Source organism: Fundulus heteroclitus, unplaced genomic scaffold (genome assembly GCF_011125445.2).
Source record: "Fundulus heteroclitus isolate FHET01 unplaced genomic scaffold, MU-UCD_Fhet_4.1 scaffold_62, whole genome shotgun sequence".
NCBI classification, from domain to species: domain Eukaryota; kingdom Metazoa; phylum Chordata; class Actinopteri; order Cyprinodontiformes; family Fundulidae; genus Fundulus; species Fundulus heteroclitus.
In genome coordinates, this window is record NW_023397055.1 from 1,741,864 (window position 1) to 1,883,473 (window position 141,610).

A 141,610-nucleotide genomic window follows, 5' to 3' on the forward strand; every position below is an offset into this window, starting at 1 on the left:
TTAACATAAGGAGTGAGGAAAGAAATTACATTTGTTTATTATATCACAAACTCATTGTAAACAACAATCATTTCATATATCACAAGCTAATTGTAGGAAATACTACTTTAATATATCACAAACTCATTGTAAAAAAACACTACTTTAATATATCACAAACTCATTGTAAACAACCCCATTTTCATATATCACAAGCTAATTGTAGAAAAGACTCATATAATATATATTAAAGAAAGATATGAGAAAACATTTATGCATTGGTTTCAAGACCCTCGCCAGTAATCAAAGGCGGCTAGAAGCTGATCTCTATATTCGGAGCTTTCTTCAACTGCGTGAGCAAATGCAACATTGAGGGGGTCATACACCTGCTTGACCAGCGTCAATTCATACAGATAGGCCTGTGCAACCGCGCTGACTGTGTCGTTGTCTTGATGGATGTTGCGAGCGGCTAGAAACTGTTGAACGGCATCGGTAAAACGCTCGTTACAAAGCACAGGCATTATACGATGGTAATTTCTTTCAAAGAACCCGTCCTCAAATTGCTCCCAACGTTCAGGGTCACTCAAACTAGGACGGCCCGTGCTACATCTGTTCCACTTATCATGCATGTACTTGTCGATGGCGGTGCTCAAAAGATGATACACCACAGTTTTCACATCTTTGATGAAGCCGAAGCGGATCCACCCGTCGTATTCATCCGCTCCGGTGACAGTCTCTGCTTGGCTGGATGGAATCTGCGAGTCCTCGGGCTGAGAAGCTTCCAGGGAGGCTGCATCTCCTTGGCCGGAGGGAAGTTGTGAATCTTCCTCCTGGGACTCTAACAGAGACGGCATGGCTGGAAGCCTGGCTGGAAGCGCAGAATTCTTATTCCTGAAAACAAAGTACTCGTGACGTACTTGCACACCTCCGCGGGCACTGGCCCAGTCCTCGATATGCTTCTGCAGCAATGTGAGGAGACTCACGCTGTCGCTGTCGCTTTGGGGATAAGATGATTCACGGGTTTGGCGAGGGTGGGTGGTACGGCCCCGGGACGAATTTGTCGCTGTCCGGGGATCCGTGCTGCGGTGATGCTGAAGCGGTTGAACCTGCTGAAGGAGACGGCGGTGGAGTAGGAGCACTGCTGTCCGTGTAGTTCTTCATGGTTTCAGATGTTAGAAGTCTGGTCAGTGAAGTTGCACGGAGTCCCGGAGGTTTCTTTATACTGAGAAGGGGTGTGGTTCACTGTGATAGGGGCGGTATCGGTTGTTATGAGAGGGCTGGTCTAAAAAGCCAGCGCTTTCTTAACCGCCAAAATGTCTCTCCAGTTGCGACATTCGTGAAACGGCGTTGAAATCCGATTTCCTATTGCAGCCATCTTGTCACGCCACGCATCAAAGGGAATGGTTAACAGAGTTCTGAACACGCCACAGTCTGAATTATAATAGTCAAGCACAAAAATAACCGTTTTATCTTGAGCCTGTCTCAGACTTGCGCGGAAAAACCATCGGCCGGTAACCCCCGTCTTTGATTGCCATGTTGCCGTCAAGATCTTATTTGTTGAATCTGTGTCAGTTTCATTCAGGAGGGTCTGCACCCGCTTGCAGCGCTTAGTGGCGGGTGAATCCATGATCCCGTCCTCAGTTTCTTGATTCACAGCGGTGTCTGCTGCGTTCGAATCTTGAGGGTTTAGTCTGCGGAGCATGACGAGTCTCAGAACAGCCCAATCGTTTGAGGTTAGCATGCACAAGGAGTGGATAGTCTGCAGCTTGTCGGCTCCTTCATCCAGCTGATACAGATACATATCGCCGGTTTCGTACTTGAAGACGTATCCCCATCTACCGCGAACTCCATAGGGTTCCAAAGACCATTCTTCTTGCAGAGGTAAGGCCGGAGGCATCTGAGTTCTGCATAGAGACAGCGTAGCCTTGCGAGGGGTCTGCTGAGCTTGGCCGACACCGCTCTCATAGTTGTAGATCGTGACGGGTGTGTCAGAAATAATAGATTGGAGCTTGGTTGTTTCGGACGCCATGTTGAAAAGGATTCAATCGCTATCGAGGCTTGAGAAAGGGCCTTATACAATGAGAGAAGCGGTCAGGGGCGGGGTGAGGGGGTGGGCGGGACTTCTGCTTTCTGGAAGTGGGGGAGGGGTGTGAATTTCGGAAGTGGGGGATGGGTCCGGAAATGGGTGGGGGATGGGTGTGAAATCCGGAAGTGGGGGATGGGGCCGGAAATGGGTGGGGGATGGGTGTGAAATCCGGAAGTGGGGGATGGGGCCATCAACTCGATCAATTTGTATAAATGAATTAAATAATTAAATAAAGTAAAATTAATGGTTTATATTAATAATGTCATATAGGCGGGACTTCCGGCAGGGGGACTGGAAATGGAGGCGGGACATCCGGCAAGTTGATGGATTATTTATCCGATTAATGGTAATGGAGGCGGGACATCCGGCAAGTTGATGGATTAATTAAATTTTGACATAAATTTGATATCAATTAATATAAATTTTATATCATTTAATATAAATTTGATATCATTTAATATAAATTTTATATCATTTAATATAAATTTTATATCGATTAATTATTGCTTAAGATAAGAATAAATCTTTATATCGATTAATATAAATTTTATATCGCTTAATATAAACTTTATATCGTTTAATATAAATTTGATATCGTTTAATATAAATTTTATATCGTTTAATTATTACGTCATCTAAAGGTCAATTAAAAAATAAGCCCCGCCCCTTTTTAATCGCCCCGCCCCTTTTTAATCCATCAAAATCGGATTAAAAAGTGACAGAAGGGTAATCCTATGTCTCTCTCTTCATCCATCCTGGAGGAGCAGAGAACAGCTGAATACGTTGACAACCTGAGGGAAGTCACCACAGAGCATCACTTCTGAGCTCCTGTTGGCTCAGACGTAAACATACTTTAAACATGTATAAATTGTATATAATCTGTCTTTTCTTCATGCATTATTTTTGTAAATATATATTATACAGGCTCAATGACTGTGTTAAAGACCGCAGAAATAATAAAAACTGTTCTTTAAATGTGGGGTGTGTGTTGCCTCTCTCCTCCCGTTAAGCAGCATATTTCAGATTCAGGATGTCTCCTTCTTGTTGCTCCTCAGCACCACAAGGATCTGAGGTCAACCTGAAAAGGTTTTGGTAACAAGCTTCTCCAAACTGCTTTTCTAACCCTAGAAGCATCCTATTAAGCACTGGAACTCACTAATCACCCACCTTGTTGGTGAATCGTAACTCTGCTGCCAAGTAGTGTTGAGTTTGATTGTTACAACAAAAGTACTGCAGTTTGGACAAAACAGTTCATTTTGATAGATATTTGTTGTGACCTTTTTGTTTTACTGCTTTTATTTAGGAGAATAATTGGTCTGCAATAATTCTTAGACAGATAGAAAACGGGTTTCCATGGGATTCTGTCCACAGTTTGGTGAAAACGATCCTGAAGCTGCTGAAAGAAAGCACATATACATGAATGCAGTTTATGACTGAATATATTGTTTGACTCTGATGATGTAAAACTACATGATCAAATCTGTAGATTTGGGGAAACCCAGTGATTTGACATATTCAGTACGTTCAACCGAAGAGATTTAAGTTTCATCAGAAAAAAGATGCAACATCTGATCAAACATTGTGGGAACCTGGAAGTGTCATTTTTTTTTTCTCCTCTTCCCTCCCTCCAGGTACAGGCTCCATAACCGCGGCTCGTTAACCGCGGCTGCTAGCTAAACACTGCAAAAAAGGGAACTAAAATTAAGTAAAATCTTGTTGAAATTAGCATATTTTCCTTTGATTTAAGCAGCTAAATAAGACTATTTGCCAATGGTATTAGTATTTTTAGCCCTAAAATAAGATATTTGGAAATCCTGCACTTGAAATAAGATGATGGTGATGAATTGTTCCTCTTTTAAGTGCAAAAAATCTTATTCCATTGGCAAATAGTCTTATTTGGCTACTTAAATCAAGGTAAAATATGCTAATTTCAACCAGATTTTTACTTACTATTAGTTCCCTTTTTGCAGTGAAGGATCTGCCTCCCATTCTACATTTAGAGACTCTAGGAACCACCAGTCCTCTGTGGCACTCACATGCCTGTCCACCCTCAGCTGCTCCTCCTTTCACCAGTTTGTTTCTGGAAGGGAAGAAGGACAGAGCCTCGCTGGATCATTGCTGCCATCTTGAAGAACTTATATGAACATTTGCTGTGGCGTTCATAATTGCTGCATGTCTCAAATCAAGACAGGAAGCTCACAAAGGAAACAGGATGTTCAGGTGTTGAGATGAATATGATCTAAGCTTAAACCTGCATTTAATCCAAAAAATTAGAGTAAAAACAGATAGCATCAAGTACAGAAGAGGCAAAGTGACCTCCTGGGTGAACCTTTGCTCCGCTCTGCTACTGGGCTACTCAATTAAGACCAAACGTGTTCTGGAGAGGTCGTCAAAACACAAAGATCCATTATTAAAGACCTGAAGGGAGAGCCTAATAAACATGAACCCTGTTTTTGTCTGTGTCCTATCAAATAACTGAAGGTGACCCTCTGGTTGGTAAAAGAACAGTTTGTTCTGGATGTTCAGCATGTAGATCTTCTGCACTTTGATCGAGTTTTGATGTTAAAAAAAAAGCCACACAGCAACACCTCCATCTCACTTCCTGTCAGCTGAAGGGCTAAAACTCTCAGGAAGAAGCAGCTTCTAATTGTAAAATAGTTAAGTTTTTCTTCCAACACCATAAAAGCTTCAAACCCAATTCCTGCAGCTTCACGTGAAAATTTCTCATTGTTTACTTTGCACCATGTAATTTCTATCTTCTAACAGTGGATCAGAAATAATAAATAATCATAGAAGTGTGTGAATGGAGAGACAACAGCCACCATGGCAGCAACCGAGGGAGGCGCACGGTCTCGCTACTTGTTGATGATTTAAGCTTCACGCCCACATTATCACCAGTAGCATGGAGGGAGCCTTTCTACTGAAGCTCTTCTGTGAGTAAACCTTCACTTCTTTCAGATTTCAATGGAGAACAGAATAATATCTGTGGTTCGGTCATCAGGAGATTGCAGTGTGTTTCAACCCAGATGTTTCTCTGCAGGGATCCTTCCTCTGCTCTGCTGCACGACCCACCAAGGTGAGAGAAGTTACATCAATGCTATGCAGGTCCTTCACGCATCTTTTAAGACTTTGTTATTTTTGGAAATTTAAAAATGTTTGTGAAAGTTTTTTTTCATGGGACAACATTAAGGAAATTACACTTTGACACTGGCAAGACACTTCACCTGCATTGCCTGCTGGTGGTGGTCTTTCCGGGCTCGGTGGCGCCAGTGCATGGCAGCTTCGCCTCTGTCAGTCTGCCCCAGGGCAGCTGCAACTACTAACATAGCTCGCCACCGTCAGGGTGTGAATGTGTGTGTGAATGGGTGAATGACTAAATTGTAGTGTGAAGCGCTTTGGAGGTCGTCAAGACTAGTTAAAGCGCTATACAAGTACAAGCCATTTACCATTCTTGTTTTCCTGCACAGCCTTAATGGCTCTATTTGTAAAAACTGCAAACACCGGGGACATGCTATATTACAGGGGCAGGACTGCCACGCTTGGATAATTTATAGAGTAAACACTGCAAGTGAGCAGAATTGGCATGTCCGACCCCTTAAACCACCAGAGTTGAACTGCACAACTGCAATTCCACAGATGTGGGAGACGTTTCCGTTTCTCCAACCTAAACACTTCATAATCCCATCTATAGTCCAATCAGAGGACAGAAATCGGACAGAGATTAAAGTTATGCGCAGACGTTGTTAAGAAACAACAGGGATGCCCTCAAAGGAAGAGGGAGAGAGACAAATAGTCTCTGTTGTCTTTTAGTATGTTGCAGCCTTAACACACACACCGTACACAATGCCTTCGCTGCACTTTTCCTTTACTCTGCTGCTTTCAATTTTACCTGTAGTGTCAGATAGTGTCCGATCAGAGACCTTAAGTTGTAGCTTTAAGGATTTACTTTGTTTTTATCACAGTGTATTTAACTGTAGCTCTTTGAAAAGTTTGACAGAACTACTTTAGATCAGGAACTCCCACATATTTGTTTAGTTTATTTCTTATTATGAACAGAAACAATTAGGGATGAAACTTGTTCCAGCGAAACTAAAGATTAGTCGGAGATTTACTTATTTTATTTGTTACTGTAATTTTTCTTTTCATATGTATTATTTACCTCTGTGATGTTTTTCTGTTCATGTAAAGCACTTTGAATTATCTCGTTACTAAAAAGTGTTTTGTAAATAAACTTGCCTTGCCTTTCCTGGGTCTGGAGGCATATTTGGCCTTGCCTACCCCTTTACCCTCTGCCAACATCTGAATGCCCTGCTCCTTGGCCTTTAATGAGGTCAATAGTAAGAACTCCATCATCGGGAGGAAAGGAGCTTCCGACTGCTGCGCTGATTTCATACAGCCTTTAACTCTGACATCCTTACATAAAGGAAACACACATGGATGATGTGAGTCAAATCCGGGCCCACAGCTTTCTAAAATTAAATTACAAAGTGAGCGCTCTCTACTCTCTGGACATTTACTTTGATTTCTGTGAGGTGGGCTGTTGTGTTATGCCATGTCAAGCAAAGGATTGTGGGATATCTGATAGCTCCTTAGCATCTGTAAGGGATGCTATCCTAAAGTAGCTGTGAGAGGAAGCAAACGCTCCTTTTTCTACATCCTTTCTTTCAGACTGTTGTTATCATGGTGACCATTACCGCACTTCCGCTTTGGCTAAAGACTCCTTACTAAATTAAAGTATTTAGATGGAGCCAGAGTCTCTTTATCATGGCAGTGGTGTGTTTGTGGTCATTATCGTGTTGGAATACTTCCCTACCACCCAGTTTCTGAATAGAGGGGATCATCCTCTGCTTCAGTATCTCAGCACATTTTGACATTCATGGTTCCCTCAATAAACTGAACCCCAACCCTCCCCTTACTTAGGGTAGCAATTTTTGGCCAACTTTGAAAAATCCTGGGGGCCAAAGCAAAGGTTAAAGGGTCACGGGGCATGGCTCAAAAAATAGCCCCATCCCTCGTTACCCATATGCCAGGGGAACTTGATTTTTAACACCCACCGTGAGCCCGTGAAATTCAACCAAAAAGGGCAAAGTTCACCCGCAAACTAATTTAATTGTTCCCGAATGACACAGGTTAGGGGTTGGGTGTTGTAGTTTCACTTATTGGCCACTAGATGTTACATTTGGGAGCAATCAACACTGTGACACCCGAGAGAATTTAACATGACATTTAGGAGCAATCAACATGGTGACACCCAGGGAGCTTTAACATGACATTTGGGAGCAATTAATATTGTGACACCCGGGAGGCTTTAACATGTGACATTTGGGAGCAATTAACACGGTGAAACACAGGAGAATGTAACATGGAAGTTTTGGGTGGACTTGTCATCTATCTTACTGGGGCATGAAAACCAGATCATTTTTCTAAGTCCCTAGCATGGTAGGGATACAGATTTAACAGAGGTAGCCCAGGAAGATGCAAGGGTCTGGAGGGATCCTAGGGCCTCACACTAAAAAAAGCCTTCCGCAGGTATATAGGAACAGACTCTTGGGAAGCCCACTATTGGAGATATGTCCGAGAGCAGGACTGGTAAGGAGCCTCTACCTGGGGGAGAGGGACCGGGCAGGGTCCTGGTGGTCTGGAGCTCCGGACTGGAGGTTTAGTAAGCTGCGTGTTGGTGGAGATTAGGTTAGGGATGGAGGCTCTTCCTAGGTGGGAGGGACCGGGAAAGCCTCTTGGTGCCCTGGGAGCAATTAACATTGTGACACACAGTAAGAATTAACATGTGACATTTGGGAGCAATTACCATTGTGACATTTGGGAGGCTTTACCATGTGACGTTTGGGAGCAATTAACATAGTGGCACATGGGCGGAATTAACATGTGACATTTGGGAGCAATTAACATGGTGACACACAGGAGGAATTAACAAGGGATATTTGGGAGCACTTAACATGGTGACACCTAGGAGTATTTTACATGGGACATTTGAGAGCAATCTTCCTGGGTGAGAGGGATCGGGAAGGGCCCTGGGAATCTGGAGCTCTGTGCTGGAGGGTTAGTAGGCTGCGTGTCGGTGGTGATTAGGCCGGGGATGGAGGCTCCTCCTGGGTGAGAAGGACCAGGAAGGGGCTACAGCAACAGCTGGTTCACCTGCCCTGCTGGAGCTAAGCCATACCAGGGGCACGGAGCTCTCTCTGCGTTGCCAGAGGCACGATGACTTTGCTGTTTTAAATTTTTTGTCTGTTTCTAACCTAGGGGATGCTTAAGAGTGGGTACCATGGTTCGGCTGGATGTGCAGGTTATGTAGGTGTTCCAACCAGGGTCAAGGAGGACCCATGGACTTAGACTAGACCCCCACACTGGACCTCTAGAGAACCAGGGGGCCACATGGAGCTTCTCTACTCAGGGATGGAGCACATTAGGCCCGCAGGAACTTCCATGGAGCAGTCCCTGGTTCTCCAGAACCACCAGGGTCCTGGACCAGACTCTGGTTCTGGAAAACCAGGGGGCAAATGGAGCTTCTGTACCCAGTAATAGAGAACCCTAGGCCCATGTGGAGGTGGCTGAGCTCCCCCTTGGACCTCCAGAGGACCAGGAGGGCCCGTGGACTTACACTGGAAGCCCATACTGGAACTCCAGAGAACCAGGAGGGCACATGGAGCTTCTCTACCCAGGAATGGTTAACCCTAGGCCCATGTGAAAGTGGGCTGAGCACGCCCTTGGACCTCCAGAGGACCAGGAGGGCCCATGGACTAAGATTGAAAGCCCATACTGGACCTCAAGAGAACCAGGAGGGCTCATGGAGCCTCTGTACCTTGGAAAAGAGCCCCCTAGGCCTGCAAGAACTTCCATGGAGCAGCCCCTGGTTCTCCAGAACCAGTCTGGTCCAGGACCTACTCTCAGTTTTTGGATCAGTTGTCAGACTTCTTATTTGATTTGGTGATAAACACTAAACCACCATAACAACAAGGTTATTATGGTGGGGGACTTCAACACTCAGGTTATCACATTCTGTGTCAACATTAGTGTAGCCTTTAAAATTATCCTAGATTCAATTGTTTTTTTCTCAAAATGTGCATAAACAGACGCACTCTTGGCTCCATACTTTGGACCTTGTGTTGACATATGGTGTTGCTTGTGAAGAATTAACAGTCACAACCCTGTCCTATCTGATCATTTTTTAATAACATTTCAGTTTAATCTAACTGAGCTCCACCCCCAAAAGAGGGTTTCACTATAGTAGATCTTTATCAGACAATGCTGCATCAAACTTTAAAGAGTCTGTCCCCCTTTTAATATCGTCAGTATTGCAGAAAAGCCCTGCAGATAGCAGGAATGTTGTTTCTTCCGATTCACAAATAGATGTCTTTGTTAACGGTGTGACTTCATCATTGTGTTCTGAATTAGACAATGTAGCTCCCTTGAAAAAGAAGGTGATTATTCACAGGAACCTGGCTCCCTGGTTTAAATCAGAGCTGCGTTCATTGAAGTACAATGTTAGGAAATTGGAAATAAAATGGCACTCTACATACCAAGATGAATCCTACCTAATCTGGAGGGACACTCTATTGTTGTATAACAAGACCCTTCGCAGAGTTAGAGCAGCATATCTTTGGTCATTAATTGAGAACAAAAATAATCCTAGATTTCTCTTCAGTACAGTTGCCAAATTTACATAGTCACAGCTCTGTTGATCCATCCATTCCCTTATCTCTTAGCAGTAATGATTTGATGGGTTTCTTTATAAATAAAGTTTATTCCATTAAAAATAAAATAACTGCCATCCTCCCAAACATGATTACCTCGTCCTCAGTAAGTGAGGCAGTGTTGGAGGAATCTTTAGAACCTGCGCAGTGTCTGTACTGTTTAGAACCAGTAGAGCGTTCTGAGCTATCTAAAATTCTAGATCTAAACCTTCTACCTGTATGTTAGACCCAATACCAACCAATTTGTTTAAAGAGATGTTCCCCCTAATCAGTGGCACTATTTTAGACATGATTAATCTATCCTTATTAAATGGATATGTACCACAGGCTTTTAAAGTAGCTGTTATCAAACCTTTACTTAAGAAACCATCTCTTGATCAAGATGAGTTAGTAAATTACAGACCTATATCTAATCTTCTTTTCTTATCTAAAATTATTGAGAAAGTAGTTGCTAATCAACTTTGTGAACATTTGCAAAGTAATGACCTACTTGAGGAGTTTCAGTCAGCACTGAAACAGCTCTGGTGAAGGTCACCAATGATATTATCATGGCCTCAGATAATGGACTTGTGTCTATACTTGTCCTGTTAGATCTCAGTGCTGCATTTGATACAGTTGATCACAATATTCTCCTACAAAGACTTGAGCACGGTGTAGGGATTAAGGGAAAAGCATTAGGCTGGTTTAAATCTTATCTGTCAGACAGATTCCAGTTTGTTCATGTTAATAATAAATCTTCAAACTCTAGGGTCACTTGTGGAGTACCACAGGGTTCAGTCATTAGACCAATTCTTTTTACTATATATATACTTCTGATTGGCAAAATTATCAGACAGCATGGGATTAATTTCCACTGTTATGCTGATGACACTCAGCTATATTTATCCATAAATCCTGATGAATCCAATCAATTACTTCGACTGCAGGCATGTCTTGATGACATCAAAAGCTGGATGACTTTAAATTTCCTGCACTTAAATTCGGACAAGACAGAAGTTGTAATCTTTGGACCTCAAAAAATAAACTTCTTAATCAATCACTTAATCTGGATGGCATTAACTTGGCCTCTGGTAATAAAGTAAAAAGTCTTGGTGTTATTTCCGATCAAGACATGTCATTTAAATCCCATATTAAACAAGTTTCCAGAGTTTATTTTTTTCAACTCCAGAATATCGCCAAAATTAGAAACATTCTATCCAGGGGTGATGCTGAAAAACTGGTCCATGCATTTGTTATGTCAAAGCTGGACTATTGTAATTCTTTACTATCAGTAAGTCCACAAAATGCAGTTCAAAGTCTTCAGCTGATCCAAAATGCTGCAGCAAGTGTTCTAATGAAAATCAACACGATGGATCATATTTCTCCAATTTTAGCTTCCCTTCATTGGCTTCCTGTTAAATCAAGAATAGAATTTAAAATTCTTCTTCTAACAAGAGCTCTGATTACCCCGTATGTTCCTAACAGAGCCCTTCACTCTAAGACTGCAGGTCTGCTGGTGGTTCCTAGGGTCTCTAAAAGTAGAATGGGAGGCAGATCCTTTAGCTATCAAGCTCCTCTCCTGTGGAACCAACTCCTATTTATGGTCTGTGAGGCAGACACCCTGTCTACTTTTAAGACAAATCTTAAAATTTTCCTCTTTGACAAAGCTTATAGTTAGTGTGGCTCATGTTACCCTGGGCTACCTCTAAAGTAGTGATGGGTCCGGCAACACAGATGCGTCGGCGCACGCATCGAGCTCGTAGAGCAAAACCTGTGTCGATGCGCGTATCGCTATGGGAAAGTCACGTAACCGATACAGGAACTGTTTTGAACTGACTGACTCGGCAAACTGTTTCTGTTTCCTCTAAGCTGCGTGCATGTGCATTCGTGCACAGCATCTGGATTCAACGCGCACAGCAAAGCTATGCTGAGCAGTAAATAAAATCCAAGCTGAACTGTAAACAAAATAATAATAATAAACCAAGTTTTTTTTAACAATTTTGCAACTCTGGTGAGATGGTGTACCACTGCCCGGCTCTGTGAGTGCCAGATGCTGATCGGAGCGCACCACTGATTGATGGGTTGGGCAGGTTGCGCTGTGCATCTTTGTTCTGAGCGTCGTTTCAGAAAAAACGACCGATCTACACTGAGTAGAAAGCTGCTACTCTGAGTAGTTCTTCCTCCCTTCGTCATACTCATCATGTCCGATTTCAGAACATATGATATCAGTCAGGTAACTAAAGCGCCCGATCAACCATTGAACGTGAGCATGGGCATGAAAAAAAGCCCGATCACTGGAACGCAAATAACGCGATTCACCATGGCAATGACAGGACATAACCTTGGACATGCGCATGTCCTGTGAGTGGAATTAGAAATCTTTAAAGAAGGCATATGGACAATATTAAACCATAAGAAACAATGCTGTTGCTGCTGAAAACCACAAGAGAGAATTGTTGAAAAAGTCTATGCATGCGCGATATGAAAGTTATGTGATGGAGAATTAAGGCTGTTTTCTCATGTTTCACTGTTCAACACAAAAGGGGGAGTGTGTGTGTGTGTGTGTGTGTGTGTGTGTGTGTGTGTGTGTGTGTGTGTGTGTGTGTGTGTGTGTGTGTGTGTGTGTGTGTGTGTGTGTGTGTGGTGGAGGCATTGAAAGGACATGGCAGCAAAAGATTTGTAAAAAATAAATAAATGAAAAAGCCAGCCCACAAGCATCCTCATTCACAACATGCTTACTTAGAGGTTTTTACGTTATGATACAAGTTCACATTATTTATTGACTGTATCTAAAAAAATCTAATATATTTTAAATTCAAATGAAAATATAAAATAATACAATGACTTAAATTGTATTATTGTGTATGCTTGGTCATCAAATCAGTGTCAGTTAACTACGTTGCCTGTAGGGGTTTTTAAGGTCCAGCAGGTGTCAGTATTCAGTGACACAGTATCGGCACAATATCAATACAGTTTGGCAACGTGTCAAAATGCTTCATGATGCCTCGTCGACCCATCACTACTCTATAGTTATGCTGCAATAGGCTTAGGCTACTGGAGGACATCAGGGCCTATTTTCTCACTCGTTATTTCTACTCTTCTCCAGTCTACTGTTCTCCTGTTTTGCATTGCATTACATTGAAATGACTGTTGTCATTTCAGCTTTTAACTTTTTGCTCTCTCTCTTTTTCTTCATAGTAAGTACACCTGGTCTGGTGTTCGGTGTTTAGCGGTGACATCATCACCTGCTATTACCATCTAATGTAGAACAGATTAGAAATTACTGCTTTTTGTCTGTCTTGTTGTGTCTCTGCTCTGTCTTCTGTAACTCCCAGTCGGTCGAGGCAGATGACCATTCATACTGAGCCCGGTTCTGCTGGAGGTTTTTCCTTCCCGCTAATGGATGGTTTTTCTTTCCACTGTCGCTTTATGCTTGCTCAGTATGCTGCAAAGCCATGGACAATGCAGACGACTCTCCCTGTAGCTCTACGCTTCTCCAGGAGTGAATGCTGCTTGTCAGGACTTTGAAGCAATCAACTGGTTCCCTTATATAGGAACATTTTTTACCAATCTGTAATATATGAATGATTTTGACTTTGTAAAGTGCCTCGAGATGACATATTTCATGAATTGGCACTATATAAATAAAATTGAATTGAATTGAATAGAGCACCCTAGGCTCGCCTGGATGTGGGCTGAGCACACCCTTTTACCTTTGACCTCCAGAGAAATACAGGGGACCATGGACTCATAATGGACTTCCAGAGGACCAGTAGGACCCATGGAATCAGATTAGAAGCCTACACTGGACCTCCAGGGAACCAGGGGCACCCATGGAGCTTCTGTACCCAGGAACGCAGCACCCTAGGCCAGCATCAACTTTCATGGAGCAGCCCCTGGTTCTCTAGAACCACAGGGGGCATGTACCAGGGCTGGAACCCCACACTGGACCTCCAGAGAACCAGGGATAGCCATGGACCTTCTCTACCCAGGAATGGAGCACCCTAGGCCCGCATCAATGTCCATGGAGGAGCCCCTGGTTCTCCAGAACCACAGGGGCCCATGGACCAGGACTGGAACCCAACACTGGACCTCCAGAACCAGGGGCACCCATGGAGCTTCTCTATCCAGGAATGGAGTACCCTAGGCCTGCATCAAATTCCCTGGAGCAGCCCTTGGTCCTACAGAACCAACATCCATACCACTGGGCCCTCTGACCCTCCCCCACATACTCACAATGGACCACCAGTACTTAAACACTTGGTAAACACCAATAATACACCCGTGTTACCCAAATGTCACACACATTGCTCCCTTATGGACGCTGCCCCTCCCCCACACACTCCCAATGGGCCTCCAGTACTCAAACACTTGGTAAACACCAATAATACAATCGTGATACCCAAATGTCACACACATTGCTCCATGCTGGACACCCACCAAACCCACAACACACACTCCCAACAGGCCTCCAGTACATTCAAACACTTGGTAAAACAACCATGATACCCAAATGTTATACACATTTCTCCCTCCTGGACACCCACCAATCCCATCAGACACACTAAAAGTGGGCCACCAGTACTTAAACACTTGGTAAACCCCCATAACACACGTGATACCCCAAATGTCACACACATTGCTCCCTCCTGGACCTTCCAAAACGTAAGGCAAGACTGCCATCCAGTAGATTTTCTGTAGATTGCAGGCACTCCCCAATGGAAAGTCCCTATCCCCAATGGCTTATTCATGCGAATACCCAAATGGAAAATCCTGCTCTCCCTGACATCAAGGTACATGGCTCGCCATGTCCTGGGATTATCTATGGGACATTTGGGTAACAGGGGTCAAATCCTCTAACCACAGCCAGCAGCCATAATGCATCCCCAAACCATGACACTTCCACCATAATGCTTGACTGTAGGCAACACACAGACTTGTCTTTGCTCTCCTCAGCTGGTTAACATTACATAAACCATACTTTAATGCTTATTTGTTGTCTTTTAATCTCCTTAAAATGTAAAATTAGTATTAATTTAAAATTGAAATGCTTAATACCATGTCTATCTTTGTTTAAAAAGTTTAAAAAATTATTTGGTATGAAAACAGATATTTGTTTACAAGGGGACATATATATATATATATATATATATATATATATATATATATATATATATATATATATATATATATATATATATATATTTACACTAATGCTTTAATGTGGCGTTGTATGGAATACATTTAAAAATTCCAGCAGAGGACAGGATTTGATCATGGATGGATCTCTACAAACACACACACATATATCCATCCATCCATCCATCCATTTTTTGACCCGCTTAATTCCTCATGGGGTTGCGGGGCTGCTGGTGCCTATCTCCAGCATATATATATATATATAGGATTACTCTTAACAGACTGTTCCTTCAGAGCCAAATCTGCGTGGAGGTCAACTAACTGCAAGCTAACTGACTCAGAAGTAAATCTATGGTTAAGTACTACAATACAAATATACAGTCAGTTTATCAACATCCCACTGTTAATTCTTCTAGTTCAAACATACTTCATGTAAATTAAAATTATGATATTATTCATTAATATCAAACTAAACAGTAGACATTTTAAACCTCGTTTACATCTTAGTTAAATAGCTTGAGGCTGTACATGTGTAAATTCCTACGTTGAGCGAGGTACTTGAACCCATCACACACGCAGTATTTGATCCAGTCCGACATTTCTCTGTGTTCAGCGCTGGGTTTCGTCCATACAATGGATGATGAAGGAGAGTATTGGATGTAGAAGGATTTCATGTTCTTTGGTAAGGTGATAACTGTATTTCATCTCATGATTTACAAAGACTTGGAAGAGGATTAAAAAAACCTATGCTGTAATTTGTTAAATTACAGGTCATAGTTTCATAATTAAAAAGGATTTTATATTTTTGTTTTACATGGGTTAAAGATGATTCCGGTGTTTTGAGTTGGGAAAAAAATTTAAAGTGCATGTAAAACATCGCAATGTCAATGTGAGGAATGAAGAAAAAAACAGTGCTGTAAAAATTGATAAAGTGAGTTTATTTAGCTGAATGCAATAATAATATTATCGTGTGCAGGCTAGGTTTTTTTGTTGTTGCTGATCAAAAAGCTGGATCAGACTACTGGATCAGATTCCATGGATTCTCTCTGAAAGGACATGGCGAGCCTGTGCCCCAAGCAGAACTGAACCTCTATTGACAAACTACATTCTTCTTACTGACGTGAACTTGCCAGTGGTAACAACACGAACCACTGAACAAAGAAAAGAAAAAAAACAACTGAACTCGCAACATAATTTGACTTGACTGACGACTGAAATATATTATATATAGTCACAGAGAGTGTTGGGGTAGCTGGGGCTGAGTTCTTCCTGAAGTCCACAACCATCTCCACTATTTTTACAGCGTTGAGCTCTGAGTTGTTCTCCCTGCACCAGGTCACCAGATGGTCACCCTCCCACCTGTAGGCAGACTCGTCACCATCAGAGATAAATCCCATGAGAGTGGTGTCGTGCACAAACTTCAGAAGCTTGACAACCGTTGTTTTCCACCAGTCGGAGGTGCTGCCGCCTCGACACCACACAGAGAGAAAGCTGGTCAGAATGCTCTCTATGGTACGCTGGTCAGAATGCTCTCTATGGTACTTCTGTAGAAGGTTGTGAGAATGTGCGGGGACAGGTGGGCTCTCCTCATCCTCTGCAGGAAGTACAAGCGCTTCTGCGCCCTCTTCACCAGTGACGTGGTGTTCACAGACCAGGTGAGGTTGACCGTGATGTGCACCCCCAGGAACGTGGTGCTGTTAACCACCTCCACAGCTGAGCTGTTGATGAGTTTGTGTCATCTGCGAACTTCATGATGTGATTGGGGGTGAACCTGGGGGTGCAGTCGTGTGTCATCTGAGTAAAAAGCAAGGGGCTCCGGATGCAGCCCTGAGGGGAGCCCGTGCTGAGGGTGATGACATCAGAGGTGGTCTGTCAGACCCGGACCGACAGTGGTCAGGAGGTGAGGAAGTGGTGAAGGGGTGTGCTGAAGCCCAGATGTTCCAGTTTTTCCACCAGATGCTGTGGGATGAGGGTGTTGAACGCTGAAGTCCAGGAACAGGGGGCGGTGCGTGGGCTTGGAACCCGTTAATAACTGCTTGCAGTTCTAGTTTAAATTGAAATGCGTAATACCATGTCTATCTTTGTTTAAAAGGTTTAAAAAATATTTTGGTATGAAAACAGATATTTGTTTACAAGGGGACAGATAGGGCCTTGGGATTTGCTCTACAGCCGATAACGCACAGTGACGTCACAAACTGGGAGGTGGCAGTGCTGTTCTTCATCATGATGGCTGCCCCCATAAAAGGACCTTCAAATGAAAATTACTCTTAATATAAAAAAGCTTATCCTTTATTGAACAGTATATAATTATTTTATATTTAAAGTACTTTCAGCAGTTTGAATTCTGATTTTGGCCGGCAGCTCCCAGCAACACTTTATCTGTCAGATTCAGGACCAGCTACTTCCAAACTGTGATTTGACTTCTGGTCACCTGTTAGTTTACTTGGACACATGGAACCTATTGATTATGATCTTATAAATAAGAAAATAAAAACCATGACATTATTACACTGACTGCTGCAGCAGATCAGACTCTTCGTCATGGTGTCTCTTCTGATTCATACTAATGTAGCTAAGTGGGTTTTACCCTGAATCCATCTGACCCATTTTCCTCCTAATTAAGTCCTCCCAGCTGGTCTGACTGTGAGTCCCAGCAGATCTCAGTTCTTGATAGGAGACTCTGTGACTCTGAGCTGTGAGGAGGACAACAGCTCTGCTGGATGGACTGTAAGGAGGAACACAACCAGAAGAACCAGAGCTCAGTGTGGAGATGGATGGGGAGAAGCTGCTGGTTCTACCTGTACCATAAGCTACTTGTTCACATTGGACAGTGGACAGTACTGGTGTGAGTGGAGAGAGGGAGCAGCCAGCAGCAGCATCCAGCTCACTGTCACTGGTAAGATCAGACTGTGGAGTTAGTGTTGATGAAGCTGTGTGGAAATGGATGAAATGCTGTAGTTTGTCTCTGTGTTGAGGTGGATCAGTGATCCTGCAGAGTCCTGTCCTCCCTGTGATGGAGGGAGATGACGTCACTCTGAGCTGTCACACAAAGACCGCTCCCTCCAACCTCCCAGCTGCTTTCTATAAAGATGGCTCCCTCATCAGGACTGAGCCTGCAGGTCACATGACCCTCCACCATGTGACCAGCTCTGATGAAGGCCTCTACAGGTGTAACATCAGCGGTCATGGAGAGTCTCCATCCAGCAGGATCTCTGTCTCAGGTCAGCAGCTTCTCTGTTTCCTTCAACGCTGGTTGAATGCTTCACCTGACCAGGTGGGATTCTATCTGCAGGTAAACTTAATGCTAAAGCCCCGCCCACCACTGGAGCTCCGCCCCCTGCCTTGAACCAGTCCTCCCTGAGGCTGGTCTGCCACATGGTGGTCTTCTGTCCGTACATCATCTCCACTCTCCTCCTGTTGTCCTTATATCAGGACAGAGCCAAAGGTGAGCGGCTTCATTATTTCATGGCTGAACGTAGTTCACTGATTTAACTGACTTGACTGATTTCTGCAGCAGCTCCACCTTCGCAGGACCAACAGAGACCAGCTGAAGATGAGAACGTCACTGAGCATCACTTCTGAGCTGCAGAGCTCCTGTAGCGTCACTAAGATGGTGGCTACCTTAGAAATGGATATGTAAATTCCAAATTTGCATTAAAATTTTTTTTAAATTTTAACTGTAAAATAAACAAAATGGTGCCTTTCAGTTTCAGTTTTTTTGACTGTGAGCGACAGTAAGCCAACCTACTGGTCCGAGACAATCGTAGACAAAGCATTAAACACAAATGGGAAAAAACTGTTGTTGTGGATTTGCAGCAGTAAGTTTAACTCTGTGGCGGCTTATTCTACATCCTGGGAGGGGACTAATCACCTCATTGTTTGACCTCAGTACCTCTAAGGTGGGTTGATTGGATGACCTCACTTCCCTAATAATAATAATAAATAAACTTTATTGATCTCACAATAGAGAAATTCACTTCTGCATCTTAACCCATCTCTTTGGGGAGCAGTGGGCTGCCACTGTGAGGCACCTAGGGAGCAATCTGGGGTTTGCTCAGGGACCAAGAGTGCTGGCTGTGGGGATCAAACCGGGTACTTGCATCCTTCTCAGAGTGCAAGCACACTGCTCTAACCACTAGGCCACCACTCCCACTCATGTTTAAGGTGGAGCAAGGCATTTCATGGTATTAAAAACAAAAATTAAAGACTTAAATTGACCTCTAGAATAAACTGAAAGCCACTGAAAGGTTGATGTGGGTCCACCTGGATGCATTCCGTGCAGGTTGTGTGGAGCACCAGTTCTCATGAAAACAGATGCACTGCACGTTTACTCCAACAGGAGGCACTATTGTTCATGTTTTCCGGGACTTTTGAGCTTCTCCAAGCTTCAAGCGTCAATGTCTTCTGGGAATCTGTTTAAACTTAGAGGCTCTTATATAAACAGGATCTTTAAGGCTCCCTCAGATGACATGCAGTGTTTTCTGATCTTCTCCAGGGAGCAGGAGGAACCTTGGTTGTGTTAATTATAAGGTTAACCAGAGAACCTCCTCCCTCAGCAGATTCTCCAGCACATGCAGCTCTGACTGTAAATCACAGGTTTCAGCCTCCACACTCTGAGCCGGGGCTCCATAAACTCAGGAATCTGTGGAGCTCCGTCCAGATGTTCTGGCTCCACAGCAGATGTTTGGCCATAAATCATCAGCGGCGACTCCTCCTGCCTCTGCAGGTGGAGGAGCACCTCCTCCTCCTTCATCACAGACCACCATCAGAAGTTATTAGTTTCATTTCAGAAACATTTCAATCAGATAATTACTAAAGCCCTGTTAATTTCATCATTTAAAAACCTGTCATGTCATGCAGTTTGTAACATTTATTAGTTGAAAGTTGAAATAAGCTTAAAATAAAACAATTAAGTTTATTACAAAAATGCCAAAGATAAGCTATAAACTCATGAGGACTGGAAATCTCAACAATCGAATAAATATTTATATCTAATCAAACTAATTAGATTAACAAAAAATATCCTTATTTATATGTTCAACATGAATCTATCTGGTAAAACTTGATTAAATGTAATCAAAATGTGACTTTATTACATCACCTTTATACTGCATTTATTTAACTCAAATTGTCTCTCTTACAGTCATTAAAATATTTGAACTATGATTATGACTAATTAGATAGAATGTAATAATAATATATTAATTTACTAATTTTGCAATAGAACAATCACCTTGTTTCTGGCGGCTTTGATACACAGCCAGATAATAAACAGTCACAATATTCTTTAACACATGGACTATAAAATAATTTTAAAAATGTAAACATTTTAAAATCTAATTAATAAAAATAAAATTTTATTATTTCCACATGGATTATTTTTTTAACAATGAAAATATTTAACTTTTAGGGAAAAGTGTAGTTCTTTAATACATTTATTTACATTTATATATTTAATTTTTATTAATTTATTGATTTGCTGAATTTTGGCATTCCATAAAAACAAAAAAATAAAATATGAATAAAATCGATTTGTTCATATTTACACAAATTTACTAATTTAAAGAAAATATCTGATTAGCAATTACAATCAAGAAAAACAGGTTTATTCATTAATAAAAATCAGGAAAAAAACAGCTTTTATTTACATAGAAATATTACAGTGAAATGTCATTTGTTAATCGTTTGTTGAATCGGTTCCACATGTTTAACAGTTTTACTGTATATTTATCTGACCTCCGGGTGAAGGTAATATGTTAATTAAACATTATTAATGTTGATTTCAATAATGTCTAATTAATTGAATTAATCTTCTGGGATCATTCGTGAACGCTGGACATTTTGCTCTTTTTTTAGTTTTGGTCGTTTTCTTGGGTAAAAACCTATAATTTACCCAATCTACTGTCAGGAAATTATTTGAATAAATAAAATGTATAAGTGGGAGCTCTAGCAGAGTCACTCTGATTTCTTTCATATTTCAGACGAGCCAACCGGTCCATCCGAACCAAAGCTGGCTGGGGTGTAAAATCAATACCATGGCATTAATTAGATTATAGACCAGAATTGCTTTTTATCATTTGCCATTTTGAAATATCAGGAGTAACAGGTGAATTAGTAACTACATGGGTCAGAACTGGTTTGCTTGGAGGTAGGTAAGAAATGCAGGCGGAGACAGAGAGGTGATCAAATGTGGTGCCAACAGGTGAAATGAGGCGGTTTACTCTGGGTTCAATGTCGGATAAGACAGTTGTCTCCCAGAACTTTAAGTGTTTCTGGAGTCCTCACCTCATCACATCTCTGATCCTCTGCATCCTCAGAGAAGCTGTGGCAGAAAGTTTTAGATCTCTTAAACCGATCTCAGTCTGGAAACTTCAGAGAAGATCTGAGCAGTCTATGAATCCAGTAAAGCTGGTTTAGGCTCTCAGGTTCCTGGTGGTTCCAGAGTTGGCAGATGATCCAGGAACATCAGCAAAGAAGCAGGACACTGGGACAAAGATGTGATTCTGACCTGAATCCTCATCCTAGATATTGCTTCAATCTAACGGGAATAATCCAACAAATCATTGTTGAGTCTACTCTGACCTTCTGTTGTGGGAGTTTTGGGTGGAATTCTAAGCAATAGTAACTGAGCTCCCATCTTTACTAATTAACGAGACGGTGGTATAACGTTCCAGCACTTTTATTGAGAAACAGAGCAGAGATTCACATAGTTGGAAAGTAATCGCACCCCACGGTTCCGCTGCAGTCTGCGTCTGCCCTGTCTCTGTCTGTGTCACTTTTCGGGCTTCCCCTAATACTGCACCGTGGCCTTCCCATGAGACAAAGCAAAGACAGTCTATCGTAAACAATCAGTATCCCTCAGCAGCTGCAGCATTTGGCCTTGCAATCAGAAAACAGTGGATCTTATACACAGACATCAGGTCTCCAGGCCTCCTCTGTCCGAGTGGTGTGAGGCCATAGTGACTTCAGAATAATAATTCTTATAACATTCCTCTCTTTTTTTTTTTTGATGATGGCGTCGTCAGCATCAAGACATAACAAGATGACCCACCACTTGAAAATGTGAACAAAACACAGAGGAACCATTTCTGTAAACTCGTAAAGTGGGACCCAAAGGGTTCCCGTGTTGGAACCGGGTAGTGCTGGAACTTTTAATACAGATCAACATGAATGCTTCATAGAGCTTTAACACACAAGATCAAAGGTTTAGCTTTCATCTACAATTTAGGATTCATCTAATTAAGTAAGGCCTGTTTTAGGTACCTATGCGCACATTATTTTAAAATTACATTAGACTATGGTAAGCTAAACCCTGTTCATTAACCAAGGTCGAATCCGTCTACTCTTCCCCACCCTGAATACCCTCCTACTCCTTTCTCCACTCACCCCTACGATGGACAATAATCCACCACTCCAAACTTACAACACCAGGAGCAAAGGCAGGAGAGGTTCAGTGCGGGCAGGGGAACCTCCAGAAAACGCTACCCCTAGGGGGCAGTAAAAACTGCAAGGCCCCCTCCCAGGGAGATCTGCTCTCGGCCAATCTGAGCCTGAAAACCCTGTATTGAATCTAAGTGTTATCATTACCAGCTAATATTAAAGGATCTTTAGAGCCAATCCGATCCTGGTTCTTCCTATATCAAATCAAAAGGTGCATAAACCATAGATCCTTGTGTGTCTGAAGCAAACAGTTTCCATTTTTTACCCCATAAAACCATATTGATCAACATGATGTAATATTAAAGTGTAGATCTCATAACACAAAAAAATCAAACATGTGAGTCAGTGGAACAGAGCAGTTAAACAAACAGCAACACAATATATGAGAAGAGTCCTAAACGTCAAGAACGCAAAGTTAAGAAAGCCTTCAGGCCATTCATGGCACAAGGCAGAAAATAATCTAATCGCGCTTAGGGTCTCTTCAGGCAACTCCTCCCGTTGAAGAATAAGGAATCAGAGTTCTCTGGCTTCTTCATCCCCAGTCCTCTTCTTGGTTCCCCCTCTCAGGCTGGATGATTGAGCAGGATGGTAATAAGCGTTCAGTTCTGGATGGGCACTGAGCATTTTATTTTGCATTTCTCTCTAATAAAACACTTTGTGAAGATGGTCTGCAGACACGAGTCCTTGTTCCCACTAGAGAACAGAAACAAGGTGTAATTAGTGTTCTTATCAAAACCCCTTTCATGTGTCATTTATTAAAACATCCTTCAAGCACTTTCACATTCAAGATATTTCTGTGCACAATTATTTAGCTCTCAGAATTCTGCAATTTAATTATTAATGAAAATAGTAATCTTTAAGTTCAAATGTATCTGCAGTAAATTCATAATAATTCTTAACAGAATGCTTTTAATGTGTGTCTTAACTGTTGTTGTCTGACAGTTGACGTTCTCTGCAACATAATTTCATCAACATATTCGTTTCATGACATTTCCCATTTATTTTAAAAAACCCAACTGAGAAAAATAAAGCCTTTCCATGTGAAAGCCTTTTCCCTCTCTCCCTCTTTTTTTTTTTTTTTTTTTTTAAAGAAAGCGAGGTGCTGTTCTGCACAGAAAAGACAAAATATTTATACCATGCTGTTACTGTTCAAGGATGCCAAGGTTCTACAACACAAAACAAAGCAGAGAGCAGGAGAGAACAGGAGTTTTTTGAAAACGCTCTAACATTGTAGAACAACTAAAGCTACTTAAGCAACTCCGAATTAGTTCCCAAATTAATCCTAAAATAAAGTAAACCTTACATTGTGTACATTGTGATTATTTATTTATTTATTTATCTTCTTAAACTGAGGATTAAGGACTTTTATTAAGAAGTTCTTGGGTGAACGCGTCTCTGCGTTCCTATTTGTCTAGGCCTCTGCAATCTGATCTATGATCTACGTATTCTGAGTGCCTGGTCAGGAAAGGTTAAGGTTCTCCGAAGCTTTCTGTTTTCAGCAACCCTGAAAACCCAGAACCCTTTACAGTCAGTGTCAGGTGTCAGGTGACCTGTGGGACCACCTCGTCGTCTCTCTGGTTCCACCAGCTGTGTCAAGTCCACAGCAGCTCATCCTGGGTGCCATGCCCCAGGGGTCTCCACACCCCCCTGTGTGGAACGTCTCTCATTGTAAGGATCTCACCTTATGTCCCGTTCAAAACAGGAGTTCCAATATGGGGTGTCTTTGCTGCTTTAATGTTCCTCAGAGAAAACCTTCATTCATTGATATCACCTTCAAGCTGTTACCCTTTTATCATCACAGCCCCCCAACCATCCTGACCAGATCCAAAATGTCCCCATAATTTAATCTAATTAAAATAATCTTACTTATTTTCTGTATGTAAGACGATAACCATTAAATTATCCTGATCTAAAAGCTGTCAGGTTAAAAGTTTGCTAAACTCAGTGTTGTGTTTTTTCCCTTAGGATGTTTAACTGGTTAATAAGACTATTGAGATATTTGTGTTCTAGTTGAAAGAAATTAAATCTCCATAAATATTGTAACCATTGTACCCTGGTGCTTTAATCCTAAATTTACCCATGTTAGTTAGTAGGATGTGTCATTATGCTAATTTTATTGCAACATTACCCATTTTAGCCAGTAAACCTTTTTTTTTCGTTTTATTGATGCCTGCCAGAGTAGCAGAAATCAGCTTACTCTTAAGATGTTTATTAAATGAAATGCTATTTAAAAGTTCAGATTACTCTACGTATATAGTGAAAACGAATTAATTAATTTATTTATTAAACTGTTGATATAATACCCACTTAATTAGGTTGCTCTATGATTCCATCAAGGTGCTTCATTAAAAATTTTCACCTTTACATAATCTTAATGTGTTTCATAATGTGTGTTTTGTTTTAATTGTGTACAACAAAATCTGAAGTGAAATGCATGAAGTCGTGTCTGCAGAACTCATCTGTGTTTGTTGTCGAAGGTTGTCCGATGCCTCAGTCATAGTCCTTCATTGTCCATTTTCAGTCCAATGTCTGAGATCAACAGCCAAACATTCTCCTTCCCTTCAACAGTCCATCCTCCAGTCCTCACGCCTGCAAACAGAATGAATTCTGCCAGCATTTTTTGCCAAAGAAAACGCTCCATAGGTTGAAAAGAAATTACAGCAAAACAGTCACAAACATTTTAACTACAGTGTTCCCTCTAACATGACAAACATAAAAGAAACAAAAGGATAAAAATAAATCAAACTTTGTCTCTGACAAAATAAAACTCAAAACTGGATCAAGCTGAAGTCAATGACATCACCTTTAGTCCTTGTCCCAAGGATCAGCCCCCATGGCACTGCGGCACTGTTTCTGCATTCTCTCGCATCTGAGAATGTCTAAAATGAGACTAAATCTCTATGTTAGCACAATCCTATCATATTGACCAGGTTTCTTTGCAAAGAAAAAGAAGCAGAAAGATAGAGCTGTTAATAGCAGAAAGCAACAAACATTTTTAAGACACCACCTTTCCTGCTGGAAGATCTGGCATAACTTGGTTAAAACTAAGTATAATTTAGTGTCCAAATCTGATTATAACTCCTTACCGCACTGCTATCACTATCTTTTCAGAGTCTTCTGTTGGCAGAAAAGGTGGCGTCTCCTTTAATCTGAAAGCAATAACTCAGAGAAAAACAAGAGTGTTAATAGCATGCAGTTAAAACCCTGGTCCCCTTAGTGTCCCTTTAACGTGATGTTTTCCCTTTTTTTCTCTGATCCTGGGAAGGTTTCTATTCTTCCCCTTTCCTTTGAAACTCTGTTCAAAACACCTCCAAAAGAAAGAAAACAAAAAAACGAAAGAAATGAACCAAAAAAACTTAAAACAAAATTGTTTTCCAAGGAGCACAATTATGTCTTTTCCAATATGACATAGGTTTTTGACTTATTACAAACCTTTTTGATATCCTTCTGGTCCTTTGACCATGTGTATTTGCTGTTAGTAATAATTTTATTCATATATACCTTTTCAATCTAAATTGGTCAAGGGTGAAACTTTAAAGCAATGATTGTTCCCTTTTAGTTTCTGAGCTTCTAGTGTTTCTCTATAAATGATAAGAGTTTCCCCCATAATTCAGCACATTGAGAAGGCTACCCAAAACAAACCATAGTTTAGAATTAGAATTTAACCCTTTAGAAGCTGGCTTTATTTTATTTTTCCCTCTGACATAGTTTTCGTGCCCCAGGCCAGAACACACAGACCCAGCCTCGCCATAAACATTCAGATGTTTAAATCATGGTCAGATTTGTTTATCATATCTATTGTCCTTCTCAGGTTATACTGTCCCTCTGAGGTTCGCCTCAGTTCAGCATAACTAATAACATCAGATGATTTCGTAACTGTTGACGCGTGTAACGTGGCCTTCTGATATTTTGACGCTTCTCAAAATTTCTCATTAGTTGCATTCAAATCCCAAGTAAAAAGAAATAAAATAAATGAATAGAAAACCCTTAGAAAAGCAATTCATATTTAGTTCCATACAGTTTGTTCAAAGCACAGTTTTCCCTCATCTATTTAAATCAAAAATCTTGTATATCTAAACTTCTTTCAACTGGACTGGTTTGTGATGAATCATTATTATAAGCAATGAGATCTCAGTAATTTTAAATTACTTTAGGGCTAAAAAACAAGTGATAGGATCTCAGCCTAAATTTGTAAAACAGTAAACTTAACAAGCTTATGTAACGCTTATTTCCAATTTCTAACAAAGCTGAAATATTTCCGTTCAAGCCATGTTAATCTCTCCGTGTATCAATTTAATTTGGTCCTGATATTTAATGTTAAAAAACAAACCTTGTTATTTAAATCTCTCTTTTACTGTACCTCTATTGTTAACATAGTCCATGCTTAAAATGTCATTTGAATTACGGAGCTGCAGTTCTCCCAAAACAAATGAACATTCTGAAACCATGAACATTACTTTTACCCCGAATTAATTCACACAGACGAACGTTTAGTTACATAGATACATACACACGTACAGTTACATACAAACGATGAAATTCAGACAGACAAACACGTGCAGGCCTGCTTTTTCACCATCTTAAATAGTTTTTCATAATTTTTAAACGCCAACGCCGAAAGATGTTTGTTGGAAAGTAATCGCACCCCACGGTTCCGCTGCAGTCTGCGTCTGCCCTGTCTCTGTCTGTGTCACTTTTCGGGCTTCCCCTAATACTGCACCGTGGCCTTCCCATGAGACAAAGCAAAGACAGTCTATCGTAAACAATCAGTATCCCTCAGCAGCTGCAGCATTTGGCCTTGCAATCAGAAAACAGTGGATCTTATACACAGACATCAGGTCTCCAGGCCTCCTCTGTCCGAGTGGTGTGAGGCCATAGTGACTTCAGAATAATAATTCTTATAACACCTTCCAAGCAGGTCCAGTTTTCTCCAGGGTGTCCATGTGGTGAGGAACATCTCAGGCAGGCTCTTCAGAACCAAGAAACATTTATCCAAATCTATTCCTAAAGTGGCTTCCTGTTACATTTATTGTCTTTCTTCTCACCTTTTATACCTTCAACATCTAAAGATAAATGATTGAAAAGGTGGTTAAAAAAGTTCAGTCTCTGTTTCGGGGGAAGCATTGGCTCTGTTGATGAAGATTTCTCTCAGTACCCTGGACAGAAGACCTGAAGGCGTCTGATGGGTTGAAGTGCTTTCACTCACCTGTAAACCTTTCCTTCTCAGCAGGTAAGGTCTCAGTCATTAGCTACCATGGTAACAGATCTATTGCTTTGCTTCAGGATAGCATATTCAATGAAGCCGTTGCTCTGGTTCTTGACCCGCCTTCGGGACAAAACCACACAACCTTCCTGTAAAGACCTGCTATAATGGCTAACAGCTGTTTCTGCTTGTTCCTGTGTCCATCTCTTCAGCACTTTCTGCTTTATTTCTAGAAAGCTGCTATATACATTTTTATTCAGTTGCTTGTTCTGATGAACTTCCCACGTTTATCAAAGTCTGCGCAGAGATCATCTAAAGAAAAGCGGCCAATCTAATTCTCTTCAGGAGCCCATCTCCATTCTGGGGTTCATCAGGGATCTATACTCGGACTGCTACTCTTTGTTTTGTACATGTTGCCCCTAGGGTCAATCCTTAGGAAGCATAACAGGCCATTTCAGTGTTTTGCTGACGACATTCAGACGTATATGCCAGTTATACTAAGCTGCAGTAATGTATTGCTTATCTATGTGATCTCAACACCAACCCACCTCTGAGAGCTCTCTGGTCCATCAGTCATGTTCTGCTCCATGTTCACAGACCAAAGTTAACACTAAGAGGAGATCGAGTGTTCAGGATACTTGACTTCTACATCAGAGGTTCCCAAAGAGGAGGTAAGGACACCCTGGAGGGCCATGAGAAGATTTGATACTGATGTCCTAAAACGATTTAGCATTTCCTTATTGGTGGAAGTTGACAAGATGCTCTACATTCTTCGTTTTTATTGCAGAGGAAATGCTGGACTTTTTTGGTAAGAGTTCTTACAAAAATCTAACTTTAGTCTCATAATTTCATGACTTAATTCTGATAATTCTCCAAAATGGAGTTACCAGTTTCTGCCACTGTTATATTGCGGGTCGCAGGCTGAAAAATTTGGAAACCCTTCTCTACGTGACTGCAGAGTTCAGAGAAGCATTTAAATGTCTTTTAAAAACTCTCCTCTTTTTCCTCACCTTTGGCTGAACATTTGAAGCTAAATGTGTTTTAGAAATCTTAATTCTTCTGTGTTTTATTCCTCTTAACTACAGTTTTATTCCAGTTATTTGATGATTGTTGGTGTGAACTTCCTGGTGTTTTTAACTGCGCCACATAAAAAATCTGACTTTGACAACAACTGTCTGGTTTTGTCAGCAACATGGAAAGATGTGAGGAGACGGAGGACCGCTCTGGTTTCCATCTTCATCAGATCTACTCAAACCAGCAGCAGTCTGAAGATCAGCTGCAGCAGAACGCTCCTTTAAACGAGTCCAGCTGGAGATCTCTGGTCAACTGATGATGATGTCATCGACACGCCCCCTGTCTCAGCGTGACATCATCAACTGCAATCTGGCCACGTCGTCCAGTCCTTCGCTCAGCTTTTATCAGCACCTGCACAAGTCGTCATAACAATCATCATCATCATCATCATCATCATTGTCATCATCAGTCACCATCATCGTCATCATCATCAGTTACCATCATCATCATCACCATCATCATCATCATTAATCATCATCATCATCATCATCATCATTGTCATCATCAGTCACCATCATCGTCATCATCATCAGTCACCATCATCATCATCATCATCATTATCATCATCGTCGTTGTCGCCGTCATCATCATCAGTCACCATCATCATCAGTCACCATCATCATCATCATCATCATCACCATCATCATCATCATTAATCATCATCATCATCATCATCATCATTGTCATCATCAGTCACCATCATCGTCATCATCATCATCATCATCATCAGTCACCATCATCATTATCAAAATCATCATCATCATCATCATCATCATCATCAGTCACCATCATCATCAGTCACCATCATCATTATCAAAATCATCATCATCATCATCATCATCATCAGTCACCATGATCATCATCAGTCACCATCATCACAATCATCATCATCATCAGTCACCATCATCATCAGTCACCATCATCATTATCAAAATCATCATCATCATCATCAGTCACCATCATCATCAGTCACCATCATCATTATCAAAATCATCATCATCATCATCATCATCATCATGATCATCATCAGTCACCATGATCATCATCAGTCACCATGATCATCATCAGTCACCATCATCATCAGTCACATCATCATCATCATCATCATCATCATCAGTCACCATCATCATCATCATCATCATCATCATCATCAGTCACCATCATCATCAGTTACCATCATCATCATCACCATCATCATCATCAAAATCATCATCATCATCATCATCATCAGTCACCATCATCATCAGTCACCATCATCATCATCATCAGTCACCATTATCATCATCATCATCATTATTAAAATCATCATCATCATCATCAAAATCATCATCAAAATCATCATCATCATCATCATCATCATCATCATCATCAGTCACCATCATCATCATCATCATCATCATTATAAAGATCTTCATCATTCTCATCATTACTATTATAGTCATCATTGTCCCCATTATCATACAACTTACCTTGTCCACAGAACGCGTCTCCAAGGTAACCTGTGTCTGTCTCCACCCGTGTCCCCCTGTCCTGCTCCAGAGGGAGGAGCCATACCTGAAAGAGCCAATCAGGAGCAAGCGTTCACCCAGCATGCTCCATCAGCAGCAGATTTGGTAGAGGTCGGAGGTTACAGCAGCTGCAGTACCTTTGGTCACGTCCTTTTTCACGGACGAACAGCTGCAGGACGCCCATGTGGTGACCCGTCAGCCAATGGGAGAAGGAGAAACACATTTCTCCCTGGTTCCGAAGAGGGACTATCCAGATGGCCAATCGAGCGCCTCGGATGCTCCTTTGCCCCGCCTTCAGTTCAGGGACAGACAGATGCCGCCCACCTGGGACATAAATTTAAATACACTGGATTTGACACGTCCCTAACCGCGTTATGCACCTGACTGTGCATGGTGTTTCAGTCTGGTGTTTGCACCGTGGTGTTACCTCTGGGACTGTCCACAGCCTCCCAGTGCAGATCTCCCTCTCTGTCAGATATCCAGTCACAGAGTCCGTGATCAAAGGTGCAGCGGAGCTCGCCGGCCTCTGCAAAGAAGAGAAAGATCTGTAGTTTAGCCCTTCTGTCCAGTGTCCACTGGTCTGAAATCTGAGAAAACAGACCTAAGGGTTTGGTCCAACCAAACAAAAACACCCATTAAATGTTTGCTGGTGTTTCTTCTCGTATTGGCCTAGAGCTAAAGTTTTGAACCATTATATTCCTAGGAATGACCAAGGTAGGACCTCCAGGGGTGACTAACTAGAGCCCTCAAGGGATGATGTCCTGCCTGTGTGAGATGTGATCCTGGGTCAAATGAGCTGCCTGGTATGTCTTTAAAGGTATACTATGCAACCGGGGTTGATTTTCCAGCGAGGCTCCCCCCAGAGGGCGAAAGTAAAAGTGCACTGTCGTAAAGATGCTCAGCTGTTCTGGTTTCTCCGTCAAGCCAGGCGCGGTTGTTTTGAGCTTAGCAGAAAGGCGAACGCAACGAAAAGTGGAAAAAACGGCAGTACAAACAATGACTAACACAGTGAAAGTATGAACATGCACAGAGAGAGAGAGAAACCATTCCAATGTTACTTACAATCACATCAGCAGAAACGCGAGGTCTGCGTCAGCCTTGCAGCCTTCTTTTTCTTTTAGTTCTCGCCATTCTGAAAAAGCTTGCCCGATGTTCACCCGTGTACGACTCCTCTCTCTGTCCAGAGCCCTTTTCCTCTTTCTTGCCTGCTTCAACATGGGCTTTCGCTGTTTTCTCGCTGGTTCCGCCATGATAACTGCACAAATATCGCCACTGCGCTAGCAACGAGCACACCTTTCATTGGGGACGTGTAGCAGTTCTCGCTGTAAAGCAAGACCGACTCTCGCGGTCTTGCACGAGACTTCTGAGCCTGTGAGTGCGGGCCGAGGGCTCCTGCAATTGCAAGTGCGGTATTTCCCCCACAGACCACCAGGGCGGCCGAGAAAACCTTTGTTCGACCTGAAATGACTCATTTAATCATCCAAAACGGTATGGAACACATTAATTAACTGAAAAATGTTGCATAGTATGCCTTTAAGACCTGCAGAGGCTGGAAAAGAGGAAGTCATGTGGTCCAGAGGTGTTGAAATGGGGAATCGTCTAAAACACGAAGAACCCCAGAGGTACTTTAGGAAAAGAGGTTGTTGCTTCTGCATCAACCCATCCTCTATTCTTTTGTTTTCTTTTGAACTCCTCAGAAATATGTTTTTCCTAGAGAATTTGTTGAAGGAAATCTTGTGTCGTACCCATTCTTCGGTACTTCTTGTAGATATGTGTAAAAACCTTAAAGTAATTATAATAATTATAGCAGTTAACTATTTGGTTTCATCCCATCCTGCAGGGAGGATGTTCTGTAACCCAGATTTATGGATTGTTTGTGATGCTCTCTCATCTCCACATGGTCTCTACAGGATTTGGACCGTTGAGGAAGGTTGAGCTGGCATTTAGTGAAACAGAGTGAACCATTTAAAACATCCTGGCATTTCAAAGCACTCTCAGAGGTTTCCCAGGACCTTTGGAAGAGAAGCAGGCCTCCTGACACCAGGGTTATAACAGGCAACAAATACTGAATGTCCAGCTTTTTTTTAACGTATTAGGACTGAACATTCTGATAGTAACATATCTGCAATATAATGTCCAGCTCCAGTTCCACCTTTTAGTAAATACGGTCGTTTAAAATGCTCTAATTTCAGTCTGGACTGTGTGTTTCCTGTAAGGTTGTTTCACCTGAAGCTGCTCCTCAGCTGTTTCTACTTTTGCACCTGTTTCTGTGGCGCCCCCTACTGGTGACTCTGCTCACAGCACAGGCTGCAGATGAATGATTTTCCAGCTCAAAGATTTTCTCCCCTAACATCAGTTTTCAAATGTTGGGTTCCCTCTCACCCATAGAGTTCTGCTGGGCTTTGATCAGATCGGCCGACACGTACCTGGGTCATCCCGGGCGTCCTCGGCCGTGTTTCCCAGCTCGATGTCGAACTCCCAGACGTGGTTGTGTCCGGGCTGCCGAGGTACTGAAGCACAAGAGCAAACATTCCCTATAAACCAGGGAGCCTGAAACAACCTAACACTGTATTTTAGATCAATATAACTTGTTAATCGTTCACTGCGCGTCTAGAGGCAACAAATCGCAGCAAACTGCTGATTGATTCCCTAATCAGCCTAAAAATGGCCGCCGTTTGTGCTCACTGTGAACATCTCCTCTCTGCCTCTGGGTCACATCCTTGTTGATCCTGTTGTTCAGCGTGGTCGTCAACAGGGAGGTGGTGGGCAGCATCGTGGTCGCCGTGGTAACCGCCTTGGTAACCACCGTGGTAACCGGCATGGTAGCCACCGTGGTAACCGCAGGCCCGGCCGTAGGCGTGTCCGGGGCCGCCTCAGGTGTTGTGGCCGCTGCAGTGGTTGCAGGGGTCGTTGTTACAGGTGGAGTGGTTGGGGATCTGGTCGTCATAGCAACAGTAGAGGGAGCCGTCGAGGTCGTCGCTATGACAGTGGTCGTCAAGGCGACAGTTGTTGGATACGCTGTAGATAAAAGCGTGGTGGGAATGGCAGTAGGAGGGGTGGTGGGTGTAGGTACGGTTGTAGGTACGACTGTAGTGGTTGTAGTGGTTGTAGGCGTGGTGGAGGTGGTGGCGGAGGTGGTGATGGGAGTTGTAGTTCTGGGTCTGGGTGGCTCTAAAGCCACTGTGAGGATCCCTGGAGGAGAAAGAAACACACCTGTCAGTGCGGATCACCGTATAGTTTATAGCTTATCTGTAACAATAAATAACTGTAACAAGAACTCGTCGTCCTGTTCTAATACTGATGAACTCTGACTGATGGTGGCTGGAATCGGCAACCCTAAAATCTGATAGTTCAGTAAAGTTCTTTAGTTTTGCTTTTCCCACTGTTGGTTCTAAGAAGAGCCGTTTCCAGACGGGATTAAAAGCAAACATTTAGTTCTGTAAAAGTTTGTTTGATAAATGTTCAGTAGAGGAATATGTAGATGTTAGGCACTGAGACAGATTAAAACCCAAAACTATGGTGGTGAATATATTTTTCTATCATATATCCTCACTGTGATGAATTTTATAAAACTGATAAATCTTCATACCTGAACCAAACATCTTTGCTGATAAGTACCAGACAGTGCAGCTAACAGCCATTAATGTGGTGTGGAAGGGTTGGCTCAGGTTTGGTCACCTTTGGTTCTGTTTGTTGGGTCCATTTGGTCCTGATTGTTTAGTTTAATCCTCTTATTTCTGTTTAGCTTTAAGTTACCGGTTCTGACTTCTCCAGTTTGTGTCCTCCCCCCTCTCAGCTGGTTCCTGTAGGTCCACCTTCTACCAGATCAGGAACGTCTCACCAGCAGACACCAATAAGGCATAACAATATGACTCCTAATAGTGTGTTATTCTCCATTTTTGTGCCTAAACAGCCCTTTTCTGTGGAGCAAAGGACTCCATTAAATCTCCTGAAGACCTTCTGTGGTTTCTGGCACCAACATGTCAGCAGCAGATCCTTTAAAATCTTTAAACAATGAGGAGGAGGAGCCACCATGGACAGGTCTTCATTGTCAAGCACATTATAATTAGGACATTCACATCAAACAGCTGTTTCTACTTCAGTTGTATACATAAATAGAGTGCTAAATTACTTATATAAGCATCCTATAATAGTTTACTGCCTAAATTACTCCATCTTTGCTTGTGCACATCTGAGTCATGGCGACTGCTCTTTTTCTTCGTATTCTTTCAGCTTTTCTCTTTCAGGCATCACCACAGTGAGTCATCTGTCTCCATTTGTCTCATCAAACCTGTTGCACTTTTAGACTCGTGTTTAAATCAGGCCCTCTTCCTCCATCATGTTTACGGACATCAGATGGACTCTTTCTAAATAAAACAGCAGCTCTGAGTTCCATCTGGGATCAGAATCAGAGATTTAGCTGAATAAATTTACTTTTCATTGATTTCTTTTCTTATGCAGCTCCCTGATCCAGTTTTGAGGCGGCAGAAATCAATCAGACCTAAAGAGGAGTTGGGATGGTCTCAGTGATGAGATGCTGTTACCTTTGCAGCTGCCGTCTTTACATCTGCACTTTGGAGAGGAAGGATTCAGAGAGCAGAACGGCCGAGTGTCTTTATCTGGTTGGACACAGAGAAACCATCACGGATCAGGTTAGTTTATGACATTATTGTATTCTGTATATCTGATAATAAATAAATAACTGATGTTTTAGATGTTATTCGTTATCCAACTTTAGAACTTTGGCAAATATTTACATTTTATCCAAAAGCAAATATCATACAAAAATGATTTCCTTTTCCTTAAATCATCCTGAGCTGCATCAGGTAAAGCTGCTATGACCTGATTGGTAATAAGGAAAACCAATTAAATAAGATGAATCTGAGGTTTCTCTTCTGGGCTGAGCTTCTACCACGACTTGTTTTTATACCTCCTTCTAAACAGAAAAGCCCGCGGATAAAACTACAAAAACTTTGTTCTGAAATGTTTCCAAATCAAAGATCTTCAACGTCTGACATGTTATTGTCCTTCAGTTTCCCTTCTGGATGAAGTTTAAGGGTAAAACTAAACCTGGATGATCTCTGAGCGATCAGAAATAGTTTATCTTCTAACGAACAAACATGTCTCTGGGCTGTTTGGTATATTTATTATTCTAATTAAAACTTAATTTGAGACGATTTAGTTGGTTCCTGTTTTGATTTTCCCTTTGAGATAAAATAACTGGGATCAGACGTTTGGCCCCCAGGGAACAAATCAGCAAATAACACAATGTGACACAGAAGCAGGAAGTTGAGGCTTTTATTCCCTGTTCACAAAAGACAGGACCCCAAACTGAAGTTCTGAGTTTAATTTTGATTTAAAAAGGTTCCTTAGAATGTGAAATCACCTGAGATTGATATAAAAGGGGCTCAAATAAGACACTTTAAGACCACAGTTGTCAAAATTTAACCTAAAGATGCTATACTCCCGTCAAATTCAAGTTGTTTACATATTTTGCAGAAATCTAGACCTTTGGGAAGGAGTTCTGTCTTTAAATAATGACAGAATGTTAAATAAATGATGACTTGTTTTATTAATTTACTTTTTAACAATATTGTCATTATTTCATTCAGTCATACAGTTAAAAAAAATAAATAAATGAAAACATGAGGCTCAGTTTTATCTGCCTGTGAAATGTGAATCCTTTGTTCTGCAAACTCTTTAAAAAAGCAGCAGTTTGAATCCCAGCGTGGACGGTGGAATAAGCTCTTCAAAGCAAATTTTTCTTGAAATTCTCTAGTTTGTTTTCTGCATCAGAGTTTAATGTTGATGAGATCTATTTTTCATAGCTGTGTTGGTCTCCTAAGTCCTAATAAATCTCTCCCATTAACGTCCTTACTTTAGCAAAAGATGACAAAAGCAAACTTTAATATTCTTAAATGATATTTCTGTGACAGATTTCAATAAAAGCTTCATTCAGTTCAACCATCAGGTCAAGAGGAGAAGTTGTGGGACGGAAACAAAGGAGAAACCAGCCAACATGGAGTCTTCCCAGGACAAAAGGCTGAATCCGACTGTTTTAAAAAGCATCTTTTTTTTTTTCAAACTTTAACATATTTCATCTGGATTGTATCTGATAGACCAACATAAGGTGAAGTGGGTCTAAAGGTGAAGTTTAAGGAAAATAATACATGATTTTTTACTTTTCTTAGCATCAAAACCCTGAAAGTTTTGCTGTTTCTTCTGTATTCATGTCACCAAGTCGTAGTTTTCAGAGATTTATCTGACGGCCTTGTCTCATCATCACTGCTTTGTGCTATTCTGCCACATTAAATCATAATTAAAGTTTATTTAGTGCAACAAGATGTGGAATAATTGATGGGATCAGTACTTTTACAGGGCTTTGCGTGGGTGAATGCAGAATAAGCCCTGCAGAACCAAACCACGGCCTGATCTGAGCCTCACCGATGCAGGCGTAGCGCCCGTTGATGTACACCAGCCTGAAGCCCAGGTGGCATTTGCAGAAGAAGCTCCCAAACGTGTTTACGCACTTCCTGCGATGAGGACACACCACGCCGCCCAGCGCACACTCGTCTATGTCTGCGGAGAGGCGAACACAGCCATGTTAGCTCAGCAGCAGCAGCGACCGACAACCAACCAGCGGAGAGTCTCAGACCGACCGACACAGGAGCGTCTGTCTGGGCCCAGGCGTAACCCCGGAGACGGACAGGTACACCGCACCTCGCCTTTCATCACCTCGCAGCCGTACTGACAGTTGGCATGGTAACAGGTCCGCACGTCTGGAAGACATACAACCGTAAACTCGGGGATCAGACACGTGAAGCTCTGTGAAAGCGGGAGGAGAAGCGACCGGCGAGGGTTTCTCACTCCTGCAGCTGCCGTCCGGCTGCAGGGCGTAGCCGTCCAGACAGTAACACTTGTAGCTGCCCGGCGTGTTCATGCAGCGGTGCTTACAGGGCCGAGGCTTCACCCCGCACTCGTTCAGGTCTGCAACACACACACAGGACAGAGGTCAGGGGTCAAACACTAACCTGAGAGCTCCTCTTCTTCTCTCTCTTCTCTCCTCACGTCAGTTTGTTGGATTAACCTCTGACCTCTGGCCCTGTTAGCTGCCAGGAGTGCCTGTGTCTACACGTATCGCTGTTGTTGTGGGGACTTAAACGTCCTAATGGAGGTAAAGGAAGGAGGGAAGACGCCTCTCAGTGCTTTAACTTACTGCACTGCAAAAATGGAACTAGAAATAAGTAAGATATTCTTTAAAATTAGTTTATTTGTCCTTGATTTGAGCAGGTAAATAAGATGATTTGCCAATGGAATAAGATTTTTGCACTTAAAATAGGAACAATTCATCCCCATCTGCTTATTTCAAGTGCAGGATGTCTTATTATCTTATTTTAGGGGTAGAAATACTTTACCTGACTCCGCCAGATGTATTTGCTCCGCATATCCATCTGGAAACCTTCCGTTGAAGTAATTTTGGGAAGGGGCGAAAATACTGGTTAGCTGATTGGCCTATGTTGGTGATAGACGGGCCAAATAAACCAATCAGATCAACGAAGCATATGACGTACTCAAAACATGCTTCGTTGTCGCTCGTAACAGAGCGACGACGAAAACACAACCACAAGCCAAGCTACTCTTGCTGCTGCAGGTAAAGGCTCGTTAGCTCAGCAAAGAAATACTCTGTAATTCCGATAAAACTTGCTCGATAGCCACGCTAACGCTAGTTTCATCGGCTGAAGCCGCCATGTTCTTTAGACTGAACTGTCGCGCTTCTTGTTGCGTCACACCTCAACCCGCCTCAAAGCCAACGCTGATTGGACGTTCGTTTGGTGAACGGCTCCAAATTTTCTTTAACGGAGAGTAGCCAGACTGATCTGCGAGTGAAACCTTGAAAGCTCGCGAGATCAGGATGGTCTCACGAGGCTAGGCAATACTCATTCCGTTGGCAGATAATCTTATTTACCTGCTCAAATCAAGGATTAAAACACTAACTTTAAGAACATTTCACTTATTTTTAGATCTGTTTTTGCAATGTGGCTCTTGGCAGCTTGTCGGGAAGATTAGGCTGATTAGGGGAAAGCGTCCCCTCACCAACATCAGCGTTTTATCAGACACTGCTGCTGTTCAAAGTCAGGATGTGAGTCACATTGAAGCCTCTAATCAGCAGATCGTCTGTGTTTTGAGTGTATCTGAGGGTGGAGTGTGTCAGAGCTGATGTAGGTTTGGAGGCGTTAGAGGGGTTGGGTGTCTGTGTGTGCTGGGGTGGTGGTGGTGGTGGTGGTGGTGGGGGGGGGGGGGGGGGGGAGGTAAGACACACCTTCACAGGTCAAAGAGGCATTTACAGGAATGCGTCTGTCTCCTCCTATGACGGGAAATCAAATCTCTCCGAGAGCCGCCAGCGCTTCCCAGCCAGCCGCAGGAGAACCGGTCTCGTCTTAAAACCCACATCTGGATCGGCTCAGTCCAGATGTCAGGAGGAGGTGGTGCTCCCCCCCCCCACGGCGGTCTGGACGCTTGTGCTTACCTTGGTTACAGGCCTTGCCGCTGTATCCCGGGTGACACTTGCATCTGTCCGGTCCGACGCAGTCTCCATGTTTACAGCCCTGCTGGCAGTCAGCTGCACGCACACACACACACACACACACACACACACACACACACACACACACACACACACACACACACACACACACACACACACACACACACACACATGGAGGGTGTTAATGTACAGGTGGCGGGTTAATCGTGTATGAACGTGTCAAAGCCACTGACTCTGGATCAGTTTTCAGTCCAGCATCTAGTCTCCATGGAGGCCGCTCTTGTTTTACACGTTTCTGCTCATTAACAGCAAAACCCAAACAGTTTTTAGAAAATCCTGCGGGCTCATTCCCGGGTTACCAGGCAGCCGCTGGCTTCACATAAATAACCCACCAGACAGCGTGTGGTTTATCTGGGTTCGTGTTGACAGACATTCTCTCTTGTTTCATCACGTCTATCTGCCACACAGTCAGACGTACTCAGAAGCTCTGCGGGGGGTCTGCACTGAACGGATTCCCCAGACTTTCTTCAGATTTTGGCATTTTCACTTATTTTAATTGCAGATTATAAATTTTTATACTTAGAGCTAGTGTTGCACAATATATCAAATTGCAGTTGTCAGTGTGTACAAGACTGCAATCACAAGATACCGTTAGGAAGCAATCGTTAGGAGGATACCGTATATCAGGTGTTATGAATTCACACTTTGCATGCTGGTAATAAATTGGGCCAGTTGGACAGATTCTAACTATCCTCACTGGACACACCTGGGGTTTATTTTTAAGGGTTCAAGCTGTGCAGTTCGTCATAATAACAAATTATTTTAATTGATATTGTTATTGCAACTTTACAATTTATGTTGCTGAACTTGTGCTGCCCTACTTAGAACATCACAACATGGTGTGCAAGTAAAGAAAAACCCAACAAAGCAGAAGAACTGCAACTGAAAACTGAGATTATCAGCCAACAGGTCTGTAGGAATCACCTGGTTGGAGCTAAAATCCTGTTTTCTGAGTGTCAAACTGTGTCTTCTCTAAGAGTTTCAACCCTAACCAAAGTGTGTAAATATAACTTTATAATCATGAGCTCCAAAAACTAAAACATTATGCAGACGACACTCAAATCTACTTGTGTAAAATAACATCACTTAACTTAAATCGATCTTTGTAAATTTGTCCTCAGATAATTTTTTGTAATTGTTAATAAAAGAAGAGGGCAGGTTCCTGTTTCCTTATTATCCAGGATAATAATTTGTCATCGGACCCAGAGGGTAACAAAACAGGTAAGGATTCATGTTCTGCTTTATTTTTCTCTGCTCAGTGCACGATTGACAAACCAGCGCCATACTGGCTCAGTCTGAGGCTGTAGCTGAAGCCATGAAGTGGGATGCTGAGGTCCAACTGACCCAGAAACAGAATAAAGAGGGGAGCGTGCGTACATCAGTGAGATCCAAAGCAGATATGATTTAATCTTTTACTGCAGGATACTAGTTATTGTTTGCCATTGAGGTTTTACCAACTGCTAAAGACTAAATCACATACAAACTCTTCATTCAATAAATAAATGTAACAAACATCGACTATAAAACAAAAACTTTTGCTGCAGGTTTCAGTAAAGACGTCCTATCTTGGAAGGAAAATAGAGGAATTAAAAGATTATCCCCATTTATGCATCAAAGTTTACATCCTGAACCTTTATCTGGTTTTTATTAAAGTAAAAAAGTGAAGCAAAGAACACGGTATTTGCTGATAGGTTAGAGTTTTCGGACATTAACATGAAAACTGGGATCATATCTCAGGCTTCACTGTCAACCTTTAAGCATCTTCACTGGATCTCCTCCAGATCACTGCAGTCCAGTGACCGCAGGCTACCAGAGGATCCTGAGCTCAGGCCGGTTCCAAAAAGATGATTGGACCTTTACAGCAGCAGGACCTCAGGTACTGAACTGAGTATCTGATCCGTCCTGCTTTTAATACAATCTTAATACACACCTGTGTTCATGAGCTCATAATTCAGTATGAATCAGAGTGTTATGGCTGTTAGCAGAGGTGTAAAAAAATATTCACATCTATTACTGAAGTAGAAGTATAGATACAGGGGTTTATAAATACTTCTGTAGAAGTAGAAGTATCGGCTCAAACTTTTTACTCAAGTAAAAGCATAAAAGTAGCAGCTTGAAAACTACGTAAGGTATTAATGTAAAAATTATTTAAGAAAAAAATGCAACTAAGAACAAAAGCTTAGACCTCCCGCACCACAGGGGCCTATAATGCACTAACCCCTCTGGTATGTCTGTATACAGTAGACAGTGTTATCAAAATGAAGGATTGATATAAGTGGTTCATCAAAGGATGAAAAAAAAGGAAAATAACGAATAATCCTAAAAATGCCGTTATTCTTCTACGTTTTGTCTTTTTTAAGTTTTTGTTGTGGCGTTTAGCAAACAACTTGGTGCAGTAAAGTCTCCAACCACAATCGATATCACTCTGTTCGGGTGGCGATATTTATCTGAATTTATTTATTTTTTGACAAGCCAGAGCGAAAGCAAGCGGAAATAAAATAGTAATAAAAGTAATAAAGTAATAAAAATAAATAAAGTAAAGAGACTATTTACAAAATGTAAGGAGCATAAAGTACAGAAAATTTAAGTAGAAGTAAAAAGTAGGCTAAAAAATGAATTACTCCAGTAAAGTTACTTGACACCTCTGACTGTTAGTTTCTGTTTAATGCTTGGAAATATCACGCCCAGCACTTACTGTAAATAACTTTATAAATAACAATTACCTGCCTAACTCACTACTGAGCAAATATAAAACTGTTTTTTTGCTACGCCGTCATGTTTAAACACAACTCTGGTTTATCTCCTCAGTTTAGGAACCTTTTTACGCCTGAATGGTTGATAAATCAGAGTGAAGTTGCCAAGCAGTCAAGATGGCCTGGGACTGGACTAAAGCTAAGGAGAAAAAAATGAAAATTATCTGAAAGTCCTTCAGAGATCCTACAGAACTGATGACCATGAAAACTTTGAGCCATTAAAGGAAACTCTGGCTGCTGGGAGAGAAACAAAGAATTTAGGGGGAGGATCCGGACGCTTCTAACCAGGGCTGTAAATCCTCAGAGTCTCATATTATGGTGTCATGTCGTCAGATTAAATGAGGAGAATAAAAGCCTGGCAGGGATCATGGGGGATGAGGACATTTACGGCATTCCTACTAAAAACCAGCAGACGTCAGAGTGTTATGGTGTTGTCCTCACGTTGACACCGTCCCCGGTCCATCCGTCTCCAGCCCCAGCAGCACTCCACGCTGTTACCGTAGCGACAGAGACCGTCGGACAGCACCGCCTGGTCGGTCCAGCTGCAGACACAGAGACAGCTAATCGTGAGCATGTTTGTGTTTCCTCATAGGGGCCGTGGCGTTCCTGCAGCTGGATTATTACGGCAGAGACAAACAGGCTGAGGTCGGTTCATTTCCTGTCTGTGACCAGCAGAGAGATTTCTGCAGGGAGATCTCTGCAGAGATGTCCCGTCCCGCTCGGCCGCAGGAAGCGCCGGGTGTTTGCTTAATGTCAGCTCTGCTAGTTGAGACCGGCAGAGGAGCATCCTGACATCTCCTGTTTCCCCCGGGCCTGTCCCGACATGAGTTATAGGAGCAGGAGACGAGGGGAGGGAGGGCGGCGTCGCTCCCTCCGCATACTTTCCATCCCTCTGTCACACTTCAGCAATTCCTCAACCTCTTACCCTCAGATTGTTTTGTTATTCCTCCTCTCGGCTTGGAGATCAGCTCTGACGGCGGTCTGCAGAAACATTCACACGGCCGTAACTTTTTCTTTCAATAAAACCACTAAATGATATCAGAAGGTTATCTAACAGACCCACACAGAGCAGTGCATCGTTTTGAAGGGGAAGGAAAAGGATGCATGGCCGTCTTTTTTTGTTCTGTGATAAAATCTGGTGAAAAGTTACGCACAAACACAGCTGCAAACCTACGAAGACGTGGACCTCCCTGTAAGCTGACAGGCTGGGAAAGGACAGCGGCCAAGAAAGACATGGAGGAGCTGCAGAGAGCCACCGCTCAGGTGGGCGAATCTGTCAACACGCCGTGATCCGGGCCTTTATGCAGGACTGACAGGTAGAAAGTCAACGTTGAAGACGTTCAGGTTTGCAGTTTTCAACGAGTCACATGGAAGAAGGTGGTCTGGTTAAATGAGATCACAACCAAACTATTTTGGTCCGCATGTAAACCACGGCGCCTGGCAGACAGGCAACATGGTGGTGGCAGCGTCATGCTGTGGGGGTTGAGCTGTCAGAATGGCCTAGTCAAAGTTTAGGCCTGGATTTAAATGAGAGTCTGTGGCGTGACATAGAGCCGACGTTCACAGACGTCCATTCTGACTGAACCTGAGCTTCTTGTTAAAGAGAAACTCACATAATTCAGATATTTAGTTAGAAATAATCATATTTGATTAAACTTCATAATCACGCACTACTTTGTGAGGATCTATCTGATAAAATCCCAGTAAGATATATTAAAGTTTGTGATTGTAAAAAACAAAAAGTGGAAAAAAATCAAGTATCCTTCATCTGTTGTTGATCTAGTCTACCATTTATAATCTTTTATAAACATAATGTTTCTAAACATTTTTTTTATGTTGGCAACAATATCAGACTAACATAATAAGACAAAAATGTCCTTTTTAACACTGCAAAGATGTAATTAATATCCTACACTCACTTTCATTAAGAGACTGTAGTTAAAATAATTCTATTTTAATAGAACTTGTCAAGATTCAAAGATTATTTATTGTCACCGTATGTTACCATTATGAAATTCCTTCTTGAACAGTTTGTCTAAGAGCACAGACAACAGACAATGAACAAAGGTTACAGTTTTTTCCCATTATAGCAAGCAACACATAAAAAAAAGATAACAAAGATCAAAAGTTTGTATCCGAGTCCGAGGGCTTTGAAATCATGATACATGGATTAGTTTTCCTTCATGAATCACAGATAAATAGGTAAAAAGGTGCTTTTTGTACAATTATTTGAGACTTCATTTACAGAAATGTGTATTTAGATAATCCTGAGAACAAAAATAGACAACAACGGTAAAATTATTTTAACAGATGATGGACTTTAACATAATAAGTCATAATAAGTATAATAAGTGAATCTTTTGAGCATATAAATGTGCTCAAATTATAAAACTTAATCCAGCCACTTAATCCAGAATAAGAATGACCCACCTGTTGTAGTCCAAGTTCTGTCCCTGGATCAGCATCCAGAACCAGGCCAGCAGAACCAGGATCAGCATCCTCCTTCCTGTGGTTACAGAGCTGGGAGGTTTTCCAAGCTTTACTCCTGTTTTCCCTGCAGCAGGATGATTTTATCAGGGTAAAACCAGCATGGTCCGGATTAAAGAAACGCCCCTGGAGGTCAGACGGGTTGGTTAAAGCTCCTCCACCGGGAAACTAACCCGGTTTAACCATCAAAACCGGTTAAAAAGCAGCAACATTCCCGCTGTTCTGGCCAACAAACTCTTACAGCTCCTCTCTGTCTGCTGAGCGCGAGCTGCAGCTAAGGGGAGCGCGCGCACACCGAGCACAGCGGCAGCGTGTCCTCGCGCTGGCTGTGATTGGTCGCTACCTGCAGTAGCGGTGAGAGTCGCGTGCCGGGGGGCTGGATTGAGGCAGAGGAAGAGGCGCGTTTGTGTTGGTTCCTCTGGGAGCGTGGACGCAGGTTACCGCGGTAAACAGGCGGTGGTTCTGGGTGAGAGGGACATGGAACCCGAACCCAGACCGGGAGGTACCGGGAGGTACCGGGAGGTACCGGGAGGTACCGGGAGGCCAGCCCCTGGTGTCATGTTCACACAGCCCCAGGCCTCAGAACCGCAGTCTGCTCTGTAATTATGTTCTAGTTAACCAGCACAGACCAGAACACTTGATCTATCCTTAGAGGTTCTGGTTATGGGATCTGGGCTTTCTTTGGTCTTTTAGTGGCTTCTACTCTGGGCTTTATGTGAGTCTTTTTTTTAAATATAGGTTTTACAAGACAACCCAGTTCATATTTAGAATAACTCTGTCCACACTTATCTTAAATCAACCCGTTTCACTCCACTAACCCAGAGTCAGAACTACATTCAGTTTAAGACTAAGTATAAAGTAAAACAACCAAAGGGATTGTGTCTTATCACGCTGCTTGGTAGTGTTGCTTTAAGGGATGTGTTTTGCAGAAAGCACGTGGTAACAGTGGGAAGGAACAACCCAGGTTTAACGGGAACGTTCTGCTGCAGAACCAGCCTCAGAGTGAGCGCCCCGATGCCGTGACCAGGTTGTGGTCGAGAAGATAGACGTGAGCGTTTTTATAGGAATAAAAACAGAAACAGAATATATGCACACACAAAGTCCAGGTATCCATTGTATCATTGTCGTGTTTTGTGAGTGAGATAGTAGTATTTGGTTTGTCCTACTGGAAAGATACTTTCAGGTGGACCAGTCATTCAGCACATGGTGTGTGATCTGACATGCCAGTGTGAACGCTGTGTGGCAAAGGTTACATCAGGTGTGCCTGCAGGTTGTTGGGCGTCAGTAACTCTATCGCCTCCTTTAGAGGGTAGTTAGGGTTAGGAGGGGGTCCTGTGGGTCTCGGTGCCCCCGGGCCTCTGGGGTCACTAATCCGGCCCATGATGTGTGTTCTCTGGATGAGTTGTAATGTATTACCTCTATATTTGTGAACTTCTGAGAAAACATCCCCATTTGCTATATTTTTTTATTAATATAGATGCTTCTAAGTGTTTTAGTAATTTGCTTCAAAAATCTCCCAAATATAGTAAAATAAAACCTATTTTCACTCCACGGGCATTCTGACATACTAGAACCTCAGTTCCCATGAGAAAAAATCAATAAAGAGGTATAAATATATTTAACTCCTGAACAAAGTTTGTGTCAAAGAATCCAAATATCTGTAATTTATGTGAAAGCTTTACATAATCGGTAGATTTCAGCCGTTCTTGTATTTCTAAACAGTTTATTCGACAGTTTTACTGCTCAGATATAAGAACAAGGCACCAAGGGGGGTGAGAGGGGCCAATGCCCCTTAATTTACTGACCCCTTATTAGCCCCTATAGCCAGACGTTTACACGTATTTATATTTATATTTTAAGACAGGGAAGGACAAGACTCAGTTAACCTCCCATATCTAGTTATTAGTTGTCATTTCTGTCCCTCCTGGTCCACCACTTTCACATCCCCATTCCTCACCGCTGGTCCAGCTGAACCATGTGTGAAAACAACATGATAAACCTGCTGGTTTCTACTCTGTATCATCACTTCCTGTTTGGGTGTTCCAGGTTGTCAGCAACCCCCAACCAGCCAACTCAATGAGAAAATAGCCTTTTTAGTTGTTTAAGACCTTTAAGAATAATGTTATTGTTCCTTTTTCTCAGCTTAAGGCCATCTAGAATAAATAATCTGAGGGTTGGCTCAGGACTGCTGCACACTGTTGCTTAGAAGATGTGAAAAGCAGCCATAGAAAACATCCTCTGGGCTCCTGCTGTTATGTACGTAAACTCTTCTAGAGCTAGAAATCATCTTCATTTCATATAATATTATTTTTTTGTTTATGTCAACTTTTATTGGATTAATTTGAATAGTTCTTAACATGTAATTAAAATTTTCTTAGAATTACACGTTAGGAACAGGAACACACACCTCTGACGCACTTTGACATTGAGTAAAAACCATCATGTAGTAACAGTTTCCACCGGCAGGGGGCAGTGAGGGCTCATCAGCTGCAGACTGGAGTCTTCTGCTCAGGGTTCTTCCTCCTCTCCTCCAGGCTGAGCAGCTCAGAAGCTGCAGACTTCATCGCCTGTCAGCGCTGGAGCAGCAGCAGCATGAAGAAGCCCAGGCTGTGGTTTCTGCTGTGGGTAAGAAAATTATTATTATTATTATTATTATTATTATTATTATTATTATTATTATTATAATTATTATACATTTTTACCCTTTGTTTAGCAAATGACTCTGTGCTTCCAGGTTGCTTTTGCATTTAATTTGTAATTTTTGCAGCTAAATCTACTCTGCTTTATCACAGCTGAGTGATAAACTCGTCTTCTGTTTGGTTCCAGAACATCCTTATTTTTTTGTTCTTAGTTTAAATGTCAAGTTTAAATAAATGTAAAAATCTATTTTGTTTACCAGATAAAAGTGTCTCCATCTTTAAACCCTTTAAAACATCATTTGTTTTGTCCAGCACTGCCGATGATCCTTCGGGTCTTCATGTTCCCTGGTTGCTGATCAGGAACATAGATGAGCTTTAATGACATTTTACTTCCAGGTTTGTGTTTTGCGAGTCCCTCCTGGGTTCTGTTGGCACGACCTGGACAACAGCGAGTACGACTGCTGGCCTCTGGACCAACCAAACGAATACAACATGATCGACTGTGGAGGTCAGATCTGCTGTGGGAGACCTTCTGTCCCTGTTTATTGACGTTTTAAACACATGGCTGAATTAAAAAAAATTCAGTAATCAACAACTAGAATGAATAAATGCATTGTTTAGAACTATAGTTCCCTCCATTTTTATTTTCACCTTTATAGAAAACGTGAAAAGGCCAAGAATAAATTCATGATTTAATTGTAGCAGCATTATGTCTCACTGAAAACCTTTGGAACAATTTAAACATTAATTTGAGAAATTTATCTGGTGGAAAATAAAAAAATTTAATTAAGAAGTAATAGTTTTAAACAACATCAGTGCTGCCTAGACTAGAAAGGCTTCTCTGCTGTGTGGTTGGTCAGGTATGGAGATGGCCTGGGTGGTGCGTCCTCCAGAGCTGGTGAAAACCGGCGAGATGTTCACCGTCACATACTCCGTCACGGCCCGGGACTCCTTCTACCAGTGGGCGGTCCAAAATGGCGTCTTCACACAGAGGTGAGGTGCTTCCGCTGGATAGATCTGAGACCCCGACTATGGGTCTGTTAGCCTGGCTCTGAGCTGGTTTTTAATCTTCATTCTGTGTGTCTTCAGCTCAATAACAGATGCTGCTTCTGCTCGATGGTTCTGTGAACATCAAGACTGTCCAGCAAGTTGGACAGAAGCTGATGGAGAAAACTGCTGCATCCATCATGCTAACATCCACTCCTGTCCAATGGGATACATGGTGAACATGGGCCTATTTGTTCTTCTTCTTTCAACAGTGTGATCAAATACATATTTATCATTAAGTACTCATACACACATGATATAAAACAAAGTAAATTTCCTCTATCTTTATCTTTCTTTCTAAAAACTAGAGTAAAATACTCAGCTTGCCGACTGTTTCAAATGTAGAACAGAAAACTAGACCAAACTAAACTTAATGTGCTGTAAACATTCTCCAAGCCTAATCATATCTGCTGGTTTCCCTGCTGGACAGACAGAGAGCATCTGTGGCCCCTGGATTCCAGATGATGGAAAAATCTTCACCCACACCATCTCCACGACGGGTAAGATGTCCCAGACCAACTGGACTTCCAAGGTAAGCTGCACACAACATTATCTGCTCAACAAAGTGCCATTTTATACCCCATAAAACTAGTTAAAAACTAAGTTCTGAAAGAAAAAACTGGACCAAATAATAAATCAAAACATCTTCAATTAGCTTTGAACATCCAAATCAATGACTTCTATTCAACCTGGCAAAGCTAGCAGTAACATGCATGTAGTTAGAGGAAAAGTGATAATTATGTTCCATTCTGTTGTATTTTATAACATTTTTCAAAAGGTAAAAAGAACTTTAATTTATATCATAATATGCAGATGATATACCGGTTTATGTCTCAGTGGCATTTAGGCTATAAATCAGAGTTCCTGTCTCCCTGGGCTCATATATAAAATGTAATTAATTAATTTCAGGGATTTTTTCATTGAATTATATTTATCTCACCTATTTTTATCAATGCCTCATAAGAAGCACAACTCATCGTCTTGCAGGTGGTTCTGTTCCATCCAGGCTTAACCTCGCTTATTGCTCACATCAGAGTTGGTACCATGCAGGCTGCACTGGAGGCAAAGAGCACTGTTGTGCCAGCTGTAGGTAGGTGGAGCGTTCATTTCATTCACATCTAAAAACACAAGACACTCTATTGATTCAATAAAGGCAAAAGACAAGACAGGAATATAATTTAACTGTTTCAAGTGGTAATCTGAGTGTTGACTGTAGAGATCCCCTAAGTGGTCCCAGACGTCCCAATATATTAACCAAATTGTAATGCAGGCTTATTTCTTGTTGCTTCAGTCCTTCAATGACATCCAGCCATTGTGTTGGTTCAGAAATAGCAGATCTGCTGTTGGTTGTTACAAAGTGCTAACACTTTACAGCTCAGAGAATTACTGTTTTTTTTGTCTTAAAATAAAATGAGGGACCAATGCTACACTAGGAGAATCACTAATCTCCTTCTACAGGACTCTAGTTTATAGCATTACCACAGATAGGTGCACCTGGTAGTATTATTTCAACCTGAGCTTCTTCCTTAAACCCTACTAAAGATTCAAGGCTGTTTTATATTAATACGTTAGATTCTTCAGAAAGATGGTAACTCTGATGCCAACAAACCCAAATGCTGTTTGGTGGTATTGTCTATTGGGAAGAGCTAAGTCCGCCCCAGCTTTGATTTCCTGGCTGAAGCCTTGAGATGTTGCTTCAAAATTTTCACTTTTCCTCATGATGATCTATGATCTGATTTGTGACGTGCATCAGTCACAAATCAGATCATACAGCCCATACAGCATAATGCCACCTGCCTTTTATTTCACAGTTTGGACAGTTTTCACAGACTTGAAAGCTTTCCCTCTTTTATCCAAATGCAATGATCAGTCATTATTGATCAGTTAAATTGAATTGAAAAATACTTTATTAGTCCCAAAGGGAAATTAAATGTAATTGCAACTCATCTTATCCATGGTTTGTTGAACGAGTTGTTGTAGATGCTAATAGCTGCTGGAAGGATCTTTTGTAGCGGTCTGTCTTATATCAGGTCTGAAGAAGCCCCAGACTGAAGACACACTGTTGGTGTTTAATGCTCTGATGCTCAGGGTATCCATAATGTTATTTATTTTAAGTCTTTTCACAGCCATCTCCAGAGGTTCCAGAGGAATGCACAGAACAGAACCAGCAAAACACTTCAATTTTAATTGCATCAGACTACAGAGATTGTCTTCAAAAATTAAGTTCTCTGGGTGTATGTCCAAAGTGTAGTCTGGCTTTTATTGTTGCTTTAAGAGTAATGGCTTCTTCCTGTTTGAGTGGCTTTTCTAACAATGTTAGTACAGGACTCCTTTCACTGTGGAAAATGATCCTCACTTACCAACTTCATTCACCATCATCAGAAGGTCCTTAGCTTTTTGATTCATCTCCACATTTCTCATCAAAGCTTGTTTATTTGTCAATCACCAATCTGCGTCCTAAAAGGTATGATGGCTGGACATTTCTGTGCAGTTTAAACTTGCATAAGACTGAACAGATAAACTTGGCACCTTCAGGCATCTTGGGCCCAAGAATGAACCAAACTTGGGGGGTCTAAAGTTCTCTTCCTGGTATTTTTGCTGGTATCTTTAGATTTGTTAATGACTCCACATAAGGAAGTTGTGTGTTTGAACTGTTGCCTTAAATCACACCAGAAGCCTTGAAAGCAAGGATATCTTACTTTGGGCTTTCTCAAACTGTTGTAAATTCTTTATTTTGGTATTCAGGAAAGAAAATCTTAATCCTAACTGATATTTAATGTGACAAAGGTCTAAAGAAATGGTGTCATCTGATCCAGTGTGTTAACACCTAGTTTCAACAATGCCATCCTGCATTTTACCTCCTTCAGTTTGTGGTGATAAAATCTGTGAGGAGGGGGAGTATTGTTCCACATGTCCAGCTGACTGTGGAGAATGTCCCATGAGTCCCGCCACCAAGGTGGCCATCGGCCTGCCGCTCAGCCTGCTCTGCCTTTCCTTCGTACTGACCGCCGTGGTGAGAACTCAGACGACACAACTGTGAACAGATTGGTACAAACCGATTGATTTACATTTGAGACAGAAAGAAATCTGTCATTGCAGTGGCTGAGATATCAGAAGGAAAAGCTGCTGTGGGACGAGAGCTGGATCATTGACTTCTCAACAATTAAACAAGGTACAGTTTATACAGGTATGAGGTAAACTGGAACATAATAAATAAAGTTAATATTGAAACTGCACCCCTCTGATCCTATCTTTGGTCTGAAAAGGCAGTCTAGAAGGTAAAGGTTCACAGTTGTCTGAAACCTTCTCTTTCTGTGTGTAGATCAGGAAACTCATATGACCATGGGCAGCATGATGAGCGCACCAGAGGGACACAGGGACAGCAACGTGAGCTGTGTGACTGCATTCAGCTCCTGTAATGCCCAACCAGCAAATTGGAAGGGACCGTTCACCTGCACCGGGATATAGTACGGCCACATGTTCAACCTCCTGTTTAATCCTTTTAAACCACATGCTGTCAGGTTTCTTGATGCCTCAAATTCTCTCCTCTGCAGTGATGGCAGAACGGTGGCGATCAAAAAGATCCAAACAAAGTCGTTCTCTCTGTCCAAGACCATCAGGGAGGAAGTCAAACAAGTCAGGTAAGAAACAGACAAAAACACTTTCATATAACTTGAGCTGTAAAAATCTCTGATGCTGTCTCTTTGTCTGTGTTCAGGGAGCTTGATCATCCAAACTTGAGCAAGTTCATTGGCGGATGCATTGAAGTTCCAAATGTTGCCATATTAACAGAGTACTGCCCAAAGGGAAGTCTTCATGATGTCCTGCTGAACGAGGAGATCCCCCTCAACTGGGGCTTCAGGTAAACTCTGATCTGGAGAAGGAGCAGCTCGTTGTGACCATCACTGTAACGACTTTCATTTATTGTGAATGCCAGGTTTTCCTTCGCCACAGACATTGCCAGAGGGATGTCGTATCTCCATCAGCAGAAGATCTGTCACGGCCGCCTCAAGTCTCTGAACTGTGTGTTAGACGACCGCTGGGTGTGCAAAATAACAGGTCATCAAGTTGTAATTGTCAAAAATAAAGAAGTACCTTTTACATTTCATTTTTCTCTGATTAAAACTTCAGTTTTTTAGGTGCAAACTACAGTAAATAGCTGGTAAATAGCATGGTTTAGTTAATATGTATGATAAACTAGAGTCTATGTAATGACCTTCTTCAACCATTTTTATGAGACAGTTACTTTGCTGGGAAAATTTTTGTAATTTTTTTCTGGTTTGTAAAGATGGGATTATTTTCAGATCCCGGACAAGCCCCCAATCATTTAACCATCTGTGTGACATAAAAGGTTGTAGAATGTCTTTGAATGCCATGTGGTCTCCATTTTCAGACTATGGGTTGAGGACATACCGGAGGGGAGATGGGACGGAGCCCTTGTCCTCCTATCAGCAGAGGCTCCTGGAGGTCTATATGCCACCTGAGTTTCAGACCTCCAACGTGGAGCCGACACTTGCTGGAGACGTATTCAGGTGCTGCAATCAGCTTGCTTCTTTGCAGAAGTACTTAGACCAGCTGTTTAAAGTCAGAAAGAGATCACATCTTAAAATGTAGGAGCTTAAAACTGTGAGTTTTACTAAGAGTTCAACTGATAACCAGTAAATGTGTGCCTTTTCAGCTATTCCATCATTCTCCTAGAAATAGCCACTCGCAGCGACCCTGTCCCAGTAAGTTGTGGTCTGTGGGGTCTTCTATATGATCAAATAGGAATAGAATGTTCCAAAGAAACAAATAATTGAGACAACTACTGTTCTGCAGCCAGAAGACTCTAACCTGGAGTGTGCGTGGTGTCCTCCTCTACCTGAGCTGATCTCCAGTAAAGGCGACAACACCTGCCCCTGTCCTGCAGACTATGCAGAGGTGGAAACCTACATGCAGGAATATTTTCAAGTTTGATGAAATTAGATTTAAAACTAATGACTCAGACCATCAATTTGATTCATTTTATTTAGCTATCACCAACTTACAACAAGGGACAGCTACAGGTATATAGAACTAAACAGAATTATACCTGTTCTAGTCCAAGCAGTTACTTCAAGTTCTTCTTCAAATCTTGAATAAAATGTTTACTCTGATTATAAGTTAGGTGGCAAGCAGGGTAATTTTAGCCAAACAAAAAGCAACAAGTAAAGCATCAAACCTTCTCAATGTGATGACTGAAACTTAATGTTGAAAAGACAAACACAATAATCACAAGTTTCTTTTTGCTTGGTTTTCACAACATTTGGATTTTTCGAAATGTATTTTTAGATTAAGCTGGAGTTACATAAAGCAATGATCATATTTTTAGATTTACCGATAATACATATTTTAACATCACTCTGGCCTAAACTCACCTGTCTTGATCTGCTGGTGTTCCCGAAGCTGATCCGCCGATGCCGCTCTAACAACCCCCTCCACCGACCCACATTTGACCAAGTCAAGAAGTTTGTTCACCGCATCAACCCCATCAAAGTCAGCCCAGTGGACATGATGATGAACCTGGTAAAGATCTGGCCACGAAAACATGCTAGATTATTCATGTTTACTGAAATCAAATTATTTTTTGAGTTAAATGATACCTTCTAACAACTAACTGTAATATCTGAAGCAGACGTCTGAAAGTCTTCTGGGATGTCTGGACGTCGACTGATGTTATTCTTTGAGGGATGTTGTTTGAGTCCGTCTTGATTCTACTGTATCTGCTGCACCTGAGATCAACTTTCTGTGTTCCAGATGGAGAAGTACAGTAAACACCTGGAAGTCCTTGTGGCCGAGAGAACTCAGGATTTGATGCTTGAGAAGCAGAAAACCGACAGGCTGCTGTACAGTAAGATGCTTAAAAACACCAGATTTATCCACAATAGACCTGAAATATAAGCTTTTAGATGTAATAATCATTAGTAACCTGTTATGGCCTCCTAATCACTGACCTAAACATAACTCACCACCGTCAGCATCTGAATGTGTGAATGACTGATTGTATTGTGAAGCGATTTGGGGTTGTCGGACTTGTTAAAGTGCTATACAAGTACAAGCCATTTACTGTTCACCATTTCATTAATACTGTTTTTGTCATCAGCTGCACCATGGTAAGAGGAAACAACCACCCATCCTTCCCTACCTCCATCTATTCCTCCCCCTATCCAATCATCTTTTCCTTCCACCGTCCAAGAGTTTGGTCTCCAAATCGTGTGAGAAGGGGACTCTTCAGCTGTGTCTAGTTGTAAAAGCAGGATGTTGTTGTGTCTCCTGAAGGTATGCTTCCTAAACAGGTAGCTGATGATCTACGTCTGGGGAAACCATTACAGGCCCAGAGCTACGTCAGCGCCACTGTCTTCTTCAGGTGAGACACAGTGAAGGAACCCTCCTGGCTCTTAGTAACGCTCTAACTGGATTAAAAGCTGGGATCATTATGTGTGTGTTGGGTTGCAGTGACATTGTTGGGTTCACTCAGCTGTCCAGTAGCAGCACTCCTTATCAGGTAGTCGACTTCCTCAACAAGCTGTACACAACGTTTGACGACATCATCGACAACTATGACGTCTACAAGGTGGAAACCATTGGAGACGCCTGTAAGTACAGACACACGGGGGGTCAAGTGCTTCATCAGTCACAACTTACAGCTGATCCCGTGGTCTCGTTAATCGTTGTCTAGACATGGTGGTGTCGGGCGTTCCTCAGGAGAACGGGATCCTGCATGCCGCGGAGATTGCCAGCATGGCTCTGGACCTGGTTGGTGTCTGTCGCACCTTCAGGATCCCCCATAAACCCAACACCCAACTACAGATACGAGCGGGAATTCACTCAGGTATGCATGCAGGCAGCTGGGGAACCCGACTGTGTTCGTGAATCGTTCTTTAAACATCCCCCTGCTTGTCCTGCAGGTCCGGTGGTGGCTGGAGTTGTGGGGACCAAGATGCCTCGGTACTGTCTGTTTGGAGATACGGTGAACACAGCTTCCAGGATGGAGTCCAATAGCCTGGGTAGCAATGTTGAACCTGCAAAAACGAATCAATGGCTTAAGGCACGCTCAGTTAAAGTCCTGAATTAAGAAGCTGCCTCTGTATCCTTTCAGCTCTGAAGATCCAGAGCAGCTCCAGCACCTTTTACCTGCTGGAGGAGATTGGTGGCTACGTGTTGGAGTGCAGAGGAACCCTCCAGGTCAAGGTGAGCCTCCCACCTCCACAGCATTCTACGCTTGGAACCACTGGGAACACTGTAACCGTCTGAACCCGTCCGCTGTCCCACAGGGGAAAGGTGACATGGTGACGTACTGGCTGGAGGGCAAGAAGACGTCTGGAGGGTCCAAGGACGTGGGAAACGACACCAGAGCAGCCAAACAACACAACCTAGAAGCAGAGAAGGAGAAGGACCTGTACTCGTCCGTTCCCGGGTTCATCAGCGACGACCTTCTCATGGATCCAGCCTGATCCAAAACTTCTCCGCAGATAATCCACGTGGTATAAACTAGGAATGGTCAGCTGTACTTCACCAGTGGTTGTAAATGTGTAGAAAATGTCTCAAACACATCATGAATGGTGTTAATTTAACTGTTTATTAGGAATCTTCACCTTTCTCAACCTTTAGAAAGTAATTTATTTATGTTTGTAGATATGTTATTATTATTATTATTATTATTATTATAAGTATGCACTGGTTTTAATGTAATGTTTTTAATTCAATTCTAACAGCTTTAAAAGTTTATCATGTAGAGCTCAGCCAATATAATTATCTCATTCACTGTTTTAACCATACCGTATATATTTGCATGTCTGTATGCCAATTTGACTCAAACTGGAGGTCATAAAAAGGTCAAATATAAAAGCTAAATGTATAAACTCTCCTACAGCAACTCAGTAAATAGTGGTGGGTATAATGTTAGTCAGATCGTTTTTTTTTATTTAGTCTGCCCACACCCAGCTTATGTGGTTCTGTTTGGTTTTCTTCTGGTTTGGTTTGGTTAGGTGGTCATTTTATCTAAATTAACTAATTTCATATGGAGGAACTGAGATCAGGTTGGTAAACTAGTCTAATATTTGGACAATGGCCCTGCTACCCACCCAGCGTCACAACATAGGTAAGAAAACTCCACCTGTGTAATCTGAGGACGTTTTCTGTGAGGTTAATTCAACATTGCTACATGTACAACGGTCTGAGTCAGGAGAAGAAGTCCTGTCCTTAGATCTGTTAAGATCAATTAGCTGAAACTTCCTCACTACTTTCAGTTTTGGCTTTAACTTTTAGACCCTAACAGCTTCATGCAAAGATGACCTCAGCAGTGAAGAGGTGGGAAAAAATGTCCCTTTTCTATGATAAAATGTCAAAGTTAGTGAGTAATTCTCTCACTTTACAGCAGCTGTTTACCAGAAAAGAAAACGCCGTTCAGTCAGCAGACTGGCCTGGAACCTGTACTGTTGTGTTGATCTTTGTTTGTGAGATGCAGCAGCAGCAGAAATGATAAAGCTTGTTATATAAAAACTGGTCGTCAATCGTTCTGTTTTATTTTAACTGGTAAAACGAGTGGAGGGTGGGGGGTTCACTGACCCAGATCGGTTCTGGTTCTGCGTCTTTAAGTAGAAGGTCGACACAAAGGCAGGCGAGGGAAAGCCTGATCGCAGCTGGAGAGGAGGACCGAACCGGAGACAAGAACCGGAGCTGAGCCAGGACCATCCTGCTGCTCCAGAAGCAGCAGGGAACCAGAACCCAGTGATGTGCTGTTGGGTCCGCGGCAGCAGCAGCATCTCATGACACCCGCTCAGTAAGATGGGAGCTGAATGTTGAAACAACAGCAGCTGGAGCGTTTTGTTTCTTCTGGGCTCATCTGCATGAGAGCACAGCTGCAGCAGGCAGCTCGCCTTCAGTGAACACACAGGAACAAAACCTCGGTCAGGCTCCCAGAACCTCTGCTGTCAGACGTTAAACTGAACAATCAGACTCTGAGAGGTGCAAAAGATAAAAGATTAAATGTTTGCAGTTAAATAAATAAATGTGAAGGCTGTTCCAGTCAATCATTGTTACCTGGATGATCAACGTCCATCTCTTACTGTCCTGAATATTGAATTAAAGGACCATCAGATCCTAATGTTTCCCTGCAGAATCAGCAGCTTTTTAAAAACTATAGTTTGTAATCCTGTTCAGAAACACTTTTTGTGATACTGGGTGAAACCGTCCTTCCATCCTGACAGTAGTCAGTACATTAAGTAATCAGAAAGAGGAAGTTAAAAAAAATTCTCTGAGGGAGCTGCAGGCTTGTAAAAACTCTGACCAATCCCTGCTGTTCGGTCCGAAGGGCAGGGATTGGTCAGAGTTTTGGTCCTGCCCCCCCCCCCCTGTCACTCAGGGTATCACCTTATCTACCGATTGTCTCACATGTCAATCATTCTGACATGTTTACGTAACCCCATTGTATGTGCTTCTTAGTTTCAACTTCCTAGTTGAGCAAGCACACTTCTAGTGTTTGTAGCCAGTTAGCTTAGCGGTTAGCTTAGCGGTTAGCTTCTGTGTTAGCCGTTCATTGTGGCTCCACTGCTCTCACTGTAGACTTTGAATATGAGAGTTGCAAGAAGCGAACCGCGTTCATGTTTATGAGAAGAAGAGGCTCACTAGAAAGAAATGAGACTAGAGTGGATTTTGGAGAAAAAAAAACAACAACAGAGCTAGGCTAGTGATCAAGGGAGAGAAATTAACTGATTAGACTGGACTGAGAAATGTGATGGTGATGAAACTTAGCTAAATTAATAGATTGCCACAAAGTTTTTAAAGGTACTTTATTTGCATCATCATTTCAGTTTGCTTTTTTATGTTCATTCACCAGTCATTTTAAGACTTCACCTATTTAATATTAACGCGGTCTCACCTGTCAGCATTTTACTGGGATTGCCTGCTTGTATAAAGCGACTATATTTGGCAAAATGACCGTCATGAAATGGAGAAAAAAGATGGAAAAAAACGGTCAGCTCTGGGAGGAAAATAGAGGAGATTTGAAAGGTAGATTGGTCTCTGGATCACGGCGCAGTTACATGTTCTGAAGCGTGTTGCTGCAGATCAATGCGTCTTTTATTAGGCAGCAGCCTGGTTAGAAACGCTCTGTGCAGCGACCATAAGGAGGAGATGGCATCACAGAGAGATCTTCTATAGGACCATTAAGGCTACTGACATTACCACGCAATACAGAAAATACTTTCTCACCTCTTATATATATCTTGTCTGTACATTTCTACGCTTTTTATTCATGATTATTTCCCATTATTTATTTACTGTTCAGATGGTGGATCAGCCAATCAGCTCTCTCTGTTTCCTCCATCTTCCTGCCTACACACTCTTAGACTCACTAAAAGGCCTACTCACATTTCTTTTCACTTTAGGAAAAGCCAAAGATGCTTTTTAAACATTTATCTTACTGAGGTAAAATTCTAAGAAAAATCTTAGAAGTTTTAAGATTTTTCCTGAAATGACATCACTAAGAGCTACTTTTAGTCAGAGGATATTTTCTAAATACTTGCACAAGTCTTTTCCACGTTCTAAAATGATTTACATGTAGAGGGAGTTATTAGTCCGTTTATCTTCCTGCAGGAGCTGCTGCGTCTCTTCTCAGAGAAATATGTGGAAACCAGGATTAACAGAAAACTGTCAGTTTGTACTGAGTGTTTAACAAATAATGTAAAACATGTGGATAAGACGTAGGGGATGGAGCACTTCACCTTCAGAACCTGGCCGCTGGTACAGCGATGAAATCTGGAGCTGCAGGATGACTCAGAGCGTCTGAAGACGCCTCATTCCCATAAACAACACAAAGAGGCTGTTTAATATGAGGAAAGCACGCCGGGGGCCACAAACAGAGCCAGGGGACTGAAGAGGGACGGTTTTTAATTACAGATAAGGCAGCGTGTGCGTTTGAAGAGCTCCTAATAGAATGGGTGCTCAACCTCCCCCCTCTCTCTCTCTCTCCTCATCCGGCCTGCTGCTCGCTCGCCCTCTCTCCATCACCCATTCTGTTGAGGACATTTACACATCTGAGGACCCGCATCAAAGACGGGGCCCGGTCCGGCCCGGGCACCGGGGGGGCTGATTAAAGCAGCTGGGATGTGAAAACAAGCCTGTAACCAAGTCGCTCTGCTGTCCTCCAGGTGATCTGAAGCTGCTTCACTGATCTGGGGACAGATGTGGACTCTAAGGGACAGATGTGGACTCTAAGGGACAGATGTGGACTCTAAGGGACAGATGTGGACTCTAAGGGACAGATGTGGACTCTGAGGGACAGATGTGGACTCTAAGTGACAGATGTGGACTCTGAGGGACAGATCTGGACTCTGAGGGACAGATGTGGACTGTAAGGGACAGATGTGGACTCTGGGGACAGATGTGGACTCTGAGGGACAGATGTGGAGTCTGAGGGACAGATGTGGACTCTAAGGGACAGATGTGGACTCTCAGGGACAGATGTGGACTCTAAGGGACAGATGTGGACTCTAAGGGACAGATGTGGACTCTGAGGGACAGATGTGGACTCTAAGGGACAGATGTGGACTCTGAGGGACAGATGTGGACTCTAAGGGACAGATGTGGACTCTAAGGGACAGATCTGGACTCTGAGGGACAGATCTGGACTCTGAGGGACAGATGTGGACTCTAAGGGACAGATGTGGACTCTGGGGACAGATGTGGACTCTAAGGGACAGATGTGGACTCTGAGGGACAGATGTGGAGTCTGAGGGACAGATGTGGACTCTGAGGGACAGATGTGGACTCTAAGGGACAGATGTGGACTCTGAGGGACAGATGTGGACTCTAAGGGACAGATGTGGACTCTAAGGGACAGATGTGGACTCTGAGGGACAGATGTGGACTCTAAGGGACAGATGTGGAGTCTGAGGGACAGATGTGGACTCTAAGGGACAGATGTGGACTCTGAGGGACAGATGTGGACTCTGGGGACAGATGTGGACTCTAAGGGACAGATGTGGACTCTGAGGGACAGATGTGGAGTCTGAGGGACAGATGTGGGCTCTGGGGACAGATCTGGACTCTAAGGGACAGATGTGGACTCTGAGGGACAGATGTGGACTCTGGGGACAGATGTGGAGTCTGAGGGACAGATGTGGACTCTGAGGGACAGATGTGGACTCTAAGGGACAGATGTGGACTCTGAGGGACAGATGTGGACTCTGGGGACAGATGTGGACTCTAAGGGACAGATGTGGACTCTGAGGGACAGATGTGGAGTCTGAGGGACAGATGTGGACTCTGAGGGACAGATGTGGACTCTAAGGGACAGATGTGGACTCTGAGGGACAGATGTGGACTCTAAGGGACAGATGTGGACTCTAAGGGACAGATGTGGACTCTGAGGGACAGATGTGGACTCTAAGGGACAGATGTGGAGTCTGAGGGACAGATGTGGACTCTAAGGGACAGATGTGGACTCTGAGGGACAGATGTGGACTCTGGGGACAGATGTGGACTCTAAGGGACAGATGTGGACTCTGAGGGACAGATGTGGAGTCTGAGGGACAGATGTGGGCTCTGGGGACAGATCTGGACTCTAAGGGACAGATGTGGAGTCTGAGGGACAGATGTGGACTCTGAGGGACAGATGTGGACTCTAAGGGACAGATGTGGACTCTGAGGGACAGATGTGGACTCTGGGGACAGATGTGGACTCTAAGGGACAGATGTGGACTCTGAGGGACAGATGTGGAGTCTGAGGGACAGATGTGGGCTCTGGGGACAGATGTGGACTCTGAGGGACAGATGTGGACTCTAAGGGACAGATGTGGACTCTGAGGGACAGATGTGGACTCTGGGGACAGATGTGGACTCTGGGGACAGATGTGGACTCTAAGGGACAGATGTGGACTCTGAGGGACAGATGTGGACTCTGAGGGACAGATGTGGGCTCTGGGGACAGATCTGGACTCTAAGGGACAGATGTGGACTCTAAGGGACAGATGTGGACTCTGAGGGACAGATGTGGACTCTGAGGGACAGATCCTTCAAACGCGAGAATAAACCCCTGAAGCACCAGAACTGGTCCACTTTCAGGATCAGAACCGGCAGAAAATAAATAAATGTGTGCAGGTTCTTCTCTCTGAGCTGCTTCAGGTTTACAGAAAATAAATATGCTAAGTGGACTAAAATTAAGCAGACTTTTGTGTACTTGAAGGCACACTAATCATTACTAGACTTCAAGTGTGTTTATGATTAGTTAACTCGAAGCATGCTATTTTAGAACAACTAATTTTGTACTAAGTATATTTTAATAGTAATTAAATTGTGAACAATGCTCAACTTGAAGTGTATTTAGTGTACTTTGTTGTGCTAAAGTGGAACAACTTAAGGTATATTTTGTATACTTTAAGTATATGAGTTTATATGTGCTAATATATGCTTAATTAGTCAAATTAAGGTGTACTGTGGTTGTATTATAACTACATTAAAAATTAATCAATAGTGTCTTAAAAATATATAAGCTTTATACTTTTAATACATTCTTACTGTGGTAATAATATGCTTATTTATACTGTTGGCTTATTCCAATTACTAAAAAAGCATACTTTGCAGTTAATAGTCAACATACTTTATCATTACTTTGCTATATTACTTTCTACCTTGCACATTCTTCCAAATGTACCAGTATACTAAAGGCTGAAAGACTGGTGGGACTACTTCCATGCAGGTGAAAAAATATACTTTAATGTATTTGAACCATGTCCAAATTATAGTGCATTACAAATAATACAACAACTTGCACTATCTCTGAATGTTTTTGTCCTCTGGGCCTTTTAACCAGTTTTATTTTTTCATATATACGGTCCAGAAGAATCTCAGTGAGTTCTGAAACCTTCTAGGGTTCTTTTTTCTGAATAAATAATTCACAGGCAGTGTTTGAAAGGACAAGGAGCTGCAGGCAGGACGTTTCTGCTGTTTCAGGGTTTTAGGGACCATGGTGATGCAGTTTGGGGTTTGATGCTCAGAAGATGCTGCAGAGAAACGGGAAACAGGACGTTTCCTCTGTATAAAACAGAGGTGAGCTCCCCCTGCTGGACCAACTCTGCAACAACACCCCTCTGAGACAATTACAGGCATCCAGCAGCTCAGACGACTTTCTCAGCAGTTTCTTCTGCAGAACCTGCTGCCATCAACTTGCTGCTCCCTCCCTGACGTCCGTCTCCAGGCAGGAGGAACATCTGGGTCCAGCTGAGCCTGGACCGGCTGCTGATGCTGGTCCAATCAGAAGAAGATCTGAGGAAGCTGCTGCTGCTTCTCACTTCTCCATCCCATAGTTTTCCTCCTGGCTCAGAGGTGTCACGTTCAGCCTTTCCTCTCTCTGGGAGGTGAAGTCCTCAGCAGGCTGAGGCCGTACCAGATGGAGCCCAGCTGACCGACCCGTTTGGACCAGATCCAGTTTCATTAATCTGAGCTGCAGCTGAGAGTCTGAAGAGCATCACTGAAACTGTTCTGATTCTCTGCAACGGATTCATCATTTCAGCTTTTAACTTTTTGCTCTCTCTCTTTTATCTTCATAGTAGGTACACCTGGTCTGGCGTTCTGTTAACTGTGACATCATCCAGAGAAGACGGCTCACCCGCTACTACCATCTAATGTAGAACAGATTACTGGATCAATGTGTGCTTCTGTGCTTTTTTGTCTCTCTTGTTGTGTCTCTGTTCTGTCTTCTGTAACCCCAGTCGGTCGAGGCAGATGACCGTTCATACTGAGCCCGGTTCTGCTGGAGGTTTTCCTTCCCGTTAATGGGGAGTTTTTCTTCCCACTGTCGCTTCATGCTTGCTCAGTATGAGTGATTGCAGCAAAGCCATGTACAATGCAGATGACTCTTCCTGTGGCTCTACGCTTCCCCAGGAGTGAATGCTGCTTGTCGGGACTTTGATGCAATCAACTGGTTTCCTTATATAGGACATTTTTGACCAATCTGTATAATTTGACCCAATCTGTATAATATGATTGATTTTGACTTTTTAAAGTGTCTTGAGATGACATGTTTCATGATTTGGCGCTATATAAATAAAATTGAAATGAATTTAATTGAATCAAAACAGTCTGTCTGAAGTGAATCGTTCCTCTTCAGACCATCTCCAGCCTCACAGCTCCAGAGCCGACCCAGAACCCAGATCTAGACCTGAGGATCAGAGGCGTCCAGACTTTTCACCACATGGGACCCAACTGTCCAGCCAAAATGACCAGAGGGCCAAAAATTATGATAATAAATAAAAAATACACAGATTATTTTCTACTTGCTCCAGTAGATATGAGCATACACTAGCTGAGCAAACGGGTCAGACTTCCTGCAGGAGACGGACCTTTACATCCCTGTAGTAGAAGACGCTCGTCCAGTTTGGACATTTTTCTGGGCTCGACTGAAAACAAGTGAAACAATAAGTTCATCCTCAGCAATAAGAACAGGAACGGGTCAGACTTTCTTCAGCATCTTTTGGCTTTTATTCGTTTTTTAAACATGTATAAGAACATCTGCAGCGCGTCACGTCCTGTCTGAGCTCTTAGTTATTTATCCTGACAGCATCATCATTTTAACTCATCTGTGAAATAAAGCCTCCATCTGAGGCGACCACCTGGACCTCAGCAGGAGGACCGCTCAGAATCAGTCCAGGAGCCACAGTCGGCCCCCGGGGGCCACGCTTTGGGTCAGAGTCCACCAGCAGCAGGCTGGTTCTCCTCCTGGAGGAGAACGGGTTCTTTATCTGCACTGAAGGGGAATCTGAAACAAAGACACGTCCACAGGAACAACTGGTCCAGAACCCTGAGTCTCCACGCAGAGGGTCTGCTCATCGCTGTGGGTCTGGACCTGCTCAGGCCAGACAAACAGAACCCTCCCGTTGGTTCCTTCAGAACCAGCTGGTGGCTTCTGGTCCAGAACCAGAACGGCGGCAGCGTCAGTCCTCCTGCAGCAGCGCGGTCCTCCTCTCCAGCAGCCAGGAGGCAGCAATCCTGCTGGCGTAGATCACGTAGGACCAGGACAGCACCACCACGGCCAGCAGGACCTGGAGGACAGAACCGGGTCAGAGAGCTGATCAGCTGATCGGGTCTAACCAGGAGCTCCAGACAGATGGAGCCTCCTGGTCTCAGCGGATTTAAGATAAGATAAGATAAGATAAGATAGTCTTTATTGATCTCACATTGGAGAAATTCACATCGGCTCAATAGTCAGGAGAAGGAAATTATATACAATTATATACAGTGGATCAAAAAGAAAATTAGAAAAAAAACATAAGAATATAAAAAAAATACAAAAGAAATCGGAGTAGGCAGATGATGTCATGTGTACTTCCCGGTTATATACACACACATACATACATACATACATACATATATAGATATATATATATATATATATATATATATATATAATATATATATATATATATATATATATATATATATATATATATATATATATATATATATATATATATATATATATATACATATATATAAATAAATATACATATATATAAATCAGAGTAGTCAGATGATGTCATGTGTACTTCCCGGTTATATACACACACACACACATACATATACATATATATATATATATATATATATATATATATATATATATATATAGATAGATAGATAGATAGATAGATAGATAGATAGATAGATAGATAGATAGATAGATAGATATATGCACACATACATATGCCTACATACACATGTACTGACATAGGATTTAAAGTTTATCTTCAAACTCTCGTCTGATGATGTTTAAATGAGGAAGTTCTGGTCGCTGGTCTCAGTCAGCCCGGTTCCTCTGGGTCTTATAATTAAAACACATGGATTTACTGCTCTGTTATTTATCTCCTTGTCGTTTCTTCCTTGTTTCCTACCACAGTCACAGACTACCAGCGTTCCTGTCTGTTGTTGCATTGAGGACTGTTTTCAGCTCTGAGTCAGAAAGTTTTAACATGAAGGTGAGATCAGCTCTAATTACAGCTTCGTTAGCGCATTTTATCAATAAAAACTCCAGGGATGGAGATCAGCCTCCAGACTCCTTCAGCACCTGGACGTATTAGCATTGAAACTATGACAGACTAATGAGAGACGTTCTGACTTTACGTATAGGACGTGTCTGTCTGCAGTGACGTTCAGGTGGAAACTGAGCGCGCTCAGTAGACAGAGGCCAGATCAGCCTCTGTCTACTGTCTAAATCACGGATCAGAGCAGATCCATCCAGAACTGGAGGTCCATGGACGCGTCACTGATGGATGAACTGGATCTGATGAACGAAGAGCTTTAAAATGAGCCACAAATCACTGACCAGCGTCTACAACTGTTTAAGTAATGCTTTATTTCTATGGTAACCAAACAAAGATGGAGGTGAAATGTGATGTTTCACTTTGAACTGTCTCTCTCACTAATGAGAGAAAGTGAACCAAATACAACAGGTTAAAACAAATCCTTTAAAACAGTCTAAAACTGTTTATGTAAAGGAGTGGGACATTTTAAACCCTGCCCTGGGGCCGGATGTGACGTCAGCTTGTGTTACCTAGGCGTTACCATGGTGATCTGACGCAACTCAACGCTTTAACTTACTTCTAGACGTCAAAACGGTAATTAATTTACCATTATTTACCATTTACAGTGGTTATAACTCTCAAATCTACGTACTAAAACACCGTTCATGTATTTTCACAGCAGTTTTTTCCCCAGAGCTGCTGAGGTTCCGGTAAAACTTTAAAGTCCTGATGCATCTAAATGATCCAGGCAGAAACGTGACGGTGAGCAGATCCTCCGGACATCAGACTCCTCCAGTCTGGGTAAACTGAGCCTTTTAAGCAGAACAAACTGGACCAAATCAGAACCTGCTCAACTTCATTTAACTTTAAGTTGCTGCGTTTATCTCTGGGATCGTCTGTTAGCCTCCAGATAAACCGGAAGCTGCGCTTTAAACGTTACACTGAGTGGAAGGAGGATAAAATGTTTTACCGCAGAGTAAATCCTGTCCATGTTCCTCCTGCTCACAGACTCCATGTTGATCTCCTTCTGCAGCTGAAAACACCCAGAATGCTCCTCCTCCTCCTCCGCTGCTCCTTCAAACTCACTGAGCTATATAATACACTGGAGTGCTGATTTTGCCGAAAAACTGAAGTCACTGGCCGCCATCTTGCTACTCCCTACTCTCAAAGAATCCCATAGGATTTAGTTGCAACAACAAGCAGTTTTCTGGCTGTGTGAAAACGTTTCACAGGTAATTCTACAGTCAGTGGATGTACTAACACTATCAACTACTAGGAAATTAGATGCTGAAATATTTTACATGTTATTCATATTAAATATATATATATGTCTATATAAGTATGTGTTTATGTATATATGTATATATATGTATACAAATATGTAAATATATGTTTTTGTATATTGTTATTTATATATTTATAAATGTTAAACATATATATTTAAATGAATAAAATGCAAAATATTTCAGCACATGACTTTCTCAGTACTTGATAGTTTTAGAACATAATATAAAAGTATATGGCATTTGACATTTTAAAAGTCTTAAGCCCCCCCTGAACATGAGAAAATCCTCGTTATTCGATGCTGTAGTGCACATATTCTCTAGTTACTGGGGGGAAATAGGGAGTACCAATATGGCGGCTGGTGGCTTCAAAGTGACTCGTTCAAACAGACGGTGATTAGCACTCCAGTGTATAATATAGCTCACTGTTCAAACTACTTTAAAGGCTTTAGCGCCACCTTGCGCCCAGGAGGACCGACTGCAGGGCAAAGTTTCGTAACTTAAACATTAACTTTATCTTTCTATATACTTTCTTGATAACGTAATTTTGTTGATTTCTCCATCAGTCTGCATCAAACTTTATTAAGCGTTAAAGCCGCTGTCTAAACATGGCGGCGCTCCGCGGAAGACAAGCTGTTTTGTTTCTATGGTAACCACACAAAGATGGGGTAAAATGTGATGTTTCACTCTCACTAATGAGAGAAACTGAACCAAATTCAACAGGTTAAAACAAATCCTTTAAAATTAACTTATCTGAGTAAAGGTTTAACTGCATAGACTTTACATACTGCCCCTTTAGAAACATCTTAGGCCTCTCTAAGTAAACAATATATGTTGAATATAGATAGATAGATAGATAGATAGATAGATAGATAGATAGATAGATAGATAGATAGATAGATAGATAGATAGATAGATAGATAGATAGATAGATAGATAGATAGATAGATAGATAGATAGATAGATAGATAGATAGATAGGTTTACATAAATTGGAAATTCAAATTAATCGATAAAATAGATTTATCACCCAGCCTTAACATACTAATATGGGTTGAGGAATGTGTAGAGTAATGATGGGATGGAATTATAAAATAATTTACCTGCACAGGCTGAATACAAACACACCCATAAATAAAAGTGACAAAAATGACGTGTCCATTTAACCAGAATCTGACCCAGGGTCAGTTGGTGTTGCCCCCACATGCTTAGGTTCATGGCTGACAGCATCAGGACAGGCCCCTCTGTTGGATTTACAATCAGGGAGCCAGCTGATTGTGTTAATTCCTCCATCCTCCAGGAGAAACCCAGGACACACCGCACTGATGTAGCTTCTGAAAATAGGTCCTAGGAACTCATCCCAACAGCAGATTACAGCTATGGTGCTGCTACCTATAGCTTCTAGAGGACTCTGGGTCCTTCTATGGCTGGTTGGCAAAGAGTCTGATGCCTCAAGATTTCCCCCAGGCTTCAGTCTCTACCGGCAGAACAACAGGAGGCCAAAGAGGATGACCCTACAGGCGGCAGAATATATTTAAGTTAATTTGAAATCAAAATCTATAATTTTATATTTAGAATTGTTTAGATTACTTTGGTCATTGTTAGATCCTCAAGAGATTGAGAAGACATGGTAGGGCTTTGTGTTTGTCAAAGGTCCGGCGTGACGACGGGAGGTAGGACAATTATTTTTTGACCACCTTTTGATCATTTTATTGGAAGTTATATTTTGCTGGAAATAAACAACATTATTTTTTTTTCTCTTATGTCTGTTCATACAAATCAAACTGTTAGAAACTATAAATCTATAAATTTACACACTTGTGTCAACAGATGATAAATCTGCTCATGAGATAAAATGGCAAATAACAAACAGAAATCTAAGAATGAAAAAGAGCTATTATTTAATTCATAATACAGAAAAACAAGGGAGTAAAACATTGCTCACACTTTCAGCTGCTGCTGCTCTTGTCCCTTGTAACATACTTAACTGGATCAATGTCAGTAAAAGAACAAAGTGACTAAACAAATTTCATGTCTGCTTATAAAATCAGATTTATGCCCGCCACTTACCTGTAAATTAATATTTAATATTTAAAAAAAAAAAAAACAAAAAAAAAAAAAACAGACGATGCTGGAATCCAAGGGTTAATTTGACCACAAGTGCTGCTTGCATTAGAACTGTCTCCGTCCGCCCCCTAGTGGTGGTTCCTGGAACAACTTTATAATTTTACTAGTAGTAATATTAAGGACAGAAATACCAATAAGTAGTAAATAGATAAATACGTTGATGGACCTGAATTAATAACCAAGACAACTGGTCAAAAGTTGAACTTGTCATAACTTGAACATTGGATCAGATTTATAGGGGAACTAAAGGAGAAGGTGATGTCACCCAGGAGGCTCCTGAATATGAGGCTACATGTTTATTTTATAACAGATGTCCTGTTTTACACCGGTGAAAATGGATAAAAAATCAGAGTTATTACCACCCGTGAAACCTCTGTGGAGTCCAGATGAAGACTCCTCTATACAGCAGTAACTGTGACTTCAGCTAAATGCATAACCATCCCTCTGGTTCAAGGGTTTCCATCATTTACCTGTCATCATCAACACCTGAGCGGCTGAAACGGAAAACCTACTGACCAGATAGAAATTAAAAAAATGAAAGAAAGTAACAGAAAACATTTCTCAAAATTATGCTAGAATATACTAATCTGCCTGGGTGGACATTATTATGTAACAAGAGCTTCATTATTATTATATTATTATTATTATTATTGTTATTATTATTATTATTATTATTATTATTATTATTATTATTATTATTATTATTATTATTATTAGTAGTAGTAGTAGTAGTAGTAGTAGTAGTAGTAGTAGTAGTAGTAGTAGTAGTAGTAGTAGTAGTAGTATGTGATAGTGAGCTCTCTACGTATATTGACGATCTTCGGCTCTAGGGAGAGAAAAAAACAGACGTTGTATTTTTTTCCCAGCATGCCCCGCTGCTTGTGTTGTAGCTCCAGTTTGGGAAACAGTCCACCCAGAACCCCGATGCTTCGGTACCCAGCGGTGAACCGGTTCTGAACGGATCTGGATCTCGGAGCGGGCGGGACGGCGGTACCTCCCTGCTGACGGTGGATGCCGGTCCCGGCGCGGGGTTCGTCCCGGAGAAGAAGGAGCGAGCCGCGGCTCGTTTAGATCAGGTCTGTGGAGCTAACTGAGCTAGCATGCTAACAGGCTACCAGGAAGGCAGAAACTGTAACAAAGGTTGTAAATGTTTGATGTCAGACTGTGGTGGACGTCACACGAGACCTTAACGGTGCATGTAATAGGTGGAGAATTATGACGTAAGCATTAGGACTGCGTTTTTAGACAGTTACACCGGTTAGCTTGGTGCTAGCTCGTTAGCATTCTGCTCAGAGAGCTGTTGGATCGTGCAGTTTTTGTCTTTTATACGTAGAACATGGATTCTAAGAGGTTCTGACCCAGACTGTAGATGTTCTGCTGCGGGGGAGAGCAGCTGGTTTATCTGCGTCTGACCCTAGAAGAAGTTCTGCTGTGGTTCTGGTTCAGAGCTAACGAGTCCAAATGAAGCTGCACGTCCGGTTCCAGGGCTGCAAACTGGGAAACATGGCGGGGTTCTGGCTCGCTGTCTGCCACCCATGACCCAACCCTGAAGGTTCTGGGGTTCCTTAGTGGTTCTGCTCGTTCTCCAGGGTTCTCTGAGGCTAAACAACAACCAGGCGCGGTTAACGGGGCAGCTGGTTCCCCATGAAGGAACCAAGAAGACTTTATTGTTGCCATGGTGACACTTCCTTTGAGGCAGACCGGTTTAAGATGTACAGAACAAAGAAAACTAAATTATATAGTAACATGACAGGCTTAGGTTTATTAACATTAGGGCGAGCAAAAGATAAAACAGTTCGCCTCAGAGTTTGAGGGCTCTGATATCAGTCCCTCAGAGAGTGGGCCCTGTTACATAAATTACATAGATGTTACATATGCCTTCATGAATCACAGGTAATGAGGTGGTTTATGTGCTGTGACTTAACGGCTTCATTGACAGATATGTGCAGTTTAATGTTCCTGAGAGTGTAGATAGAATATAACAGTGGTGTTATCGTAATATACGATGGACATATTAACATATTTATGTGATGGATTGTAACATCTGATGGATAAATCCTCAGCAGGGGGTCTATCGCCCTCTGCTGAGACACTATGGCATTAACAGTAGATTGATTTTAACATATGATGGACCACTGTCTCCATCAGGGGGCGATTTCCCTCACAGCTCTTGGAAAGAAGCTGTTTCTAAGTTTTTTGTTTTGGCTTTGAGGCTTCTGAAGCGTTTACCTGATGGATCAGTGGAGATGCGTCTGGTCCTTCTTTGGACTCGTTCTGCATAAGTTGAGTCTAGATCCTGCAGACGGCATCCCACAATCCCCTGCTCTGTCCTCACCTCCATGCTACATCCTTCCTTTCCTGGAATGAGCAGCTCCCATACCTCACAGTAATGCTGAGACACAAAACGCTTTCTATTGTAGCTCTGTAGAACCTTTTTAGCAGTTTAGTGGGAAGTCAAGAATTTTTCAGTTTCCCGAGGAAGAAGAGCCAATGTTGGGTCTGAGAAACATTTTAGGTTTTTCTTTGTAATAGAAATGCTAAACTATAATTTTTCTCTCCTCTGTACTGCTTTGCTGTCCTCTGAGTGGCTCAGTCTCATAAAGCTGAGTAAAACATGGTGTCAGAGCATGGGTGCTGCATTTATGCTACAACTGAGGATCTTTAAGTCAGATTCGGCTGCGTGGATGGCAGCCTGTTGATGGACCGTTTCAGGCCGTTCAGACCCGAGGTTCTGCTGTCAGGACAGATATTAACGCTGAGGGGAAATGTGCCTAAATGTGCTGGATGTCTGAGTCAGACTGGTTACAGGTTGATGCTAGAGGTTAAACAATACATCAATAATATCGTTTACATGTTACAGTTACGTTGATGCAAATAGAAATTATCAATCCATGTCAACTTTTTTAAGGTGCAATTTATTTTGAAAGTGGACAGATGATCTCTTTATTATTATTTTAAAATTAGAATAATGTTTTTGATTTAAATGCCCGCTTGGAAATAAAATACAGTTCCAGTTTGGATAATGTAGCACGGTGATTTAGGGGCCGCTTATTTAAGTTTGTGGAGTTTAACTCACCAACCTTATCGCCCCTCACACGTTACGCACTGCAGACGCTGCATGTTGCAGGCGGACTTGTTGGCGTATAAAGTTAGAAATGTTTTCAAACAGCAGACTTGCTCCATGTTGCTCTGTGTTTGCTCACTGCTCACTGCTAGCTGCTGTGATGCTCTTCATAACGCTGCTGCAAACATAGAAGTGACTACATTGCTGTGACTGTATTTCTGTATAAGATATAAAAGAAAAAAGAAATGACTGGATTACAATGCTGGTTTGGCGTCAGTCATCCGATATTCGATCCAGCTAATTTTACATCGTACATCTTATCATCTGGAGAGCTTTTTCCACTGATATAATAACAGAAGTACATCCTGTCGACACACCGGCTCAGATAGATTAGCGCTCAGCCGCCACCAAAAAGCTCCCACAATGCAGCGGTCGTGTTCGGCTTTGACACTGATTCCATTTTCTTTCCAAACTACTGGTGTTAATCTGGCTCTCCGTCACGAAGCTCTCCTCGTAAACTTTGAGCACCCGTCGTCCTGAACTCCTCCTGCGCTGAGGAAAGGAGGCGGCGGGGTGAGCAGACACCGGTGCACTGTTACTGAAACCTTTGGTTTCACAGAGGAGACTCAAACGTAAATTATCCATCTTATTTTAATCAATCACCTGATTTAGATTAATCGTGCGATTAATTGATATATTGCTTATTGTGACAGCAGGCCTAACCGTATCGTCAAATAAAGAAGAAGATATAAAATGAAATAAAATGATATCACGATTAAGCTGCTGATTTACACCCCTACTTGATGCCAGGTCTAAACAAACAGGTGAAGCTGGAAGTCTTTCTGTCTCCCAGCCTGAATGAACGTCGGCATGTTTCAGTTTCTGTCTAAATAAGTCCTGACTCCTCTGTGCCTCCTCTGGCCGCACTTTAAGCTCCTCTCTGGTTCTGAGAACGTCTTCGCTCAGCAATAATCTGAGAACCACCAGAGGCTGATTTTGTTAGTGCAGCCTGGCAGCAGCCTGGGTTTCCTACATTTAAGATGGAAATGTCAAAGTTTCCCTGAGGAAAAACCTCCTTTGGGCACATTCACCATTCAGGGACTTACTTTGTCACTTTTCTGTTTGGAAATCTGTCCTGTCTTAAAGATTTCTGCTTAGTAAAAATGCTCAAAGGGGCTCAGTCTCCATTTTGTTCCATAAAGGAAGTCAAATGTCCATGAAATGTGAAGCTGGCTGTAAAAGCGTCTCTCATTAAACAGATTAAGTCTGTCCAGCAGCTCACACTCAGCCTGAGGACATTAAAGCACGGCTTCCTTGGTCTACATGAGAAAAACGTTCTACAAGCGTAGATCTTGTCATTTATCTCAGGGACTGTGTCACCAATTTACTCTGGTTTTAAATTTCAGGAACAGATCAGCAGCGTTGGTCAGAAAGGTTTTTATAAACTTCATCAAAGGTGAAGTTAATCTAAGTAAGACCTGACTTAACCAGTCCCTGCTTTTCTCACAGTTCATCTTGACTGTAACTCTGTATGGAGGCCTTAGCCGGACCTCTCTGCCCGTCTGCAGCTCCTTTAACTCAGACCCGGAGATAAAAGCTTATTACTGCCATCATGGCGTCTCTTCACTGCCTCCCTCAGCGCTACAGAATAAATTTTAACATTTTATTTGTTTTAAATGTCCTTTTCTGTTTGTCTCCTGAACTGAAACAGGACCTGGATTTAGCGGCTTTTAAAAGTGACTTGAAATGTGTTTTAAAAAAGAAACAACGCTGCACATTTGATCCTAAATGAGTTTAAATCTGGACTTTTGGATGATGTGAATTTGTGAACTCCTGTTTTTTTTTTTTAAATGTTGTTTTTAAAGACTCTTCCAGGGACGTCATAGACGTTGTAAACCAGCCGTGGCTGTAAATGTTGTGTTTACATGTTTAATGAACTCTTGTCTGCATCAAATACATTAAACTAAACTACCGTATTTTTCAGACTATAAGTCGCACTTTATTTCATAGTTTGGCCGATCCTGCTACTTATGAATCGGTTTTAAATGATAATTCATATTGACCATTATGAAGTAGTAAACATTACCGTCTATAGCCACCAGAGGGCGCTCTAGGCCGGTGAAAACTATATGCTGCTCTTACACCACTTAAAAATGAATTAAAACATTAACTTATAGACAATAAAGACTAAACACACGTAAATATGTTGTTTCACTGTTTCAGCATCATTCTAATTTACTCCATTCAGCCTCCCAGGTATGTTTCATATTATTCAGCCTTTTGTGGATATACAGCTGTTTCATTTAATAAAGTGGATCACCAGATTAAACGTCAGTTTTTACTCTTGGATTGTGTGAAATAAATTTGTAAATAAATGTGACTTATAGTCCTGAAATCCTCCTCCTGTTTGAAACGTTAAATCGTCTTCACTGCGGCGTTTATCTGTCTCTGTGTTTCCAGGCGATGGCGCCGACTCGGATGAAGCTGCGCGTCCGTCAGCGCGACGCTGCCGCTGCTCCAGCAGGAGGCGCCGCGCTGGAGGAGGAGGCAGAGGGACCCCGGCAGAGCAGGCGGAGCAGCAGAAGGAAAGCCAACAAGAAAGGCCCGGCCCCCTGCGCCTCCTCCGCCCCCTCCTCCTCCGCCTCGCCTCCCACCACCTCCTCCGGAGGCGCGCGGCCGGCGGTGGCGGCGGAGGCGTCGCCGGACTCCAAGTGCCCGATCTGCCTGGACCGCTTCAACAACCTGGCGTACCTGGACCACTGCCTGCACCGCTTCTGCTTCCCCTGCATCCAGGAGTGGTCGCACAACAAGGCGGAGTGTCCGCTCTGCAAGCAGCCCTTCGCCTCCATCCTGCACTCCGTGCGCGCCGAGGACGACTTCAAGGAGTACACGCTGCAGCCTCCTCCGCCCCCGCCTCCCCGCGCCGCCGCCAGCCAGCTCACCGCCAGCACCTTCCTCACCACCGTGGCCGCCATGACGTCCGACGGCAGCACGCAGCACCACCTGCGGCTGATGCTGCGCCGCCACCTGGTGGCCACCGACCAGGAGGCCGCGCGCAGGAGGCGCCGCCGGGAGCAGGCGGCGAGCGGCCGGCGCTCCGGCGACCGCATGGGGGAGTGGGAGTTCTTCATGCACTCGCCGCCGCTGCCCGTCTCGCCGTACCACCTCAACATGTCGGAGATCATCATGGGGGACATGGGGGTGGAGCAGCAGGAGGAGGAGGAGGAGGAGCGCCGGCTGGACTTCGGCGAGCCGCCGGGGGCCGCCGCCCCCTCCAGCAGGGCCTCCCGCCGCCTGATGTGCCGCCTGGCGGTGCGCCAGCGGCTGCAGAGGGAGGGCGGGGCGGCCCCGATGAGGGGGGCGGAGCTGATGGCGTTCCGTAAGGCGCTGTACCAGTGCGGCGTTCGCGTCCGGGGCGTCAGCGGCAACCAGGGGCGGCGGCGCTCCGTCACGGCGGAGGCCTTCCGCCGAAGCTCCGCCCACCTCAACAGGCTCCACGCCTGGCTGCGGCGGGAGCTGGCCGTGCTGCTCGGCTCCCGCGCCTCGCTGGCCGACGTGGTGCAGCGCGCCGTCATGGCCCGGGTGCGGCGCAGCGGCCTGGAGGACCCCGACACCATAGAAGAAGAGCTGCGGCCGTTCCTGCTGGGCCGCGCCGCGCACTTCGTGCACGAGATGGTGAGCTTCGCCCGCTCCTCGCTCCGCATGGAGGTGTACGACCAGCAGGCGGTGTACGAGCTGCCGCCCTCCGCCCTGGAGCTGGACCGCCTCAGCTCCTCCTCCGACGGCAGCTCCGTCATCGCCATCTCCGAGGAGGAGGAGGAGGCGGAGGAGGAGCGGGGCGGGAGGTCCGACGGGGCGGCGGGCGGCAGCCACGATGATGTCATCGCCACAGGAAGCAGCCTCAGTCTGTCGGGTTGGGACGACGAGACGCCGGGACCCTCCTACACCTCCGCCGAGCCGCCGCCGCCGTTCAGCCCCGTCCCCCAGGAGCCGGCCAATCAGGAGCGAGGGGAGGAGGAGGAGTGTCTGATCGTCGGCTACAAGAAGCCGATGGCGGAGCGGACCCCCGAGCTGGTGCAGCTGTCCTCCGACAGCGAGGAGGAGGAGGGAGAGAAGAAGAAGAAGGAGGAGGAGGAGGAAGAGGTGATATCAGGGCCCGCTGAGAAGGCTCCTCCTCCTCCTCCCCCCTCCTGCCTACCCATAATCCCCGCCTCCACGTCGGGAGCCTTCAGGGCGGAGGCGGAGGAGCAGAGGGAGCGTGACCCCCGCAGGTGGCGCTCCGGCTCCTGGTCGGAGAGTTCTGGAGGAAGTCGTCTGTCGGTTTGCTCGCTCAGCCCGGCGACGCCCGAGCAGCGCCGCCGAGACAGGAGGAGGAGGAAGAAGAAGAGGGGGCGCGACCGCAGCGGGGAGCGCCCGAGGAGGAGCGGCACCTTCTGCAACCCCAACCGCTCCATCTTCCCCCCCATGATGTCCCGCCGCTCCCCCTCGCCGCTCCGCTCCAGCGCCGACTCCGCCTCCTCGCCGCCGCGCAGCCCCCGGGACTCCAGCTGGGAGTTCCGCCTCTCCCAGGTGTCCCCGCTCTCCTCCTCCGTCTCCTCCCCCTGCCGCTCCTTCTCCCCTCTCTACTCCTCCCCCCCGGAGTCCCCGCCCACCCCCTCCTACTCCCCCAAGCGCCCGCATCACGCGGACAAGCCCGGCGGGAAGAGGAAGTACAAGAGCCGCCACCTGAACAGCGGCGCCAAGGACCCGCCCTGGAGGCCGGAGCGCCGCCGGCGGGGGGGGGAGCGCAAGAAGAGGGAGAAACCGAGGAGGCGCGAGAACGGCAGCCTGAAGACAGGAAGCAGGTGAGGACTCACTTCCTGTTACGTTCCTGTCCCTGTGGCAGGTAAACGCAGCGTCATCAGGTCCAGTTATTATTATTATTATTATTATTATTATTATTATTATTATTATTATTATAGGACGGAGCAGCTGAACCCAGATCAGATCCACCGATTATTAAATAACTAGAATAAAAACTTAACAAAGAGGAATAAAACTCAGAATTACGTTTCTAAAGCCTGTTTAGTGTCTCATGGTCAATCAAAGGTACAAGAGGAGAGTTTACAAAGGCATTTAATGACCTCCTGTAGAGGCGCCTGCTTTGAGTTTTAACTCTGATCTCTGATCACATTTGAAATAAAATCACATTTTTAAAAAAAGCACATTTTTCAAATGGCAGAGGACAATAATTACCGTCTGCGTAACAATTAATGGATCAGACGTCTGTAAAATGTTTAAAGTGGATTTGGCTCCACAGGGAAGAGAGTTGCAGCATAAATCTAATTTGTTACTGTTTTAGAGTTTATATAATCATACTTTTATACCAGAACCCTTTTAATCATTAAGTAGCTGTTGTTTAATAGATAAACAGTCAGCAGGTTTTACAGCTCTGGGACTAATATTATTGATAAAATAAAATTCACATTGATCGATATCGATAATTATCAACAAATTCAAAACACATATTTTAAGTGCAGCCGTGGTCATTTTATGCTGTTGTTTAGCGATTTATTTTTAGATACAATCACAAACAATGAATTCAAACTCACCAAACTTTTTAACAAAACTACAAGTTTTTAAAAAACAAATATAAAGTGTGATCGCCGGACTCTTTTAAAGGGGCGGAGCTTCCTGGGTCTGCGTTGTGATTGGTTGGGAGGATGTAATGACTGTAATATTAACCAACTCTTTTTTTTATATCATGAATTATATTGTTATTGAATTATCGTAAACCAGTCAGGCTCCATTCCCTCCTGACCAATCACAGCACGGGAGGCGGGACTTTACCACGCCTCGCTCTCAGTGGCAGAATTACCCATAATGCAGCAGCGCTGTTCTGATACCATAACAGTCAAGATGCAAACAGAGATCTCTGTTTCTCGGTGCCTTGGAAAGTTAAAGTAGCTGTAAATACATCGTGAATCTCAGCAGCTCTCTGATTGGCTCTAACCTGATGACGCTGTTAGCCCCGCCTTTAAAATGAGGCTCTACCAGCTCCTCACCAGGCTGAGCCTCCGTCTGTGCGCCGTATCAGGGAGGTGATGGAGGTGATGGTCTGAACAGCAGAACAAGCAGAGTTAGGAGCGTTTTAAAGCTCCCTGCAGGGTCTCCTCCTCCTGCCTCCTCCAGCAGGAGCTGGTTGCTCTCTGTGTGAAGTGAACAGAGTGGCTCCTCTGTGTTTTCAGCAGGAGGTCCAGAGAGGAGCGCAGCCCCAGCGTGGAGATCATCTACGAGGGAACCCTCCCCTCCGGCGCGGAGCAGCCCTCTGGACCCAAGCGGCGCCGCAGACGCCACCGCAGGACGCAGCTCACCAGGTAGGGTCACATGACAGGAAGGAGGTCCTCTCCCCGCTGGGCTCAGAGCGGTTCTGATGTTTCTGTGGGAGAACCTGAGCAGAACCACGCTGCTGGAGGAAACCCGGTCAACCAGAACCAGAACCAGTCCCTTTTCTCATTACATTAAACTAAACTACCGTATTTTTCAGACTATAAGTCGCACTTTATTTCATAGTTTGGCCGATCCTGCTACTTATGTATCAGTTTTAAATGATAATTCATATTGACCATCATGAAGTAGTAAACATTACCATCTATAGCCACCAGAGGGCGCTCTAGGCCTGTGAAAACTATATGCTGCTCTTACGCCACTTAAAAATTAATTAAAACATTAACTTATAGTCAACAAAGACTGAACACATGTACATATGTTGTTTCACTGTTTCAGTATCATTCTAATTTACTCCATTCAGCCTCCCAGGTATTTTCTCACTCTTAATTAATATCACAGAGCAGCAGCTTTATAGCAGCAGCCGTCTCTAATTTATTTATGTTTCTGTCTCTGTTTTATAAATTTATACACGCTTATATTCTGAAGCCTACCTGACTTTCTTACTTCCTGCTTCAGGAACGAATGAAAATCTATTTAAAACGTAGATCTGCCAGAGTTTATAATATTTTTGAGCATAAATTAATTAAGTTTTAGTTTGATAAGATGTAGAATATGCCTCTGATCCATTAATGGTCCATCTAGCAGTAAAAATGTGTTTTCCAATAATAAAACAATGTCTTATTTCATAGATGGACTCAGGGAGGTGGAGTTTTGGTGATTTACCACAATCAGAGCAAAATTTATTTTTGTAGGACGTCTGGAAATGACCATAGAGACCGTTTTACTTGATAACGTGCTGTATTGAGCTTTAATGTTTATAATAATTTAGTTTAGACAAGCAAGCAAACATCCTCAGGATATTGAAGTAATCAGGACGCCACATGAAAATAAACAAATGTTTACAGAAATGTAAGCAGAATTAAAAACCCAACAAATGACACATTTATCCCGTTGGATCCCAGCAGAAGTAATACTAATTGTGTCGGGATAATTCTCGGTCATTTAAAGGAGAAGTCCGGTCAAAATCAGAATTCAAACTGCTGAAAGTACTTTAAATACAAAACTACTACATACTGTGCAATAAATTATACGTTTTTTTAATTAAGAATAATTTTAATTTAAACATGTTTATGCGGAGGAATCCATCTTGGTCAAGAATAGTACTGTCACCTCCCATTTTGTGACGTCACTCAGCGGACCCGCAGTTGAGCAACGACGCACTATTTTCCAACATGGCGACGACTGGTGTTCTGTACGAAGCAGAGAGTGATGAAGTACTTAGTGACAGTGATGAGAGTTCCGTGGAGCTATCATCATCTGATAGCGATATGGATTTTTTTAGAAAAGTTTCTTGACAGAAACCGGACTTTTGACGGAATCCAGCGTACCTATTTCCAGTGCAAACTCAGTCGGGTCCCCCAAGAGATAAATATATGCGCGAGCACGGCTTTGCTTGCGCTGCAGCGGAGCGCGCACACACACACACACAGCGGAGGAGAGATCGCACTGAAGTGACTTAAGTTATATATTTGCCCTCTAGTAAATAGGGCAGGTGGTCATTATTGTATAAATATTAAAATATAAGAGCGTTCCAGCACATGCTGGGGCGGAGGGATACCACATCACATGTGGTATCCCTCCGCCCCTCTGCTCGGTGACCATCCCCGCAAATTCTAAATAAAAAAATTCTAAAATAAAAAATAACTTACCGAAAATCCTCGCTCTCATGTCATGTTCAAAACATTCTTCTTCAAAATGGTCGCTGCATATGACGTGTTTTCTCTCTGGCCAGAAGTTAGATGGCAAATCCGCTCTCTTCAAGTTGGCAATCCAGCACCGAGCCCGGTGGCTCATGAATCGGGAAGTTGAAATAAGCAATGTTTTTTCCACTTTTACCAGTTGTGTTGGAACATCCGATGGCCATGCACGTGAGCATTGTTGCTTCAGCAAAAAGCTCTTGGGAATGTCAGTGGTGAAGTCCTCTGGAAATCCGAAAAAATTATTGATGATCGCAGCTATGTAGAACGGCTCCTATTGACTTTGCATGGAAAGCGGAGAGAAATGCTGTCGCCGCTTCCGCTTTTCCACGCCCCAGGATGTGATGTCAAACGCCCCTTACTGCCCAAATATGGGCAGTAATGTCAGCCCCCATACACAGTGATTCAGACGACAATTTATGTTTTTATTTTCTTATTGATTAAAGATAAGTTCACTAAATAACCACAAACGTATTAGTTTTAGTTACAGCTAATGATACCCTGATTTTTCCTTGTTGACCGGACTTCCCCTTTAAGCGTTTTAATGAGCGCCCCGTGTTCCTGCATCAGAACAGACCGACGTCTTCACGCCCAGCAGACGCTCAGCGATCCGACTCTGAGTTTTTACGTTAACCGTCCTCTCAGCCTGGAGCAGCGTCCTGCAGACCTGAGCCGGTTCAGGTCCAGCAGGTCAAACATTAACCAGATGCCTGGAGAAATAACCTGGATTTAGTGTAATCGGTGCTGTAATGAATGCTTTAAAGATCGGTTTGTGTCCCTGTCGATGCAGAGAGTCGCTGACAGGAACGTTTAGACGCTTCAATAATGAACGTGGCGCCTGCAGGTGTTGATGTTCCGCTTCAGGCTGTTTTAGTCGCTTTAAATGTGCAGAAAATGCTCCTGTCAGAGCGAATAAGATAGAATCAGATCACATTAACAACGTGTTCAGGGCTTTTAAAGCTGTTTTTATTGCTGATGGTGCTGCATCTGATCAGTGGCTCTGGAGACTCTATTATACATTATGTTGTTAACGCAGAATATGATTAAAACAAACGTTCATTTGTGGCCCCTAGAATAGTATATCCTCTAAAATTAAAAATGTTTGGTCCAACAGCAACTATTTTTCTTTTATTATCCTTATTTTATGCCTTTGGTTTAATCTGCGGTGGACAAAGTTTCATTACTTGAGTCAAAGATCCTGCTGGTTAAATATTACTCTGATAAAAGGAAAAGTAGCTGTTAAATCTTAAATCTCTAGAGTAAATGCTTTAAAAAAAATAGCTTATTGAAGTCTGAAAACTTTTGAGTACTTTTAACGATTTACAATATTACAAAAAATATTAAAGATTTTAACAATACCCTTAAACGAACTGTAGACGAGAATAATTGGGAAAATGTTCTGCTGTGTTGAACGGATCAGAACTCCGCATAATAAACAATAATAATAATGCACCAGTTTTATAAAGAAAAGTAAGTTTATTTATGAAGCCTTTTAGTAACAAGACGTTTAAAGTGCTTTACGTGAACAGAAAAACATTACAGACAGAGAAAAAACAAAGGAATAAGCTAAATAAATTATTTCCTACATTAAGAAACATAAAGAAATAAGGACAATCATCACTAAATATTCTAAGAAGCTACAGTTTGAGGACCTTTCTGGCTCTACAGCTAAAACAGGAAGCAGGGTAGTAATAGTAGAGCTGTTTTCTGGATGCTCAGAGCTGAATTTACCTTTCAGGTGTGATTTACTCCCTCCTCTGTCCTCCACTCAGCGGTGGAGGACAATCAGTCTGTCCCTACGGTCCCTCCAGACCTCCACCGCCTCCCTACAGCCTCCTTACATGCACCACTGGGTTAAATGTCTCACCCAGAGACTAAAACACAGCATGTGCTCTGACAGGGATTCTAACCAGCAACCCTCTGTTATTATTATTATTCCTTTATTTAACCAGGAAAAGTCCCATTGAGATTAACAATCTCTTTTTCAAGGGAGTCCTGTCTCTGTCACCTTGGAGAGGGGGGGGGGGGGGGGGGGGGGGGGTTAGAAACACAGCAAACAGAAGTAACAAAAGCTTTCATAGAAATGTAGTGGAGTAAATGCCTTTTCTAGAAAAAGCTGCTGAAGTAAAGTACAGATTCTGAAAAACTACTTAATTACAGTATTATAGTAGATTTACTTCATTACTGCCCATCTCTGGTTTTATGTCATAGTAACTTTCCATTCATTAACCTCAGCTCAAAGGTTCTGGTTTGGTTCTGGAAATAAACTACAAAATTTTTTATCCACCAACAAAACCAAAAAGTTACAAACGTTTTCTTTAAAGCAAACATCTGAAGCTCTTTTAGGATTTTATCTTCTTCTTTGTTTCAGTGCATCTTTAATTCACTGCTAAAAAAGAAAAGGATTCAATAATTAAATATATTAAATAAAAAGCAACACATTTGAACAAAGCTTTCATAGAAATGTACTGGATTAAAAGTGTTTTCTAGAAAAAGCTGCAGAAGTAAAGTACAGATTCTGAAAAAGTACTTAATAACAGTATTATAGTAGATTTACTTCATTACTGCCCATCTCTGGTTTTATGTCATAATAACTTTCCATTTATTAACCTCAGCTCAAAGGTTCTGGAAATAAACTACAAAATTTTTTATCCACCAACAAAACCAAAAAGTTAGAAACGTTTTCTTTAAAGCAAACATCTGAGGCCCTTTTAGGATTTTATCTTCTTCTTTTCTTCTTTGTTTCATTCACTGCTGTAAAAGAAAAGGATTCGATCAAAAATAGCAGAAGATATTTATTTATATATTAAATAAAAAAAACATCTGTTTGACCAAAGCTCTGCACAACAAGTGAAACAAGACGGAGATGAAACCAGTTCAGAACATTTAAAACTGAGCTCAGTGAAATCAGACTAAATAACACCATCAGCTCTGGACTCATTGTGTTAAAAGCTGAAGAGTAAAAGTGTTTTTAACGTTTACCTGTAAAGCAGCAGCTCGCTGCAGAGCTTTGGGGACATAACAGAGAAAACCTGAGGACCTCTCAGCCTCCTCTGGTTAAAGCCTGGATCACAGCAGGATGTTCACCAACATCTCTCCTCAGAGAGGCGGAGATTAGCAGCGTGTCTCTGAGGATAAGAGAATATCCTGCCGTGTGAGGGAAGAGCTATCAGCATCGCTCTGACCTCAGATCAGGGATAGTCAACATGTCGGACTGTCATCCTAGCATGTCTGGTGTTTCCTGAGGGCTAACGAGCGTTTAGCCTGTTGATTGAGACGTGCAGCCAATCAGAAAGTGAGGTGAGGGATTCCCACAGAAAAATTATCTCCGCTTCTTTAACCAACGCCTTCTCTTTGTGTTATGGTTCTCTGTTAATCACCATTATTCTCATTATTTACTCTGAACTCACCTTTGATCTTGGCCTCCTATATGACCTCATCACCTCCTAAATGTCCTCATCGCCTCCTATATGACCTCATCACCTCCTATATGACCTCATCACCTCCTAAATGTCCTCATCGCCTCCTAAATGTCCTCATCGCCTCCTATATGACCTCATCACCTCCTAAATGTCCTCAACGCCTCCTAAATGTCCTCATCGCCTCCTATATGACCTCATCACCTCCTATATGACCTCATCGCCTCCTACATCACCTCATCACCTCCTATATGACCTCATCACCTCCTAAATGTCCTCATCGCCTCCTAAATGTCCTCATCGCCTCCTATATGACCTCATCACCTCCTAAATGTCCTCAACGCCTTCTCTTTGTGTTATGGTTCTCTGTTAATCACCATTATTCTCATTATTTACTCTGAACTCACCTTTGATCTTGAGAGGATTCACAATATTTCCCGTCTGACCTCTGAATGAAATCTGTGTGTTTGTGTTGAGCTCATCGTCTGAGCCGACGCCACACACTGTAAGTCTAAACCTGTTTCCTCTAGGATTTATTATCGTTACGTCTCTGAAGCGACTATTTTGAAATGCTGCTGAGTGACCCAGTCTTTAGGAACCAGCAGCATGTGGTTGGTGAACCAGGGGGAACCAGATGGAGCGTTAAGGGTGCAGCAGGGTGGGACCGGTGGGCAGATAGGAGGCTTAAACACAAACTAAAGAGCTTTAAATCTGACCCTGAAATAAACGCAAACAGTGGAGCGATGTGTTCTACAGGGTTCCTGCGGATCCTTAAAAAGTCTTAAAAGGCATTGAATTCTGTAATATTAAACTAAGGCCTTAATTGGCATTAAAATGTCTTAAATCAGTCTTTCTTAGGTCTTAAAATTGTTACCAGGTCATAAATAGGATTTTATTTTTGTAATCCTTACCAAACAGTCAAATAATTGATACAATTATATATTTTTTTAATTTACCGAACGGCTCAATGTAACTATTATTGGTTCCGTCCCGATAGCGGAACCAATAAAAACTGTTGCGGCCGGACCATAGCTATGAAAAAGAGTTGGCACTGATTTATAGTTTATTTTAGTAGGGAACAAAACAAAGTTTGTGAATTCAGTTCAGTAGTTGTTAAAAATAAATCTGTAATTTGTGTGTTTTTTAGCTTTCTTCCTATATGGAATGTTTTTCAAAATCTTTAACACGTCTACTGAGCCAGAAAATAATGGCTTATGTTAAAATAAACATTTGGGTGAAGTTGTCGCAACCAGGTTTATCTTGTTTATCGTGAAGTTGGTCTTAACTTTTTATTTCAAGTGGCATTAAAAAGTCTTAAAAAGTCTTGAATTTAACTTGCCTTACGCTGTAGGAACACTGTTCTAGTTTCTACTGGAAGACCTGAGTCAGCTGGTTAATTCTGGGAGGTTATAAAAGCAACAATTACTGCTTCCTAGAAACCAGAGGCTTAATCTTGGAGAGGATAAAAAATATGATGGTAACTCTTTACAATAAGGCTCTCCTTACAGATGGCTAATAAAATGTTTATATACACTATATTACCGTATTTTCCAGACTATAAGTCACAGTTTTTTTTCATAGTTTGGCCGGGGGTGCGACTTATACTCTGGAACGACTTATGTGTGAAATTATTACACATTTTTACCGGTATATCATTACACCTGTTATTTTCACACCAAACCACAAGAGGGCGCTCTAGGCCTGTGTTGAATCAGACGTAAGCGACGTAGAAGCGGAAGTGCCGCATCTTCTACCTCCAGAGTTAATGGAGTTATTTGAAAGTGACACAGAGGATGAAGATTTCACTGGAGTTTAGTTATTTGGAGTGACACGGGCGCTTTGGTTAACTTCTTCTCATGTTATTTATGTTATAGTTATCTGAATAGCTTTTAATATGTTACGTTAACATACCAGGCACGTTCTCAGTTGCATCATGTAGCGTAAGCTAACCGTACAATTATTCAGCCTGTTGTTGCCTCCGTTCTATTTTTATTTAAAATTGCCTTTCAAGATGACATGTCTGTTCTTGATAATAAATAAATTTCCCCCAAAAATGCGACTTATATATGTTTTTTCCTTCTTTATTATGCATTTTATGGCTGGTGCGACTTATAGTCCGGAAAATACGGTACCAAAAGGTTTCGCTCACCTGCCTTGACTTACACATGAGTTTAAGTGACATCCCATTCCTAATCCATAGGGATTAAACACGACGTCGACCCTTTGCCGCTGGAACAGCTTCGTCTCTTGCTCACCTTTAATTAATGCACAATAAACACTTATGAATGAGCTATTAAGGGTTTACAGGATACTGTGATGAGGCCAGAGGTGGCCTGGTGGTTAGAGCAGCAGAACTATGACCGATACCTGCTCTTCAGACCGAACGGCAGAGATTCTTCAGTTTTCACAGGCCTGAAGCTCCTACAGAGATCTAAATGTGTAATCTTCTAATGAATACATAACCCAGGATGAAAGGACCATTTCACCCAGTATAACAGAAAGTGTTTCTGAACAGCATTACCAGCCATAGCTTTAAATGTGGTTATCAGTCCTAAGGGAAGCATCTTTTTAACACATAACTCTCTGGCTACAAACCGCAGATGAGAGGCTGAAATTCACTAACCTGACTCTAGCCATATTGATGTCGCTCCGCCTAGCTTCACTCACATCCATCTGGGACCTCTTCCATAGAAAGTGATTTCTCCAACCAATTTTATGGTCCAGCCAATCAGGACGCAGGGCTGGAGTGTCATAGATGTGACGTAGTGGAGAAGCGACCGTGAGACTGTTTTGATTCAGACAACAATGGCGGCTCGCATCGAGGAAGCAAGCGTTAACATTGATGCTGCTATTTCTTCTGTGTTGTCCAATCTACCTAATATTGTTTAATTAAAAGAACATCAGAGAACGCCTCTGAAGGCTTTTGTTGGCTGTTCTGTTTTTTTTTTTTTCCCCTGCGTCGCTCTCACAGCGTCACGGGTTAGCTTCGGTGTGACTGGTTGAAATAGCACGTCGATAAAAGATGACAGACAAGTAGCTTATCCAATCATATGCAAGGATTTTTGATAAGGCCCAGCCTTCAATAAAGGAGGTGTCCCAGATGTATGTGAGTGGAGCTAAGCGGAGCGACATACATCTGGCGTCAGTCAGGTTAGAAAAGAGAAGGAAGTGGTGCAGGATTTAGGAATAAAATCACTTCAGTTTTACGTTCATGGAAGTTTACAAAATGAAGACCATCCTCACTTGAAGAGGCTAGACTGAGAGGGAAATAGATCAGACAATCATCAGCATATAAATGGAATAAAGTCCTGTATTTCATATAGTTTAGTGGAAAAAGGTACAGGGAGAAAAGAAGATGCCCTGTAATAAAACCTTGTGTTACATTTAAACCCTGTTTCTCTCTCTGTGTCTTAGTTCTCCGGTCATCATCACTCTGGACAGCGACAGCAGCCACGACGACGCCAACAAGAAGACCAACAGCGCCAGCAGCAGCCCCCTCAGCAGCCAGCAGACCATCGACTTCTCTGACCTCCCTCCGCTGCCGCTGGCCCCTTCAGCCAGGGGGACCATGGACGCCGACATCGGGGATCTTCCCGCCGACATCCTGGACCGGGGGTCTGACGGGTCTGAGTGTGAGGCGGTGGACCCGTCCAGAGCCAAGAACCGCAGAGACAACAGCTTCGTGGACGTGACCAACGTGGAGGAGACGGTGTCTCTGCCCGACTCCTCCGATGATCAGCAGACGGCTGAACCGGTCGGTGCCGCTGAGCCGAAGGCCCCCAGCGGGGGTCAGAGGGAGCCTGCGGCTGTAGGGGAGGGGGAGGGCAGTGGAGCGGGTCACAGAGGAGACCCGGAACCGTCCTCATCAGACAGATGTCTGCTGGAGTCCATCCTGAACGACCTCAACCAGCTCGCTCCTCCCAGACGGGAGCTCGCCCTGAACCCCGACTACGGTTTCCCTCCTGAGAAACGGAGACGGACCCTCCAGGAGGCCAGCGCCGAGGCGGGTTGCTACCCGGTGGGGGGGGCGTGTTCCGGTCCGGCTCCACCAATCAGCTGTCAGCAGAATCAGGACTACGGCTCCCGCACCTCCTCGGTCCCCTCACCGCCTCCTGTGGAGCGGGCGGAGGGCAGGGAGGTCCCGCCTCTGCTCAGACGGACCAGTCCGGTCGGGTCCTACCACAGGAACACCCCCCCGCCCCTGAAGCACAAAGACGACCCCCAGCAGGGCGCCGCCCTCCCCCGGGACGTCCGGCCCCGTCGTCATGACTGCGATCCGACGGGCAGCAGCTCCCCGCTCCTCCTCGGCCTCAACAACCACGCCATTCCTCCCATCTCCACCCTGAAGAGCCACCTCCACCACCTCTACCCGCCCCCCGCCGGGTTCCCGGCTTACCCCCATTCCTCTGAGTACTTCCCGGCTCTGGGCTTCGGCTCCTTCCCCCCCACAGAGTCTCATCCCAGCAGGGGACGATTAAAACTGTCCTCAGCCGCCTGAGCTGAGTCCTGTGAACTCCTCACATTCCTCCGAGCTCCGCCCGGCTCCTCGCAGCTCTGCCTGCGGGGGCGACGGGGGCGCGGCGCTGAGCCCCGTCCGGCGGGGAGCTCCTCCCGTCTGGAGCGTGTTCTCCGGACCGGACTCTAACGGCGCCGCTGCTTTCTTAGCGGACAAACTGAACGGCAGCAGCTGCTCGGCGCGGCCAGCAGGTGGCGCTCCGCCGGAGACCCCCGGCTACACCGACCCCGCCCACTCCGCCTTACCCTCGTCTCCACGGCAACGCCCCGGCGGCTTCCTCTCCTCCAACACGACGTTCACCTCTCAGTGCCACCCGGACCCGCTTCACCTCTACGGGTCCGAATCGGCGCCGCAGAACCACAGGGAGGTGAGCTCCACCCCTCAGCCCCCCTCTGGCTCCCACCTCCACCCCTCTGAGCCGGTACCGCCGCCTCAGAACCAGAACCACCTGGACCCGCTCAGCTCGCACCCTAAAAGCTCCCACAGGAACTTTGAGCAGAACCCAGACAATCAGCCGTGTGACCCGCAGCGCGGTTCTGAGAGGTCCGCCTTAAACACGAGTGAAACGCCTAAAGATTAACTGGTGTAGAAAAAAAAATTGTTTTTAATTGGTTCTGTTCAGACTTCTTCGCCTGAAAAGTGACCCGGTTCTGATTCTGGATCAGCTTCCACCTTTTACTTGAAGTTCTGGGACTTTTATCCAAATATATTTATATGTTTTACTTGTTTTTTTATGGCAAAGAGAACAAAGATGATCTAATGCGTCTGACTCGCTGTCTTAACTGAGAACTGTCATCTTTAGGGGTGTTGGACCGGACCTCCTTCCTGTTAGCCGTCAGAACTCCTACAGATGTTTTAATCCTGATAAACTGAATGTTCTGGTGGAGAGCCGGAGGTCAGCGGTCCGGTCCGCGGGGGGAGGGAGGTTCTGAATAAAAGTTTGATCTGAAAACTCTGGTTCTGTCGTTTCATGGCTGCAGAGATCCGGGTCCATCCCAGCTGCCGGTAGAACCTCCTCTGGCTCCAGGTCCGGGTCATCATTCTGCTTTGGTCTCTGGTCCGGATCTCTGCAAAACCAGAACTAATAATCAGTAAAATCTAGAAATTAGAGAATTGATCTGAGCAGCTAGATCATCTTTTCTACCCATGGAATGAAAGTTTTCATCCCTAACATGAGATAATTAGACATTCAGCATTCAGAACCAAGACGATGGAGACGAGTTGTTCCTATTTTAGGTGTTAAATCTGATTCCTTTGGCAGATCAATTTATTTAGCTGCTCAAATCACTCATTTCTAGAACATTTTACCTTTAGTTCCCGTTTTGCGGTAAACCGTCTCGTCTCAGACGAGATTCATTCAGACACAAGCCAAATTTAGTAGATCACATTTCAGTGTGAAGACAACGTAAAGTGGTTTACATGATTAAAATATAGGAAAATAAACAAGAATAAAAGCAAGTAGGAATAAAATGTAGGACAAAAAATAAAACTTGGGAGAATAGAAACTAAAAGCAAACTTTAAAAACAGTTGGACTACAAAGTTGAACTAATGATGTTTCAGTAAAACAGTTTAACTAGAAAAGACGATTCTGAACAAATGTTTTTAATATGGAACTCAGGCTTTCAGCACTTTTACAGCCTCCTAAATGTCCTCATCGACTCCTATGTGACCTCATCACCTCCTATATAAACCTCATGGCCTCCTATATAAACCTCATGGCCTCCTATATGACCTCATGGCCTCCTAAATCACCTCATGGCCTCCTATATAAACCTCATGGCCTCCTATATGACCTCATGGCCTCCTAAATCACCTCATGGCCTCCTATATAAACCTCATGGCCTCCTATATGACCTCATGGCCTCCTAAATCACCTCATGGCCTCCTATATAAACCTCATGGCCTCCTATATGACCTCATGGCCTCCTAAATCACCTCATGGCCTCCTATATAAACCTCATGGCCTCCTATATGACCTCATGGCCTCCTAAATCACCTCATGGCCTCCTATATAAACCTCATGGCCTCCTATATGACCTCATGGCCTCCTATATAAACCTCATGGCCTCCTATATGACCTCATGGCCTCCTAAATCACCTCATGGCCTCCTATATAAACCTCATGGCCTCCTATATAAACCTCATGGCCTCCTATATGACCTCATGGCCTCCTAAATCACCTCATGGCCTCCTATATAAACCTCATGGCCTCCTATATGACCTCATGGCCTCCTAAATCACCTCATGGCCTCCTATATAAACCTCATGGCCTCCTATATGACCTTATGGCCTCCTAAATCACCTCATGGCCTCCTATATAAACCTCATGGCCTCCTATATGACCTCATGGCCTCCTAAATCACCTCATGGCCTCCTATATAAACCTCATGGCCTCCTATATGACCTCATGGCCTCCTAAATCACCTCATGGCCTCCTAAATCACCTCATGGCCTCCTATATAAACCTCATGGCCTCCTATATGACCTCATGGCCTCCTAAATCACCTCATGGCCTCCTATATAAACCTCATGGCCTCCTATATGACCTCATGGCCTCCTAAATCACCTCATGGCCTCCTATATAAACCTCATGGCCTCCTATATAAACCTCATGGCCTCCTATATGACCTCATGGCCTCCTATATAAACCTCATGGCCTCCTAAATCACCTCATGGCCTCCTATATGACCTCATGGCCTCCTATATGACCTCATGGCCTCCTATATAAACCTCATGGCCTCCTATATAAACCTCATGGCCTCCTATATGACCTCATGGCCTCCTACATCACCTCATGGCCTCCTAAATCACCTCATGGCCTCCTATATAAACCTCATGGCCTCCTATATGACCTCATGGCCTCCTATATAAACCTCATGGCCTCCTATATGACCTCATGGCCTCCTATATGACCTCATGGCCTCCTAAATGTCCTCATGGCCTCCTATATGACCTCATGGCCTCCTATATGACCTCATGGCCTCCTATGTGACCTCATCACCTCCTATATAAACCTCATGGCCTCCCGGCTGGTGAGCAGCAGCCGTTGCTCCTCTCAGGGCGCTGCTCATGTCTTCCTGACGTCTCGTCCTCTCAGGTGAAGTTGGTGCTTCTCACCAGCAGATGGAGCATGGAGAACACCTGTTCTTCCTCCCCATCCTCCTCCTCCTCCTCAGCGGGCCTCAGGAGCAGCAAACTAAGAGGGATAATGAGCCTCGGGGGAGCGGCGGAGCCTCCGTCTCCGCTGCACTAATTAAGCCTATCAGGCTGCGATTAACCGGCTGTTAAACACACACAGCCTGTGGTGGATCAGCACCGAGGCCCGGCTCCACAGTCGGTGACGAGGGGGGGGGGGGGGGGGACAATTAGGAGGCTGAGGAGTGACAGCAGAATGCAGACGGCTTCCTGTTTACCTAGAACCAAGCCCTGAGGAGGAGGAGGAGGAAGGCAGGGAGGTGTTTTAATGCTTCACAGGCATCACTGAGAATCACTTTCCATTCATGGTTCTGACTCTTGTTGCTCAGCAGCTCCTCCACTCAGGTCAGTTCTTCTTGATCCGAACAGAACCAGCTGCTGCAAACAGGGAGTCCTAAAATCAACCAGATCATCAAAGCTAAAATGAGAAGATGATTAAATCCTGAGAGAATAAATGGATCCTCCGTCTCACCAGCTGGTTTCTTATAGTCTTCATCATCAGGACTTCAGGTTCTGCTGCTGATTCTCTTTGTTCCCGTTTGTTCGGCTCCATCTCCGTCTCTAAGGCGGCGGCGCTCTAACAAGGTTTCAGCTCCAACATGGCTCCCAGTCAGCTGCTCTCCCTCCTCCTGGTTTACTGGCTGTGGAGGTCCTGGGTTCAAATCCCTGCCAGTTTCTCTTTGGCACATCTCAAGGTTCCCTCCAGGTGCCACATGTGCAAAATAGATGAGCTTTAATTACACAGGTATGGCCAAAATTTGGCCTGTAAAGGTCTTAAAAAGTATTAAATGACATTAGTTAAATTCTACGTTAATTATCTTATAGCTTCTTCCAGGCTGCCGTCTGATCCGTAGCTGTGACCGAGGAACCTGGTGTTGTTCTGCTGAGACTAAACTGCTAAAAGTTAACTCTAACCCGGCTTCATCACCAGACATCCGGCCGTTCTCACTCTTCTGCTGAACCCGACCTGAACGGCAGGATCCTGATCCACCTGCAGCTCCTCCATCCTGGGAAGGTTGGTTTTTATCCAGGTTCAGCTCTAACATCCCTGATGTTCCTGTTATGGAGCTAGAAGGTGTTGAAGTTAGGGGACCTGAGCTGCCAGGGCTGAAAACCAGCATTAAGTTCAAACCCTAATATTTAACCTGCTTGTGCTGCAAGTTGAATAGAAGTCATCAGGTCAGTGAGTAAAGTTAAGTTATTCATGCAGGTCTTGATTCATAAAAGGTTCTTAAGACGTTCTAAACTGACTGAGATGACCTCCCAGTCTGAGGCGTGGTTCTCTGACGGAGGCCTAGTGGGTCCAGGGATCAGAACAGATAATGTACTGGTAGGCCTGGATCTTCCATTTCCTAAACTAAATGGTTCAATTTCCTCATTATCCTTCTCCTGATCTCTCTTCCTGAAGCCGTCAGGTGTAAAAGTATTCACTCCCAGATCAGTGCGTTCAGGTTTTGTTCCATCAGCCGTGAATCTCCAGTGGACTTTATTTGGCCTTTTATTTGACAGAACATCTAAAGGTGGAGCGTCATTCTGAGGCCACAGGAAAAGGTTACATGGGTTTAAAGACATTTTCAGAAATAATCTAATATCTGGGTCTTTATTTAGCCTCCTTTAATCTGATACAACTCAATAAAATCTCCCACAGCTCTGTTCATGACATCATGTGGACCTGGAGAGAGGATGGACCACCTGCAGACCTTCCAGGACACGGACGTCCTCCTCCTGCAAACTTTACAGTCTAAAGAGACATTTTACCTACAGTCCATCTGATTTAAACTCGTTCAGAGCCGCAAATGTTGCCCGGCCTTTTGAAAAAAGACAAAATATAATTTTCGATAACAATCTACTGTAGGAAATATGTTGTCATCATTAAAGAAACGCCTTTTTATCTCTATTTTAAGGTTTAAAAAAAGAGGATGGATGGGATGTTGATATTTATGGATAATGATGTAAAAAAATTATAATTTCCAACATAATGAAAAAATATTGATTTAAAAAAAAAATATTACTGCCACTTTTAGCTAGCCTCGTGAGACCATCCTGATCTCGCGAGTTTTCAAGGTTTCACTCGCAGATCAGTCTGGATACTCTCCGTTGAAGAAAATTTGGAGCCGTTCACCAAACGAACGTCCAATCAGCGTTGGCTTTGAGGCGGGTTGAGGTGTGACGCAACGGGAAGTGCGACAGTTCAGTCTAAACAACATGGCGGCTTCAGCCGATGAAACTAGCGTTAGCGTGGCTATCGAGCAAGTTTTATTGGAATTACAGAGTATTTCTTTGCTGCGCTAACGAGCCTTTACCTGCAGCAGCAAGAGTAGCTTGGCTTGTGGTTGTGTTTTCGTCGTCGCTCGTAACAGAGTGACGACGAATCTGATTGGTTCATTTGGCCCGTCTATCACGAACATAGGCCAATCAGCTAACCAGTATTTTCGCCCCTTCCCAAAATTACTTCAACGGAAGGTTTCCAGATGGATATGCGGAGCAAATCTATCTGGCGGAGTCAGGTAAACTTTTAGCATCATTCTGTTGTGAAAATTAAAATCAATTATTCCAAGAAAAAACTGCTAAAACCTTCATTTATTATCGTTGTTACATTTAAATACCATAATAAAAATATGATTTGTAGCCAAAGTTATTAAAAGCCAGTGTGGAAGGTCCACAGGTTGCAGACCCCTGGTCTAGACAGAAGAAGAAGCAGCCGAGACGCCTTTATTATCTCTGGAGGAGCTGCAGGGATCAGCTCACTGCTCAGGTGGGAGTCACTCCACAGGACAACTTTGATTACTTCATTAATGTGTCTTTGTGCCACAAGACGTTTAGTGGAGAGAGGAAACTTATGAGTTAGCACACCATCCCCACAGGGAAACATGGCAGAGGCAGCATCATGCTGTGGGGGGACTTTTCTCCTGCAGGGTCAGAGTTGATGGAAACATGGACGGAGCTAAATTCAGGACAGGAACACCTGCTGGAGGCAGCAGGACACCTGAGACTGGAGGTGGAGGTTCACCTTCCAGCAGGAGAACCAGCCTGAACATGCAGCCAGGGTGGGTTGGATCAATGCATATTGAGGTGAGGATGGACTTCCTGCGGCAGCTGAATAAATTCAACCTGCCAAGGACGATGATGGTGCAGTTCTACTCCTCCATCATTGGGTCCATCCTCACCTCCTCCATCACCATCTGGTACGCTGGTGCCACCGCTAAGGACCAAGCAGACTGCAGCGTGTCATCCGGTCTGCAGAGAAGGTGATTGGCTGCAATCTTCCATCTCTCCAGGACCTGTACGCCTCCAGGACTCTGAGGCGTGCAGGAAGATTGTGGCTGATCCCTCTCACCCCAGTCACAGACTATTTCAGTCACTTCCCTCTGGCAGGAGGCTGCAGTCCATCAGGACCACAACCACACGCCACAAGAACAGCTTTTTCCATCTGCTACCGGCCTTATGAACAAGGCCAAGAGCCGCCCATGACTCTGGACACGGTCTCTCTCCCCCGTTCAGGACTTACAAGCTTCTGCGTTACATTAACGCACAGTTTACTGGGTGTATATTACTTCTGCATATATATCTATTTTATTTTAATAAATTTTTTTGCCTGCACCATCAACACCAAGACAAATTCCTTGTAAGTGCAAACCTACTTGGCGATTAAACTTGATTCTGATTAATTTGCTACAATGGCCTAGTCAAAGTCCAGACCTATATTCAGCCGAGAATCTGTGACAAGACTTGAAAATAAATGGGTTGAAATTCAGTCTGATGGTGCTTGAGCTGTTCTGGAAAGAAAAACAGCTCAAAATGTTACTTTCTCTGTTTTTAGAGCAGGTAGAGACACTGAGGTGCAGGCCTGGTTACATTTTTCAGATGTTTACCCAGTAAACCACACCAGGTCAGTGGTTGTAACGCCGTAATGTGTGGGGAAGGGGTGTGAATACTTTTAGAAGTCCTGCTTGGATCCAGAGAGGATCTGCAGTCTGGAGCCTGTTGGTCTTCCCGTCAGACAGAGAGCCGTCACTTGCGTCAGGCCTGGCAGTTCTGGGGGGACAGGCCCCGCCCACCCCATCCTCATCAGGCCACGCCCACATTCTAGAACACTGGCGGGCCCATTGTTAGCGCAGTTGCCTGGCAACACGGTGCGCCGTCGTCAGGGACAACCAGCTTCTGTCTTTCTTTCTTTCTCTGTCAGATAGCAACACCATTACAGAGATGACAAGCCCACGCTCTCACACACACACACGCACACACGCACACACTCGCTGGGCTTCCATCTTGTGGCAGGAAAATTTCACACAAACAGGAAAACATATTGTTCATTTTCATGCCTGCTGCCACGGCCTCCTCCCGCTCACACATCATTACTCTCTGCGACTGCATGATGCAATCATCAGACATCCCTTCAGTGTGTGAGCCTCGCACGCTGGCCTCTCGTCTTTGAAATGCTTTATTATAATTCAGCACATGAAGAGGTCACAGAGACAGATTACACCACGACGATGAGGAGGAGGAGGAGGAGGAGTATGGCTCTCAGCACAGACGTCCTCCTTCCTCCTCATCTCCTCATCCAGCCTGAGAGGAAGAGGATGTTTGGGTTCAGATCCCCACAAAGAGCCGGGGGGACGTTTCCTCGTGGCACCCGTGGCAGATAAACAAATATCTGCAAACATTTTCCACCGTGTCTTCAGGTGCAGAAACTCAACGACACGGTGACAGACCTACAGAAAGCGAGGGTGAGGTTTTAAAAAATGGTGTTAGGACGCATTCTGCAGAGAATTTGTCTCATCTGACCTGCTGGTGGTGAAGAAGTTAGCCTGTGGACTCCAGCCCTGCCTACAGGTTAGATTAGATTACCTTCAGACCGGACCTAACGGTGAAAGTTCTTGGCATGTCTTCAAAGAGCTTTACTTCCTTCCTGTTGCATTAAAAGTCAGAGCTCTTTAACAGGAATGTCTTAACGCCCAAAATGACCCTATTCCAAATGGAAAACTACTGGGTTTTCCACTACAAGCTGGTGTTGTGTTTTAGATTTCTGGCTGGCAGCCATAGTGGATATTGATGTTTGGAACACAGAGAGATGAGCTCTTAGGACTAAATATTTCCATATATAGTCCCACAGAGGGGACATTTCATGTCTCGGTTTAACTCATCGCTTCGGGATTGTTGTGAGTAATCTATGGTCAAAGATCTTGCTCAGTGACCCAGACGACGTTTTTTAACTGGCAACCTTAGCAGCCTCTCCAGAGCGCAGGCCCAGCTCTGTAACCACCAGGCCACCATTCCACTTAAACTAAGCCATAAAAAAGCCACACCAGTGATCCACCTACTTTTCTATTTACATTCCTGTTGACCGTCAGACTCAAGCTGTCCTCAATGAGGCTTCAGTTTCCAAACCTAGCTTCTGCTGGGCACCAGTTTGCTTCTCCAATTTGGATCTTGGACAACCTGACACACGGACACAGATGAAATTCAGAATAAAAGTCCAAAAGATCCACAGGATTGCTAGCCTCGTGAGACCATCCTGATCTAGCAAGCTTTCAAGGTTTCACTCGCAGATCAGTCTGGCTACTTTCCGTTAAAGAAAATTTGGACCCGTTCACCAAATGAACGTCCAATCAGCGTTGGCTTTGAGGCGGGTTGAGGTGTGACGCATCGGCTTCAGCCGATGAAACTAGCGTTAGCGTGGCTATCGAGCAAGTTTTATCGGAACTACAGAGTATTTCTTCACTGAAAGAAGAGCAAAACGCTGCTCTGGAGGCTTTTCTCAGAGGAAAAGATGTTTTTGCTCTTCTCCCGAGTGGTTTCGGCAAGAGCTTGTGGTTGTGTTTTCCTCGTCGCTCTGTTAGTACGTCATATGCTTCGTCTATCTGATTGGTTTATTTGGCCCGTCTATCACCAACATAGGCCAATCAGCTAACCAGTATTTTTGCCCCTTCCCAAAATTACTTCAACGGAAGGTTTCCAGATGGATATGCGGAGCAAATCCATCTAGCGGAGTCAGGTTACAGGATTGCCCCCTATAAAAGTTTCTAACCTTGAAAGTTCTAAGTTCTTCCTCAATGCCAACCTCTAAATCCAACATGGCTACCGTGTATATGAAATACTGTGATAGTTGCTGTAATAAACTGTTTATCTGCATCCATTACTTTGTTGTATTAAATCAATCACCAATCATAGGGCTGTTCAACAGGACTAAAATGCAGAGAAAGTCATTGGGCTAAGCTAGCTTTGCTAACGACTGTTGGCTAACAATCAGCAATTTTACGTTTCTATAAGCAGAAATGAAGGTGTCGCCTGAGTAATCCTGAGATTTCGTATGTTTTGCTTTGTGAGGAACATCATGTTTAGCATCAAATCTAGATATTACCCACACTTCTGGCAAGTTAAACAGATATACAAAATCTACAAAAAACAGTTTATTTGAGACAAAATGGAGGCCACTGGAATAGTTAAGGATATGACGGATTTTGTTTTGCATTAAGATCCAAAAATGCTTCTTTAGCCACTAGAAGTCAGAATAAAGCATTTGGCGTCAGAAGAAGGGCTAACAACTTAGTTAAACTGGGTCTCTAAAGCCTTATATTTAAACAGGTTGAGTTCACTGCAGTCCTGAATTGCAACAGTGGGACTATGAATGCATTTATATAGCTGGTTTCACTAATAGGTGTGTTAGCGTGGGCTTTAGGGTTATGTTTACTGAAAAGGACATTCAGGTTTTTGTGAAGGGTGAGAAAATATTTTTTTCTTGATCAATTAAATAAAAACTGCCAACAGTCTTAAACTTGAGGCTGTGAGCTGATAAAACCAGGCGTACTTTTGTTAGATTATTAACAAAAACATTAGCACTGCTAATTCCTGCTAATGCTTGGTTCTGCAGGGATTTATGGTATCCACGGGCGTAAAAAGACATTTCAAAAGGCTGAATGTTGTGTTGTCCAATCTATAAAACATACCATTAAGTGTCTAAATGAATGTTCTCAGGTCAATATTCATCACCAGAACCATGGCTGTACATTTCCTGAAAAGATGCGGAGAAAGCACTGCTCAGAAATGAACTTTCAAGATAAAATTTTAATGAGAATGTCTTAGTGTGTACAAGGTTTTACTGAGCATGTTGTCAACCGACAAACAGGAAATGACAGTTGCCGTGTGGAATGTTCTGATCTCTTCCAGCTTGGTTCCTTTGAGTCCCAGAGTTCTGCTCAGGGGATCCAACGGGGCCCTGTGAATTCTCACACTGCATTCAAAACTGCAGCTCGACGCTTCTGTCGGTCACCATGTGGTTCAATGTGCGCTGATACGGGAACACAGGAGCTAGTTCTGAACTCTCTCTGAGGTCTCTGTCAGTGCCTAACAAACTGAATGTTCGATACCACAAATAAACCAAAGTTCCTAAGTAGTGGGGGTGAAACATAGAAACCTTCAACTGCAGGAACAAGAATGCAGTAAAATAATTATTCTCAGTTTGCTTTTGGCCTTGTAAAATCAACTGAACGTTTGACCTCACCCTGAGAACCTTCCATCAAAATCCAGACAAACCCAATAAATGATCTATTTTGCCAGATTAATGACCAGAATTCACATGAATCCAATAAATTCTGGACCACCAAGAGAGTTAAGAAGCAGCTCACATTGCACCAGCAGAATAAGCGCCCAGTAAAAGTCAGTCAAGGTGCCTGTAAAGTTCTCGAGGAGGAGGTAGACAGAAGAGACAGATAACAGTGATGTGGTTATTGTAGTCCTACTGTGGGGAACTTGTAGTCCGTATTTAACAGTCTTGGATCACTTCCTGCTGAGGTCAGTTTGTGAATCCTCTTTGAGGTTAACTTGTCAGCCAGTTTTGGTCAAACTGAAGAAGTCTCTGCGGCTGAGTCCTGAATCTTCCTGGGTTTTGCTACAATGGGATTAGTGGTTTTGCTGGGAGGATGAGGATGAAGAGGAGGAAGGCAGTTTTTCCACAGATGGAAAGGGCTACATGCCTGGGGGGAATGGTTGTAGCTCCGGAGTTACTGGAAAGGTTTCTCTATGAATGTTGACTTCTCTGGTTCTCTGCCCAGTTCAACCAATCAAAGCCTCAGACTCTAGAGCTGTGATGAGCTGCAGTTTGAAATGGACACTAGGAAAGTTTGATTTGTTCTGATAGGATAAAGATCTTACAGTTTAAACAATCTTTATCCTCCCTTTGATGAACTGAGTAGAACAGTTTAAAGTTAATCCTAATACTTCTAGAAACAATTAGGTGCTTACCTACTTACCCGTCTGTCTTTAGAAATGTACTATTTGCTTGGTTTTGCCAGAGTCTTTCCTGATCCCCTGAGTGTTCTTGGTCTTGGTTCTGATCCAAGACCTTTAACAAAATCTATCCCAATACTTAGAAATCCTTTAATACTGAACAAGTCCCTGCCTGATGCATTAAGCTTTGGTGCTTTACTGGGATTTCAGGGCAAACAGGGCAATACTGATGAGCTTAAAGCATTAACAAACACAAACTAAGGTTCCACTCAGGGAAGCCTGTGGTCTAGTGTACTCTGAAGTTTGGTGCCATGGTGAACAACAAATATTCAGACTGAAAATTTAACTAGAGCAATAATTCATGGACATACAGAGGGTTAGAGTGACCTGTGAGTAATTTTAGGGGTTGATTCTGGTTTCAGGTTGACAGATGGTTAACTGCAATGTTGAACAGACCCGTATGAACATATCGGACTAAGATTGCAAAGGTGAGTCAAACCCACTGATACAAATCAGACATCAAGATATAAAGAAGGTACAACAACGTCTCTTGACTTGCGACTGACCCAAATCTGCCGTTCCATGACCACAAATCAGAAGAAGCTTAATTCAAAACCAAAGATAAAGAAATAGTAAAGAACAGCTCATCATTCATCATGTCAATAAAATACAGTTGAAAAGGCTTCAAGCCGACATTATTTATTGGTATGAATTAACCTGCTGTAGTTCAGCTACTTGATGCTAACTCATTCCATGATGGACGGTGGGCTTTATTAGCAAGAGAAGACTACACCTTTGAATAAATATTAACAAAGCATAAACCTTGAGCAAATTCTGATTAACCCTCCAGTTTTCTGTAATCAAACTGCCTCTTCCTCCTCCTCCTCTTCCTCCATCCGGTTGATGCTGGATGTCTGGACCATCCACACACAAAAAAGTCCAGCTGTGGATCAGTTGGAGACGTCTTAGTCCTTTTCGCTGGTTTTCATTCAGTCCAGGTCTGTGTTGGTGACTCCACTGGTGAAGGAAAGGCTAGAAGAACCAGCGAAACGCCTCGCCGGCGGGGACGGAGGGCGGCCGCTGGGGAGCAAACACAGAAGAAGAGTTGGTGTTTGGAAGGCTTAAGAGCTGTCATTAGCCAGGTTTACACGCACAAAATCTCACCATCAGATTGAAATGTATTCAGGTTAGATAATCGGATTGTACCGTTTATATGGGCACACAATCAATTAATCCGACGTGCGCAGTTATCAAATTTCCCTAAAAATACAGAAGAACTTCTGTCTTTGTAAATAAAGCCTTAGTGTACGAGTTTGTTTGTCTTACGAGCGCCTAGGCTGAACTTGCAACAGGTTCTAAATACGGTTGAGTCATTACTGAATAAATTCTTTTGAGCTCTTTTAATGTTTCCAATAGAAAGGATTTATCGGGAGCACAGACAGTTTTGCCTCCCGATGTGTTTCCGCCACTCAACAACGCAGAAATGCGTCACGTTTACGTCGGGCGCACATGCGGACTCAGATCGGCTTCTGAACTTGAGCCTGACAAGCGTTTATATTCATGTTGATCGGATTATCAGTCGGCATAAACCACCCGTCTCATTCGGATTACAGTTTAAATCCCGTTTGAGTTTAGCCCGATCACGATATTCCGATTGGCTTGTTTTACATGAAGCATTCTTATCCCGTTTATTTTGATTACCTTTGTCCATGTAATCGTAGCTACTGTGTCACTGTAAACAGTTTGACTGGCACATTTTAGCTTGGGTCATGTATTTAGCATTTCCTACAAATGAAGGAAACTTTTTCACTTTTGTAGATTTTCAAGGATGCAGAATTTTGCGCAAGTGTCAGCGCAGTTGACCAGATACCTGTTTGGCTTCAGATCCAAAGGATTGGACAGAAAAAGCAGCCTTTGCTAATCAGCCAATGTTTGGAGCTCTATGAGAAAACCCTTTCTTCTCTAAGTTAGAGGTTTGTGAGCATTCAGAGGGAGAACTTGGCATGACGACTGACCCAGCTTTAAAGTTTGAAAACCCACAGGTTTTTGTGGTCCATTTGTTTTGGACTCCGCAGGACAAAACCTCTGAGGGAAGTAACGATGAAGTACCGACAGCGCTTTAATGTTCGGCACACAAAGTAAAGTTTAGGACTGAGGGAGTCTGTCAGGTTGACTTCAAAGTGAGCAGAAAAGGGATGAGGCAAGAGAGTGAAACCACCTGCCAACACACACACATACACACATACAGGACACACACACACGTGCACGGTGCTGTCAGTTGCTGCGAGCCTCCACAGGTCCAATTAGTGTGTAATTGAGGAAGATTATGGCTGCTAATTCACTGTCTTCCTAACGCACACACTCCTTGTTTTAGTGTGTAGAAGAGGGAATAATTAGAGTTAGTATGTAGACATTCCCACAGGAAGTGTGCGTGTGTGCGTGTGCGTGCGTGTGTGTGTGTGTGAGAGAGAGAAAGATATATGGAGTCATCAGTGAGGTCGAAAACCGGTGTCAATGAATTATTGATCGCCGCTACTTCTTACGGCAAAGACGAGCGCTGGCGCACACCCTGAGGAGGAGGCAGATAACATAAATATTCTCTGTTTCCCGCTCTCTGCAGGCTCTCTTTATCTCTGTGAATCAGTGTAGAGCTGCCGTGTGTGTGTGTGTGTGTGTGTCTCTGTGTGTGTGTGTGTACTGGCAGCCTGCCAGACCTCGGCAGGCTCCGAGCTCTCGCTTTTCACCACCCACCATCTGCACAGCACTCACACACACTCACTCAGCGGGGTGAGCGATGCCTTCCAGCCTCACTGGCAGTCATCTGGGTTAAGTGAGCCAGGACACACACACGCTCACACACGCTGAGAGAACCAAGCACACACACAGAGGCATGCAGAGAGGAGTAAAACCAGCTAAACGTTGCCTGCATGGGTGTGAGAACATGTGCGCCGTCTCAGAAAAGTATTGATGCCTCGTGAAGCTTTCCTCATTTTGTCACAATATAACCAAAAAGCTCAGTGTGTTTTATTGGGATTCTATGAAGAGACTAAGACAAAGTATTGTATAGTTTTAAAAGGGGAACAAAATTTAATACAATTTTATTTATATAGCACCAACCCTGGGTCTCTCTGCATGGAGTTTGCATGTTCTCCCTGTGCATGCCTTGGTTCTCTCCAGGTACTCCTGCTTCCTCCCACAGTCCAAAAACATGACTGTTAATTGGTCTCTCTAAATTCTCCTTAGGTGTGAGTGCGTGTGAATGGTTGTTTGTCCTGTTAGTCTCTGTGTTGCCCTGCGATAGACTGGCGACCTGTCCAGGGTGTACCGCGCCTCTCCCTATTGAATACTGGAGATAGGCACCAGCAACCCCTGCGACCCCAACAGGGAAAAGCGTTAAGGAAAATGGATGGCTGGTTGGATGGATGGCACAAATTCATGATACATGTCATCTCAAGGCTCTTTACAGATTCCATCAAATCCTCCAGGTTGGTCAGAAAGTTTCCGTCCGTCCGTCCGTTTTCTTCCTCTTATCCGGGGTCGGGTCGCGGGGGCAGCAGCTTCAGTAGGGAGGCCCAGATGTCCCTCTCCCCGGCCACTTGGGCCAGCTCCTCAGGAGGAATCCCAAGGCGTTCCCAGCAGAGAGACATAGTCCCTCCAGCGTGTCCTGGGTCTTCCTCTGGGTCTCCTCCCGGTGGGACGTGCCCGGAACACCTCACCAGGGAGGCGTCCAGGAGGCATCCTAACCAGATGCCCGAGCCACCTCAACTGGCTCCTCTCGACGTGGAGGAGCAGCGGCTCTACTCTGAGTCCTCCCCGGATGACTGAGCTCCTCACCCTATCTCTAAGGGAGAGCCCAGACACACTACGGAGAAAACTCATTTCAGCCGCTTGTATCCAGGATCTCGTTCTTTCGGTCACGACCCAAAGCTCGTGACCATAGATGAGGGTAGGAACGTAGATCGACCGGTAAATCGAGAGCTTCGCCTTTTGGCTCAGCTCTCTCTTCACCACAACGGATCGGTACAGCACCCACTTCACAGCAGACGCCGCACCAATCCGCCTGTCGATCTCCCGCTTCATCTTCCCCTCATTCATGAACAAGACCCCAAGATACTTGAACTCCTCCTCTAGGGGCAGCACATCCTCCCCAACCCGGAGGAGGTACTCTACCCTTTTCCGGTTCAAGACCATGGTCTCGGATTTGGAGGCACTGATTTTCATCCCGGCCGCTTCGCACTCGGCTGCGAACCGCTCCAGTGAGAGCTGTAGATCACGCCTTGATGAAGCCAATATGACCACGTCATCCGCGGAAAGCAGAGACGCAATCCTAAGGCCACCAAAATGGATCCCCTCAACACCTTGGCTGCGCCTAGAAATTCTGTCCATAAAAGTTATGAACAGAATCGGTGACAAAGGGCAACCTTGGCGGAGTCCAACTCTCACCGGAAACGAGTCCGACTTACTGCCGGCAATGCGGACCAGACTCTGACACCGGTCGTACAGAGACCTGACAGCCCTTATTAAAGGGTCCGGTACTCCATACTCCCGGAGTACCCCCCACAGGATCCCTCGGGGGACACGGTCGAATGCCTTCTCCAGATCCACAAAGCACATGTAGACTGGTTGGGAAAACTCCCATGCCCCCTCCAGAATCCTGCTGAGGGTGTAGAGCTGATCCAGTGTTCCACGGCCAGGACGAATACCACACTGCTCTTCCTGAATCCGAGATTAAACTATCCGACAGACCCTCCTTTCCAGAACCACAGAATAGACCATACCAGGGAGGCTTAAGAGTGTGATTCCTCTGTAGTTGGAACACACCCTCCGGTCCCCCTTTTTAAATAGGGGGACCACCACCCCAGTCTGCCAATCCAGGGGAACTGCCCCCGATGTCCACGCAATGCTGCAGAGCCGCGTTAACCAACACAGCCCCACAACATCCAGAGCCTTAAGGTACTCAGGGCGAATCTCATCCACCCCCGGGGCCTTGCCACGAGGAGCTTTTTAACAACCTCGGCAACCTCAGCACCAGAGATGGGAGAACCCGACCCAGAGTCCTCAGGCTCTGCTTCTGCAATGGAAGACGTGTTGGTGGGATTTCCAGAAAGTTTCCTCTCTAAGGAAACCCAGCAGGTTGCATCAAGTCTCTCCAAGCAGCATTCACTCCTCCTGAAAGAGCGTAGAGCCACAGTGGACAGTCGTCTGCATTGTTGATGGCTTTGCAGCAATCCCTCATACAGAGCATGCATGAAGCGACAGTGGAGAGGAAAACTCCCCTTTAACAGGAAAGAAAACCTCCAGCAGAACCAGAACCAGGCTCAGTGTGAACGCTCATCTGCCTCGACCCACTGGGGGTTAGAGAAGACAGAGCAGAGACACTCCTGCTTCTACTTGCTGAACCTTCTTACAGCTGCAGGTTGTTTGGGCAATGTCTCCAGCAGCCTTCATCAGGTTTTCTGTGGCCTCTTCCCTGTATCTGCAGATTAAAAGCATCTCCACAGAATGATGCTGCCACCACCATGGTTCACTGCAGAGATTGTGTGTTCAGGGGGATGCACTGATTTAATTGTAAACCTAAATGTTATCTTTTGGTCTGACCAGAGCTTGTTCTGTCAGATGTTTCCTGTTAGAGGGGAGGATTTTTTCTCCACTGTCACCACATGCATGCTCGTTATGAAGGATTACTGCAAAGACAAAAACACAATGCAGACGACTATCCACTGTGGCTACATGCTCATCCGGTTTGTATACTGCCTTCAGTTTTGGCAGTATACAAATAAACTGAATTCAATTGGAGGTTGTAACGAGGCAGAATGTTAAGAAGTGATACAAACACTTTTATACAACATGGTATGGGTTTTTCTGTGAGTGTCCGTGTGCAACTGCACACTCACCTCCAGCACTCCACCTCCTCCTCCTCCTGGCTTCTTCTTCAGCTCCTCACACTTCCTGAACTTGCAGATCTGGTGACCCGTCTTCCTGTTGCGGCAGGACGAGCAGACGCCGCAGTTGATCAGTCGTCTGCACGGCCCGCACACACCACATCGCTTCCGCTTCCTCTTTGCCACTGTCCCTGACGACGTTGACGACGACGAAGAAAGAGAGACACCCCCCGCCGTCACCCCTGATGATGAGGGGGAGGAAGAGGAGGGGCAGGGGGAGGAGTTGGTGTGCTGCTGACAGTCCGTTAGCGCCCTCTGGCCGCTTGTCATCTGAAAAGCGCTGCTGGCATCTGAGATCCCACCCCCTGCAGATCCCATGGCCATGACGATGACCCCAGGGGGTAGTCCCAGCCCCCCCAGGAACCCGCCACTCATTACTCCTCCCCCATTGCAGTTGCCGCCATCTGATAGCCCCATCATGTCCGGGTGGGCGTGTCCCTGCTTGTTTATGACACCACAGTCTGCCCCGCCACTGTAACCGGGGAGGAAGTTCCCATTGGTGGGCGCTATGGGGTGATGGTGTGCTGTTCCCTGGGTGACAGGAAGTGATGCGGTGTGTCCATGTTTTTCAGCTCCTCCCCCTTCACTTCCACCACCGCCTCCACCCGCTCCCGACCCCCCGCCACTCTGGTGCATGCTGCTGCTGCTGTGGGGGTGCGAAGAGGTCATGTGACCGGGCGTCGCCGAGGGGTGGTGGTGGTGATGCGTTGGCGCCGTGGCCACGGGTTTGGGCCTGCCCCAGAACATGGCCGCCGGGTGGTTCATGTTCATGTTGTCATGGCAACCCCATGGCGCTGTTCCCATGGCACCCAGTCTGGCAGCGGCGGGGGGGAAGATGGGAGCCGCTGCCGCCAGACGAGCCGCCAGTTTGGCTGACTGGGGGAAGTTTGTCACATTCATGTTCATGTTGACATTGGTCTTGTAGAAGGTGGCGATGGATGAGCGATACCGGTCCATCTCAGTGGTGTAGTCCAGCATCGGCGCCAGGCCCGATACCTGCAACAGAGATCGTCATCGTTTTTCATTATGCCACGTGACTTAAAACATCTTTAAGACCAACCATTCACCAGGGCGGGTGTATCTGAAGTGAAAAATAACAAAAAGGGAAAAGATTGACTCACCTGCCCTTGACCTCCATAACCATGGTGATTTGGGTGATGGTGAGAGGGGGCGGAGCTTCTCTGCAGCATCGAGGAGAGGTCACTCTCTACACACACGCCACTCGTCATTCCCGACATGACCACTCACACTCGCACACACAAACACACATATATACACGTTTGTCCAGCTAGCAGTTAGCCCTGTGAGGTCTTCACGTTTTGGTCTGTGAGTTGAAAAAACAAAAACAGACAAAGTGCCTTTAGGAAATATATCAGTTTGTTGATCCGCTCATTTACACATTTGCACCATTGTGTTCTGTCCAGCACTCTGTCCTCCTGCTCCAGCGACAAGAACAGCCTTGCTCTTGCTAGTACTGTAAGATGGCGATATAGCATTTTCTGTCATGATTTTAGGTTCTGTCTTAGTTTTGAATCATGGAATAGTTTGAGTTTTGTTGTGGTTTGATTTTGTTCTTTGTGTTATACTATCTGTTAGGGTTCTGTAAGCTTTTAGCTCAGTTCTGTTCACCTGCCAGCTCACTCCCCTGTCAGCAGTCACCAACCTATCAGTTCAGTTGACGTTTGTCTATTGTTGGAATGTTGGCGTACCAAGAATAATGTCCGAACCAACCTCAGTTTTTTCAGGGCCCAACTCCAAAATCCAGTAGGTTTTGCTCATACCTGTGTTATGGAAGATGTTTGACAAAATTTTTTATTACTGATGCTATCTTCATTTTTTATGCATGTGGCAGCTATGTTGGATTTTGATGAGAGAAACTTTCGTTTTACAATTCAGCTTTTCAGCTTAAGAGAAGGCTTCAGTTCACCTTTCTGATGGTTGAGTTCTGAAATCCAAACTCCCTCATATCAGTGGAGTAAACAATATTATAATATATCTTATTGTACTGATAAGTCATTAAGTCACATATTAACAAGCTCTATCATTTCAGAGTCAGTATTTACCTCATCTGAAAACCATCTTATTTTGGTAGTTGTACTTGGAAGCATTCTGGGAAGAATGAAGCTTGAAAAAAATTGCTTTAGAAATAGATCAACTCCCAACCCTATCATCAGAAGGTTTTAGCCTATCCATCTATCATCTCAAATTGCTTGTCCTTGTACGGCCAGGTGACTCTACAAGCACAGGTGCCCATCTCCAGTGCTCATTGTGCGAGAGGCAATGTACATCTTGGACAAGTTACCAGTCCATCACAGAGAAACACAGAGACATGTACTCCCACTTAGAGGAAATTTAGAGATCCCAACAGACTCAACATGTCATGACTTTTGGACTGCAGGAGAAAGGCAGCATAGCTGGACAGAACCCACACCTAAGTGCATGATGAGAAATGCAAACTGGTAAACACTACTACGGCCTGGCATACTTTACTCTGCTCTTGCCAAGCACAACAACCTCACAAAAATTGGGACACGTATACCAAACCCAAAATCAGAAAACATAATTTCATCTGACAAGAAGTAGGCTATTGTTTTTCATGCTTAGTTGTATTCTCTATGCCAGAATCAATCTTAATATCACCTTTAGACAGCACTTGATGGGAGTATGATCAGGCTTTTGGTCAGTCTGGGTGGTTCTATTATGCATGAAGATTCAGAGGATTGGCAAATGTTGGATTTATTCCACATCAACACCAAGGCTCTGGTTGGCGCAGACTGACTGAACTAGAGAAGAACCATTGACCACCTAACATTCCAGAACACCCTAACATCTGCTCTTGTCCTCTGACCACATGTATTGGATTACTTCCAGCACCATGATGTGCTGAACACTGTCCCTGGACTGTCATCAACCAGACAAGAAGTTCACTGTCTCTTGCTATTGGCATTAGGACGAGAAGAGATGGATGCTGTGAAGTTGTGCTATACCACAAGGTAGACGATAAACCTCCAAGGATTCCAGGTTACCTCTAGTCTTACTAAAGAGAATCAATTTAAACAAATTCAGTTAAATTTTATTTTAATAGCGCCGGTTCACAACACATGTCATCTCAAGGCTCTTTCCAAAGTCAGACTCCATCAAATCCTCCAGGTTGGTCAGAAAGTTTCCTCTCTAAGGAAACCCAGCAGGTTGCATCAAGTCTCTCCAAGCAGCATTCACTCCTCCTGAAAGAGCGTAGAGCCACAGTGGACAGTCGGTCCACATCTCTGGTGGTGCAGCCTGATGGCACATGAGGTGATAGGTTGTCTATTCCATTTCACTATTAATCTCTTCTTGTATCCAGCTTCAAAGGGGTGCAACATCCTTGAGATTGGTGCCATGAGAGTGCTAAAACCAAAGACTCTGATTTACTTCTCCCCCGTGACCCTGCATGGATATGTCGGCATAGACAATGAATGGATGGATGGTTTATTTCAAACTCAAATTAAAAATAAAACTGTAAAAGAAACAAAAAAATATAATGGAATGCTTGATCAACAGAGATTTCACACTATTTTCAGCATAACAGGTAAATATTATATTCAAAATGGGGTTGAAAGAAGTATAAACCTAATGAATCCTACCACGTTACCTCAGAATGAAAACTGTAAACAATTTGATCTGCTAACGTTTTATTGCAGAAGATCTTTCACAACGTGCTGTTTGGTTCCTTATCCATTGAAGATTTGAAGCCCATTTAAAGGAGCACAGCGTAAATTCCAGGATTTCTGCAGATGTCTGCCCCCTCTGGTGAAAAGTTGAAATGACACCAGTGTAGCGTACGTGCATGGGAGAGGAGGAAAAGCATCTGCTGCTGTAACTGCACAGGTCTTTTATTTAGAGGTAAAATGTCTTCTGATGTGAAAAAGTTAAAAAAAATATTGTATTTAGCCCGTGTTTTCTCGTGATTGCATCAATTATGGCGGAGACTCAGCGAAGTAGCCAGGTGAATGATTGCCCAGAGGATTCAGCCCAAATTACTCTCTCATAAACTGACTAATCCAGCCTATAGAGACAACTGTGGTAAACAGAGGAAAACTTATTTTACACATCGGACAATTGTAAGGGCAGGTATGGGGAATAAAATAAATAATATTTAACTTTCTCCAGTTCCTATTTGCCACAAACCCCCGACTCCCAGTCCTCCTCGGGAAAAAGCTGCCAGCTGCGGCTCCAGCTGTGGAAATGGCAAGAACAGAAGTTCATGCGGTCCTTTCTGTTGCTATCCCTCATAAATTTTTAAAGAACAGCCATGGTTTTCATTTCTTAGACCAAAACTCGTTACCCGTGTGCTTAATTATCCTACTTCATCCTCCAAAAGCCTCTCTGTTTCCTCATGTTTCTATGTTGCCGTTTTGTTAACACTAGACAAATTAGCTAAATTGGTGGTGTGATTTAATTCTGAAATTCACTGCGCCCAACGTTTCCTGTTTGGCTCGTGAAATTCAGGAGATTGATCCAGCATCCGGTCAGATTTCCTTCTTGCAGAGTTTTTTGCAGTGCCACACGACCTCGTTAACCGGACTTGTAACGTCGCAGCGCCGGAACCGCTCAGCACCGTATTCAGTGTGAACCCGGTGTAAGTCTGTCCGGTCTTCCGTTAAATCCGCCCCTAAAACTGCTGACATCACTAATATTTTAGTCCATTTAGATTGACTTAAGGCCCATTCATACCCTACGTTTGGCCTACACGTCCGTATTTCTGTCCGTATTTCTGTCCGTATTTCTGTCCGTACGTTCTATCCGTTGACTCCTTCATACCTCCGTCCGTTGAGGTGCGTAATAACCAATATGTCCTCTAGGTGGCAGTGCTGGGTGACAATAATTAACCATTGATCAAACATGGCGACGGTACAAGACGTGATTTTGTTGTATTTGCTCCGTAAGTAAACTTTTTGTTTGTCCCTGTGCCCCGGACACGACACATCATATATGTGTGGGTAGTTGCGGACAAGCTCCGCAAGTCGTTCCTCGAATCCCGCCATTGTTTAAAGCCCAGACTTATAACCTTCTTTGTGATTTTGTTGACATTTTGTACTACAAACTCAATAGCGCCCCCACCTTTTTCCGGTAGTATTGCTCTGTATTGATCCGTTTCGTCCGTAATCGTAAGCTCTCAATTTTCGTGTCAAAATACGGACGAAATCGACGGTTAGAACGTATGAAACACTCCACACGTATCCGTCTTTTACGTGAGGTATGAATGGGCCTTTATCCTGGTTAGGGTATGTACAATTAGCTTAATTTTAACAAAAGCTGCAGGTTTTAACATATTTCTGTCCAGTATAAATTCGAAAAACATCAGGATCCAATGAGAGGTTGACATCTCAGGAATTTGTCCATCATGATCAGGTCCAATTGTACTGCTCCAAGCGTTGGAACACCATGTTTGGTTTTCCTCTGAGACAAAGTTCTAATCAGGGATCTTCAATTCGTCCTCATGGTCTGGTGTCCTGCACCTTTTAGATGTCTCCCTGGTCCAACACACCTGAACCAGGTGGACTCAGGAGAACTTGAATGGATGCTGACGACCTAATTCTGCCTTTTGATTCAGGTCTCTTGGACCAGGGAAACATCTATAAGGTGCAGGACATCGGACCTTCAGGACTGGCATTGCAGACTCTGGGTCTAAATTGAGCCTGGATGAAGAACTAGGGTTGAGTCCCTCGTCTGGCCCAAAGTCCAATCATATTTTACATCTTTTCTCTTTTCAGTCCATTAATGTTGTCCAGATGGAAGTTAAATTAATCTTTTCTATGCCTCGGCAGCACATCTTTCCATTTGGGGAGTGGAAGAAGTCAGAACCTTCAAAAACCCACTTTCTTCGTCTGGACTCCTCAGTTTGGTTCCCACCTCCCCGGGAAGCCGCTGAAAGTTGGGAGTGTTGCCCAGGTTCGGACCCCGTGATCACGGCAGTAACACAACCCCCCCCCCCCCCCCCCCCCCCCCCCGATCACAAACAGAGGCTCAAAGCAGCCAGAGGAACCTCCGCCGCCTTTTTGTCGGCGTGCGAACAACGGGCAGACTGCGCCGTTGTGTGAATGAGCGAGAAATGTGGGTGTTTGTCAGAGGAAACAAGCGCGTGCCGCCTCTAAACCAGTGTGTCCTCGCGCTGTGTGTGTGCAGCCAGTGTGAAAATGTGTGGCGGTCCGTGCACGCGCCCGTGCGCCCCCTCCCCCTCCCTCCTCCCCCCCTCCTCCTCTCGCCAACCCCTCAACTCCCCCGAGGCGTAACTAATTACCCTGTCTGGTCAAGCGGGCCGGCGCGAGCTCCGACAGAAGGTCACGGTGGCCACCGACCGCGAGGGGAAAACGGCTCTCCCACGCGACACATTAACACCTCCCCCCTCAGGGCACTGAAAGCCAAGGAGCAGGGCGGGGGGGAGGAGGAGGAGGGAAGGAGGGTGAGTGATGAGGGACAGAGGGGGAGGAGGAGGAGGGGGGGGGGAGGAGGGGGTCAATCACGAAAAAGGCAGAGCCGATAACGACCGATAAATACCGTGAACGCAGCATGCAGTCCGATACAGCGCGAGGAGGAAGGGAGAAGATGGACGGCGCGTGCTGCTACTTACCGGCCCCGCGAGGAGGAGGAGGAGGAGGAGGAGGGTGAAGAGGAGAAGAGGAGGAAGGAGGAGAAGACCGTCTGGGAATTAGCCCGCCACGGATCATGGCTGGCGGGGAAGGAGACAGAGAAAGAGAGGAGAGGAGGGGAGGGGGGGAGCGGAGCTCCGGGAGGGATTTGTCGGTCTGTTGGTGCCGAGGAGGAGGAGGAGGAGGTGATGGAGGGAGGGATAAGGGGGAGTGGGGGTTTGGGGGGGCGGATGGATAATCACCTGGGCTTGGCACAAGCGAGCGCGAGGCGGGGAGGAGGAGGGAGGGCGAGGCGTTAAATTAGCCCGGCGGAGGAGAAGGGAAGCGGCTCTGTGGAGACCCTGCAGGGGAGGAGGAAGAGCGGCGAGGAGCTCGAGGAAAGAAAAGAGGAGAAAAAAACAGCACCACGGGAGGAGAGGGGGAGGAGGAGGAGGAGGAGGAGGAGGAGGGGGGGAGCGATGAATAATGGCGGAGGTTATGAACGGATACGTGCGTCGCTCTGGCGGCAGGGCGAGAAGGGGAGGGAGGGAGGCAGGGGGTACACGCGACGCTGATGTTCGGTAACAGACAGGGGAGCTGCGCGCGCGCGCGTGTATGTGTCAGTGTGTGTGTGTGTGTGTGTGTGTCAGTGTGTGTGTTTCTGTGTGTGTGTGTGTGTGTGTTTGTGTGTGTGCGCTGGTTCCGCTGTCGGCAGCGCCCGTGGCGGCGTGCCGTGCAGCGCGCGCGGTGTGAACCGTCTGATTGGCGCGAGGAGAGGTGAGGAGGAAACAGGAGGCGCGAGAGCAGGCAGGTGATTGGCTCCCCGCCGCTAACGGAGAGGAAGGCAGAGAGACCTTGGAGAGAAGAGGGAGAGAGAGGCTGAATGAACGACTCTGGGGTTTTCTGCCGTTTTCTCGATTAAAACTAAAAATTTATAACTTTTACTGAATGTTTTATGTTTTTTTTAGAACATTTGTTAATTCTATCAACTTTATTATCTGGTTTAATAAAAATCATACAACTTTAAAAGTGTGTTTTAGGGTCATATCCTGACCCAGCATGCCTTGCTCCTAGGTTGCCATAATGAGGCTAACTCCTTCAGGTCATCAAACCAGCAACCTGTAGTCTGGCTCATGGTGCAGCATGGCAGGGTGCACCATCAGGCCCAGCCCAGTTAGGTGTCATGATCTGGGCTTTGGACCTCAGCTCCTGGAGGGAGGTGGACCCTGTCCTGCTCTGGAGTCGCCCAGGCAGGGAGGCACCAGCAGGCCTGGAGATCCTGGCCCTGTCTCTGGCTGAGCGCCTCACGGTGACCCAGATGGTCGCTGCTCCTTGGCGCTCTGAGATGCAGGAGGGAAAGTTCTGGCTCAGCGGCTCCTGCTGGGCCGCAGAATGTGTTTTAAACACCTGTTCTCCATCTTAATTGCCAGGCTCCTGACCGTGTGTGTCAGCTTTTAGCTAAACGCTCTGATCCCTGCATGTTCCTCTGGGCTTAAACTGAGGAACAGTTTACCGCTGCAGCTTCTCTTTGCCGACTCTAGAGATTTGGGAGTGGAGGTCTAGTGGTTAGAGCGGAACGCTGGCTGTCCCCCTGGTTCAATCCCCGCTGACTGCCACCATGGGCCCCTGGGCAAGACCCCAGATTGCTCCCCAGGTACAACTTAGTGTTGCAGCACACTGCATCCTAAGGGATGGTGCAGAGACTAATTACCCCTCTGAGGGATTAAAGAGGAAAATATTTATTAATAAAAATTAAATTAGATTCTCTATTTAATTTTATTTAGACAGCACTGATTCACAACACGTCATCTCAAGTCTCTTTCCAAAGTCAGACTCCATCAGATCCTCCATGTTGGTGAGAAAGTTTCCTCTCTAAGGAAACCCAGCAGGTTGCATCAAGTCTCTCCAAGCAGCATTCACTCCTCCTGAAAGAGCGTAGAGCCACAGTGGACAGTCGTCTGCATTGTTGATGGCTTTGCAGCAATCCCTCATACTGAGCATGCATGAAGCGACAGTGGAGAGGAAAACTCCCCTTTAACAGGGAGGAGAACCTCCAGCAGAACCAGAACCAGGCTCAGTGTGAACGCTCATCTGCCTCGACCCACTGGGGCTTAGAGAAGACAGAGCAGAGACACAGAAAGCACAGAAGCTCACATTGACCCAGGAGTACTTTCTATATTAGATGGTAATAGAGGATGATCTGATGATGTCACAGCTAACAGAACGCCAGACCAGGTGTACCTTCTATGAGGAGAAAAATGACAGAGAACTCAGCAGGGTGAGAGAAATAGGCCCTGATATCCTCCAGTAGCCTAAGCCTATAGCAGCATAACTATAGAGATAGCTCAGGGTAACATGAGCCACTCTAACTATAAGCTTTGTCAAAAAGGAAAGTTTTAAGATTAGTCTTAAAAGTAGACGGGGTGTCTGCCTCACGGAGCAAAACTGGGAGTTGGTTCCACAGGAGAGGAGCCTGATAGCTAAAGGATCTGCCTCCCATTCTACTTTTAGAGACTCTAGGAACCACCAGCAGACCTGCAGTCTGAGAGCGAAGTGCTCTGTTAGGAACATACGGGGTAATCAGAGCTCTGATATATGATGGAGCTTGATTATTAAGGGCTTTATACATTAGAAGAATAATTTTAAATTCTATTCTTGATTTAACAGGAAGCCAATGAAGGGAAGCTAAAATTGGAGAAATATGATCCCGCTTGTTGATTTTCATCAGAACTCTTGCTGCAGCATTTTGGATCAGCTGAAGGCTTTGAACTGCATTTTGTGGACTTCCTGATAGTAAAGAATTACAATAGTCCAGCCTTGAAGTAACAAATGCATGGACTAGTTTTTCAGCATCACTCCTGGACAGAATGTTTCTAATATTGGCGATATTCCGGAGGTGAAAAAAGGAAACTCTGGAAACCTGTTTAATATAGGATTTAAATGACATGTCTTGGTCAAAAATAACACCAACATTTTTTACTTTATTACCAGAGGCCAAGTTAATGCCATCCAGATTAAGTGATTGATTAAGAACTTTATTTTCTGAAGACTCTGGCCCAAAGATTACAACTTCTATCTTGTCAGAATTTAAATGCAGGAAATTTAAAGTCATCCAGCTTTTGATCTCATGATTTTATTGTGCTTTTTATATATTTTTGTTTTATCTTTTTTCATCTTTTATTGCTTTATTTTAATATTGTGTGTAATAACGCAATATAAATAAAGATTGATTGATATTTGTTGTTCTTTTTCCATATATATTTTTTTTCTGTACATCTTAACCGCCTCTCACCCATTTACAGCTGGAGATAGGCACCAGCACCCCCCGCGACCCCACAAGGGATAAGCGTGTTGGAAAATGGATGATGGATGTACATCTTAAATGTTTTTTTCCTGGTCACTTCTTTATGGGTGTAATAAACCTTACTTACTATATTATTCATAAACTCATCATTTTGTCTGTTTCTGGTAATTCTGGGTCACAGAAAACCCCAAAGATTTAGTATCCCAGAGAAATAGAATATAACATTAGATAAAAAAAAAAAAGACATTTTACACAGAAATGTAATTTTCTGAGTAGTCTGTTCACTTCTCTGCCCTCAGTGTTTGGTCTGGGCTCCTGTTGCATGAATTCCTGCATCAGGAGCATGGAGGAGACCAGGTTCTGCTGAGAGGTTCTAGAAACCCAGGTTGCTTTGATAGCTGCCTTCAGACCATCTGGATTGTTGGTTCTGGTGTCTCTCATCTTCCTCTGGACAACTCTCCATAGGTTCCCTACAGGGTTCTGGTCAGGTTCTGGCCAATCAAGCACGGTACCACCATCAATCAATGTTAACCCAGATGGTGCCCAAAGTTCTTCCATGTCTGGAGTAATAAAACAAGCCGGAATAAAAGAGACGAGATACATAAGATTAGGAGCTTAAAAGAGATATAACACAATATTAAAATTCAATTCAATTTTATTTATATAGTGCCAAATCATGAAACATGTCATCTCAAGGCACTTTACAAAGTCAGAATCAATCATATTATACAGATTGGGTCAGATTATACAGATTGGTCAAAAATGTCCTATATAAGGAAACCAGTTGATTGCATCAAAGTCCCGACAAGCAGCAGTCACTCCTGGGGAACCGTAGAGCCACAGGGAGAGTCGTCTGCATTGTACATGGCTTTGCTGCAATCCCTCATACTGAGCAAGCATGAAGCGACAGTGGGAAGAAAAACTCCCCATTAACAGGAAGGAAAACCTCCGGCAGAACCGGGCTCAGTATGAACGGTCATCTGCCTCGACCGACTGGGGTTACAGAAGACAGAACAGAGACACAACAAGAGAAACAAAAAAGCACAGAAGCACACATTGATCTAGTAATCTGTTCTACATTAGATGGTAGTAGCGGGTGAGCCGTCTTCTCACCCGCTTTAGACATTTATTTTTTATATAAATGTCTAAAAGACATTTATATAAAAATTAAGAAAAAATGATCTGGAGGAACTCAGCCACTCATAAACATTCACACCCATAGGCAGGGTCACAGGAGCAGCTTTTGGTACCTTCTGCAGTTTGGGTTGGTACCAAGTCCTGCTGGGAAATGAAGTCTACATCTCCATGAAGCTTGTCAGCAGAATGAAGCGTGATGTTCTCTGGAACATCATTGACTGGGTTAACTGTGGACTTCAGAAAACCCAATGGATCAGAACCAGCAGGTGACACGCCCCCCAGACCATCACTCACTGTGGAATCTTCTCACTGGACCTCAAGCAACGTGGACTCTTTACTCTACTTCAGGACTTTGGGACCTGGATTTCCTAATGAAATGCAAACTTTACACTGATTTAAAAAGATGATTTTGAGCCACTGAGCAACATTCTAGTTCTGTTTCTCAGGTGAGACGCTTGTAGCTCATGTCCTGGAGTTGGTTCTTGATGCACCAATTCCAGCCTCAGTCCGCTCCTTGTGAAGCTCCCCCTGATTCTTGACTGCTTGACAACACTAATCCTACCACACTTTTTCCTTCCACTTAATTCTCTGTTAACATGCTTGGTTCCTGCCATCAGTGAACAACCAGCCTCTTCTCCTTGTGGAGGGAATCAGTGAGTGTCTTCTGAGCATCTGTCCAGTCAGCAGTCTTCTCCACGATGGTGTTGCCTGATGACCCAGACAGAGACCATTTAGAGCCTCGGGGAACCTTTGCAGGTGTTTGGAGTTAATTAGCTGATCAGAGACACATTATGTTACTAATATTCTAATTTCCCGAGACGTTGAATATCATACTGCTAAAAGCAGCTCAGGTTCACCTTCTTGAAACTCTACCCTTGTTTCTGCTGGAGTTCATGGATTCAGCAAAGGAAATGGAGCGATCAGACAGCTGGTAAACCTTAAGTTGTCTGTTATAAATATGTTGGTGAAGATTCATCCAGGTCATGATTAATCCATCCATCTATCCATTATCTATGCACGCTTATCCCTCATGGGGCTGCGAGGGGTGCTGGTGCCTATCTCCAGCTAAGCTTTCAGTAGGCGAGAGGCAGAGTACATGATCAATCCAAAAAAGGTTAAAAAATAAAACAACTGGACTTCTATTTTGAAGATAAAGAGGTTTCACTTCCCATCCAAGAAGCTTTCTCAACTCAAAATGTCTGGAGTAGTGTGGCTGGAAAGCTTGGAACTCCACACTACTCCAGACATTTTCATCTTTAGAATAGAAGTGATTGGGAGTTTTTTTATGTCTTAATAATTTAGGGAGCTTTAAGTAAGTTATGTTTTTAGACCCACAATTCTAAGGATTAAAATAATCAAAAAGTAACGTCATGAGATCTTCAGAAATCCAGGAGGACAGGCGGGAGTTTCTGCTGTAAAGTGAGGAAACGTCGACATCTAGTGGCGGAAAGCGGGAGGTGCAGTTACCGCTTTGATCTGGTTCTACCTGGGTGTCCAGGGATCAGAAACTGCTAACAGCAGCTTTATTGTCGCGTCCTCGGCTGAATCTCCAGTAATGCCGCGTTTAGAGCGCTGCTCCCGGGCTTTAACACCGACCTGACCCCGCTGCAGGTACGTTAGCTCCGCGGCTAGCGGCTAGCCTGCTCATCAGCAGCTCCGGCGCCCGGGCAGGAGCTGCTGATGTCCGCAGCGATAACAGGGCGGTAAACGGAGCGAAGAGTCCGGCCCGGAGACGTAGAACCATCAACCAATCATAGGAGAGGAACCAGGCTTCATGTCGTCGGGGTAAATTGAAGATGTCCACCTTCGCTTTCCGTCGGGCGTTGGTGGTATAGTGGTTAGCATAGCTGCCTTCCAAGCAGTTGACCCGGGTTCGATTCCCGGCCAACGCAGCCGTTTTCTTATTTTTATTTTTTATGTTTTTGCTGGCGGTAATACGCTAAATGTTCAGTAAATATGCGATCACATTAACTGGATTTCAGTTTTTTTAATCACAAAAATGTAACCGTGTTAATAGAATCAGAAACTGTATTCACAACATAAATGACTCAGTGACGTATGTTTAGAACTCCATATATTATTATTTTTGCTTAAATTTGACCCTAATTCCTTATGTGTTGGGAGTTTCACCAACTTGAATGTTGTGGATATAGATAACATAGAAAATAAATAAATTTTAAGTGTACTTGTATTTAAACTGAAGAACAGCCAAATACAACAAAAGGCCTAAACTAAAACCCCAAACCTACAACGTCTTGAACATTATTTTGTCTTTCACAATTTTCCAACTACAAACCAAAATGTATTTTATTGGGACTTCATGTGATAGATTAGCATGTTTCCACTTCTTCTCTACTTGTCTTCCCATATGTGAACATCTTTCCTGTCCCTGCTGAATAGTAGCATCCCCACAGCATGATGCTGCCTCCACCATGTCTCACTGTTGGGATGGTTGATGTGCGCTTGTTTTTCTGCCACACATTTATTTTGCATATCAGCCAACAGTTTAATTTTTTTGACAAAACCACATAAGCGACTGCTTCCTTCAAAGTCAGATTAGCAGAGAACAGAATTAACATTTGTGTTGCCAACAGATCCTTCTCCATGTGAGCTGTGGATCTCTGCAGCTCCTCCAGAGTTACCATGGAGTTGCTTCTCTGATGTTCTCCAGTTCAGGTGGACCTCCATTTTTTCTCTCCCCCTACAGTCACTGAATGAGTGTGCTGTGATCTCTGCCGGTGAGTCCAGACATGGTGCGATATTTCTACAGCGAGGTCCACATAGAGAGTCCATGGCATCAGGTTCTGGCTGCTTTCTGGCAGCGCTACCCAAACCCATACAGGTAAACCTGCCGTAAATCTCCATCTGTTCAACAACAACCATGTCTGAACATGTGCGTTTCATTTAGAAACTTAACTTGACTCCAGACTGAAGCCAGAGCTATTATTGTTGCGAGAACCAGAGGGTTTAATTGAATCCTGAACTTGTTCTACTGAGGGTCATGAATCTCTGCAATGCCAGACTATTACAATTTATAGAAAGGGTCCTGTTTGAATTTCTAACCCAACTACTTTAAATGGGCTAATGTTTAATTTGAACAAAAGTTAATTTAGATTTAGGAAGGTGGAACCGCAAAAATGTAAATTTTTAATTAAGGAAGAAAGTAAACTTTCACAGACAAGAGGGCTCACAAAGTGCTTCGCAGTAAAAACAAAAACATAGGATAAAATGATGATGAAAGGAATTTATTTCAGATAATTAACAAATTTAACAAATAATAAATAAATCAATATCAGAAGTTAATATTAATAATAAACAAAATAATTAATTTCAGTAATACTTCAAACAACCAAGTACCACATAAAAAAGTAATTGGTAAACATTAGATAAAATTTTCTCTTCCAATTCAATTAAATAATTTTAACATAAATAGAAATGAACAAAATTTTCCTCTAAATGAAAAATTTCAGGTATATTTACCCTGATATCTGACATTGATTAATGATTAAAGTAAGTTGTCTGAAAAGGTGGCATCAAGAAGTAAAACTTGTTTTTCATACCCCTTCTCCCTCTAATTGCACTCAAAGTAACTTAAAGTACCTTCCTGTTAAACAACAATGTTTTTGATCTAAAATTCACAAAAAATATGCACTAATATATATATATATATATATATATATATATATATATATATATATATATATATATATATACACACACACACATACATACTATAATAAAACAAGCAACAACAATACATAAAATAAAAACTATTTTGGCTAGAACCACAGAAAGTACCATCGCCTCTTGTTTTAAAACGTGTTCTGGGAACAGTTAAAAGGTCACAACCCCAAGAGCTCAGACAGCCACCAGAAATGTGTGCATTCGGCAGATCCTGGATGTAAGATGGAGCTCGGTCATGCTCTGGTCTGTAAGTAATGGTTAAAATTTAAAACTATCCTCTAAAACCAGTCGGAAGCCAATGAAGAGCCTTGAATACACGAATAATGTGTGATCTCCTGTTGGTTTTAGACAAAATCCTTGCAGCTGCATTATTTTTTACTTGCAATTTGACCATAGATGATTTGATTAAACATATATACAGAAATTAAAGCATGAACGAGTATCTCCATCTCTTCTTTAGAAATCATAAAACTAATCTTAGCAATGTTCCTTAGATGGAATAAAACAGGAATGAATTACAGACTTAAAACACACAGATTTTACCTTAACATGTGATTAAAATGCAAATATTTACCTTTACACCCAATCTGAAAACACTGGAAATTGTGAAAATATTTCTGCGACCATTAAACTAAAGCATGAAGCATATCCTCAGATGGTCGACTACTGTAACCTCAGATCACCGCTCAGCCCAGATGGTTTAGTTAGGCCTGGTGGTGCCATGTAAGTGTGACCTCAGGTACCGGACCACAAAGAAAGGTTGCAAGGATTAACAGAGGCACAAAACAATTAACATGTTTTACCGTTCAGGGAAGAATAACCACCTTAACACAGGCACCTATGCTGGCCTGGAATCCTGATAGCTAATAGTTAAAAACCCCAATTGAATTAACTAGACCATTTGGAGGAGAACTACTAAAGAAAACAAACGAAATATACCTTGGTGTCTCCCAACAAAAACACACTCACGCCACAAACCCTAGTGCATACAACACAAAAGAAAATAACTCTCCTCCCACTAGTCCCCTCAATCCAATCTAAAAACCGACACAGGACCCAGGGACAGCATAGGACCTCAGGTGAGATAAAACCAGCCCGGGGAGCTAAACAATTAAAAACTCTCCCCTGCATTTGGTTAAAACTAGGAATAAATAGCTAAAATAGGGTCTAAGCAGTGATTAAAACAGTAAATAAAAACACAACTGAAACAGTAGCAGGTCAGCCTGCACACAGAATAAATCATGTTAAATTACCACCTTAAAACATCCAGGTAACATGAAAACTGTCGATTTACCTCTAAGGAATCCCCAGCCTCGAATGTCCTTTCCTCAGCTATCTGCCCCCTTTTAACCAGAAGGGCTTGATTACCCCCAGCTGCACCTGATCACAGCGTCCTCCCAATATGGGCAGGAGGAAGGGTGTGCAGCACCATGCTTCAGGGCCATAGTGCCCCGGCTACATAAGCTTAATGAGAAACGTACTGCAAGCACTTTGTCACCCCCTAGTGGTTAGAGCTATACCCAAATATACCTAATATAACTATTATCAAATACATGATGTTTGGTTTTCTCTAGATTCAAATAAAAGTTTTGAGATTTCTTTGTCCAGAATCTCTCTGACAGGAAAAAGATGAATGATTGATTTTTGAACATAGCTGTAAATAAATAGTCAGACAGGACGAGATTTTAAATGCTGATTGGTTCTCTGGATTTGTGGGCCAGCACTCATGTCCTCACAGAGGACGTCCTGTACCGAGAGCTCACTCCCAGCAACCACTTGTTGTCTCGGCGACTGCTGACCAAAACCAACCGGCTTCCTGGATGGGCGGAGCTAATCTTCCCCACCCACTTGGCCCGGGTCGTCTACGTCCTGGAAGACTCTATCGTGGACGTGGAAGCCAGCACCCTAACCACCAAGACCTGGAACCTGAACCACAGCGCCATGATGGTGAGACTCTGCAATGTTTTTATAGAGGTGTTCTGTGTCCTGCATGAGGGAAATATTACTACCATATATCCAAAAACGGACTCTTGTTTTCAATGTTCCAGTCATATTCTGGGGTAAAACGTAACGTCTAGTTTTAATCCTCTCAGACGGTGGTGGAGCGCTGCATGTTTGAACAGGACTGCAGTCAGCCCACTTGGACCAAACTGAGGCGAGAAGCCTGGATCTCCTCCTCTGTTTATGGACTGGCCCGACCCATTCAGGTGACATAGAAACCCAATGTTCACCCAAGTCCTCTGATGTTTAAAGCTCTCAGAACCTGAAGGCTGTTTCACTGAAGCAGGATTTAGAAATCAAGGACAAGAGTTAATGCCTGGCTTGGCTCAATGTGATCAGAGCACTCTGGCTTCGTCTGTGTTACGAAAGCCGGGCTCTGCAGGTCTGGCTATAAGTAATTTAGGTAAATACCCATTACCAGCTTTTTTCAGGAGACCATGATGTCGATCACAGATTCACTGATGCTACAATGGATGAGCTGCATGGGCCAATCTTCAAACTAAACAAGCAGCATCTTCTGATGGTGTTTTGTGCACTTGCCTGTTTAATGTTTTTCTGGAGGAGTCAGCAAAACAGCGCCCCCTACAGTGACAGAATGTTTTTGGTAAATGGTGTTGAATCTGACTCACGTGCCAGTTTATTAGGAACAGTTCTTCAATTGATTAATGACAGATGTCAATCAATCACAATCAATTCAAACCAAAAACTCTCTTGATTAATGAAAACCAAATAAAAACTGACCAGAGAGGATTGCCTCATGCTAAAGAGCTGCTTTCTAGGTGAAAGTGACCCAGAATAGCAGCAAAGTACAGATGAAATCACAAGAAAGTGCAATGTATGAGCCAGCGTAGCACCAAGGACGCCATCTTGTTCTAGCAGCAACAAGTAATTCTCTACTACCAGTACTTAAACTAATGTCAACTTGTCACGTCTGGTTCTGATATCAGTAATGACCTATGACAGCATATATTATAGATCCTAAAATTTAAGAATTTAGAACTAGTCTTCACTCTGCAAAAAGAGAACTAAAACTAAGTAAAATTTTCTTGAACTGAGTGTATATTTCCTTGATTTGAGCAAGAAAATCTAAGTCTATTTGTCAATTTTTGCACTCAAAAAAAGAACAACTCTTCTACATCATCTCTTTTCAGGAGCAGAATATCTAATTATCTTATTCTAGGGGTAGAAATACTCATTCTGTCGGCAAATAGTCTTATTAAGCTGCCCAAATCATGGAAAAATATATTAATTTCAAGAAAAAATATACTTACTTTTAATAGCGTATCGCGAGCGAGCTATTTTTAGAAACGTAACGTCACGATGACGTCACATCACGTGGTACGCGGTAGGACAAGCTTGCATAGTCCGCCGCTGTTTTGCTGTAAAAGAGACGTGCGTTATCCTTGGTTTTACTCGTTTAAACGACTGCTTTTTCCAAAATCTAAGACCATGGTTATTAAACATTGTTGCTATGGAACGTGCAACAGCGACTCGAGGTACGCTGATCGGCCGCATATGAAGGATGTTTTCTTCATTACTTTCCCGAGATTCCAGAGTGCCAAGGAGAAATGTGTGCGCTTGGTTCACCGGTGCGGTTGGCCTGCATATGTAGCAAGCATTTTGTCGGAGGAAAGGGCCCAACCGAAGAACATCCTGACCCAATTCCAGCGACATCAAGTAGTGAACAGGTAAGAGTATTTTGGTGGCCGACATGTTAATAATGAAGCGCCTGCTACCAAGATAGCATATAGGCTATCATGGTAAAAAAAAAACAAAGCTTACCGTTCGATCAACTCGGCCCGTTTTCCGGTCTTTTTAAGCCCTTGACACTCAAGCCATCGTTTGAGCTGAAGGTTGGTGTGTTCTTCGACAGTGCGACCAGTAAACCGTGTGCCTGGGACATCGTCTTGGGAAAGTTTAACGGCTGCAAAGTCGGTCAGATCGCTGTTTCTGTTGCTGGTTGCTACGTGCGTTCTCTATCGGTTTGTCCTACCTAAGCGGCAAAAGGGGCGTTGCTCTTGAGACGGTGACGTCACGTGCGCGGTACGCTATTTCCTTTTTGCAGTGCAGTTCTCTGAGAATAAAGGACGCGTGGAGCACCTCTCCTGGATGAGAGCAGTGGTCCTCTCTGGTTGATGTGTCCTGCTAACTAGTGTTTCTATCTCTCTCTGTCTACAACCAGGAGTTTGGCCTGGCCCGGTTTAAAAGCAACCAAGCTAAAGCCATGAAGGGGCTGGACTACGCTCTGTCCAGGATTCACAGTAAGACTTTCATATCTGCATGTCACTGCTTATTTAACTCACTGAGAACCACAGGGAGACTCAGCTGGGTGACAGTAGACACTATCCAGAGCAGCTGTAGGTCAGAGGTCAAGGTGCTAATTCTCCTCATTGAAGGTTCTGATTGTCTGAGCTGCAGCAAGAGATGTGGTTTTTGTCCAAGTCGTGGTAAAGTGAATCAGATCTTTATCTTCATGGACTTTCTGAGCTATTTATGGTAAAATGGTAAATGACCTGTCGTTTTTTCTCAAGTCCTGAAGACCCCAAAGCACTTCTCTCTACATTCAGACATTCAGTCATTCACATCCTGATGGTGGTGAGCTACATTTGTAGCTGCTGCTGTTCTGGGACAGACTGACAGGAGCAAGGCTGCCATACGGTCAGCACCACCGGCAGCAGGAAATGCAGGTTAAGTGTCTCGCCCAAGGACACACCGACTGAGCCAGTTAGAGCAGGGGATTGAACAATTTTAAAGGAGATTGGTGGTCTAGTCCATGTGTTTTGTGGATTTTGTGAAGGAATGGAGGAAGAGCTAGCATTTTATTTACTGGTTTGTTTACTTTATGACCCTCTAACTGGTGTTGCTCAGGCTTGTTGTGGTGAAGAAAGTCAGAAACTAAACCTCATTTTATTTTCTAAGTTTCATCTTTCACTTATTGTCACCAAGATTTGAATCATAACAAAAATAACAAGAAATGTGGCCTAGTCAGTGCTGAGTGTGTATATCCTGGGAATGCTGCAAATTCCCCGGTTTGAATGCCAAATACTGCAACTCTGTTCCTCAGCGAGACCCTCAGCCCCACCACACAGTGGCAGCCCTCTGCTCCCTAAGAGGTTATTAATCTTATTAAAGCTTATCAAGTTCTCCAGCAACATGCTGACTGCCCATTCATGTGATTTAGAGTTGCTGAAAGAGGCAAACATCTAAAACATGCAGGATACAGGCCTTTGAGCATCACTGTACTGGACAGTGTTTCTAAATGCTGTAGCTCTGTAATTCCTCCACTAGATTATCCATAGACATAGACATAAAGACATAGACAACTTTATTTGTCATCCGGTATGCACAGAGTGCGTACAGAACAAAATTTCGTTTCATACAGCTTTTGTAAATTGCAGTAGAAGTTAAATTACAGTTTAAGGTGTGGCAGAGATTTAGAAGTAAACAGATTTTAAATATACAGTATACAAACAATTATTGTGCAAGGGCGTTTGTGAATGAATGCATTTATTTGTGCAATTTAAGACTAGGAGTCCGATAGCATTTGTAATGCTATATGAGCTGCAATGATGCAAAATGTGCAAAAAATGCAAATGTGTTGCAGAGTTTGTGGGTTGTAGTTTGGCAGCAGTTTAACAGTCTGATGGCAACAGGGAAGAAGCTTTTGCAGAACCTGGTGGACCTGCAGCGGATGCTGCGGAACCTCTTCCCAGAGGGCAGCAGGGAGAACAGTCCATGGTGGGGGTGTGAGGGGTCCCTGATGATGTTACGGGCTCGAGAGACACACAGCGCTGATATGAAATGTCCTTAATGGAGGGAAAAGGAGCCCCGATGATTCATTCTGCTGTCCTCACCACTCTCCTCACGTTCTTCCAGTCGGAGGCACTGCAGCCTCCACACCACACAGAGAGACAGCTGGTCAGAATGCTCTCTATGGTGCTTCTGTAGAAAGTCGTGAGGATGGGCGGGGGCAGGTGGGCTCTCCTCATCCTCCGCAGGAAGTAGAGTCGCTTCTGTGCCCTCTTCACCAGTGACATGGTGTTCACAGACCAGGTGAGGTTGTCCGTGATGTGCACCCCCAGGAACTTGGTGCTGCTGACCACCTCCACAGCTGAGCTGTTGATGAGCAGTGGAGCGTGGTGGGGCCGGTTCTTCCTGAAGTCGACGATGATCTCCTTCGTCTTCTCCACGTTCAGGATAAGGCTGTTGTCTCTGCACCAGCCCACCAGCTGCTCCACCTCCTCTCTGTAGTCCCGGTCGTTGTCGTCTCTGATCAGGCCCACCACTGTTGTGTCGTCAGCAAACTTCACGATGTGATTGGTGGTGAACCTGGGGACGCAGTCATGAGTCATCAGGGTGAACAGCAGGGGGCTCAGGACGCAGCCCTGAGGGGAGCCCGTGCTGAGGGTGACGACATCAGAGGTGTTCTGTCCGACCCGGACTGATTGAGGTCTGTTGGTTAGGAAGTCTAGCAGCCAGTTGTGAAGGGGTGTGCTGAAGCCCAGATGCTCCAGTTTTCCTACCAGATGCTGTGGGATGATAGTGTTGAGTGATGAACTGAAGTCCAGGAACAGCATCCGCACGTGCGTGTTCTTCTCCTCCAGGTGTGCCAGGCTCAGATGAAGAGCGGAGGAGATGGCGTCCTCAGTGGAGCGGTTCCGTCGGTAGGCAAACTGGAAAGGGTCGAGTGTTGGGGGGAGACTGGAGACGATGTGTTCCTTTACCAGCCTTTCGAAGCACTTCATCATGATGGGAGTCAGTGCAACGGGCTGGTAGTCGTTGTAGCAGGTGACTTGAGGTTTCTTCGGCACCGGAATGATGTAGGCAGACTTAAAGCATGCTGGCACTGTGGCTTGGTCCAGTGAGGTGTTAAAAATGTCTGTGAGGACACCAGCCAGCTGACCTGTACACTCCTTGATCACCCGCCCAGGTATGTTGTCAGGACCTGGGGCCTTCCGCGGTTTGACTCCCCTCAAAGTCTTCCACACGTCGGCTGTGTCAAGGCAGAGGACCTCCTCTTCCTGGTGGGGAACAGCTTTCACTGCTGGAGTGCTGTTTAGTGCCTCAAACCTCCCAAAGAAGTTATTTAGTCCATTAAGAAAGTCAGTATCAACCTCACCCACCGGGGGGGAGGGCGTGTTGTATTCAGTGATCGCCCGGATGCCTTTCCACATGCTTCTGGTGTCGCTGGCGTCATGGAAAAGCTCCTGGATTTTCTTAGTGTGGTTCCGCTTCGCTAACTTGATGGTACGGTTCAAGTTGGCTCTCGCTGTCATCAGAGCCTCCTTGTCACCAGACTTGAAGTTCCGTGCTTTTAGCGCTCGACGGACCTCCACAGTGACCCAGGGTCGTTGGTTCGCTCGGGTGCTGATGGTCTTGGTAGTGCTTATCCTGTACCTTTAATGACACTGCTTCTTCACTTCTATACTTTAGCTTTTCTTAAATAAAAGATAGTATTTATTCATTTAAATTCATCTTATGGATTAAATTGTTTTTGAATTTGCTTCAATTTGCAAAACTTTAAAACTTAGAGAGACTGTACTTACTTATTACCACCACCGTATATTTTTTCTAGCTGTACTTTAAATTACAAGAAGTGTTTAATATCATTCATCATTCACATTTTACACCTCATTGTATCAACCAGATGGACTGTTTACTTTGTTTTACTTCCAGCTGAAGCTCTTCCCCTTCCCCATGACGACCAGGGAGAGTCATCAGAGAAGCATAGGCCCTTCCCACAACAAGCCCCTCCAACTCCAACCTAGAAACCCAAGCAGTTTGTTTAAACCTGAGCTGTTAATAAATAAAAATGAATGTTCTGAACCTCATTGGTTCTAAGTTAAACACTAATTAGGATCAGTGGGGGGAGGGGCATTAAATCTAGCTTGAAAGTGATTGGTTACCTCAAAATGTAAAACAAATTTTCCTGTCAGTTTTTAAAAACGTTATTACTGTCAATTTAAGATAGACTGTTTTCTGTGTGGTTTTTTTTAAAGGGTGGGGGTTAAATCATTATTGGAATATTTTGTAAATAAAACAAAAGTATTTTTTTTGTTTGAAACATCTTAGTTTATGACTTGTTTAACAACTTTTCCTTTATTGCTATTTGTATGTTTTTCACGTATTTTAATATTCTTGATTACAATGTTCATGGTTTTAGGATCAGACAGTTCTTTAATTTAATGTCTGCCAGCAGTCTGAACAGATCTCTTAAAAACCTTTTTGGAACAAATTAGGGCAGCTAAATCTGGATTTAAGTTTCTGAAATGTTTAATTCATATATCAATAATTTGGTTTGTTCAACTTATTTAGAAGGTTTAATGATTCTGTAGTCACAGGAGACATCACCAGGTTACCAGAGTCCATCAAGACAAGCATGAGGTGATTATAAATTAATTAATTAATCAAATTCTTTTTTGGGCAACATTCAGTCTCGACCTGAAAGCTCTTCCTATTGTCAGAGTGTTACATGGACTTAAAGCTGCAGAGTACCTGGATCATTACACTGATCCAAAGAACACCAGCAGGTTCAGTTAAATGCCTTAATGATGACAGCTTTTAGGTCTGGACATGTTGCATGATAACAAATAAACTGAACAAACCAGCCACACTTTTATAAAGCAATGCAAACAAGCTCCAGTTTCAGACTAGTCCAGACAGGTGGTGGGTGGACTTCTGTTGGACCCAGATAAAATCACCCTGCAGGTATCACTCAGTCTCTGAATGCTGGGAGCTTCTTCTAATATAGATGTTGGTGTTTTTTACAGAAGTGGATTTATTTTACATGTAGTCTATGATTATAGTGATTAAATGTGTACATGTCTTATTTAAGGTTCTTTTTCATTCATTACTGTTTTTCTTCATACCTCTTGGCAGATTTAGGTTTAGTCAATTTTGACCGTTACAGGAGAATGAAAGTGAATATTCATGTTTATTCTTTTTTAGTCTTGTTTTTGCAAAACTCCCTAAATCTGAATTATAATCCATCCATAGTTTTTTCTAATACAATATACGGCTCGACAGGAAGCAAGCCTTTCAAAATAAAAACTAAACTTCACAATAAAATATCCTGAACAAATCTTACTAAATATGATAAAAATAAAAAGCAAACCATCACACAAATAACTTAATTATTTTCTATTTATGGCTCTAACACCACTTTTTCCTCTTTAAAAGCCACTGTTAAATGATGTGTTTGTCTGTTTATAACAGCCACCAAGAAAAATCTCTCTACATTTAGTAGAGAGACAGACAATTAGTAGAGAGACAGGATCCTTTAGTCGGGCTGGGCTAAAGGATCCTGTCTATTGCGCAATACGCGATTAATTCAAAAAACTCTGAAATTATTCTTGCACCTTCCGCAACAGGTTGCAGTCGTAAAAATGGACATGGCTACGGCAGACTTCTCCATCTCCTCCGCTTATACAGCCGTGATCTAATCTTGTTTACATGAAATAAGCCTGCTCTCGAGCAGGTTTAAACTGGCGCACATGTTGCTATGACAACAAGTGCAGGATGTCTTTCGAAGAACCAAACATGGAGTTCCACCCCTGGGGGTCCATGATCTTGGATTAAATTTTATAGATAAAGAATTTTTTGTTAAAATTTCCAGTTTACACACGTCCTTTACTTCCAGTGTCTAAGGAATGACACTGATATTTGTATCTGTTGCCATACCATTTTTACTTTAAAATAAAGTATAATAAATAAGCTTCGTAGAACCTCTTGAGCATTTTTTTGTAGAGGAAAAGTTCTGAGTTTTGTTTGATAACAAAATCCCTGCAAGGATTAAATTCACTTTACAATCCTTTTAAACGCGTAATAAAGTATTTCCTCACATTGTGACATAAATGGGATTCAATGTCATTTTAATCCAACAAAGGCACAGGTTGTAATGAGCCTTATCTGTCCAAATTTTTTTAATGCTTTTTGTGTTTGGGAGATCTTGTTTCTCCAGGAAGGAAGGAAAAAGAGCAAATAAACTACACAAAAACTAACTAAATTAAATAAACTGACAGACGTGTTTCATTATCACAAAACACTAATTTATCCCACCAATCAGCTTGTTGAAAGCATCTGAAAGATTGAAAGCAACCATTGTTTTCACAGTACTGCTGTAATTTGCTAGAGTTCAGCTTCTGGTGCTGGAGGTGGGTCACATCTGGGAGATGAATATTTCTGTCACTGAGAACCAAGAATCTATATCGTCAACATCTTGCCATGGTGACATTTTTCTTTTTGTCCAAAAAGTCTGATATCTGTTCCTTTATGGTATATGAATTAGGTGGGTCAGGTCTTGGTATTTTTCTTCATCCTATGGTGCACATAAACAGTAACAAAAAGAACCACAAGAATTAAACAGAGACCAAGTATCAGTCCGTCCTTTATACCTGTAGAAGAGAACCAGGTGTGTCTTTATAGTCCCTTTATATTCTGTCACAGAGCTGAAGGTTTCTTCCAGCTGGAAATGATGCCTTGATGGTCACTCTTCAGTTGGAGTACGTTTTTCAGGATTCATAGGTTCTGTTTCTGCTGGAGGCAATTTCGGTTTCATACACAAATGTCCCTTCCTTCTATAGAGCACAAAACCAGTAAGTGAAATCACAGCAAAGAGTTCAACTACGATAGCAACTGTCAGTACAGAATGGATCCTTTCATCCTCCTCTGGTCCGCCCTTGTTTCCTGCAGAAGAGAATCAGGAGTTAGTCTGGTCTTTCAGCTAGGAGACGATAGAGAAGCTGCTGTCCCTCATCATCTACTGATCTCTGATCTCAGAGCAGCTGCTTCCTCCAGAGTCTCATCAGCATCTCCAGCTCTGTTTCCTCCACCTTTCTATTACGCTCCCTCCTCTGAAGGTCCACTAGATTAAATGTTGTAGACAGCAGCAGACCATAGCAGCAGTTCTTGAAGGTGACCTTGTAGTGCAGCTCTGCAGCTTGTCATGTTGCTTAAAGTGACTAAACAGCTTGATGGTAGAAATCTTTCTCCACCTTTAACAGGATCCTGAGGAAAGTTCTGGAGGATTGTTGCTGTTCTGCTCCAGAACAGCAACAATCCTCTGATCCAGAAGCTGTTCTCTGAAAGCCAGGAGTCCATCTTGGTGCTGGCCAGGAGCAGATCACATGATGCTGCTCTACATATCTGATGTCTGACTACTGGGGACTGAAATAGACTTTATTCTGCATTGATTTCAGCATCTTTACCTGAAATCAGCTGATTGCTAAATGACTGGAATGACATGGAGACTGATTTTAAACAGAGTCACTGCCAGCCCTCATTTATCTTCTGATTCTCCACATTTGTTTCTATGTCTTCAATAATAAATAAATGTCTTAGAGCACATCATGTAGAACTGTAATAATAGATGATTTTAGCAGCAGCTGCAAAGCAGCATCTGATGCTTCTTGAACTAAATCAAAGCAGCTGGATGACGTTCTACATTTCTGTTGGACTTTCTGGAAGAAAACTGTCAAATTGTTCAGTTCTAGGATGGTTCTGTCAGAAATGAAAACCAGGATTCATTGAAGTCTTTCTGTCCATCTCCATCATCTAACATCTGATCTGTTTCTCTCTTCCATCAACAACCAGGAAGCTGCAGGAGCTTCTGATCCACAGACAGACTCACCTGGTTTAACTCTCAGGTTAATGATGCTGATGAACATAAATTCATTAATTCCTCCCTGAATGACTCGACACTCATATGTTCCTGTATCATCAGTCTTCACGTTCTTCAGAACCAAAGACACGTCTCCATTCTTCATGTCAAGCAGAGACACCCGGTTAATAAAGGATGGGAGCTGAAAATCTGGATCAGACTGACTGTCACTGTACAGAAGAACATAATGATCTGACCTCAGATCAGTTCTCCTCCACTCTACAACTATAACCTCTTTGTTCTCAGCTGCTCTACATGTCAGAATGACGTTGTCTCCTGGTTCTGCTGTGATGATTCTCTGACCTGCAGGAGAGAAAACACAGAGCAGAAGTTAGAGAAGAACTGTGAACATTCACTGTAAGAATTATTTAATGCATAATCCTGGTTTAGAAACAGAAACACTGATTGATTTCAAACAATTAGAATGATTGTCATATTGAACGATTAACAGCTAAAACCCGACCAGAACCATTTCTCACCTTGGGCCTCAGAGTTTCACATAGTTATCAGCCGTCAACACAAGAATATATCTACAGGAAAAGCTTCAGATATTGTTAAATATTCTTTTATTCTGACATCAGGATCCAGTGAACCCAATGAGTCAGTTTCCCCTCTTCTACATGTTCTGATGCTAGACCCATACTGATTCATTGAAGTCTTTCTGTCCATCTCCATCATCTAACATCTGATCTGTTTCTCTCTTCCATCAACAACCAGGAAGCTGCAGGAGCTTCTGATCCACAAACAGACTCACCTGCTTCAACTCTCAGGTTGATGATGCTGATGGGCTCAGTGTCCAGTAGATTAGTTCCTCTCTGAATGACTCGACACTCATATGTTCCTGTATCATCAGTCTTCACGTTCTTCAGAACCAAAGACACGTCTCCATTCTCCACGTCCAGCAGATCCACCCGGTTCCTAAAGGATGGAGGCTGACCCTCTGGATCAAACTGACTGTTCCTGTACAGAAGTAAATAATGATCTGACTCCAGATCAGTTCTCCTCCACTCTACAACTCTAACATCTTTGTTCTCATCTGCTCTACATGGCAGAATCACTTTGCCTCCTGGTTCTGCTCTGATGATTATCTGACCTGCAGGAGAGAAAACAACACAGAGCAGAAGTTAGAGAGGAACTCTGAATATTCACTATAAGAAGAATATTGCTGTATAACCAGAACCACTACTTGATTTTAAAACAATCCGTGTTTTCTCATTTAATTATTAATAGTTTAAACCTGACCAGAACCATTGTCTGGTCCCCAGACCTCAGCACACATTCATCATGTTCCAGACCAGAGAAGAACCAGAAGTCTCTGCTTCTCATCTCATTGATTAGAGCATCTCTGGTAGAAAGTTTCAGCTCACAGATGTCAGAGTTTACCATAATTATCAGCTATCAACATCAGGATTAATCTACAGGAAAGGTATCAGATCAGTTATTTCACCAGGAGAATCTCATATGGATCCATGCGATCTTTGAGCTGCAGGATAACAGAGGAGCTTGTAAGAAGATTCTAATAAAGACTCACCAGATTAAGACAATCACAATATGTAGTATAGTATAATGTATGTAGTATAATTAATGTCCTAATCTCTTATTCTGTAAGAGATCACTAATCCATATGGGAATAGATACCAAATAGAACAATGTATCCCCATAACCAACATTTAAAGGAGCAATATTCTATATTTCACCACTAGGTGGGGCTAGAGCACTGCCTGCAGATCAAAACAAGCTGTGCTTCAAGCCAGAGTTTTCAGGGTTTCCCAAAGTATGGGGGTGCGCGAGCTGCCACTAGGGGGTGCACGAGGTGAAAACTGTAATGGCGTCTGACATCTAAGGTGAACGTTAGTCATTAAAGAGGAGAGGAAGAGAGTGAGAGAGAAATTGGAGGCAACAGGAGAGAATCGCAATGGATCCGGGAGAATAAAACAAGCTCCTGACTTTACGTCGTTTACATCAGCAGAGGAAAAATGTAATTCGGGCCGAAAGTTTTATTTATGAGATTAAATTGAATGACTCTGTCTCTATGGATCGCGCAGCGCCTACAAACAGCGCTGCTGCTCACGGTGCCATGACTTTGAACCGGTGACAAGCTCTGACGCGCAGGTCACGCACACAACGCTGTCGTCATCGCTGCTGCTGGGGGGATTTCTTGACTATGCTCACGCACAGAGCTGTAATTCTTTTCACTGCGATTCAGACAGGCGCAGACTGCACCGTGGAGGTCATTTTAAAGAGACAGTTTTAGCGCATATTCAGACAGAAACGGGCTGGGGGAGACGAGGTGTGTTGCCGTTGGCGTCTTTACCTGCTGAAGGTAACCAATGAAACAATCAGAAAGATTTCTCTGATTAATAACATCTTTATGGAGCGCTAGACTTATTAGGCCTGTTTACACTACACTCTTAACCGAGCCGAGACCAGTCCCAGCTCGGTAACCGAGATAACTCTTGTGTGTAAATGGTCAGCAGACTGAACCAGACCGCGCTAAACATAACCGGACCGCGCTAACTGCAGACCAGTTCCTGAGCAGGTCTCGGACTGTTTTTTCTGTCCCGCTTGTCTGATAACGAGGAGCGCATGAGCAGACTGCGTCATCCCCTTACAGTCAGCTGACTGTCCGTGTTTTTTCCAGCAGTCTGGCTGCACGTCCCGATTCACACTCCATTCAGACATTCATAATAATACTAGCTTCCTTATCGTGCCACACGGTTTCCAGTGATGATTCTGCTTAGCAGCGCAATGAACCTCAGCGTCTGTTGTCGTTTCCTGCGTCTGTAAATCCTTAGTAGACGTTCGTTTGTCTCATCCACTTCCCAAAAAGCCGACTCTCAAGTACATTTGTAAGTGCTTATGAGGAGCAATATATGAGAGAAATTTGTGATTATTGATCGTTGTTTAGGTACATTGAATTGCGTTAAGCTTTTTCCTTTCAATAGGCCTCAATGAAGCAGAAACGCTTAATGTTAGATAACGTCCATAATAATTGGACTTTGGGTTTGACATTTTGATGTGCTTATTAGGAGCAATATGAAAGAGAAATTTGGTGATCATTGATCAGGTACATTAAACCACGTTAAGCCTTTTTCTCGCCATAGGCGCCAATAAAGAAGAAAACGTTAATGTGAGATATCTTCTATAATCGTTGGATTTTGGTTTATTTTTTTGACAGGCTTAAGTCTTCATGACAAGATATGGCCATGCGACATTTGGTGATGATTCCTCGTTGTTTTCCTACCTTAAGCCACGTTAAGCTTTTTCACGTTAAGCGTTATAGAATGTCCCCTCGCTCGCTCGTCGCGTCAGACTAAATCTCACACAGATTTAGAAGCTTTGTTACGACGTTTTGAGTTGTAACTGCAACCGAGATATATATATATATATATATATATATATATATATATATATATATATATATATATATATATATATATATATCTTGGGGGTGCGTCAACACAGCTGGGACATGGAAGGGGGTGCGAGGCTAAAAAAAGTTTGCTTTTTTAGCCTCTTGAAAACAAGAGGAACAGGCAAAGGTCACAGTGCCTCTAAAAAGATATATTTAGTTCTTCACATCATTGTTTTGTTCCATCTAAAATACTGACATCTTGATTATTCTTTTAACCAAAGTAAAAATAAACCGATTTATCGTAAGTTAAGTTCATGATTCCAAAACAGGTTTAAACAGATTTGATTGAAGAAGAGATGAAATAGTAAAATGTGGAAATAAATTAGAGGTACGAATGAGCTAAAAAGATCAAGTAAGTGTTTTTTTTTTTTTTACAACATTCACTACTTTAGATCTACGACTACGACGGAGTATTAGGGCCACACCTGAAGAGAAAAAATATTTTTGCCATGACGAGATTAAACTCGACATGTCGACATTAAACTCAACATTTCGAGAATAAAGTTCATATATCGTGGCGACTTTATTCTCGACGTGTCGACTTTAAAGTCGACACGTCGAGAATAAAGTTGAAATTAGTTCAAAATAGTTTGGAGAGAGCCAACCGCTGCACAGGATACCTGCACTGAATCCAGAATCAGACAGTTGGCTGACGATTCAACTGTGTAGATGATTTGGTCAAATTGTACTTCAGAATCGGGTTTAGCAATAAGGAAATCCTCGGTCTTTTAGCCCAGAACCATGATTATACTACGAAGGAGTATTAGGGCCACACATGAAGAGAAAAAATATTTTTGCCATGACGAGATTAAACTCGACATGTCGACTTTAAAGTTTTCTTTAAAGTCGCCATGTCGACATTAAACTCGCCATTTCGAGAATAAAGTTGATATATCGTGGCGACTTTAATCTCGACATTCCAAAGTTTGGAGAAAAGAGCAACCGCGCTCCACAGCTGCAGTCTCTGCGTTTTAATTAAGTGTGAAGGTAGTCTTTGCCGTGCTGCAACTGTACAATCATCACTTGAAGCGGTGGCCTACCAATAGCGTAACGTCTTTACCTAGTGATGCTTACCCGGGTTCGCAGTTCTGAATTTGAGATTCTCGAAATGTTGAGTTTAATCTCGTCATGGCAAAAAAAAAAAAAAAAAAAATCCCTTCATGTGTGGCCCTAATACACCGTCGTACCGTCGTATAGATCACATCATTTCATATGAAAATATTTTATTCTGTATTATCAACCAAACTGAAACTTACCAGTAGAAACACTGAAGGTGAAAAGCAGCAGAGAAAACACGAGTGACGCAGTTAGAGAAGCAGCCATTTCCTCTTTAAGCTCCTCTGCCAGTTTAACCCTGAGTTTAACAAAATCAGCAGCAATCGAGTTAAACTTTAAGAATTAACTCTGTAGAGCTCCTTCAAGGTTAGAGGAAACTTCAACTTAAGTTTAGGCAAACTAAGAATTTCTAGCCGAGAAGAGGACGGTTTTTGAACCGAGGACTGATTTCGACGGCTTCACGGAAGAAGAAGCAAGAGCTGAGAGGAGGAGCGTCAGAGTGACGTATATAAAAATAAAATCTACCATAGATTTCAGGTGAAACAGAATAAACAACATCTTCACAGAGCAACAAACTGATGTCTGACTCAACATCTCTGATGGCCTTTAAAGGCCATCAGAGATGTTGAGTAATAAATAAAGACGGTCAACACCCAATTAACAGAGGCCAGTGCGCATGCGTCGGTGCTGCTCTTCATGTAAATCACGTGACTTCTAGATGAATGTACGGAAGAGGATTAGGGCCACTCAAAAAAAAAAAAAAAAAGTCTATTGAATTTTCCGAATAGACTTTATTCTGACTTTAATCTCAGAGTTCTGAGAAAAAAGTCAGAATTGAGTAGACACCACTAAGCTATATTATACACTGGAGTGCTGATTTAGCCGAAAAACTGAAGTCACTGGCCGCCATCTTGCTACTCTCTACTCTCACAGAATCCCACAGGATTTGGTTGCAACAACAAGCAGTTTTCTGGCTGAGTGAAAACGTTTCACAGGTAATTCTACAGTCAGTGGATGTACTAACACTATCAACTACTACAAATTAGGTGCTGAAATATTTTACATGTTATCTATATATAAATATTTGTACATGTATATATGTATATATATTTATAAATGTTATATATATATATATATATATATATATATATATATATATATATATATATATATATATATATATATATATTTAAATAAATAAAATGCAAAAAATTTCAGCACATGACTTTCTCAGTACTTGATAGTTTTAGAACATAACATAAAAGTATATGGCATTAGACATTAGTTACTGGGGGGAAATAGGGAGTACCAATATATATATATATATATATATATATATATATATATATATATATATATATATATATATATATATATAATCTGATTCAGAATCAGAATCACGTTTAATCACCAAGTAGGTTTGCACATACAAGGGATTTGACTTGGTGTTGATGGTGCAGACAGAAATAAGAATACAATAAAATAAAGTAAAATTGAATAAAATCGATATATATACAGAAGTAATATACATTCAGTAGACTGTGCGTTAACGCAGAAGCTTGTTAGTCCTGAACGGGGGAGAGAAACAGTGTCCAGTTTAAGGGGCGGCTCTTGGCCTTGTTCATAAGGCTGATAGCAGATGAGAAGAAACTGTTCTTGTGGTGTGAGGTTGTGGTCCTGATGGAGCGCAGCCTCCTGCCAGAGGGAAGTGACTGAAATAGTCTGTGACTGGGGTGAGAGGGATCAGCCACAATCTTCCTGCACGCCTCAGAGTCCTGGAGGCGTACAGGTCCTGGAGAGATGGAAGATTGCAGCCAATCACCTTCTCTGCAGACCTGATGACACGCTGCAGTCTGCTCTGGTCCTTAGCGGTGGCACCAGCGTACCAGATGGTGATGGAGGAGATGAGGATGGACTCAATGATGGAGGAGTAGAACTGCACCATCATTGTCCTTGGCAGGTTGAAGTTCTTCAGCTGCCTTCTTCAGGAAGTCCATCCTCTGCTGGGCTTTCTTGGTGAGGGAGTTGATGTTCAGCTCCCACTTTAGGTCCTGGTAGATGATCGTTCCCAGGAAGCGGAAAGACTCCACAGTGTCAATGGTGGAGTCACAGAGGGTGATGGGGGTAGCTGGGGCTGAGTTCTTCCTGAAGTCCACAACCATCTCCACTGTTTTTACAGCGTTGAGCTCCAGGTTGTTCTCCCTGCACCAGGTATATATATATATATATATATATATATATATATATATATATATATATATATATAGCAGCAGGGGAACCTCTCTGGGCAATTTCTCTTTGGTTTTAATCGGAGAGGTTTTGCTTATGCTTGATTGTGATTGACTGGTTTGACACCTCTGTTACTAATCATTAAAGTGTTCCTAATAAACTGGCAGGTGAGTCAGATTCATTAAAGCCCACCTCTTACTGTGTTTATGTCTACTAATGTTACTATGATTGTGATTGGCCAGTGGTGTCCTGGTTCTGAGAGATTCACTGTAAATATCAAAGGAACATGGGTGTTGGAGTTTCCATGTTACCTGAATGGGTCGGGCCAGTCCATAAACAGAGGAGATCCAGGCTTCTCGCCTCTTTTTGATCCAACTGGGCCGACTGCATTCCTGTTCAAACATGCAGCGCTCCACCGCAATTCAGAGCCCTTCACTAGAACTTTTGTACCAAGCTTGTTGTACGTAAAAACTGTCTAAAACAGTAGCTTTCCATTTTTTTACACATAAAAGTTGTTTTCAAACAGCCAAGTTAAGAAGCTAAACTAAATTCTTGACTTAAAGTTCAAGAATGTTTGGTAGTGCAACTAAATTACTGTTTGCAGTAGGTGTTCGTTGTGTTTGATGTATTTTTTAAAAATTATTATTAAAGGTATAGTAGACAATCTTTTTTGGCTTCGAGTTATGGGGGGGATCAGCTTTTGGTTATCCCACAGGCTAATCGTTGTGACATTCTCAGCTAATGCTAATTTCCTCTTGCTGGCTGCAGACTTCTAGTGTTTTTGTATCCAGTGAGCTTCTGTTTCAGCTGTTCATTGTAGCCCTAATGCTCTGACCATATACTTAGAAAAAGGTTGAGAGTTGAAAGAAGTAAACTTACAAGTTTATAAAAAGAAGAGGGAAGCCTCAGAAGACCGAAATAAGACCAGATTGTATTTGGAAGATTCTTTCATCTGATTCTCCTTAAGGAGCAGAAGAGCAGGTAGTACAGTGTTGTGCATGCACTTTGGAATAATTAAAATTAAAAGAGTGCATTTGACATGTATCTCAATGCTGGTCAATAAATAAATAAAACCTGGTCTAAGGCCCCATTGGAATTTTTTGTTGGGGCCCAAAGAGACCCTTGAAACGCCAAAGGTGTTTCAGGTTGCAGGTCTTGCTGATTAGGGAGCTTGCTTCCATGTCCAGAATGGAGTATTCCAGAACGTAGATGACCCAGGCCACATGGTTCAAAAAGATCTGCCCCAACCAACCAGGAAGCCAGTTGCGTTTGGTCAGAAGTCGCTGTAACAAGAAGTGGTTGCTGGGAGTGACCTCGTGCTTCAGGACGTCCTAGGTGAGGACATGAATGCTGGCCTACAACACCAGAGGACTAGTAATTCTTTTGAACCTCTTCCCGTCTGACTGTAGTTACATTGAAACTAAAAAAATTCTGTTTTTGTGGTCAGGAAGATTCTCAATACTCTCAGAACTTAAATTTAAACATAGAGGAAAACAAACATGTATCTGCTATGACTAATGAGTAAAATAGGCATAACTGGGTAAAACTCTAACCCCTAGATGGGAACAAAGTGTTTCCAGTGTGATTCTCAGTATATAGCACTAGTGATGGGTCTAGCAACACCGATACGTCGGCGCATGCATCAAGCTCATAGAGCAAAACCCATAGACATTATGTTAGAGTAGACCCCACATTGACTGTCGCAGCGCAAGAATTACGGCCCCAGGAACCAGGATAAATGGACCCAGATAATTAAAGCCTGTCAGAAGAAGGTCTTGAGCCATAAGTTAAAATGGTGTAATAAGATTTCAGATTTGAGGTGGAAACAGAGAATGTCTACATCTTTACTTCAGGAGGGATGTTACACCTAGGCCACCTAAATGATTAGGCTACAGTAAATGGGGGAGATGTTTTTTGTTTTTGATTTTTAATTAAATTTATTTTAAAATAAATTTACAATACAGAATCCAATGCATTGTTTAACTTGGGTGAACACAGAGTCTCTGTGCTGATTGTCTGATACCCTGACAGATAAGGCAGTGCGGAGAGCAGTGGAGGGTGATGAGGAGGAGGTGGTGACTAAGCCCACAGTCTGTCATTTATTTATTATTCTTACTTAAAAGAATAGGATCACCCAAACATGTTTTCTATTTTATTCTGATATAATATTGAGCATTTATTGCATGCCTTCTGGACCAGAAGCATTTTTTCAGTCTACTGTATTTTTAAACTAACCAAAGCTTTTTGGAAGATTTTGAAAGATCTTCCAATGTGATCAAACTAGTAATTGGTTTTTAATAAATAATTATACAAGAAGGATGTAGAGTTGTCTGTAAGTTAAAATAATGGTAACATAGAAGGTGAAGAGCTTTAGTTTTATACTTTGACTACTGTGCAACATTGACTGCTGTGTTTGTAGCTGAAGTGAATAAAAAAAAAACCACAACCTAAAAACAACCTTAAAAAAAAGGTGTGAATTCCGCTGGGTAAGACAGACATGTTGCTGCTACTCATGCGTGTTGCAACTTGCCCCATGTTGCAGAAATAAACCAAACAGGGGACCAACATAGTTATAAAAAGGGAAAATCCTACACATTTAAAAATGTAAATGAATAAACAAAACAATGGATATGTCTTGTTATTTCATCTTCTGAACTTCCAAGTTCCATGAAAAGAAATATTTTAGAAACAGAAAAAATATTTGGTGTAGCTATAGAAAAAGAGGTCAAAGAGGGAACTTATTTTATTTCTTTTTATCAAATACTTTGTGTTTCATTTAATATTTTTGCGTCATTTTATTAAGCCAGACAACCACAAAGTCTAACAGTCTCAGTTAGCAGAAAAAGCACAAAAATGTAACACAGAATGTGCATTTGACTGAGAACGCCTGAAATCTCAATCAACTAAAAATTATATTAGTTACTGAATAAATGTACCATCAATAAAAATATGCACATCTAAAGACAATCAAGTTTTGAAAGATGCGAGATAACCTCTATAAAATAACTGTATATCTCAGAGAAGAATTCAAAGATAAACTCAGCAACAGAACCAACCAACAATGTTTCAATAATTGATGATCTGATTACTGTCTGAAAGAACTCCACGGACCAGAATCTAAATCCAGTCATAAACTAAAAAAACAACATCAATATTTAAAAAAGGTGAAAATGTGTTCAGAATAGAGGTTAGGACACATGTAAATCAACCAGATTTAAAGAGGAAGTTTCATACATAAGGATCCAATTAATCAAGTTTCTGAAACCAGAACCAACAGCAGAAAAGCCACAACAACGACAAAGGAAAGAGAAGGATGCATGTAGGGAAGAGATTGAAGGAGAAGGAGAAAGAAATTTATCAAATGATTCTAACATGTATGACAACCTCTCCACAGATTGACCACCTCAGTGTGGTTTGATTATGACAGTTATCCTAGCAGCTGTGTTGTTCAAGGCTCTGGCTCTTGTTAAGGTCTCACAGGCCAAATTAGACTGAGAAGATTCAGAGAGTGACTTAAAAACTTCAACAATAAATTAAGTGTTCATTGGTAAACGCCACCTGGAGAAGGGAGACCCGGGCTACCCCCTTAAGTCCCGTCTGGAGCTACCTAATGGTGAGTACCTCGGGCTGAGCCTTGACTGCTGTGGCATCACCAGGCCCAGCCCAAAAAGCTGCTGGCTAACCACTCTGTTGGGTGCCATGGGACTTATAGGATCACAATATGGCTCTAGAGACCTGAAAATGTTTCCTCACCAGTAGGTAAATGGACTGCACAGATTTGTGGGGTTAAGTGGTATGAGACCGATATATCTAGCCTCGTGAGACCATCCTGATCTCGCGAGCTTTCAAGGTTTCACTCGCAGATCAGTCTGGCTA

At 43.4% G+C, this 141,610-nt stretch overlaps 7 protein-coding genes, 1 long non-coding RNA gene and 1 other non-coding gene across 18 annotated transcripts; 5 read left to right on the top strand and 4 right to left on the bottom strand.

Moving 5' to 3' along the window:
* Window positions 1–3,966: 3,966 nt before the first annotated feature.
* On the top strand, window positions 3,967–18,552 carry LOC118561379 (low affinity immunoglobulin gamma Fc region receptor II-like). Of its 4 annotated transcripts, XM_036133435.1 has the most exons (6): window positions 3,972–4,998; window positions 5,106–5,141; window positions 17,516–17,788; window positions 17,868–18,113; window positions 18,185–18,337; window positions 18,407–18,552. In XM_036133435.1, the coding sequence occupies exons 1-6, from the start codon at window positions 4,968–4,970 to the stop codon at window positions 18,472–18,474; spliced, it is 807 nt and encodes a 268-aa protein (XP_035989328.1). In that variant the 5' UTR covers window positions 3,972–4,967; the 3' UTR covers window positions 18,475–18,552. The 4 variants fall into 4 exon arrangements, with proteins under 4 accessions (XP_035989327.1, XP_035989329.1, XP_035989326.1 ...); XM_036133434.1 differs by having other exon boundaries at window positions 3,967–5,141; window positions 18,410–18,552; XM_036133436.1 differs by having other exon boundaries at window positions 3,967–5,141; window positions 18,424–18,534.
* A 1,928-nt stretch (window positions 18,553–20,480) lies between these two features.
* On the bottom strand, window positions 20,481–44,393 carry LOC105922124 (nephronectin). Its single transcript, XM_036133428.1, has 14 exons — window positions 43,906–44,393; window positions 41,917–42,017; window positions 38,645–38,737; window positions 36,985–37,104; window positions 36,777–36,896; window positions 36,562–36,696; window positions 34,662–34,736; window positions 32,803–33,309; window positions 32,544–32,627; window positions 30,545–30,643; window positions 30,255–30,441; window positions 30,079–30,163; window positions 27,240–28,960; window positions 20,481–21,474 (listed from the first exon to the last, which is right to left on the bottom strand). The coding sequence occupies exons 1-13, from the start codon at window positions 43,971–43,973 to the stop codon at window positions 28,874–28,876; spliced, it is 1,761 nt and encodes a 586-aa protein (XP_035989321.1). The 5' UTR covers window positions 43,974–44,393; the 3' UTR covers window positions 20,481–21,474; window positions 27,240–28,873.
* Window positions 44,394–46,523: 2,130 nt separating this feature from the next.
* LOC105922123 (atrial natriuretic peptide receptor 1) lies at window positions 46,524–55,319 on the top strand. Its single transcript, XM_036133432.1, has 23 exons — window positions 46,524–46,587; window positions 46,998–47,109; window positions 47,462–47,594; window positions 47,691–47,823; window positions 48,079–48,180; window positions 48,636–48,738; window positions 50,516–50,661; window positions 50,748–50,820; window positions 50,971–51,115; window positions 51,203–51,289; window positions 51,367–51,510; window positions 51,586–51,707; window positions 52,042–52,180; window positions 52,327–52,375; window positions 52,467–52,568; window positions 53,073–53,192; window positions 53,424–53,517; window positions 53,946–54,033; window positions 54,123–54,262; window positions 54,346–54,498; window positions 54,575–54,673; window positions 54,766–54,857; window positions 54,941–55,319. The coding sequence occupies exons 1-23, from the start codon at window positions 46,555–46,557 to the stop codon at window positions 55,118–55,120; spliced, it is 2,589 nt and encodes an 862-aa protein (XP_035989325.1). The 5' UTR covers window positions 46,524–46,554; the 3' UTR covers window positions 55,121–55,319.
* Window positions 55,320–63,120: 7,801 nt separating this feature from the next.
* On the bottom strand, window positions 63,121–65,760 carry LOC110367617. Its single transcript, XR_002427597.2, has 2 exons — window positions 65,655–65,760; window positions 63,121–63,706 (listed from the first exon to the last, which is right to left on the bottom strand). It is a non-coding gene; the product is annotated as an uncharacterized LOC110367617 (long non-coding RNA).
* Window positions 65,469–88,230, top strand: LOC105924123 (E3 ubiquitin-protein ligase Topors). Of its 2 annotated transcripts, XM_036133397.1 has the most exons (5): window positions 65,469–65,485; window positions 68,960–69,169; window positions 73,618–76,001; window positions 77,388–77,513; window positions 86,177–88,230. In XM_036133397.1, exons 3-5 carry the CDS (start codon window positions 73,621–73,623, stop codon window positions 87,258–87,260), a joined length of 3,591 nt encoding a protein of 1,196 aa, XP_035989290.1. In that variant the 5' UTR covers window positions 65,469–65,485; window positions 68,960–69,169; window positions 73,618–73,620; the 3' UTR covers window positions 87,261–88,230. The 2 variants fall into 2 exon arrangements, with proteins under 2 accessions (XP_035989290.1, XP_035989289.1); XM_036133396.1 differs by lacking the exon at window positions 65,469–65,485 and having other exon boundaries at window positions 77,385–77,513.
* Window positions 88,231–97,519: 9,289 nt separating this feature from the next.
* Window positions 97,520–111,690, bottom strand: LOC105922125 (CCR4-NOT transcription complex subunit 3). 3 transcript variants are annotated; one of them, XM_036133422.1, is made up of 4 exons: window positions 111,514–111,690; window positions 105,764–105,966; window positions 104,595–105,638; window positions 97,520–99,780 (listed from the first exon to the last, which is right to left on the bottom strand). In XM_036133422.1, exons 2-4 carry the CDS (start codon window positions 105,878–105,880, stop codon window positions 99,733–99,735), a joined length of 1,209 nt encoding a protein of 402 aa, XP_035989315.1. In that variant the 5' UTR covers window positions 105,881–105,966; window positions 111,514–111,690; the 3' UTR covers window positions 97,520–99,732. The 3 variants fall into 3 exon arrangements, with proteins under 3 accessions (XP_035989315.1, XP_035989314.1, XP_035989316.1); XM_036133421.1 differs by lacking the exon at window positions 111,514–111,690 and adding an exon at window positions 111,253–111,492; XM_036133423.1 differs by lacking the exon at window positions 111,514–111,690 and adding an exon at window positions 110,923–111,111.
* Window positions 111,691–117,141: 5,451 nt separating this feature from the next.
* On the top strand, window positions 117,142–127,344 carry LOC105924599 (PRELI domain-containing protein 1, mitochondrial). 2 transcript variants are annotated; one of them, XM_036133430.1, is made up of 6 exons: window positions 117,142–117,302; window positions 118,399–118,533; window positions 121,097–121,322; window positions 121,469–121,582; window positions 123,559–123,637; window positions 127,053–127,342. In XM_036133430.1, the coding sequence occupies exons 2-6, from the start codon at window positions 118,442–118,444 to the stop codon at window positions 127,142–127,144; spliced, it is 603 nt and encodes a 200-aa protein (XP_035989323.1). In that variant the 5' UTR covers window positions 117,142–117,302; window positions 118,399–118,441; the 3' UTR covers window positions 127,145–127,342. The 2 variants fall into 2 exon arrangements, with proteins under 2 accessions (XP_035989323.1, XP_035989324.1); XM_036133431.1 differs by lacking the exon at window positions 117,142–117,302 and adding an exon at window positions 117,311–117,476 and having other exon boundaries at window positions 127,053–127,344.
* trnag-ucc lies at window positions 117,512–117,583 on the top strand. Its single transcript has one exon. It is a non-coding gene; the product is annotated as a tRNA-Gly (tRNA).
* Window positions 127,345–129,226: 1,882 nt separating the features above from the next.
* LOC118561364 (coxsackievirus and adenovirus receptor homolog) lies at window positions 129,227–136,150 on the bottom strand. Of its 3 annotated transcripts, none has more exons than XM_036133420.1 (3): window positions 135,706–136,150; window positions 131,789–132,127; window positions 129,227–130,061 (listed from the first exon to the last, which is right to left on the bottom strand). In XM_036133420.1, the coding sequence occupies exons 1-3, from the start codon at window positions 135,770–135,772 to the stop codon at window positions 129,862–129,864; spliced, it is 606 nt and encodes a 201-aa protein (XP_035989313.1). In that variant the 5' UTR covers window positions 135,773–136,150; the 3' UTR covers window positions 129,227–129,861. The 3 variants fall into 3 exon arrangements, 2 of the variants coding, with proteins under 2 accessions (XP_035989313.1, XP_035989312.1); XM_036133419.1 differs by lacking the exon at window positions 129,227–130,061 and adding an exon at window positions 130,744–131,337; XR_004929990.1 differs by lacking the exons at window positions 129,227–130,061; window positions 131,789–132,127 and adding an exon at window positions 130,068–131,337.
* Between the last annotated feature and the right edge of the window lie 5,460 nt (window positions 136,151–141,610).

Excerpts from the sequence above, each read along its gene's own strand:
- LOC118561379 (XM_036133433.1), top strand. The coding sequence starts at position 5,030 with ATGGAGAACAGAATAATATCTGTGGTTCGGTCATCAGGAGATTGCAGT. Across the intron at positions 18,114-18,184 it reads CAGCAGGATCTCTGTCTCAG|GTAAACTTAATGCTAAAGCC; the intron begins GTCAGCAGCTTC and ends TTCTATCTGCAG. Across the intron at positions 18,338-18,406 it reads ATATCAGGACAGAGCCAAAG|CAGCTCCACCTTCGCAGGAC; the intron begins GTGAGCGGCTTC and ends TGATTTCTGCAG.
- LOC105922124 (XM_036133428.1), bottom strand. The coding sequence starts at position 43,973 with ATGCTGATCCTGGTTCTGCTGGCCTGGTTCTGGATGCTGATCCAGGGA. Across the intron at positions 38,738-41,916 it reads GGACCGGGGACGGTGTCAAC|CTGACTGCCAGCAGGGCTGT; the intron begins GTGAGGACAACA and ends GTGTGCGTGCAG. Across the intron at positions 28,961-30,078 it reads AGACGCGTTCTGTGGACAAG|GTGCTGATAAAAGCTGAGCG; the intron begins GTAAGTTGTATG and ends CGACTTGTGCAG.
- LOC105922123 (XM_036133432.1), top strand. The coding sequence starts at position 46,555 with ATGAAGAAGCCCAGGCTGTGGTTTCTGCTGTGG. Across the intron at positions 48,181-48,635 it reads AGACCAACTGGACTTCCAAG|GTGGTTCTGTTCCATCCAGG; the intron begins GTAAGCTGCACA and ends ATCGTCTTGCAG. Across the intron at positions 51,116-51,202 it reads TTCACCTGCACCGGGATATA|TGATGGCAGAACGGTGGCGA; the intron begins GTACGGCCACAT and ends TCTCCTCTGCAG.
- LOC105924123 (XM_036133396.1), top strand. The coding sequence starts at position 73,621 with ATGGCGCCGACTCGGATGAAGCTGCGCGTCCGTCAGCGCGACGCTGCC. Across the intron at positions 76,002-77,384 it reads AGCCTGAAGACAGGAAGCAG|CAGGAGGTCCAGAGAGGAGC; the intron begins GTGAGGACTCAC and ends CTGTGTTTTCAG. Across the intron at positions 77,514-86,176 it reads CGCAGGACGCAGCTCACCAG|TTCTCCGGTCATCATCACTC; the intron begins GTAGGGTCACAT and ends TCTGTGTCTTAG.
- LOC105922125 (XM_036133422.1), bottom strand. The coding sequence starts at position 105,880 with ATGTCGGGAATGACGAGTGGCGTGTGTGTAGAGAGTGACCTCTCCTCG. Across the intron at positions 105,639-105,763 it reads GTTATGGAGGTCAAGGGCAG|GTATCGGGCCTGGCGCCGAT; the intron begins GTGAGTCAATCT and ends TCTCTGTTGCAG. Across the intron at positions 99,781-104,594 it reads GAGGAGGTGGAGTGCTGGAG|CGGCCGCCCTCCGTCCCCGC; the intron begins GTGAGTGTGCAG and ends TTTGCTCCCCAG.
- LOC105924599 (XM_036133430.1), top strand. The coding sequence starts at position 118,442 with ATGGTGCGATATTTCTACAGCGAGGTCCACATAGAGAGTCCATGGCAT. Across the intron at positions 121,323-121,468 it reads TGAACCACAGCGCCATGATG|ACGGTGGTGGAGCGCTGCAT; the intron begins GTGAGACTCTGC and ends TAATCCTCTCAG. Across the intron at positions 123,638-127,052 it reads CGCTCTGTCCAGGATTCACA|CTGAAGCTCTTCCCCTTCCC; the intron begins GTAAGACTTTCA and ends TTTTACTTCCAG.
- LOC118561364 (XM_036133419.1), bottom strand. The coding sequence starts at position 135,772 with ATGGCTGCTTCTCTAACTGCGTCACTCGTGTTTTCTCTGCTGCTTTTC. Across the intron at positions 132,128-135,705 it reads CACCTTCAGTGTTTCTACTG|GTCAGATAATCATCAGAGCA; the intron begins GTAAGTTTCAGT and ends TCTCTCCTGCAG. Across the intron at positions 131,338-131,788 it reads CAACCTGAGAGTTGAAGCAG|GTCAGAGAATCATCACAGCA; the intron begins GTGAGTCTGTTT and ends TCTCTCCTGCAG.